Source organism: Schistocerca americana, chromosome 5 (assembly GCF_021461395.2).
Source record: "Schistocerca americana isolate TAMUIC-IGC-003095 chromosome 5, iqSchAmer2.1, whole genome shotgun sequence".
Classification (NCBI taxonomy): domain Eukaryota; kingdom Metazoa; phylum Arthropoda; class Insecta; order Orthoptera; family Acrididae; genus Schistocerca; species Schistocerca americana.
This window is the reverse complement of record NC_060123.1, coordinates 109,070,825-109,215,003: the sequence shown is the minus strand read 5'-3', so window position 1 is coordinate 109,215,003 and position 144,179 is coordinate 109,070,825. Positions and strand designations below refer to the sequence as shown.

The following is a 144,179-nucleotide window of genomic DNA, read 5'->3' as shown; positions in this document are numbered from 1 at the left end:
AATCGACCTCCTTTGATTAACTCTAGATCGGATGAAGGCCACACTCAAAATCCAAGGCACAAGGCCTAGCCAAGAAATTGAAATAAAAGGTTCTTCTGGAGGTTTCACCCAAGAATATTCTCTAAATCTTCAACCTAAACGGTCTGAAGGCCTCACCAATTTACTTTTAATGGATATTGGCTGGAGGCCGCATATTAAGCAATGAGTTTCAATCAAAAGGCAGAAGGACTTATCTTAAAACATTTCGTGCAAAATTCGGGTTAAGGCCCCATAAAAAAGCATAACAATCTTATGCCTGAAGGCCAAGACTTGAGCATTAATATAAGAGATATTAAAACTCGGGTGAAGGCCTCACGTCAGCAAACAACGGCTTAAGGCCTAGAAAAAGAGTTTCAATTTAAAAGGCAGAAAGCCTTATCTTAAAACATCTTATGTAAAATTCGGCTGAAGGCACTATATAAAAGAACAACAATGTCATGCCTTAAGGGCAGGACAAGAACATTAATTTTAGAGATTGATATTCAGCTGAAGGCCACACATCAACCAAATAACTAAAACCCAAACAGGAAAACTACTATGTAACACACAAGGAACGGTGCTTAGAAGTTTCCAAGGGTCGGCCTGTGATTGTAACACTAACGCCCGTTCAGGTGAGGCATGCAGCCTGCCCAACGACTTCTTAATCTGAAGGCAATCCAACCGACAGACAGCCCAGCGACCAATCAATAAAATCAGTTCCGCTCCACGCAACCAGCAACCAGCAAACGACACACAGAAGATTGGCGCCAACAACGACCAACAACACCTCAGCTGTCGAACTACACGCACGCTGGACAGCAACGACATGGCGAGGAAAATACACTGCAGAAAATTAGGTCAACGACCAGAGCAGGTAACTGGAACGTCAACGGCCCAAGGCAGAAGATACCACTGGTCGATTCCAGTAACGGAGAATAAATTAAGTTAAACTCCACAGGAAGACGGCTGGAATCTTAGCGGACTTGAATACGCACACGTTGTTGCTCATGGGAATGTCCCAAAAGCGACAACCCGGATCAAACGAAGTAATGTAAATAGTCGAGGCTCGATAGTAGCTAAGTGAGGACTCAACTCTCATGTCCAAGATCGGTGGGCGACGAACTTCGCAGCACTCGCAAGCAGCGCGTGCACACCGCCATCAGCCCCGGCCAGATTACGCGCAACGGAGACTTCCTTGCTGCTCCACACCAACCGACCGACTGGTCGCCACCGCCCAGCTGGAAACTATATCCGCCACACCAAAGTCAGTACAGCAGTACTAGTAGCGATACACGCTGCTGCTGCCACTCACGGAGAGGACAGCAACATTATAGCGATAACTGCAGGAGAAATAAAACTACAGGACTGCAACAAAGGTTTAACCGAAGACAAGCATGACTCGAGCCAGCCACGTCTCAATAATTTCCATTGATTTTTATTGGTCTATAACGGCTGATGGCATAAAGTTGGAAGTGGATTGTTCCATGATGAAATGACAGAACAATATAGGTGTTATATCGCTAATTCTTCATTAATCGGAGACAGAAACCCCATAAGATTAGTTTGCCTATTGTTTTCGTTATCTTGCGTAATTTTGTACTCAATATGGGTTCACAACCAATTGCTCACACATCATGGAACTATGATGTCACCCAATATACTTACTGGTCAGATGCACTCCTTTTTGTATTATTTTATTTCTGCCTGCCATAGTGGCCGAGAGTTCTAGGCACTACAGTTTGGAACCGCGCGACCGCTGCGGTCGCAGGTTCGAATCCTGCTTCGAGCATGGATTTGTGTGATGTCCTTAGGCTAGGTAGGTTTAAGTAGTTCTAAGTTCCAGAGGACTGATGACCTCAGAAGTTAAGTCCCATAGTGCTCAGAGCAATTTGAACCATTTTATTTCTATTGTTATTATTATTTTTATTTTTTTACTGACGCTGATATATATAGAAGTTAATAACTTTAATTTTTCAGAATAATCAATAATAGTAATTAACTTCACGCTGCTTGTGTGGAAAAGAAATTTTCCCATAACTATGTATTCTTGTTGCAATTATTAATTCACCTCAAGTCCTATATCATTCACTGTATCTTGTATCGTCACATAGTGAGAACCTTTTCACAGAAATATTTTAATGTACAAGAAAGGTGCGTTTCATCTGGCAGCCAGTGTGCTATTGCAAACGTGAAATTTGTCTATAATTTGAACGTAAGTTGTATTATTCTTATATTAGTTGATCAACATTGAAGAAAAATTATAGAGTAATGCTTCGATGAAGGCTAAAGCGCAATTAAATTTTACATCGTGGCTCATAAAAAACTTCTTGATATTGAGGGGAGCCACGGTACATTACTAGAAAACGTTAGGACACAACAGTTCTATCGCTTGCATTGACGTATCACGATTTTTCAAACATTGCACTGAATGGTTCATAACCCAATCCAGTGCCAAGGAATTTTATTTTTAAATTCCACTGTTGTGAAAAATCGTGTACAGTATGGCCTATTGACAGGATGTATTTAAGAGGCTCTTCTGCTGTTTTAAGTAGTGTTACGAAACAGAGTGCCAGACAACATATTCCTTTCCGCGAAACATACGGCGGGGTGGGGGGGGGGGGGTTGGGGGGTGGAGGATTGGGCGGTGAAACAAAGACTTCGACAAACACTCATTTCATTGGTAGGCACTGATTGCATGTAGAAGTTAGGTTATGAGAAAATCTTGTGCCACGCGGAAAGCTTTCAGGTGGGTGAGAAAATACTACTCAGGATGCATCCTAAATCCTCACATTTAAAAAGGGGTAATAAAAAGTGGCAGTCAGCATACGATGGCCCGTACAAAACAATAAAAATCCTACCCGAGAGACACAGTCTTGTAGTATATCCCGATTCCAAACAATTAAAAGCATATATCGTCAGAAGTATCTCAAAATATAAAAACAGTGAAAAATTGGTATTTATATTTTTATTCACATCATTCATCTGTCATAATCAGTGTATTCAAAAACTTCTTAGAATTTTGTGTGATAAATTCATGCTCTAATTGTTAATGCAGAGACATTAGTTGGAAACGAAATATCTATGTACTCAAATATGAAACTGAAGCACAACACCTCCATTTATATATGCTGTGTGTATCCCTCTGTTGTAGTTTACTAAGTTAAGATTACGCAGTCAATAAGATAAATACGCAGTGAACTAAAAACTTCAATTTTTGTGCAAATGTGGACAGTCTTTGCATCTTTGATATGACACATTGTCAGAAGGGAGAGAGAATTAGTTTGCTTTGCAGAATAGCGTCTCGCAAATATTTGTGGAGGTATTAAATGAAGACAGACAGTTTCTCGTTAATCATCTTGCCATATGGAACAGTTATATAAAAAAGAAATATAAGTTTTGATTATTAGAAAACATGTATATTCATAGCGAGAGCAAAATCATAAGTGACTGTCTCCTCGAGTGTAGTATGAAGCTTCCGAAGCATGACAGGAGCTTTTGTGGTACACAAAACTGAATAAGCTGTATTCTCTAATCAAAAGATGGAACTGTTGAAAGAAGATTTCTCTTTGTTCAAATAACGAACTATGCCCAAACACTGCAAGGTAAATCACTTTAGTTTATTGGTACACGAATGACAGAGCAAATTTTTGACATGTAATTGCCTATGAAGTGATTTTTATATTTCTAATTACACTAAGATTAGGGATTAATTTTTATTTGTAGTAACTAAGTGATTGTTCAATTTTTTACATGTAAGTAACGAAACGTCATGTTGCTTGTGGGAATGTGGGCCACAAACTCTTTATTGAATGTTTGATCATAATTAACGCCATGCGTTTTTCACGTGCCTATGCATGCATGTCCTGATCTGCTTGCGTGCCGAATTTGGTTTTATCCATTTTTCTTTCAGATTCGCTCTGAAATGTGTCAGAATCCGCCTCGTGCGGGTGTGGAACAGTGCTGTTCTCAGCATTAAAGCATGTAATCTTATTTTTTAAGGGAATATTTTCTCTCAGGCCACTCAGTTTAATACATAGAAATTCGACCTGATATTTCAGAAAAAGAAGTTTTTGAAATCTATATTTTGCAACTATTATAAATGTTATTTCACTTTTAGCAAATACGATCTGGGGGACTGAAAAGGAAAACTATACACTTTCCTGCGTGAAAGTAAGAATTCTGACCTATGTGAATAAGGTGCTTCTGGATAGAGTTAATGCTAGTAAAGTGGAGAATGTAGGACACCCTCAACACTGACGCTGTTGGTCGATATAAACGGACAAATATTTTAAGACGAAATGTGAATGTGTACTCACATTTGCCCAACTAGGAGTAGTGTGTAATGTTATACTTAATCCACGGACACTTTCTCCCTTGTGTGAGCACTGCAGGTGGCGTTAAAACCAAGCACTTTTAAGAAGCCGCAAGAAAGGTAGTGCTCTAGCAAAGGACTACACGACTACCGTGGCGGTGGCCAACTATAATAATTGCTTCAGCCCCAATTTTCGTCTGTGATCACTCTTGTTGCTTAATGGATAAGAATTTCAAAGTGCGCAAAGCACGAGTTTCTACACTACAGAGACACTCATCTTAAGCGTGTGCCATACCCATGACGTTATTGTGAAAATTTACGAAACTAGTGCGACGATATGAAAACAATCGTGAAAACTAAAATATTGATAAAAGCCATAAAGACGATGTGTTGTGATTAATTCAGTGAAATATTGTAAAACAATATAGAAAAAGAACAATGAAAATTACAGTTAATACGAAATCTATGTATTTCATTGATAATCTGTGAACAAAGATAAAAATGAGTAGGCAGTCCTCTAACGACAAAGAAAGAGCAAAAACTAACTACTCTTCGGTTTGTTCTTGATTGTAGAAGGGCGCCTTGGACGATCTGTGATGAGAATGGTAAGTGTTTGTTACTAATACTGTAAGAAAAAGCATTCTTATAATAATAATAATAATTAATTCTATAAATGTGTAAACATGTGTTTCCCTTACAATAGTCTTAGTAAAGGTATCCCATAATTATTACTCAATAATTTTCCGTTTTCATATACTGAGCTGATTTTGCTTAGAAGACGCCATTACGGGCGAGAGCATAATTTTAATTACGCCACATGGCTTAAAAATAGGAACTGAATCGCTGAGAATTATCTGCTTAAGTGTTTCACTTGAAAGTGAATTAGTATTTCATTGCAGAATCTCTTTTTGTGTTAGCCTGGACCAGGTCTCACACGATTCACAACAATTACAAGTAATTGTAATTCAGGTTTAAATAGAAAATAGCTTTCAAAGTATTATAATCAGTGGTATAACAAGATTTCAATGCGAACCTTACAGGAAGCCGAGAGTCTCTTCTCATTAACAGAACAATGAAGCTGGTCGGATTTAATGTGCGCGACATTTAGCTTTGCTGCATTTCATGTCTAATACGTTAAACACAAACATGCTAGACTGCTTAAACTCGCGGCTGAAAAGAAATTAATATTACTCGCACAACAATCAAAGCGATTCACGTAACTGTCAAGATTTTGGTGCAGTTCAACACAGCATTTTAGCTTCTTGTTACACAGCGGCACTGCGCGTGTGCAAACGACGAAAGGTACGTGAAACATAATATTCTAATAACGAGCAGCCCTCAGAAATTTAAAGTGTCTGGGGCCAGGGCGCCCAAAAAGAGCACATTTCATTTTATTGAAAATAGTAGAGCTCCATTAAGGTGGCTTTAATGGTGTTGAACTTTGTAATTTGCAACCTTTCATATCAAAGAACATCATTATGTGCTAGTAGAATTGAGTACTCTGCATTTACAACAGCATTTACCAATGATAGTGAGAATAAGTCATCTCATTTATTTCTTTTGGTACACGAAAATTGACTATAACGTCTTACATTACGGAAAGTAATACAACGCTTGAGTAGATAAACAGTGTTAGCAATGTGTAAATTATGCTACAACCTAAGAGAGAGGCGGTTGACTTTGGAATGATGTAATAACTTAGAGACAGAAAACAGGGTTACCAAGTAACAAACGAAGGAAAATATAAGACCTCGACGACTGCGGATAATGCTAATGTGTACTTAGGTGAATTAAATTTTCTCGTAAAGTAAGTGTATTAACCGGACTTTTTTCCAGTGCATAATAGCGAATGTCAAATTACTAAGTAAGATTGATACTGCCCTTCGGACTGTTTAATGCTTCCCTGTGGCGAGATGTATGAAGATGTAGCAAGAGAAGGTGCCAGACCGACTTGGCGTGCAAAAGTCAGCTGTTTCCTGCGACTTCTACGCAGGTGTTCGTCCCGACCTACGTGAACTACTCTCAAATGGGTAGACAATCTTAAATGCGATACTTACATGAGCCATTTAGGTCAATTCACTCCTAAATCCCTATCTGACACTTCTCGAGCAAGTGCCAACGACAACATACATGACCTAACAGCAATAGTCAAAATCAGTTTATTATAACTATTGTAACTACAAGCCCTTACCGATACTGTCAGTCCTATGTATTCATTCATTCTACAATTTGCCATTTTCTGCAAAAAACAGCATGGTATATAAGAATGAAATTTCGTACATCCATGATATGACTGAATGCTTGAAGTGCTGGTTGCTTACACCATAACAGCCACCATTCAAGAGGGCGATTTTTTAGTACTCTCTAAAACCCGCAGTGTGAGAAAATTATAAAAAATCAAAGAGTTAATTTTTATCTTCGTAATCGAAGTAAATATTTGTCAGAGAAACAAAGCCGCTCGAATTTTGTAGAATTTCAACTCTATATTGTTTATAACAAATGGATGGGCAAGTCCAGTTATTTTGTAAATGATTCTGTGCGATTTCCCTGTGTAAGATCGCATAGATCAGATGTAAGTGTAAGGTAATCCTGTTTGCTGGCCATGGTTGATCTATCTGATATACTCAATCGTGTGTAATTATTTTAAAATCAATTACCTTCCTCATTTCTTTTGCCACAAACATAATTAAATTGAATGCTTACGACTTGTAGCGGGCGATGGCACGAAATGCAATTCGATGACGAAACGGCCGAACATAATTCGTGTTCTATTATTAACTTTTCACTAATCGAAGAAACAAAACTCCTGAAAATAACCTGCCGATCATGTTCTTCGTCTTACGCAATTTTATACGTAATATTTGTTCACAGTTGTCCGACCGCACATCATAGAACTTTAACGTCATTCAGCGTACTCACTGGGTGATACGATTCTATATTTTTTACTGACATCATTATATTTAAATATTAATAACTTTCATTTATAGGAATCAGCAATTTACTTGCAGTTCACGATACTTCCGTTAGAAAGAAATATTCTCATCATCATTGGAATCTGCTTTTTTGCCGCAGTAATTGACGTATGCAAAGTCTTGTATGATTCGCAGTATTTTATATCGTCGTTTATTTAGAGATTTTTCAATGAAATATCTCAGCATACAAGAAAGCCAAGGCTCGGCTTGTGTGTGTGTGTGTGTGTGTGTGTGTGTGTGTGTGCGTGTGTGTTTGTATGTGTGCTTTCAATATTAAATGAAACGAGCGTGTAAAGTAACTGCAAAAAAAGTGTATATACTTTAATTTACTCATTGGTAAATTCTTTAAATGTGTATGTGGGGAGTAATATCCGAGGGTTTAAAACCTGAATTTAACTTTTGTTTCAGGCGGTTTATAGAATTATTCAAGCACTGATGTTTGGTTGGATAAAATATGGTTGAGCACAAAAAGCACATTCCCTCTGGGGCATCACTGAAATTCATATTCGTCCCTTCTTCTGTTAGAGGGGTAGGTACGCAGTAATCTTTAGAAGTGAACACGTCGATCTACTGTGAGATGAATAGTGGGTTGAAGCTAACTTTCTTTTTTATCTGCAGAAAAGAAATATTTTCTGATTTCGACATCTAATTCTTTCGGGTTTTAATTTTTTTAGTAACATTTAAAACTAACGACTTCTTTCGTACATAGTATTTTTTAATGTTTTTGTACTTTTAGTGAAGGCCTCCCTGATCACACTGACAACGTACATTTTATCTTTTAGGTGTGTACGCCATGATGTAAGCTCCAGTGAGCAAAATATGTGCCATTCTGTTGTACTGCAGTTACGTTGTTGTGTGTCCGCAACTCTCTGATTGCATCGCTGCTATGAAAAGATACACTTATTGCATTTAGTAGCGGATTATCATGTGCAAAACTTCAAAAACGGTAATCAAAGATATGTAGGATTTCACACTAATCCGACTGCCATTAACTGTTTCAGCATGTGTAGTTACTAAGATTTATGTAGGCAAGTAAGAAAAAAAGGAGAGTATTCTTAGTTATTTGACATAGCATAAATATAAATGTGAGTGTGGCAAATGAGAGTGTAAATATAAGTAGAAAAACAACTTAATGGTAGGATATAACATCTACTTGACGCGTAATGTGATTAAGAGTCACGGTGTCCTTATTGCAAGATATGGAAATATATCTAACAGATTATTTTATATATTTCGCATACGTTAATAAAGAAGTAGTACAAGCACACAATATCCCAAACGTAACACTTAGTGTGTAAATCAACATATCAAAAGAACTTAATGTGTCGTTTTACTCAGTGCTAATATTTTGTGATATATTTTAGGAAATTCCCAAAAATAATATACGAGATGCACAGGATATAAGTCAAAGACTGTTACGGAATCTACATGCTCAGCACAGAAAAAGCTTAATAAAATGTCTAGGATGACAACAGAAGAATGTCAACAACATGAAAGGGAAAGTGACTATGAGAAGACATGTATCGTGAGAGCATCTCATTTACTGATAAACTGGTGACTCTTCAATAGGATAACAGAAATTATCATCGAAACATGTATAAACGTAAGCACCAGCTGAGACAATATTAAAAACAATCCGAAAGTTTCCTAATAATATTATAAGCAGTGAATTGGCTGCCAAGGTACTCGTTTCGAAATTTGATCAAATAGATCTTGCCACCTCTTGTTGACAATATTTTAGAAAATTTTCTGTAAATATGTGTAAACGAGGAGGCTGGATTCAATTACAAGTGACATGTCAAACAGACTCTTTCATGTATTCCGTTGCCTTTTATTTCTTGCACGAGTTCCATGTACTTTCAAGCACGAGTTTGTAAGCAAATATGATTCAGAGTTTGTCTCTTATGGTAGAAAAAGTAAATCGTAAACTGTAAGAACCGAGTACATTCGACTATATGGGCTATAAGGAAAAGTCCAATCTGATATCCATCTAAGTTCTTGGCCTCTTTTTCCAGTTAAGCTCTTCCCAAATTACCCACGAAATAATTTTACGAGAGCTTAAGTTAGCTGGAAAAGTCAATGTCACAACTTCGTAGGAAACTCTCTTGGAATACTGCATGTGGGTCAACATTTCATTTCTGAAATGCGACGATACAAATTCACGACGAGCCTTATCTCGTTTCAAATAAGAGTTCCCTTAAAGGAGACATATCTGTAGCGCTCGAGCTGCGTGGAGGAGATCTGGGCCTTTTGCATAAAGCAAGTTTTCCGATAAAGGTAGCCGAATATTGCCTCCGGCAGATTCCAGTCGCGGCGTAGACATTCTGAGCAGATCTCTGAGCCCTCTACTCCAGCAATCAGATGCCCGTGTCGAGGGTTAGAGCGTTGGAGCGTGAAAGCATTTCAGGGCACATAACGCGATGCTCAGTGGCTGCTGCCACGCCGATGCCTGAGCGCCGAAATGGCCGAAGTTTGTCTAGCACCTCGGCACGGGCGCCTCCCAAGTTTAATTATTGAGGTCACTAAACAGAAAAAAATGGGTCGTTTAACGCCCGAAATTGATCGTTAACGTAGTGCACTGTGTGAAAATGGGTACAATAGTAGTGGTGGAAGGAGAAACACTGGCAACGAAGTATGACGCAAAGATTTTGTTAACAATTAACAAGTGATACACTTTAAAAGTAACTTAAGAGGTTTTCTACAGGAAGAAACACAGTTTTAAATTTTCTTTTTCACCCTATTGCCAGTACTCTATTCTTCATAAGCACTATACTCTGAAACAGTGTTACAATTTTCAAACGTAAGCCGTATCCCTCCCTTCGATTTCCAGTTAAGACTGTTCACATGAAATTATATGACCATCGTAACACGATTGGACCGAAAGCTCCATTCTTTCTTAAGTAAAAAGTAGTTTGCGAGAACTACATACACTCCGAATCGAATGCTTTAGAAGGGAGGCTTTCGTTTCACTTAGTCTAAATTTTCACGAAATAAAAGTCAGTTCTGGTATAACATAACAGAGAGAATCAGCGACTTTTGATAAATAAATAATGTCTAAAGTTCCGATTCCGCAAGACGTACGGTATTGGGTGGACCACGCTGATGTTTGCAGCTATGTCATTTGAGGGACCCAACCCAGGACCAATCAACGAACGCGTCGCTTAAATTTACTACCAGTTCGTTGAGTACCAGTATTCAAATTCTCATTAAGATTCAATACTGATCTCCTGTCAGTATACTACACGGAGATTTAGTCCTACACAACAATTTCCTAGATATCTGTGCTCTATGTGGCAGGCCGCGGTGCAAATACGATTGGAGTAACTAAACTGTACAGCAAGAATACAGCACTGTAAGTCATTTACAAATGAAATAAATAGGAAGTAAAGGGACGTCAAAGCGATACGATTCCATGAAAAATTCGGAGTTATCAGAAACGAAATGGTCGTCGGGAGGACTGATTTCACCTACAGAAAAGTCAAGGCAAACTTCGGTGAAATTAAAAGCAAACGCCTCCACATTGAGTGTTCAGTGCAAACTCTTGAGTTATATGTAGAGAATAGAGCGGGTGTGAAGTATTGAAGACCTCTTTGGTGAGGATTTAAAACTGAAGAAGAAGTAAGACAAGGAAAAGAGACGAAATGAAATACAAAGGGAATCCAGAATTACAATTGCCATTTATTCTTTAGAAGACTTTCAAAATTTTCTACAATAACTGCCTGTATGTGAGATATTCTAATTTCTTGATTTCAAAAACTTCCCCGTATCTTAGGTGTACTTTAGACATAGCACTTAACTGCTGAGCCAAAACTGACAGGGAAACAAACTTCAAACGTAACGAAAAGCTAAATTTGAAATTAAGAGAAATGAACCTAATTAAATACCAAAAGGAACTGACTGAGTGCTAAACGAAAACGATATAACTAAGACTTAATACCGAAGTGCATTATGACCGTTGCGTGATACGGAGTGTAGTGTTTGACTTGGAATACACACAAAAGTAAATTACTGCTCCACATGGAAGACGATAACTGTTAGTGATTACCAATATTGTTCAATAAAAATTAATCTGACTACTAGGTCGACACCTGACAGTCCCAACTACTCACTGTTTGCACAAGAATGCAAAGTGAGATCAACCCTGAAACATAAGTGACTCACCTCTTGTTCGACATGCTGTTTTCGTGTCTGGAGTACTGACGTACTCGAAAGCAAATAGAAATCATTAGATGCTGCACCTAAAGGACCATAAACTACTCTAAAATTGTTTGTGAGGAACAATCTGTGACTTCGTGTGGCGTAAGGTGCAATGCTTCACAAGTTTAATACGAATCGTGGAGGTGGGTTTTACTCTAAAGAAAAACGTTCTTGAGAAATCAAACTCTGATTATTGAGAAGAAGATGGTACAACACAGGCAGACCCTAACAATTACGAGATTATTTCATTCCAAAAGATACAAAAATAGCTTTAAATTTTCTCCAAAATTTTTTCCATCAATATAAGGCACAAGGAAGAACTGTAAATGAGTTTTCATCTTCATAATAAAGTATTCCTGGTCGTCTCCCCAAGATTCACGAATAACAGATCTCTTTCTCTGGAAAACTCAACTGCTCGCTTCTGTCTCTCAGATAAGAATTCCCCAACGGTGGAAAACTGACTCACTAGCAAGTCGACCACGAATAAAACTAAACACAGAATCAGGAATCTAATTTTGCACAGAGCACAACTTAATCATAGCTAACACTTGGTTCAGGAATCATGAAAGAAGGTTGTATACATGGAAGAACCCTGGAGATACTGACGGGTTTCAGATAGATTATATAATGGTAAGACAGAGATTTAGGAACCAGGTTTTAAATTGTAAGACATTTCCAGGGGGAGATGTGGATTCTGACCACAGTCTATTAGCTATGACCTGTAGATTAAAACTGAACAAACCGCAAAAAGGTGGGAATTTAAGGAGATGGGACCTGAATAAACTGACTAAACCAGAGGTTGTACAGAGTTTCAGGGAGAGCATAAAGGAACAATTGACAGGAATGGGGGAAAGAAATACAGTAGAAGAAGAATGGGTAGCTCTAAGGGATAAAGTAGTGAAGGCAGCAGAGGATCAAGTCGGTAAAAAGACGATGGTTAGTAGAAATTCTTGGGTGACAGAAGAAATACCGAATTTAATTGATGAATGGAGAAATTATAAAAATGCAGTAAATGAAGCAGGCAAAAAGGAATACAAACGTGTCAAAAATGAGATCGACTGGAACTGCAAAATGGCTAAGCAAGCATGGCTAGAGGACAAATGAAAGGATGTAGAGGCATATCTCACTAGGGGTAAGATTGATACAGCCTACAGGAAAATTAAAGAGACCTTCAGAGAAAAGAGAACCACTTGTATCAAAATCAAAAGCTCATATGGAAACCCAGTTCTAAGCAAAGAAGGGAAAGCAGAAAGGTGGAAGGAGTATATAGAGGGTCCATACAAGGGCGATGTACTTGAGGACAATATTATGGAAATGGAAGAGGATGTAGACGAAGATGAAATGGGAGATACAATACTGCGTGAAGAGTTTCACAGAGAACTGAAAGACCTGAGTCGAAACAACGCCCCGGGAGTAGACAACATTCCATTAGAACTACTGACAGCCTTGGGAGGGACAGTCCTGACGAAACTCTACCATCTGGTGAGCACGATGTGTGAAACAGGCGAAATTCTCTCAGACTTCAAGAAGATTATAATAATTCCAATCCCAAAGAAAGCATGTGTTGTTGACAAATGTGAAAACGACCGAACTATCAGTTTAATAAGTCACGGCTGCAAAATACTAACGCGAATTCCTTACAGACGAGTGGAAAAACTAGTAGAAGCTGACCTCGAGGAAGATCAGTTTGGATTTCGTAGAAATGTTGGAACACGTGAGGCAATACCTACCCTACGACTTATCTTAGAAGCTAGATTAAGGAAAGGCAAACCTACGTTTCTAGCAAATGTAGACTTAGAGAAAGCTTTTGACAATGTTGACTGGAATACTCTCTTTCAAGTTCTGAAGGTGGCAGGGGTAAAATACAGGGAGCGAAAGGCTATTTACAATTTGTACAGAAGTCAGATGGCAGTTACAAGAGTCGAGGGACATGAAGGGGAAGCAGTGGTTGGGAAGGGAGTGAGACAGGTTTGTATTCTCTCCCCGATGTTATTCAATCTGTATATTGAGCAAGCAGTGAAGGGAACAAAAGAAAAATTCGGAGTAGGTATTAAAATTCATGGAGAAGAAATAAAAACATTGAGGTTCGCCGATGATATTGTAATTCTATCAGAGACAGCAAAGGACTTGGAAGAGCGGTTGAATGAAATGGATAGTGTCTTGAAAGGAGGGTATTAGATGAACATCAACAAAAGCAAAACGAGGATAATGGAATGTAGTCGAATTAAGTCAGGTGATGCTGAGGGAATTAGATTAGGAAATGAGACACTTAAAGTAGTAAAGGAATTTTGCTCTTTGAGGAGCAAAATAACTGATGATGGTCGAAGTCGAGAGGATATAAAATGTAGACCGGCAATGCCAAGGAAAACGTTTCTGAAGAAGAGAAATTTGATAACATCAAGGATTGATTTAAGTGTCAGGAAGTCGTTTGTGAAAGTATTTGTATGGAGTGTAGCAATGTATGGAAGTGAAACATGGACGATAAATGGTTTGGACAAGAAGAGAATAGAAGCTTTCGAAATGTGGTGCTACAGAAGAATGCTGAAGATTAGAGGGGTAGATCACATAACTAGTGAGGAGGTATTGAATAGGATTGTGGAGAAGAGAAGTTTGTGGTACAACTTGAATAGAAGAATGGATCGGTTGGTAGGACATTTGATGAGGCATCGAGGGATCACCAATTTAGTATTGGAGGGCAGCGTGGAGGCTAAAAATCGTAGAGGGAGACCAGGAGATGAATACACTAAGCAGATTAAGAAGGGTGTAGGTTGCAGTAGGTACTGGGAGATGAAGAAGCTTGCACAGGATAGAGTAGCTTAGAGAGCTGCATCAAACCAGTCTCGGAACTGAAGACCACAACGACAACATTTACTACACATGCTGAGCTCTCATTAATCTATGTCCTAGTACGGTAAATGGGCATTATTTACAACAGCATTAAACATATGAGGACCTTACAACTTCAGATCAAATAAAGCAGAAGCAATAGAACATACATCTACATCCTACGGAAATTCTAATCATTGCGAAGTGACAATCAAACGACTTGTCAAAAAATGGCTCTGAGCACTATGGAACTTAACATCTAAGGTCATCAGTCCCCTAGAACTTAGAACTACTTAAACCTAACTAACCTAAGGATATCACACACATCCATGCCCGAGGCAGGATTCGAACCTGCGACCGTAGCGGTCGCGCGGTTCCAGACTGAAGCTCCTAGAACCACTCGGCCACCAGCGGCCGGCAAACGACTCGTCAAGTTCGTTTATAGAATCTATGAGACTAGGTGATATACCGTTCGATGTTTGAGAAAACATCATCCACGCAGTTCCCAAGATATCAAGAACAGATAAGGAATGCAACGGGCGTTGAATCATCTTAAAAACCTACACTTCCAAGCTGCTGACAACAATAATGTGTATAAGAACGGAGAAGAAACTTTGGGATGTGTTAGATGACGATTGCTTTGGCCTTAGGGAAGTTAAAGGCACCAGAAAACTAGTACTAACAATGAGCTTGATGACGGAAGTGAGACTTGTGAAAAATGAACAACCTTTCACTTTATTTGTCGGCACAGAAAATATGATCGACATTTAAAATGATGTGTAGTGTTCGAGTAATGGAATAAGCTATAGGGAAAGACTGATCTATTCAATATTTACAAGAACTAATAAGGAACAATGAACAAGGAAACCAACTGTTTGGACTGAAAAAGATATGAGACAAGGATGCATTACGTCACCGAAACTGTTTATTTTGTACGATGTCGAAGAAGCAATGACGAAAATAAGAGAAAGGTCCAAGAGTGGAATTAAACTTCGGAATAATAGAGTATCAATGATAAAATTCCCTAATGAGATTGCTATCCTCAGTGAAATTTGAGATGAATTATAGGTCGTACTGGATGGGTCAAACTGTCTAATAATTACAGAATACAGTTTCTGCGTAAACCGAAGAGAACTAGCAGGAAAGACGTCAATGCGGCACTTAACATCACATTTGTTGTCCACCACAAAACACAGGGTGGGAAAGGAATTATGCTGCCTTGCATACAAAATAGCACACAACGCACGAAGTGTGAAGGAGCATATTATCACGGGTTACGATAGCACTCCCAACCAAGGAAAGTCGATTAGTACCATACATTGGCTTTACTATGAGGAACAACTTTCTGAGAATAAACATGTGGAACACAGCATTGTAAGGTAGTGAATGATGGACTGTGAGAAGACCATAAAAGAAAAGAATCGAAGCGTTTGAGACGCGGCGCTGTAAATGGATGTTGAAAATTTTGCATTCTGATGAAATAAAAGAATGAGGAAGCCTCCTCAGAATGGACGAAGAAAGCAACATATGGGAAAACGCTGACAAGAAGAAGGGACACAAAGATAATGCGTGTCAAGCCATCGAGGAATAACTTCCATGGTATCAGAGGGACCTGGCAAAAGCACAAACTTTATGGGAGGGCAAAGACTGTAACACAGCGAAAAAATAGTTGAGGACGTAGGTTTAAAGCTCTACTCTTAGATTAAAATGTTAACAAAGGTCATCAATTCGTGGCGGGCCGCATCATACCAGTAAGAAAACGGAAGAAACATAAAACTGGAGGGGGATCAAAAGTTTCCTGTAATTCCTGTAATACGATCTGGTGAAGAATAAATATGGTTCCTAGATGTATTAGTTGAGAAGAGAATCATTAAAACCGCACCACACGTCTTACTAGAACCCGTGACTGCTGTAACTAAAAATCATCCATGCTATTTTCACATTACTCCATAAGAGTTCAGCATTGTGGTATCCATCGTTATCTTTCTATTATTATCCTTAGAGGTCTTTGCACACAGTGAATGTGATACTTGAGATTATCCGGCGTATGTTTTGTTTACAATATGAAGCAATAACTACTAGTTTCTGAATCTACACTTGAATATGCAACGCAGAATGACTAACTATGAGGGAAGTCCAATGAAAACGAAACATCCGCCACAATGGGACGACGGAATAATTCCATTCGAAAGTAATCACCACACACGTTAAGACATTGATCTTACTGTAGAGCGAGACGATCAGTTGTTTCGTAGAACGCGGTCCGTCACTGATGGATCCACATCCGCACTCACTCTTGCACTTCTCCGTCCAACTGCAATCAGCGGCCATAGACGTCTTTCTGCAGGTCAATAATGATGTGAAAATCAAACGTGAAAGATCCGGGATACACGAAGAATGTTGCATTGTTTTCCAATCAAAACGCTGAAGTGTATCCTTCGTTCGATTGGCAGTGTGGTGTCCGATGTTGTGCAATAGGCTGATTGCGTGCGACAGCCCGACGATAAAGGGAAAAGCCAACAGTGGAAACATCCAACAACTGCCTCGCCGAAGAAATCCAAAGCTCATCACACAAGTGTGAACTTCTTCAACTGCAGGACAATCTGCTCGACGAGTTCCTCGAGCAATCAGTCCGCAGCGCTGTGAAGACACTTTGCAGAATCTGCGACAAGCCGGAAAGTCAAAAAGACCAGGAATGCTGTCGGATGGAATCATTGCGTTACACGACAACTACCTCAGCAGCACTACCAATCGGGCGAAAGTTACGCTCCAGCGGTTAGGATGGTAAATATTGATCCTCCGCTTAGCCCGAATTCTTCACAGTATGATCTTCACATCACTGGCGCTCCTGTAGGAGGACACACTGGGACGTCGATTTCAGTCGGACGAGAATGTGGGAATGGGTGCAGCTATGGATTTGTCAGTGATTGACTGGATTTTACGAAACAGGAATTGATCGTGTCATCTGTGAATGGTATAAATGTTTTAATGCTTGTGTTAATTGCTTTTGAAGGGAACCGATCTATAGTCACGTCGCGGCAGTTGTTCGATTTTCATTTTACTACCCGTTATATACGGCGTATGTCTACAAAGTTCCGATACTGATGTTATTCCCGACGTATAAGCGACGTAGCCGCAGTAACTGCGGTGGTAGCTTGAACGAACTACGGTAAACAAAATACGTACATACGACCTGTCAACTGTTAGCCTAAGATATTGGACATGCGACCGTAGTGTGTAGACGTTGTTGACTCGCGGATTGCAAAGGAGAAACGCTTATAACCAGGTGCTCAATAAACTCTCTAGCATTTCTAATTACAAAAAGTGTGTGCAAAGACTGCCCTGGCATATCCATTCACTCCCGAACAAAGAGCGATGTGCGGACGCCTGGCACGAATTGTTTAAAACTTAAAATGCGGGGACTTCTAGAAAATATTATAATCGGTTACGAGACGTTCTACTGCAGAACAACGAACTGCAGAAATTCACATGCAGAATCAACGTTTTGATGACATGACCGACATTCAAACAAAAAATATCACACTCACGACCCGTCCTCACAGCTTTAATACCGCAAGTACCTCGTCTCCTACCTTCCAAACTTCACAGAAGCTCTTCTCCATACCCTGCAGAACTAGCACTCCTGAAAGATAGGATACTGCGGTGATATGGCTTAGCCACAGGGTGGGGGATATTTTCAGAATGAAATTTTCTCTCTGCAAAGGAGTGTGCCCTGGTATGAAACTTCCTGGCTGAACTGTGTGACGGACCGAGACTCGAAAGGCAAAGGTCCTGAGTTCGAGTCTCGGTCCGCCACACAGTTTTAATCTGCCAGGAAGTTTCATACCAGCGCACACACCGCTACAGAGTGAAAATTTCATTCTTAAAAAATATCACGCCCAACTTGAACGACATTCCTAAAAATCGCTTTTCTGACAACTTTACATGGTTGTACCAAGTTTCTGTGAGTTGTACATAAGTAGGAAGTGGGGCTGATTGAGACTATGTGGACCGTCTGAGGCATTCAAACCAGCATAGTAACTTTGCACATACATCGATGAAAAAGAAGTTGTGATACAATTGGCACGATATATTGCAAAATATTATTGTTACATTGTCTTCCATAGTCTATAATAACTAGTCAGACGTTTACTCGGTCAATGTATTCTTGCAGTCACGCATTTTAGCACCATATTAAATTCCTGAATACTACTTTAATTTCATTATATTAATGAACTACATCAAACATTTCCATAAGTTCTCGTAACTCGTGTGAGGACGTTAGATTCCCTATGTAAGGGACCTGCAAGGATATATCAGCGGCTTATTGAAGTAATGTTAGTAATCCAGCTAACTGAATTTCCGATCCAATCGTTCGCTCTACTTCTATAGCACTGGGCAAGACATGTCAATTAAGCTCTTCTTCCAGTTTAGTAACATGTTAATGTTATAATAAATACTTACACACACACACACACACACACACACACACACATATATATATATATATATATATATATATATATATATATATATATATATATATATATATATACCGGTGTGAGGTTGATAGATCCTCCATCGGGCGCCTCCCCAGGTGGCGGATAGGGGAAAGCCTCCCAGATATGGGTGGCACCGAGGAAATCAAATACTCGGGGCTGACCAAAACTATCACATCCTCGAGGATAAGTACCCGGAGTAAAAACCGGCGAAACGAAGAAAACTAACACAAAAGCCCAGACACGTCTGTGTGGTAACCACCGGTACGCTGGCCAGCGTCTGTCACCAATGGTGCGGCTGATGCGAGCTCCAGGAACTGAAAATCCCTGGTTCTACCAAACTGGCGCAAGCCAGACGAATTACAAGCATAATGGCAAGTACACCTAAAAACAACATTACCCCAGGTGGACGATCCACCCGTCGCAAGACGGCAACCAGGCACTCGGATTCTGGGGGACCTGGAGATGTACTAAAGGGCGAGTCGGAGCGCTCTGGCAAACTACCCAAGAAAACACACACATACTTTGGCACCTTCAACATACAGACACTAATACAAACGGGAAAATTACACAATCTAACAACGGAACTCACCAGTCAAAAGATCTCGATCCTAGCGCTACAAGAAACAAGATACACGGATTCAGACACAATAGACTACGGAAACTACAGATTCTTCAAGAGTGGAACCAACAGGAAAATCGGCAAAGGAGGAGCACTTCTCGGCATGGCCTTCGCAGTAAACAAAAACATCCTAGACTCAGTAAAAGAAGTCAACGCGATCAACAACAGGCTCATGACCATGCGAATCAAACACGCCAACAAGAACTACACCCTCATCAACGTACATGCCCCCACGAACGCAGACAACAAGGACAAACCAGAAGATACAGACAAATTCTGGGACAAACTCGAAACCACCCTGGCAAAAATACCCCAAGACAACGCGAAAATTCTACTAGGCGACTTCAACGCACAAATCGGCAGAGAAAAACGCTACAGAAAAACAGTAGGAAATTTCCCTGCACACAAATTCACCAACAAAAACGGCACCAGACTGATCGAACTCTGCCAGCAAAACAACCTCAAAATCATGTCAACCTCCCTGATGAAAAAGCCCAAGAAACAAAAGACGTGGCGATCACCAGTCCACTCACTAGGCGAATTCCAGATAGATCACGTGGCAATCTCCTATGAATACCAGAAAGAAATCCACGACGTCCAAGTGAGAAAAGGCGCCAACATAGATTCGGACCACTACCTAACAAGAATCAAAATCAAACTCACACCAAGAAGACAACACAAAAAGAAATTGACCTCACCGAAATTTGATACAAGAAATATCAGAGAATCGAACATCACAGAACACTGGGAAAAACAAGAGGCGGAAGATTGGACCAGCTTTAAACAAAAAATTGTGAACACAGCCAATGAACTGATCCCGCTGACTAGAAAACCCAGGCACCCTTGGTGGAACACTACCTGCGAAATCGCCCTACAAAATCGAAGAACAGCTTTCACAAACTACAACAGCAACAAAACACAAGAAACACAGGACAACTTCTATGAAATTCGAAGACAAACATCGAAAACAATAAGACAAGAGAAACGCAAATACATAAACGATCAGCTAAACTCCATCGAAGAAGACTTCAGAAATTTCAACACACGGGATTTCTACAGGACGTTCGCCAACCAAGTCAAAGGATACTCACCACAGAACCTCTGCTTCAGAAAAGAAGACGGAAAACTGGCACTTACCAACAAAGAAAACTGTGAAGAGGTCGCGAAGTACTTTTCAAAATTACTAAATTGCCCGGAACCTAACTCAACCTTCGAACCCCGAGAACCAGCCAACGCACCGGAAGACTCACCATCACCAACAAAAGAAGAAATCCTCCACTGCATAAAGAAACTGAAAAACAACAAGGCAGCCGGTGAAGACGGAATAACGGCAGAACTGCTGAAGAACCTAGGACCAAACTCGCTAAACGAAATCACACAAATCATACAGAACACCTGGACAACCGAAATCATACCTGACGACTGGAAGACCGCACTCATTCACCCGCTACACAAGAAAGGTGACAGGACAGACACAAACAATTATAGAGGAATTTCCCTGCTACCGGTCATCTACAAAATTCTATCAACCTGCCTTCTCACCAGAACGCAAGGACAACTGGAACCCGCCATCTCGGAATACCAAGCGGGTTTCAGACCCAACAGAGCCTGCCCCGAACAAATCTTCAACCTGAAATCAATCATAAAATCCCACATGACAAGCCCCAAAAAAATCATCTGCACTTTCGTCGACTTCAAAAAGGCTTACGACTCGATCGACAGAAAGTCCCTCATCCAAATCCTCAGAGAAAAAGGCCTAGACCAAAAGACTCGAAGACTAATCGAACAGACACTAACCAATACAAAATCCAAAGTCAAATTCATGGGCGAAATCTCAGACCCCTTTGAAATCCACACTGGCCTAAGACAAGGAGATGGACTATCCCCGCTATTGTTCAACATCGTCCTGGACAAAGTAATGAGCGAATGGGAAGCTGAAGTCAGGAGACAAAACACCTGGAGACCAGTCACATTAGGAAGGAAAAGACTGTAAATCCCTTACCTAGCATTCGCAGACGACCTAGCGATACTGACCTATGACCCAACATCAGCAAAAACACAGATCGAAATCCTGAAAGAATGCGCCGAGAAAGTCGGCCTACAAATCTCTTTTGAAAAAAACGCAAGTCCTAACAAGAGAAGGCGACGACATCACAACCAAGTACGGCAAAATTAAAGGGGTCACACACTTCAGATACCTAGGCGAAATCATCGAACCGACCGGAACAGAGAAACTGGCTTACGAAGACAGACAACAGAAGACACGGAAATCACTAGGCATGGTACGAAACGTCTACAACAAACAATGCATTTCCAGAAACACCAAGATCAGACACTATAACACAGTGATCAAACCCGCCGTACTGTATGCCAGCGAAACACTAGCACTCAACAGGAAAATCAAAATTGAAGAAATCAAAAAAGAAGAACGCAAAATCATGAGGAAAATTTTAGGAGGAAGACCCACACCAGATGGCTACAGACTACATAAGAACTCGACAGTAGAAGCATATTCGAACATCGAGAACGATATGAGAAAAAGGCGCCTTAAATTCTACGGACATTTAGATAGACTCCCTGAAACAAGACTCACCAAGAAAATTCTAGAACACATCAAGACACTTGAAGTCTCGACACCCTGGATGGAAGGAGTCCGAAAAGACCTACAAGCAATTGGCACCACAAACACCACAGACAGAAGCACCTTCCGAAAACACATAGACAATTGGGAAGTAAAGTCAGAAGCGCTAAAACAGCGGACCAAACAAGAATGGTCTGAGGAGAGAAAAGAGGCCCTCTCCAAGAGAATGAAGGAGTACTGGAAGGACAAGAAGAACAAGCCTTCAAAGTCATAAGCTTAACGATTTCCTTTTAGGGAAAATTCGCCAACAATAATATATATATATATATATATATATATATATATATATATATATATATATATATATATTCTCCTATGCTACGGTCGCAGGTTCGAATCCTGCCTCGGGCATGGATGTATGTGATGTCCTTAGGTTAGTTAGGTTTAAGTCGTTCTAAGTTCTAGGGGACTGATGACCACAGATGTTAAGTCCCATAGTGCTCAGAGCCATTTGAACCATATTCTCCTAGATATAAATTACGAATAGTTGTATTGACTCGATTCCTAATAACGTTAACAGCTTACTCCTAGGGTTAAAGCTAATGGTAGCACTGACTGGAAACACCTTCTCTTATATTCCCTAGGGGGAACGCCTTTAGTTCCACTTTCAGCTTACTGAAGATTGATTTACGATGTATGGAACGAGAAATGAAACGAAAGTAAGGATATTAGAGAGAAACAACATACTGCAATCTACTTACTAAACTAGACCTGAGAAAAGCTGTTTAAAGTGAGTGCTGCAATTTTAGTTACAACAAACAAGATGTGACATTAAAAAGTGTTCACTGGAAAAAGTGATCTCAACAGTAGGTATCAGAAATTGTGTCTGTGACTGTGTATCGCGAACAGAAGCATCGTGTGTTTCAGATAACTGCTCTTATCAAGAAGTTCTTATCAGAAGCTGGATTCCAGATACAGCTACAACAGAAGCAGGGCTGTTCAGTGACATTCAGACCAGTTTCCGTAGCTCTCTGCTCTGATGCTTCCTCTCATCCCACTGATATCTGTGACTGTGATTTAGAAAGGGGAAATTCATCTTCAAAATGTGGTACGTACTGCGACGAAGTGATAGATGTGGAAACTGCTGCTCTAAATCAGGTAGAGTGGAAAAATTATTACCAAAAGCAATGTTCTGTGTTTGTAACTAGGAGATGTTACACGTCCGTATACAGTTCTCACAAAAATATATCCTTTGTTTACCCTAGACCATTCGTTACACACATTATACACTAATAACAATTTTTTTGTGTCACTGACTTTGAGAAATTGTTGTTGTCGAGAATCACTTACGAAGAGTCTCCGCAAATTTAATGAATCTCTCGAGGATTGTTCTCTTTATAATGCGAATTTACCTCTCATTTCGGGAATTTACAGGTAATCGGTTTTTCCATAGTTACAGATCGTATACGAATGAAAAGAGGTATTTACATCAAAAGTGTCTCTTTCAACGCGAAAAGGCCACATATATTTAGAAGTTTCAACCTGCCGAACTTTCGTAAGGGCAACGTGGAATATTCACTTTTATGAACGCATCTTAATCTGACGGAAGATTATTGTTAACCTTATCATAATAGATGTGGTTTGTTTTCAGTGTTAACACGAAAAACCTAAATAAGTAAAGTTTACCTAAATATAGAAAAATTAGTGTTGTTGGTTGAAGGATACTTATACAGATTTATTTCTTGGTCTCCAACAATCCACAGTTTCTTTTGTAAAATACTACCACGTCGATGTCTCGAACTTCTTTTTATTGTTGTTTCTCTTTAGCTACGAAGTGAATATTTGGCGACGGGCTTACGAATCATTTGTCCTTCATCACCAGCTGTAGGGCAGGTAAGGAATGAAACCCGATTACGACACATTGATACTTTATTTAGATGATTTTGGACATGTATGTCGTTATCTGACAGCGAAAGCAAAGAAGGCGAAAATATAAATCATCTTTCACGAATTCTTGGTGTAGGTCAGAGATATTACATTTTCGTTCATTCATGTGCCTATAATCGCATTTGGAGTATCATGATTCAATTGGTATCTTACGATTTACGAAACAGTGATTTCACGTAGCAAAAAAAAAAAAAAAAAAAAGTTTCTGGACTATCCAAACGAAAGCCTCCACGTAGAGAAAGCCGAATATTTAAATAGGTGTCCTTTTTGTGTTTGGAAGCGAGACGGGCGGAGATGGAAAGCTACCAGCGCATACTGTACATATACTCGACAGTCCTTACCCGGTGGGTGGTTCTTTTGATATTTCTTCACCTTACATTTACAGAAATACTTGCCTAGAATATCTTTTGAAAGAGAAGAATGGGCCGCTGCCGTACTAGTTTCATCTGGTAACAGCAGTTGCTGGTTATTATCCGGATAACTTGTCATATTTTGGCCTTCGACTGTTCCATGAGTCTCTAGTGGACTTTCCTTACCACTCTGAGCTAACATTGTAGCTTGCTCCATCAGCGAGTCATTCATTACGTTTGAAAATGAAAGAAGTTAAGTGCATAAAATTTTTTTCGATCTTTTGGCAGATCTTGAAATATTTGCTACATCACAAGAGACGTATTTCTGTTCTTAGTTTTTTCTTCTTATAAAAATAAGTAACTATTAAGAGATTAAAGCTATCTTGCTCATACACAGTCTTAGAGCGTAACATATAATAGTAAGTTTATTTCAAAGCAATACAAGTTACAGGGTATTTATTCCTTCAAATATTCCTCTACGAGTTATGCATGACTGATCTTGATACAGAGTTAGAAGATTGCACTTCATATTACATTTTTAAATGTTGCTACGTTTTCTTTCTCTTTTGAAGACTATATTCCCAGCAGTCTATTGCACAGTCCATGGTTGAGGATGTTTTGATCCCATGTAGCTTCCTCTGCTCAAAGTATCTTTTACAGTATACCATACAACTTACAAAGTACATCATAGTATACATCCTCCCAGTCACCCCATTCCCGTTCCTTAACGAAGTCCATCGACTCCTCCTGACACTTGTTTCCTCTGAAATCGCACGTGAAAGAGAGAAGACTCTCAAACCTTCAAATTGTCTTTATGTTCATCTCGGAAGACACGTGAGGGGAGGCAGTACGTGACGAAACACTTGTTTGAAACATCTCCCCGCAGAATTTACTTACAGTAAGCATTCCCTTCGTGTGCAAAAATTCTCCTCTTGCGTCTGACACTCGACACTTTTGATAACCTCTGGACACTCTTGTGCCAACAAAACTAAGTCATGACCAAAAGCGCAATTCGTCCTTCAATACTCCCAGTCTCTTTTATTAACCAGAAAGTCCTATAACACCGAGGAAAATTCAAGAACCGCTGGATTAGCGATTCTGTGCGCTTCTTACTATCACAGAAGAATCTCACTGTCTTAGGAATCTTCCACTGAGAGTTGTATGGTACCTGCGTTTCTTACAATCACTTTCCTTCCGGATTTATGTCCTTCAAGTACTCTTCGATTTTATCTGTTTAATGACAGTTCGGTAATAATATAATCTAACAACAGTAAGTCTTTTCCCATCTTCACGCGCAAACCATTATATCTGTTTATGTTGACAGTCTCTGTCTCTGCAAATATTCCAAATTTTTTTGCCATTGATTGGTACGTATTAAACGTTCCTGCACCAAAAACTGAAGTAATGTTCGTGTTTATGTTAGAAGGAACTTGTCCATTAATTACTCTTCTGTGTTTGTGAAAATTTCAGCGGGAATAATGTCGTGTAGATTCCACTTACGTAAGCAATACTCAGATATGCGACTTAACTGAGTCACTCGTCTAGTGTCCACATACTATACACCATACATCCGTATCTGTCACACCATGTGGAAGCCATTTATAAAATCGTACAGTTAAATTTACTACATTCTCCAAATCGTGTCAATTGAGTATCAAGAACCTTCCTTAAAAGGATCACAACCGACTTCATTCCTCAGCCTTGTATAATACGAGCAAACGCTTTACTTTTAATGGCTTCAAGACGACGGGACATTGAACAGCTTTCCATCCGCCTCTCTTCTTTCCAATGGCTACTTTCTCAGTCTTCTACACGACTTGTCACTACGTAACTAAACCAAATGTTGTATTACGACTTCGAATACTTTTGGCTTCATTTACAAGCTACTGTATACTTTTCACACAAGTTCTCATAACGTGCTTAGCAACTAGGCCCGTATCACAAATTCGTTGCACCACAGAACAGTGAAACGACCAATTAAATTTTTACTTTTGGTTGCCAGAACGTAAACCTCTTGTCTGAAGTAATTGCAATACCGTGATCTACACGTCATGTGTAATAGAGATTACATGTCGTATATGACAAATCATATTATCCGATAAATAACCATTGAAGATCATGGATTCTCGAAAAAACCACTCACGTGATATAGCCAAATAACTAGTAAAGGTTTTAGTTGCACGTTTTGTAGTGCTCATCCAAACTTGCATTAGTATCTCAGCAACGCGGATCACTTCCTATCATTTGAAATTGCACTTACACACTTTACTGAACTATTTTCTTTTCAAACAGGACAACTTTCAAATACGAACCCTTCAAGGACGAAAATTTCGATTACGTAGCTCAAAATGGGAGCGACGTGTTTAGTCAAGGTGTCATCCGTGTGTCACCCTCTGAATGCGTTCTGCCAGCAGCTTACATGGAAATCGCCCTAAAGATAAAGAATTTCAAAGTCTATGAAGACGATGTTTGGGTTGTGTCGTTCCCAAAGTGTGGTGAGTATCGTAAGGACAATCTGTATTTTCTGAAAATACTCTATAGTATTATTTTTGTTGTTTGAAAACAATATAATCTTATATAGGCTCTTCATTGACACGAGAGATGGTGTGGTTGCTAATGAAGGACTTGGATTTTCAGACAGCGAGGAACGTGGACCTGGTTGATAGGTTTCCGTGTCTGGAGTAAGTTTCTAAACCATCGCTAACTGCTGTCATTCACTGGTATTTATGAATGTTACATGCTTCCCTGTCACAGGACCTAATAGTAAATAGAAAACAGATTTCTCACGCATATGCACACCGCTGCTGCAAGCTATTCGAGATTTTTTATTCCGTTTTATGTGTATTTCTATTCAGCATTTCCCATTACATTTCAATATTACATGTGCGAAGGTTAACTGAAAATGTTATACGCATATTTTAGATTAACTAAAATAGTACTATTCATACAGTTACATAAGAAACATTTCTTTCAAACACAAAATTAGAACATATGTAGACTCATAAGATTCATATTTACAAATACAGATGTTTATCTTGAGTTGTGATTACAAATCCATTAGCCTTCTAGCATTCATCCAATGTTTTTGTGGTATATGTGAAGTTATAGAGGAACCAAATGACTGTCACACAACAAAGAATCCTACTGAACTGTAAAAGTTGAAAAAAGTCACTAATTTATGAAATAAGTCTTATTTATAGATGAGCTTCCGCAATACTTTTTCAGTCATTTGGTACTTGAGACTGTGGCTCTCTTTCGTTGTATTACTGCAGGTTAAAAGCAAATAATCAATAGTTTGATCTCCTCTAGATTTTTATCAGTTATTTTGTAGAGTTTGTAGTGAGGTGTCAGGAGGGTGGGTGAGATTAAGTACACCAATATAGTTTATGGTCTAACTTAATGTTGACTTAGATGTTACTTGAGTAAGTTTCACGTCAAAACTTAAGTAACTGTTCCTGAAGAAATCAAAGTTTCTGCTCCAACCGTCCTACACCCGTATTTAGACCTTTCCAATAACAGCTTACAATGGGCACTGGTGGTTGGTCCGTGAAATATATCCAATGCCTCAGTGATCTCTGGAAACAGGGAGGCCATTCCAAGGCCATCTGAACACCACTTTGCGCTTTTCTCCCACCTCAGAAAAACCGTACATCGCATGCTCCTGCAGCAGTATGGATCACTTGGGGCAAGACTACACAAATTCTAGTTGTTATATGTTGCTTCGAAATCATGATACGTCTATCCTAATCCTTCAAATGATTATTTACTGTGCAACAAATATCATTTGAGTTATACTCCCAAACGAAACTAAGCAAAGTCTCCAACTCCATGCACTAAAAAGACGCATAACCAATATTGCAACAAAACTGCAGAAAACAAAATATAGTAGTTAATAATGACTGCTGTGGTCGACAATCTCCCATGCACATAACCACAGAAAGTGATCACACTAAATTAGTATCTCAAGCAAAGTTCATATATCTTATTGTTGTGATCTTCAGTCCACAGACTGGTTCGGTACAACTCGCTATGCTACTCTATCCTGTGGAAGCTTCTTCATCTCCAAGTTACTACTGCAAACTATATCCTTCTGAATCTGCTAGTGTATTCATCTTTAGGTCTCCCTATACGATTTTTACCCTCCACGCTGCCCTCCAATACTAAATTGGTAATCCCTTGATGCCTCAAAACGTATGCTGCCAACGCATACCTTCTTCCAGTCAAGTTGTGCCACGAATTCCTCTTCTCCACAATTCTATTCAGTAACTCCACATTAGTTACGTGATTTACCCATCTAATCTTCAGCATTATTCTGTAGCACCTCGTTTTGAAAGCTTCCATCCCCTTCCTGTCTAAACTATTTACCATCCATGTTTCACTTCCACACATGGCTATGCTCCATGCCAATACTTTCAGACAAGACTTCCTATCACTTAAATCTTCTTCAGAAACACTTACCTTGCCATTGGCAGCCTATATTTTATATCCTCTCTACTTCGATCATTATCGGTTTTTTGCTCCCCAAATAGCGAAACTCATTTACTACTTTAAGTGTCTCATTTCCTAATCTGATTGCCCCAGCATCACCTGATTTAATTAGACTACATTCGATTATCCATGTTTTGCTTTTGTTGATGTTCATCTTATATCCTCCTTTAAGACACTGTCCATTCCGTTCAACTGCTCTTCACATGGAATACGCTTAATATTTCTCCTCTTACTGAGTCCACTGTGTGCAAGTAACACACCTAACTGCACGACCAACATTAACAAAACCGAGTTTCTGCAGGGACGAATTCTAGACAGGAAATGGAGAAAAAAATGTCTATGAACGTGTGTCTGAATCTGCATCACTGCCACGGTAGATGGCGCTGACGAGTGGAAGTTTCTCCACGTGCCCTGTGTTCCTTGTGTGTTGCAGGCTGTCGGGATCAAGCCGAGATGATGCTTATGTACAGCCAAGCTGTTGGAAACGGACGAGAGGCAGCGCAGCTGCACCAGAAGAAGTACCCTCACAGACATCTACCATACCATACAACATTTAAAGCCTTTTTTTGCATTTATATCATATGGGTCCTTTCAGACAGACGAACGTTCAGGGAAGCAGCAGACTGTGCCTGCGCTAGACTTGGAGGTTCGAGTTCTCCCTCTCGGCCGTTTCCATTGGCTTGACCGTGCATAAAAACCATCTCAACTTGTTCCCGACAAGAATACCTGACCATTCCGCTGCTTACAGCACGCTGCATCATTAACACAGCCTGCAACATAAGGAACACAAGACACGTGATTAGAGGAACTTCCACTCGTCAGCACCATCTATCACTGCAACGATACATTTCCGGACCCATCTTCATAAGACCTTTCTCCTCCATTTCAAATCACAAGTTCTTCCCTGCAGTTTGTCGTTTTTCTTTATTGTTCACCCTGTGTATTCTCCATAAAATACTGAAAACTCTACTCCTATTATCTGATATTCTTTTCTGCTGTGACATAATAAATACATATAAATAATAAAAATGTCCATTTACCGCTTCTCCTCTCGTGGTCTCAATGCGTAGGAAATCTGCTAGTGTTTTGTGTGAGTACAGCTGCCTTCCTTTCTTCCTACCCCATCACTCCTTCCTAGAGAGCGCTGACATTAGAGGTGGCTACGAATCTAGTGCACCTCCAAAAGGACTGACACGTACAGCATGTAAGTTGGTCGTACATGTTGACAATTGTAGCTTAGCATTCAATAATCTGTCACATACCTGGGTAGCAGGTAACAAACCTCTTATTCTTTAACTTTTGGATGTGTCAGCGTTTTAGGAACACCCACAGATCGACACGATATGCTGGTACGTTATCAGTGTAGATATGTGGTTAGCCGTTAATGGGGAGTGGAGATCACACAATGGGATTTTGAACATCGTTCGTAGCAATAACACAGTTTAATTAATTTCCCAGTGGTGTCATAAATAGACAGACTAATAACAATACGAAACACAAAAATAAAGGATAGGTGGTTTTGGAGAACGGTAGGTCTACTCCCCAATAACACATCAGGGCACAGGATTCAAGCCTGGTGTTTCCCACAGATCTGGAAGCTCCATAGAACGCACTGGTCAGGTAACGCGAGCTCTGTGCAATTCTGTAAGATAGATAGGAAGTATCTTAACGCACACATAACGAATGCAGATACATGACCAAGTTAAACCGTGGCTAAGAGCAGTCCAATTTGGTCTGGTCTTTGGCATGGAAGATAATCACTGTGGTCTTTGAGTTATGTTTAAGGCTCTTGGTGAAGGATGGCTGAGAATAGTATAGTGTGCTGCTGGTGTGAGTTAAGTCACAGTGGAAACAAAATTTGCGGGTCTCCCTTGCCACAAACGCCGGAGCGTTATCACAACTGGTACCTTGGGCGGTCCTGACAGGGAAACAATTCTCGTCAAATGTTGAATGATGTCTGCTGCAGTTATCTTATCTCTGCTCATTAACCGAATAAAATGCGAAAGGGTTTCAACAGCAGCAGAAATATACTTTTGGTCATACTGGGTGCGAAACAACGCTCCAACATAATCAGTGAACAGTTGGTCCATGGGATGTACGGCACAGGGGGCCTCGATAAGCCCCCTATCACGTTAGTATTAGGTTTGGCAATCATGCGAGTTTGAAAGTTTAACACTCGCTCTCCAATCTCTGGAAATCTTTATGTAAGGACGACTACGCAAGAACTTCCTTCATCTTATGGACGATTTAGGTGTCCCCTGTAACAGACTCATGGTAGTACTTCTACACCGCCGGGACCAAATGCAGGGAAAACCAACTTTTAGCTTCCCGTCCCTCTGCATACAATAACAAACCAATCCCTTCTGTATCTCATAGCCCCGTTCTTTCTCTCCTGCTGACAGCTTCCGCTTAGTCAGAGCAAAGTCAGAGTCGTGCTCTTGTCGTTCTCGCAAATCGTTGAACAGAGAGGGTATTGCAGTTAACACAGCCAATATACAACACACCTCCACTGAATCTTCGGAGATAACGGTTTCATCTATCAACTCCTCAGTCATCCGACATGGGCGATGTGGCCGAGCGGTTCTAGGGACTTCAGTCTGGATCACATTCTCGTGCATGGATGTGTGTGATGTCGTTGAGTTACTTAGGTTTAAGTAGCTCTAAGTCCTAGGTAACTGCTGACCTCAGATGTTACGCCCCATAGTGCTCAGAGCCATTTGAACCATTTTTGAACATGGGCGATATTTTTGTGACCCTTAATGTACCTGACCGAATTGCGGAATGCCGAGATTCACACCTCTCAGTGGGCGATCCCTATGACCCACCAGAGCTTCACTGTCCGTTTACCAAAGTTCCAAGGGTAATCGAAATTTCTCGTGAATGAAAGAGCACAGCGAGAGCCACTAACTAGCAGATCGAATACTTAGCCTCGATGTGTCCCTGCTTCCATGTGTACACCATAGGACGACGATCACCGTCCTATTCTTGCAGCAATAGGGCCGCAACACCTGATTTCGAAGCGTGATAAATGGCTTCGTAAATTGCGAAACCACCAAGACGGGTACGTTGCTCAGTGCTGAGACAGAGGCGTCGAACGTAGCTTCCTGGCCGCCTGTCCACATAAATGGCTACCCATTTTTGCACAAATGGTTTCAGGTAGCATAAAGTTCCGCAAACCAATTTTCTAAGGATTGCTCGTAAGTAAGGCGAGGACTTCTCTGACGACGTGATAGAAGAAGAGACAGGAGTCGACGTGGAAGAGAGAAGGGATCCAATATTAGAATCAGAATTTCAAAGAGAGTAAATTTAACAGAATGGTTCGATAACACTCCATATAAATTTGTGAGATCATTAGGCAAATTGACAACTAAGTGACTATTCACGCTGGTGTTGCGGCCGAAACACGGCCGTTTCCTAACTCTGTTGTGGGTGACAAATAAATGTTTTGTAAAACGTGGCAAAACAGGAGTCAGTCAGTTCACATTTCCACTATAAATCAGCTCTGAGACCATGCCTGCTAATGAAAGAAAAGGTCATTCACACACACAAACCAGCACAATAATGTACAGCGGTCGTCCGTAATATGTGGTTGCACTTCATAATGTAGCTGCGTTTTATGTCTAAGGACGCCAGCTCACAACTGTCAGAATGTACTCGAAATAATATTTTTTTTTAAATAAATGCAGGCAGGAAGTGCTACACAAGAAATTAGGTACGAACTCCTGGTTGGTTAATGCTTTTTGTAACTGAAAGTTGTTCCTTCTCCCATCACCTTAAAAATAAAAAAGTAAAAATGTGTTTCACAGTTTATCCTTGAAACTCACAGTCCGATCGAAGGTTCGTGTATCAGTGGAGGGTATCACCTAATTCACGATAGATCCCGTGAGGCTTTCGCAAGAAAACCGTTAAAGTTACACAGTTCCAGTTCAAACTACAAGTCCCACACTGACTTCACACTAAAATTACTCTCTACGATATTTCAGTGCCTGTGTTACTCAGAATTACCATGCAAAGTACCTTTGGACACGCATACATGTCCAAAGGAACAGGCACAGCAGCGGCTACACGCGCTGTGAAATACATTTACTGTATTCGCAATTGCGAATATGGACAGCCATCAGCTGGTGAACGGAATAACGACAATGCAAGTTTACGCCGACCGTGACTCGAATCCGGATTTCCCGTTTGTCGTGGGCGTTCGCCTTACCATTTGGCTATCCAAGCACGGCTCAGGGTCAGGCCCAAACTTTCATACTTTGTCAACCATGTCTCTACAACCTGTACTCGTACATACACTTTACTTGAAAGTCACTCTCCCGGTGTCTAAGAAGCTGCAGTCATGGACTGTGCGGCTGGTCCCGGCAGAGTTTCGAGTCCTCCCTCGGACATGGGTGTGTGTGTTTGTCCTTAGGATAATTTAGGTTAAGTAGTGTGTAAGCTTAGGGACTGATGATCTTAGCAGTTAAGTCCCATAAGATTTCACACACATCTGAGCATTTGAAATTGCCCGGTGTCGGCGTATAAATACGATATTGCAGTACCTATGTTATTCTAAATTACGATGCAACGTTTGTTAGGTAAGTGTGTAACGCTCTCGCTCTGACTAAACGATCCAATGAGGAAATGCGGCGCTCTTCGTTGGATATTGTTTATCTCTTCTGTCGCTTGCCTGGTCAAGCGAACTTCAAGTGCCATGTCTCCCAGTTACGGAATATACATAATGGATATACTAGTAGAGGTTGTAGACACATGGTTGAAGAAACATAGAAGTCTGGGTTTAGCCATAAATCGTGCAGGCATGGGCAGTGGTAAGGCGACCACACGCGGTGAGCGGGACATTCGGGTTCGGGTACCGGTCCGACGCAAATATCCATTGTCGTCATTACATTCTGGAGCTGATTGTTGTCCATACTGGAATTTGTGAATAAGCTAACAAATGAAGTCCAACTTGTAGTTGGGTGCGACAGCCTAAAACTGAAAAGTACCGCACGAGCTTACCACATACACAACCTACACCCCACCAAATTCTCCATTCCAGATTTGATAATTCCACGGAAGAAAATCGAGAAGAGGGCCACTCACAACGAAACTATTTAATCCAGAGTTGGCGACTTATAGTAATTCAGCTCTCACAAACCGCGACTCTGTTCCCGTTCATCAAACACAATTACTCACAGAGACCGCCCCCAAAAAAGGCTGTATCGAAACCCACGTTAAAAATTGTTGATCTACGACCATTGAAGTCAAATCAACGGCTTAGTAAGACAAATGCTGGAATTAACAGTTTAAAAACTTAAATTGTCCATTATATGTGGGTTTAGAGGGAAATTTTCCAAGAAATCTGATGCTGCCGTTCGTTTTCTTTTATTAGTCATGGTTTCTTTATAAGTATTATTTTTCTGCGTCTATCCTTAGTTTTTCAGGTTTTTTTGGAACGAGTATTAGTAAATAATTTAAACTATACATTCTATTAAATACCTTCTTATTTCTGTTTTATAGTACTTTCACTACTCTTACGATTTTTATAGTTATTTAGCACGAAAAATTCTTTTACGGTACGAAACGTACATTTCGGTCTGACATTCAAAAATGTATACATTTTCGGTGAGTTTGCAGTGACTGTTCGATGCAGCTGTATGTGATGTATCTATAGACAGTGTGTTCGTTATAACCACACGATTCGTCGCCGACACATTAACTTCTGTGGTTCAGAAAACATACATAATGCTTTTGTAAAATAAGTTACAGACTAATGCAGATGTCCTAAGCGAGTCCCAGTCTCGAAATCTACTCTTTCTTCTGATAGAGATGAGCATACTATCTCCTCAGTTACATATATGGATCAATAATTATTAGTTTCTGAATAAGTTTATATTTCAAATGGCAGTGCGAATGTTGCCATTGAGCATGTTTCCATAGTCCCCCTCAGCGGCCTGGCCTTCTCCCGTGGCGAAGCAGCGCGTCTCAGTCCTAGGGGTTTTCATGACTCAAGGACACTGCCATCTGTGGAGAGAAGTGTGAATTTTCCCAATACGTGTTCCTGTCAAACAGATTTTGGTCCACGCACTCGCAGTCTCGTTTTGAAGTCTGAAATAAGGGTCTCTCACCTTTCCAGTGGGCAACCTCATTACTGTGTGTAGATTGTATGAGACTGGAGGTATACCATTAGACTTCCTGAAAAACATCATCGAAACAATAACGAAGATAGCAACATGCGACATGTGCAAGAATTGTCGCACATCAGCTTAACTACTCATTCATCCAAACTGCTGGAAAGAACGATGTACATAGGAATGGGGAAGAAAATTGAGGATGTGTTAGATAACGATCAGTTTGGTTTTAGGAAAGGTGAAGGCACCAGAAGCAGTTGATAATGGAAGGAAGGCTGAACTAAAATCAAGACACGTCCAAGGGATTTATAGACCTGGAGATAGCATTCGACAACGTAAATTGGTGTAAGGTATTCTAAACCCTGAGATATACAAGGGTAAGCTATTAGGAAAGCCATGCAATATACAAAAAGTACAAGCACCAAGACGGAACAATAAGAATTTAAGACCAAGAAGGAAGTGCTCGGATTAAAAAGGATCGTAAACCTGGGATGTAGTCTATCCGCTATAGTGCCCAATCTGCGCAATGAAGAAGCAATGGCGGAAACAAAAAGAAGGTTCATGAGTGGGATTGAAAATCACGGTGAATGGATAACAGTGATAAGATTCGCTGATAACACTTCCATCCAGAGTGAAAGTGAATAAGGACTGCAGGATGAGTTGAATGCAATGGGCAGTCTAATGAGGACAGAATATGAACTGAGAATAAATTGAAGAAAGACAAAAATAATGAGAACTAGCAGAAATGAGAATTGCGAGGAAGTGAATATCAGAAATGGGGGATCCTGAAGCAGACGAAGATAAGCTGTTCATCTAGCTAGGCAGCAAAATAACCCATAATGGACGGAGCAAGGAGGACATAAAAAGCAGTCTGCCACAGGCAAAGTGGGCATTCCTGGCCATGAGAAGTCTACTGGTATCTCACATAGGCCTTCATCAGAGGATGAAATTGATGAGAATGTACGTTTGGAGCACAGCATTGAATGGTAATGAAATATGAACTATAGGAAGACAGAACTCTTGTCACAGCATTTATTTCCACCAGTGCCTTTCTTTTGCTAACAGCACCGGCCAGGATTTTTGCAAATTCTGCACACACCTTTCTTGAGATATCAGGTGGCAGTCCCTTCAAGAAGGCAACTATTGCTCTAGGTTCTGCTTCCTGAAGAATAATTCAGCTCTTTTCGTCATTACCCGTCAACTAATACATATTTACCTATATTCCCTGCCTTCTACCTAGAAAACTCTCAACGAATTTTTGGTTTTGCGACACCCCATGTAATTGTCCACGAAAAGTCTGTAGCAATTTTCCCTTTTATAACTCTGTACCAGCCCGTCCCTGAGTTCCGAATGTTTAATTATTCCCTGTCATTATGTTGTATACATGGAAAAATCCTGGAGATACTAGAAGGTTTCAGTTAGATTATATAATGGTAAGACAGAGATTTAGGAGCAAGGTTTTAAATTGTAAGACATTTCCAGGGACAGATGTGGACTCTGACCACAATCTATTGGTTATGAACTGTAGATTATAACTGAAGAAATTGCAAAAAGGTGGGACTTTAAGGAGATGGGACCTGGATAAACTGACTAAACCAGAGGTTGTAGAGAGTTTCAGGGAGAGCATAAGGGAACAATTGACAGGAATGGGGGAAAGAAATACAGTAGAAGAAGAATGGGTAGCTCTAAGGGATAAAGTAGTGAAGGCAGCAGAGGATTAAGTAGGTAAAAAGACGAGGGCTAGTAGAAATCCTTGGGTAACCGATGAAATATTGAATTTAATTGATGAAAAGAGAAAATATAAAAACGCATTAAATGAAGCAGGCAAAAAGGAATACAAACGTCTCAAAAATGAGATCGACCGGAAGTGCAAATCGCTAAGCAGGGATGGCTAGAGGACAAATGAAAGGATGTAGAGCCTTATCTCACTAGGGTTAAGATAGATACTGCATACAGTAAAATTAAAGAGACCTTTGGAGAAATAAGATCCACTTGTATGAATATGAAGAGCTCAGATGGAAACCCAGTTCTAAGCAAAGAAGGGAAAGCAGAAAGGTGGATGGAATATATAGAGGGTCTATACAAGGGCGATGTACTTGAGGACAATATTATGGAAATAGAAGAGGATGTAGATGAAAATGAAATGGGAGATACAATACTGCGTGAAGAGTTTGACAGAGCACTGAAAGACCTGAGTCGAAACAAGGCCCCGGGAGTAGACAACATTCCATTGTAGCTACTGACGGCCTTGGGTGACCAGTCCTGACAAAGCTCTACCATCTGGTGAGAAAGATGTATGAGACAGGCGGAATACCCTCAGACTTCAAGAAGAATATTATAATTCCAATCCCATAGAAAGCAGGTGTTGACAGAGGTGAAAATTACCGAACTATCAGTTTAATAAGTCACAGCTGCAAAATACTAATGCGAATTCTTTACAGACGTATAGAAAAACTGGTAGAAGCCGACCTCGGGAAAGCTCAGTTTGGATTCCGTAGAAATGTTGGAAAACGTGAGGCAATACTGACCATACGACTTATCTTAGAAAATAGATTAAGGAAAAACAAACCTACGTTTCTACCATTGGCAGACATAGAGAAAGCTTTTGACAATATTGACTGGAATACTCTCCTTCAAATTCTGACGGTGGCAGGCGTAAAATACAGGGAGCGAAAGGCTATTTACAATTTGTACAGAAACCAGATGGCAGTTATAAGAGTGAGGGGCATGAAAGGGAAGCAGCGGTTGGGAAGGGAGTGAGACAGGGTTGTAGCCTGTCCCCGATGTTATTCAAGCTGTATCTTGAGCAAGCAGTAAAGGAAACATAAGAAAAATTCGGAGTAGGTATTAAAATCCATGGAGAAAAAATAAAAATTTTGAGGTTTGCCGATGACATTGTGATTCTGTCAGAGACAGCAAAGGACTTGGAAGAGCAGTTGAACGGAATGGACAGTGTCTTAAAAGGAGGATATAAGATGAACATCAACAAAAGCAAAACGTGGATAATGGAATGTAGTCGAATTACGTCGGGTGACGCGGAGGGGATTAGATTAGGAAATGAAACACTTAAAGTAGTAAAGGAGTTTTGCTATTTGGGGAGCAAAGTAACTGATGATGGTCGGAGTAGAGAGGATATAAAATGTAGACTGGCATTGCCAAGGAAAGCGTTTTTGAAGTTGAGAAATTTGTTAACATCGAGTATAGATTTAAGTGTCAAGAAGTCATTTCTGAAAGTATTTGTATGGAGTGTAGCCATGTATGGAAGTGAAACATGGACAATAAATACTTTGGACAAGAAGAGAGTAGAAGCTTTCGAAATGTGGTGCTACAGAAGAATGCTGAAGATTAGATAGGTAGATCACATAACTAATGAGGAGGTATTGAATAGAATTGGGGAGACGAGGAGTTTGTGGCACAAGTTGACCAGAAGAACTGACCGATTGGTAGGTCATGTCCTGAGGCATCAAGGGATCACAAACTTAGCATTGGAGTGGAGCGTGGGTTGGGTAAAAATCGTAGAGGGATACCAAGAGATGAATGCACTAAGCAAATGCAGAAGGATGTGGGTTGCAGTAAGTACTGGGAGATGAAGAACCTTGCACAGGATAGAATAGCATGGAGAGCTGCAACAAACCAGTCTCAGGACTGAAGACCACAAAAACAAGAACGGGTCATTATGATAAGTAACATTTTCACTTCTTCTGTCTTCTGTAAGAACTGGTCGTCAGTACAATATCTCAACTTTACAATTGTCAACAGGTTACCTATAAATGGTATTATATCCACCAAGACATGCCCAAAAAAAAGTTAACTAATTAATCGGTAGCTGAATGTAGGGTGGGGATAGTCAAACTGGACGAGGCCCTATCCCCTTTTATTGAATCCAGCTGATTATGCAGGTCTGCATTATTCTGCTCGAAAGTATCTAACCGCTTATGCATATCTGTATTATTCACTATCATCTGACCTACTTGTTCTGTTATGGATTTAGTCACTTCCAAAGCGTTAAGTTCTCGTGTTGGAGTTCCTGCTATTACGCAAATTTTGTCTAATACACGAGACAACAAGGGTAGAAACAGAATGATACAAGTAGAACATTTAAATATAACGATATCAAAACAGTTCTTGTTATAACTCAATTTCTCCACCTAAGTGGGTGCTCAGTATTAACATTTCACACATTCCGTAATAAACTTCATGCGGTGATTGAGCCACGCTCGTCGGTTCACATTTCCTTTACTCACACCATTGCCCTTGCAAACGAAATGCAAACTAGCATACATGGCATCCTAAATTTACATTACACACTTTCAAATTATCGTCTGCAACCAATGTGTTTGAATTGAAGATCTGCATGATTGGGAAAACCCACAAAAATACAGCTACAGCTCTCAGCGAAATGACTTTCTTATGCTCCTCACCGCGGCTGTCAACATCGTTCAAAATGCACTTGGCCTCTTGTGCCTCAGGTTTCCAAAGCCCAGAGATTTCTGACGACAGTTGTAAATGGTTGTCTTGGCGGTAGCTGACATTAGGTGTCCCGTTATGTCACGATGGCTAGACGATTAGATTCAAATTTGGTACTCATTTCCCCTGATGGACCGGACTCTACTACAGTATCTGTAACTGCTGATTGAACTTCTGGTTCGGATATTTCGTCTGCATTTTCCTTCTTCAGTACATTGTTGCTTCTATTAATCTTCTCAGCCGTTTCATCAAATGAAGCCACTCCGGTGCCTTTTAATTTTGCTTGTGTCCCGGCAAGGCTAAAAATCACGTAACTAGTACCTGTCAAAGAGGCTGAATAGCTTAGAGAGACAACACTGCGACCACAGTGAAGTGAACTGAACCGACCTCCGGCATGTTCTCGGGACTGGAAAGAAATAGGCGTCGAACGTACCACTGCGTAAGAAAATTATGAAGTTGTAGCTGTTAGTTTTAGCACAGTACGAGTAGCTTTCATTTAAATACCGTGACCCAGACGGTCAATAGCAGAGAATTTACCGTAAAAAATACATTCTAACAGTTTAGTTTAACATCCATCTTCGTTTGTTTTAGTGCACCCTCTTACACAGAAAACTTTCAAAGAATAACCGTGGTTGTAGAGACAAACATTCTATATAAAAATACCTGTAACTTCGACTGTGCTAACCACTCATTTCGTATTTCATACAATAAATGAAGAAAAATAACTGTGTTGCACTGAGAAAGGAAGCACCACCTTATAAATCACGTATTTTACAATTCAAGCCAACTAGGCAGCCGAATATGCACTGCAGCTATTTTTGTCTTAATTTTATTGAGGTGTATCTGCTGAATCAGGTTGCACTTCTTACATGTAGAGTCTAATTATCCAAAGTTACGTAGTGGACGCTCCCACCCCTTGGATGATTCGTAGTTTTTTCCTTTCTGTTTACTAGATTGACGCTGGTTGCGACCGATTCCTCCACTGCGCCAAACTTTTCGTGTCTAAGCAGCCCTTGCAAATTACGTCCTCAGTTCTATACTTACGTATTCCATGTATACTTACGTATTCCACGTATTCTTGCTCTATAGCTGTTACCCTCTATACCGCCCTCTAGCACTACGGAAGCTATTCCGTGATATCTTGAACAGATGTCCCATCATCCGGTCGACTTTTTTGTCAGTGTTTTCCATTAACCCCATTCCACGTCGATTCTGCGATGAACCCCCTCATTTCGTACTTTATCAATTCATATAGGTTTCATCATTCTTCTATGAGGCCACATTTCAAATGGGTTTCACTGTCACACAATTGTGTGATTCAAACTACGTTCGCAGCAATTTATTCCTTAGACTAAGTCCCCAGCTGACTTCTCTCAGCCAAGATTGCCCTCCTTGCTGTGATAGTCTGCTTTCTAATGCCCCACTGGCTCCGTCCATCGTGGCTTTTCTGCTACCTGCGTAGCAGAATTCGTTAACTTCGTCTAATTGTGATTTCCATTTCTAATGTTAAGTATATCTCTATTCTCATTTCTGCTACTTCTCGTCACTTTCGTCTTCCTTCGATTTACGCTTTTTGCAGACGATACTAGTGTCATATTGAAACCCTTAAGATCAAAAGCAACAAACGTGACAGTGATGCTTTTTAAAAAATTTTAAGAGGGTCTCTGTAATTTAATTCTTCCTAAGTTTTTAGAAAGCACATTGTATTCTGTTCTGTACAACAAGTACTATCTAACCAGCGATTGATGTAGCGAATGAGCAGGAGTCAGTAAAGGGGGTAGAAGGCTCCATATTTCTAGATGTACATGTTGATGAAAAGTTGAAGTGGAAGACACGTTACTGAGCTACTCAAACTTTGAGTTCAGCTACTTCTGGTTTTCGTCTAACTAATAGTTTTCGAAATAAGCCAATCAATTTATTGGTCATATTTTCATTCACTAATGTCTTACGGAATTACTTTCTAGAATAACTCTTCGCTTATAAAGAAAGTATTACTGTACTAAAGCGATCAGTAAGAATAAAATGTGTTACTCATTTACGGTCATCTTGTAGGAGCCTCTCAAAGAGTTAGGCATATTAACTGTACTGGCTTAATACGTACACTATCTTATCAAACGTATCTGGGCACCTATTAGTACAATTAATATGGGGTGTGTCCAAACTTTGCCTCTAAGATGGCGTCACCTCTGATGGGGACACTTCCAGTGAGCTGACTGAACGTCTTTGGAGGAATGCTCAAGACCCGACACCAGAGAAATTAATTGTGTTAGACACTGCGATGTCGATCGAAGTTGGCATTCTAAGTCATCCTGAAGGTATTCCATTTGGCTCAAGTCATACCATTATAGGAATGTTATAATCCAGAAACAATTGCCTCACAGATGGTGCTTTATGACAGGGTGCAGTGTCATCGTCTCCGATTCGTTTTACTGTGCGCAGTATATAATGCTGTAAAATATATTTACTTTATTTACTTCCTTTTGCATTTAGCTTTATCGTAAGGGCAGTAATGGGAAAACAACCTAGCCTCGAAAACCACACTCCCCCGAAATTCACGGTCCGCGCTGCGCACGGTTGCAGGTAAACGTTCGTCAGGTATTCGTCATACACGAACCCTTCCATGCGATACCTGATCGCCATCCCAAATCAGTCGTTTCCAGCCGTCAACTGTCCAGTGGCATAGTTCTCTACATTACTCTAAGCGTCGCTTGATACTGAAAACAAATATGTCTTATGGAGAGCTGTTAGACCATTCCTATTCCTTTTAACACAGTGTTATTGTGCTGGCTGATCTGCTGATAGTACTTTGGAAAGAATGAGTAATACGTTTCTCTGATTTCATGAGATTTTTTTACAGCAACTCTCTGTATCATTACATGAGGTCGACCTGATGTTGATCTATATTATATTGATTTATATTATATGGACTTCTAGTTTCAGCCGCACGCAGTTGACGTCAGCAAGTGTATGGGCCTGAAGATGACGACGTTACAGCGCTGAACCTAGTTGCCAAAATAAAATCGACACCTCAAATACAGCTGGAGGAATTTCTTCATTTTCTATATAAATTTATACCAGCTGACGTCCCACTGTCCTCCATTTCAACTATGGATGTACGAAGAAAGAAAATGTGATGTTGATAAAGCTGTGGTTGTTCCTTCACGTTTCATCTTCGCAATCACAACACTAACCGTCGACTTGGGCAGCTTTAGAAGCGTTGAAGTATCCCTGACGAATTTATTACTGAGATGACATCCTATGACCACGTTTGGAATCACTGAGTTCTCCTGACTGACCCTTTCAGATGTTATTGCTGCCGTCGCGATATTTCTATCCGAATCCTTGAATACCACCTGGTTTGCTTCTCGTGATATTTACCTAATTCCTCTCTATTTAGAGGTGTCCGCATACTTTTGCTCAAATAGAGTATATTCGGTACTTCAATTCGTCATGAATAGTCCACCTCTGTTTGATCAGCATAGTTATATCCGCAAAAGAATGACCTTCACTACCGATTATAAAGCTGTCTGTGGCTCACAAAGTAGTTGAATAGACAGCAATAAAAAGTTTTAGTAATTTCCCCAACAAAATTAAAGTATGATAAGTAGCAAAGGCAGCTTTAAATCTAGCTGTCATTATCCGACGGTGCTCGCAGCATACATAGGGTAAATCCGCCAGTCAAATACGAAGCGACGTGATATTTGCCAAGTCTCCCAACTCTTTGGTACGCGAGCGACTTGGTGCAAGGAAATAAGTCGGCAGCAGGGTGTATCTCAAGTTTATGGGATCTGCACGGTTGGAGACAGAAAGAAAGACTCGGGTACCAGACTAGGGAGCTTTTGGGTGTTATCTTTGTTGCTTCTTCCCGAATTTCAATGAACATATCGAAGAGCACAGACAATGAGCCGTAGTTTCAGTGATCGTGGAACACATCCGTGCTGATTAGATACTCAGATTTCTACAACAAATAGTCTGGCTGGCTCGAATCACGAAAGGAACCAGTTACTTATTGCTCAGATCGAAAACTAAGAGCCCGTTACACGTCACACTGTAAGTGACCATAGGTACAAGTAAACCACAATAGACCAACAACCCACAGCCCAGAGGTACGTACAGGCAGGAATGTAAGACCGTCTTAGTCTACAAGCTTAACTGATTAGATTCCTCTAAGTACATAATTGTCTCTGACGGCTGACGGACACCCGAGGTTCATGCTCTGCCAGGAACTCCCGAAGTTTTGGCCTCTTCCCTGCCCCTAAACTGGTGACCTCTGTATATTGTGTTGGAGCTGTTTGCTTATAGAAGGTGCGTGACCGCGTCGCAGTGTTACACGCAATTCGCAATCAATCAGCTCGAAATCAGGGATTTCTTAATGTTCACGACCTCATATTGGCCTGGCAAAAGCGTCAAGGTCTGTACGTCTCCACCTATGTTTACAGGCTCGTTAAAATTCTTACGAAGATAACTGCTCCCGCACAGGCCACGAAAGCCCAAAGGTACCAAGTGTTGCCGCGGCATCCTTAGCCCACAGGCGTCACTGGCTGCGGATATGGATGGGCATGTGGCCAGCACACCGCTCTCCCGGCCGTATGTCAGTTTCCGAGACCGGAGCCGCTACTTCTCAGTCAAGTAGCTCCTGTGTTTGCCTCACAAGGGCTGAGTGCACGTCGCTTGTCAACAGCGCTCGGCAGACCGGATGGTCACCCGTCCAAGTGCTAGCCCAGCCCGACAGCGCTTAACTTCGGTGATATGACGGGAACCGGTGTTACCACTGCAACAAGGCCGTTGGCCTTGCAATCATATTACTTTTTTTTTTTTGTTTGCTGACAGTCCACTCATGGGACTCGTTACATAACCTATAATGGTTGGTTGGTTTGTGGGGGTTGAAGGGACCAGACTACAAAGGCCATCGGTCCCAAACCTATAATGATTTCTCCGGGCAACCACTTCTATAACATAAAGGAGTGATTACTTAACAACCGCCAGTAGAAAAGAAATGAGGAAAGTCCTTGTTTTTAATTGTCGTTCCATGAATAGGACGAAAAAATACTTTCATTATTGTTAACACTAATGTACACATATCCTGTAAACTGAGTCGCCTCACATCGTTTGGATAAAATAATCGTCCTGATGGTGTGTGGAATATGCAGTGCCGGATTAGCCACGTAGCAGGGGTTAACAAATGCTACGCGCATTGGTGAAAAGGGGGAGGGGGGGGGGCAGCTGGGCACGAAAACTCTTGTCAAGTTAGACTTTTTTTTTACTGTCATTTTACATACAGCATTTATTTGTTGCAAGTAGACTAGTGAAAAATTTGAATCGTCTCACCGTTTGGTTAAGTTTGTAACATTCTGCCAAATGATTAATAATGTTTCTGGTGTCAATATGGAGAACAGGGTTATCGGTGTGTCGGAGCTAACCTAGATAGCCAGCAATAGATTCTTAGTGACATTTAGTTCATGCAACTTAACCGTACCTCTAACAATTTTTCAAAGGATGGTGATCTGGAGTGACGTCCTCCCAGCTACTCAATACATTGGCAACAAAAATCATTCAATACTGTACATAGGTTTGCTGCATATAAGCCGGTACTCTTTGAGTCGTTTCCGCTGCATTGTATACAGGGTGTTACAAAAAGGTACGGCCAAACTTTCAGGCAACATTCCTCACACACAAAGAAAGAAAAGATGTTATGTGGACATGTGTCCGGAAACGCTTACTTTCCATGTTAGAGCTCATTTTATTACTTCTCTTCAAATCACATTAATCATGGAATGGAAATACACAACAACAGAACGTACCAGCGTGACTTCATACACTTTGTTACAGGAATTGTTGAAATTGTCCTCCGTTAGCGAGGATACATGTATCCACCCTCCGTCGCATGGAATCTCTGATGCGCTGATGCAGCCCTGGAGAATGGCGTATTGTATCACAACCATCGACAATACGAGCACGAAGAGTCTCTACATTTGTTATCGGGGTTGCGTACACAAGAGCTTTCAAATGCCCCCATAAAATGTCAAGAGGGTTGAGGTGAGGAGAGCGTGGAGGCCATGGAATTGGTCCGCCTCTACCAATCCATCGGTCTCCGAATCTGTTGTTGAGAAGCGTACGAACACTTCAACTGAAATGTGCAGGAGCTGCATCGTTCATATACCACATGTGGTGTCGTACTTGTAAAGGCACATGTTCTAGCAACAGAGGTAGAGTATCCCGTATGAAATCATGATAACGTGCTCCATTGAGCGTAGGTGGACGAAACTAAAATGAGCTCAAACATGGAAATTAAGCGTTTCAGGACACATGTCCACGTAACATCTTTTCTTTATTTGTGTGTGAGGAATGTTTCCTGAAAGTTTGGCCGTACCTTTTTGTAACACCCTGTATTTACACTATAACAAAACTGTAACTTGAAGATGGCTGTAAGTAGGAGGTATTTAAGAAAACTGAATGTGAGAGTGTTTCTTGTAACAGATATCGAAGAGAAAAAATGTTATTTTTAAAATTTTTGTGTGTATGTCTGTACGCGAGCGACGCAAAAACTGATGCACGGAGCTGGATAACATTCTCAGCTGTATTTTTGCACGTCTAACTTAAAATGTGATCAAGCTTTCATCTGGACACGCCGGGTGGAATCAAAGTTATCGTAGTCTTGCCATAAAAGCATGTGCTGTTACACGCTACAGGACACTGTCGCTTGCTGCAAACAATCAAATGTGCCGGCAGGAGTGCAAAGCTCTGTGAGCCGGCACCCGAGGGCGTCTTTTATGCGCGGACGAAGTCACGGGTAGAAACTGGTGGCAGTATAAAAATGTACAGAGCAAAGAAGTCTCTGGCACAAGTTACTGATTAATACAGCACGTGAAAAGTTTCAAAACTACATTCCGCCGAAAATGGCGAAATAAAATACTTACACAGGTGAGTGGTTAAGTGTCCGTGGGGCTGGATTTCTTTAATGTCCGTTGAACGACACTATGCACACAACTGCTACCGTTCAGTAATTTTTTACCACAGAGTGTTTATTAATGTGTTGCATTCTAATTTTTCCGACAAAAGAAACAAGTCCGCGGCTTATCTCAGACAGTCCCTCCCCGCAATGGACAGCCTAGGATACGGTGAGTGCGAAGACGAATCCGGAGGAATCCAGACTTGTGACACCTCTAAACCAGAAGGCACTCTTCTTCCACTTGGTTTTATCGTCATTCCGGAAACGACAGAATCTTTAGTTCCATGTTCTTCATTCATTGAGAAGGTGGTGTGACCTGAAAACTATTACTGAATGGAAACTAATCATGTTTAATCTTGTATGATTTTAGAAAACACGTCTTCTCGCGGCATCCGTCAGTATTCCCTGTCTGTAAAATGACTTGTCCGCTAAAATATGATCCCCATAAAACTAACATGCTCATCTCCTTCTTGTAAAATTAGAAACAGAGGTCACAGTAAGTGTCGATCTGCGGTTACCGTTGGCATGTTGTGTAGTTTTATATAGTATTACTGACGCAAAGACTGCGCGAGTGTCTTTGATGGGAGGACGACCATACGAGATTTCTAAAATGTCTGTCTACCGAAAACTCACTTAGGCATAGTAGCTAGGGTGTCGTTGAAAAATTCTTCACACACAGTAAATACGATTGTTCCGTAACGATACCTAGTTGTCTTGTGGCAGAAGATGGATTACCTTGCACAATACATACACCCACGTAACAGATTACTTGAAAAAAAAAATTGGGTCTACTTGTATTGTGGCTATAACGTCCCATGCTCAATATGTTAACATCGCGTACGGTCAAGTTGTTGCAGCATACGAAATTAAATCTATGTAAAACAATTATGTTGACCTTCGAAAACATTTTCACACCCGTACATAGCTTTCTAACCTATTTACTATTAATTTACAAATCGTTTTTGTTATAATAATTAAATATCATCTTAACGGCTTAGCTTCTCTTCTTTTTAGTCTCCCAGAAAGTGACGGACCGTTTCGTCTACTCCTTCACTATCATTTCGAACTATTACTGATGACTTTAATTCTTGAGAACAGTCTCCATTACCACTTACTTCCTCATTTTAGCGTCCATTGTCCTTATCACCTTTGGAGGTTGTAAAGAAGCATCGTACGTCAGTTCATTATCTGCGTCTTCATTTTTAAAGTTGTGTCTAATATATGCAACGAAACTGAAACGTATAAATAAGAGCAGGCAGAAAAGCCCATAAACATTCATTTGCATGTGAAATATCCGGACTATAATGATTTTAGTCAGTTACAATTTTACTAGCTCTCGCTATTTTACAGTCAACCGTTTCACTTTGACTGTCTTTGCACTTAAATCCAGGAATTGCCGTACTGTAGCACGTGGGTAGCCTGTAAGTCGAGGTTACGTATGTACTTCTCGCTTAGGCTTGAAATGACTGCAGAGTGGCAGAGCGACAGGAACAACCAGTGCGCATGAGTATAGGTAGGTCTTAACAACATACTCTCACTATATGGCCCACATTCTCAAGCTAGATCGTTTGTGGGAGCTGACATTTTACTAGCGTGCTTCCCTTATTAAATATACGCCAAGTGGAAGATGTTTTGTTGAGAGTGCTAATTACGAATAATTTAAAGATGTGGCTGAGTTTATATTGATAGGCAAATATCAGCTGAGAGCTCACTCTCAACTCGATTTCTTCGTCTTCCTGCATAATTTTTATGGGCATTCAATAGATTTCGATACGTGGGAAGATGTAGTCTATACTCCTGGAAGGCGACTGTCGGTTTCGCCCTACTCTCGTATAGTGCTAGTGAGGGGACTCGCTTCTTCTCACACGGCACGTATCATTCGAAAAGCTCTATGAGTGAAAAACTCTTAGCACTCAACTGCCACTAGCTTCAATAGAAAATGGACGTTCATTGTTAAATAGTAGTATTCCATTTTAATTTGTAATTTATTTTCCCTTCTACACAGATCAAGCTAACCACCATGGGCAGCAGACAGAGATACTGAACGCCGCTAAGCTTCTGGAAGTGCAAAGCGTAAAGCAAGAATTTAAAAGGAGAGAAAGACACATGCTGTTATATCTAAAACACGTAAACTGTCTAACATTTGTAATGTACAGAATGATCTGCCGCAATACATAAAATGAAGTACCAAGTAGAAACTCTGTCGTTGACTGTGAGGATGATAGTTATGCTACAGAAGATTCATCAGAATATGCAACTTTTACCGATGTAGTTACGTTTACTACAAATGATACAGCAATTGAACAGACGGCAAGTCTTCCCAGTTCAGCCATATCGTCTCCAAGCGAAACTGAATTGAAAAGCATAGGAAGTCCTGTCGGCCCAGAGACCTCGTCTTCAGTACAAAGAGAAGTCGAAAACATGTTACAGGCTTCTGATGTTAATGGATCTTGTGCAAGTGGAACAAGTGGAATACATTCTAACGATATCGGTGAGTGGCCAAACAACCTTGACAGAGATTATTGGACTATGAAAGGAAATAGCGAAGTTCAGTATACAAACATTAGTTTTTATCTTCAATTAAAATATATAAGGAAAATAAGATAAGATTCTGTCGAAAGTCTTTTTTCACATATAAACATAAACTAACGAATAAAACTTACATTTTCAAAATTAAAATTCAAATACTATTCACTCTCATTGGATTCTGTTCCTGATATACCTCACGTAGTTCAACTGACTCTCATAGTGCGTTATGTCCCACGATCCGGACCAGTGGACAGATTTGTGGAGTTTTTGGATATGGAGGGTCATACTACTGAGCAACTCTCCCAAAGGTTGCCACCTTTTTTAACAGAGAATGGCATTAATATCAAAGATTGTCGTTGGCAAAGCTATGACAATACCACAAACATGAGTGGCAGGTACATCGGCTTAGAAGCGTTAATTATAGATATAAAACAGTATGCTGAACATATTCCCTGTTTTTCACATCGCTAAATTTGGTCACCAAGTGTGCTACAGAATTTGATCTCACTGCAATACTGTCTATATCCTGGAAAGGGCCGAAATGGGTTGCCGGTATTCGGTCACATTGGAAGAAAGTGGATCACTATGGTGTCCGCAGGGACGACTAATTGTCAGAATACATGAATGGCCCCATCAGCGGATGAACATTCCTTCTCAGCTGAGCTGGCCAGATGGGTGAGTATCAGCAACAAGAGTTCTTCCTACAGCGGCCATTTTACTCACTGGTGGATGGATTACAGCCCAAACACTCCCATCTGATTTCTGAACATCAGCGGGCTCAAAGGTGATGGATGGCCTGAATCACCCACTATACGTGGATCTGTGGCAGAAGCTGTTGCATGCGCGGGCTTCACGCTGCTTACTAGTTTTTGGCGAAGATACAACGGATAGAATATGTGTCACCGACTGCCGGTTTTTCTGTGCAGCTTGTATATGTGATACATGCGTCGTGTCGAAATACTGCAACTGAAAAGTTCGGCGCACACACGAACGCTGTGACTCATGTCAGTCCGTTGACCTCTAAGTTCTCTCAATTTGTGGACATCAGTGAGCATGAAATATTTATTCACACTGAATACGGTATGTAAGATAGCTATAATTTCATTCATATTGGGGAATAATTATAAAATTTTTGGTGATGTAGCTACAGAATTTAAGCTAACTACAATATCAAGCTTTTCAGGGATAATCTAATACTTCGTGATGAAAAACTGTGAATCAACTATTTCTAATCGACATCAATCGCTTCCCTTTTATTTAAGTAATTATGTGAAGTAACCTAATATTTACTCTCGGTGCTTTTTATTTGGTGAGCTACGCATTTCCAGCAAGATAAACAACAATTTAAATTACTATTCATAAAAAGGAAAGGAAATAAAATCCCGGATTGTATTTAAAAACTGTCTTTAAATTAAGTGAATTTATTTAATTTTTAACTTTTGTTCATCCTAGCTATGTTGTATTTGGTTTACTTACCTTCTAGCTGCATGCATAAATTTGCTAAATAATATATGAACACTAAGAAAGTTATTGTAACGCTATCTGCTGCAAATCATTTTAAGTGAATTCGTTGTGCTCCAACCCTGATCAGCCGCTGCACTGAAGTCTGTTCATCACTGAGCCTACCGTTGCATAGACGCAAGTATTTTCATTCCTTTGTTCCTATGCATTCCGTTAGCATCAATCATTCGTTATGTATTCGACTCTATAACATCTGCAACATTCTTCAAGTGGACTGGTCTCACTATTGTCAAGTTAGCCACATTTGTGTTACTCAGCACCTTTGGTAACAACTTGCCTCCGCTTAATACCGTAAAAGACATGTAAAGCAAAGACGAAACTCTCATAACCCCTAACGCAGATTTCACTCCCATAGTGCATTGGGACACGGGGTTCTATTAGAGGTGAAACAGTTGCCTTCCTTCGACCTTTGATTTGTCTTGTCTAGCCAGCTACAGGCAGAACTACAGTCTAACTTTTATGGCGAATCATACTGGAGCTGACCGAGCGAGGTGACGCAGTGGTTAGCACACTGGACTAGCAGGCGGAAAAAAAATGGTTCAAATGGCTATGAGCACTATAGGACTTAACATCTGAGGTCATCAGTCCCCTAGAACCTAGAACTGCTTAAACCTAACTAATCTAAGGGCATCACACACACACTGCCCGAGACAGGATTCGAACCTATGACGGTAGCGGTCGCGCGGTCCCAGATTGAAGCGCCTAGAACCACTCGGCCACAACGGCCGGCCGCAGGCGGAAGGACGATGGCTCAAATAAGCGTCTGGTCATCCTGATTTAGGTTTTCCGTGATTTCCCGAAATCGCTTCAGGCAAATGCCGCGATGGTTCCCTTGAAAGGACACGGACAATATCCTTCCTCATCATTCACTAAACCTACCTCGTGCTCCGTCTCTAACGACCTCATTATCGACGGGATGTTATACAGTAATCTCCTCTCCTCCTCCTTCGTACTGAAGTTCGTAATATTTCCCATTAACAAACTCTGCGAGACGTTAAAAAACTGTATATTTAAATTGTTTCTCCAGTTTCTCCACATCTTACTTTTACGAAGGTTGTCCAGATATAAGTTCCGATCAGTCGCGAAATGGAAACCACTGGGAAAATCCGGTAAATCTTCGCACAGATGTGTTGCGCAGTGTCTCTAGTATGCCCGTCGATCGTGTCACGTCACTCTTTTCAGTTTTGAGTGCACAGTGAGCACGTAAAGATGCCTAAGGAACAGCGTCTCCCGAGGGCCTCGTTAGAGATTTCGCCTGTGCCATGAAGTCCACATAACACAGCTGTCGAGCAGTTTCTTCTTCATGACAATTCTCGGCCGCCCACTGCAGGGGAAATGGAGACGCTCCTCCAGCGTTACCGACGAGAAATGTTTGAGCACCCACAATAAAGTCCCTAATTGGATCCCCCTGAGTCTCACCTCTGATCACAAGAACCTCTGGCTATGAATATAAAGTTTTTCCACTGACAACGAGCTGCAGACCAGTGCAGATAACTGGCAGAAAGCACAGGCGGCTTCTGTCTATGACGAGGATATTGGAAAATTGACACAACACTACGACAACACTAGAAGTTGGAGCGGCGACTGTGAAGTAGGTGGAAGGTGTACATAACTGTTACCAATAAAAAGTTTCTAGTTTTCACTGTGTTTTCCATTTGACTATCGATCGGAACCTACTTTCTGGACAACCCTCGAGTTTCCAGACAATAGGTTTCAGGTTAAATGAAATTTCTTCCTATACTTAGTTATTCGTAACAACTACTGATTTCTGTTATTAAGGCGCTTTTATTCCTTTCTTCCGTTGCGAATATACTCATTGTGGTTTTGCAAATTTCATTTCGTACATAGTAGCAAAATATTCCTCTCAGCAAAATGTTCCACGCAGCGAGCTATAGCTAGCACCGCTCGATTATTCCTTTCCTTCTGTTACAAATATACTCCTTGTGGTTTTGTAAATTTCATTTCGTAGATAGTAGCAAAATGTTCCTCGTAGCAAAATTTTCGTCACAGCGAGCTATAGCTCGCGCCGCGCCGATAAACCACATAATACTGCTCTCGTCTAGCGGAAACTGTAGCACCAATCGACTTTCAACGCACCGAAAAAATAAATTCAAAACTTAGCCAAACTTTTCCGCACCCTGACGTTCCTCCCTCCCCCCCCCCCCCCCTCCTCAAAAAAAAGAAACAGAGAGTGCAAAGGGAAAATGTTTCTTGCTTGCAACATTTCAGACGTTGGTTTGCTAAAAATTCCGCATTATATGTGACATTTTAATTTATTACACCGTTGTTACTGACTCTATTGACCAGAAAGTTTTCACGCGTTATCCAGATGTACTACTGAAGCCAACTACAAAATTATGTTAGTTTACGACAAGTAATTTAGAAGATATGGTGCGATAAATATTTTCTTAAAAGCATAAACATTACTCTTCCTCAACAGCACAAAATGTTCACTGAATTAAAAAATAGTGTCAGAAGGTAGTTCTCGTATCACTTTATCATCTACAGCTGTCAAATTATAAAAAGACACCACTTTCACTTTTTACGTTCTTATGCGTACCGCCCTGCGCCTAGGAGAACGTTTCAACAGCTGTCCGGCGCGCATCGGACAGCGCAAGACGCAACCGTATTCCGCAGCTCGTTCCGATTACTACTGCACATAGGAAAACGTAGCTGAACCAGTCCTTTCGGCGTGACACTCTGTAGTCTTTCCTTTCCCAACGCACGAGTATGCCATTCTGTTACCTCCCTCTTCCGTTCCGGCTCTGTCGTTATCTTCCAGTATGTGTCGCGAAAGACATCGTACTGTTCATGGAATTTAGTTCTTAATTCGGAGATGGTGCGATAAAAATATTAGAATCCATGGTGTGAAAATTTCTGGGATTCCATTTCTCCGATATGTTCGTAAGTGGTAGTAACATATGCTTCGACAAGAGAGGGTGAACTAATAGAATCTTAACTTTTTTCTTCCGAAAAACAGTTTATTGTCGCTATGTCCTAATGAGGTTTGATGGATGTACGTACAGATGGTACCTTAAATTTTTCGGGGGAAGTAGTTTCTCTTTTACCCGTGAAATGCCGTTCTCTTCACTGATGTGCATCCTAGACACCGCAAGAGCGCTTAACGAGAAGTCGGAATTAATTTTTTTGCGAACGTGGAAATGTTCCTCTCTCTTCGCCTATTTACGATGTGCTCCAGACATGGCCGGCAGGCTACTGCTGGTGGTCTGGACACTTCGACAGTAGCAGTAGTTGGCGGGTCGTGTAATCTTTTTCTCCAGTTTTCCCGGTGGGCAGCTTTGCCTCACAAAAGAGGACTGCAAGCGCCTAGAGCGAGTTCTCAAAAAAGGTTGACTGTAGCTTTTACCCAACTGCAGAGTTCGTATCCAACAAATACGCCAAGATAAACTGTGATATTTTAGCCGGCGTACAAAGAACAAAGCCGCTTCTTCCCTCCTACCTCACAGATCGTGGCATGAACGCACCTCTCTGTCCGTTCCCCTTCAGTTTTCACCTCATCCTACCGCCACCGTAGCTGCAAGACTTAAACCACGTCTGACACTGAACGTCCCTCTTAAATCTCTGTCACCGTAGCACTCCATCACAATTGTCTTCTAAAAAGCCTGTGTCATCAAATTTGCTCCATCAAACTTTCCCCGATTTCCATCCTCACTCTGGGAGTCGCTGCATTCCCTTCTCTTCCAACGAAGACACAAATTTCAGTCCTCCAATCGACAGGGGTAAAAGGCCACTGAACATTATCGTAATATGTTAGTTCCTGAGAAATTATTTAAATATTCATTTCAGAAATTCTTCATTTATTTATCACTGCAATCTAATATTTATTTACATTCCACACGTGGATTGCTTTTTGAATTAGGGAATCTACAGTTAATCAAAGATAGAATTACAAAATTTTGCATGTGAAATTTATAATAGGCTCTTACCATACCTCTAATAGTTACATGCATATAACCTTACTTCTTGTTTCATCAACGTAAATGACTAATACGCAGTGCACATTTTACCCTCTAAGCTATGACCGGTTGAAAGGAAGCGCGGATTCTGGTGGGACGAACGAAAATCCGCAACAGTTTATCCAGCTAAAAACTAGGTAGCGGACTGTTTCGAATACATAAAATTCACATGCAAAAACAAAACTATATGATTTCAGGTTCAATTCACTGAAAACGTCTAAAAAGGCTAGTGAGTTTGACACCTTTGAACGCGGAATGATAGTTAAAGCTAGACGTATGGGACATTCCATTTCGGAAATCGTTAAGGAACTCAGTATTCAGAGCTCCACAGTGGCAAGAGCGTGACAAGAATACTAATTCCAGACAAGGCCTACATTTAAGGAGTGAGAGCAACGGCGTTTGCGTAGTCATTGCTAACAAACAAGAAACATCATGCAAAATAACCGCATAAACCGATAAGGGACTTACGCTGAACATGCCCTCTCCAGGACTCGTGACCTTATTTGTTGGACCCTAGACGACCGGAAAACCGTAGCCTGGTAAAACTAGTATCGATTCCAGTTGGTTGAAGCTGATGGCAATGTTAAAATGTGGCGCACACCCCACGAAGAGCTGGACCCAGGTTGTCAAAAAGGACCTGTGAAAACTGGTGGTGGCTTCATAATGATGTGGGTTGTGTTTATACGGAATGGACTGGGTCCACGGTTATGTCCAGCTACTACGCGTTTCACGACGGGATCGTCTTCCCGTCGCGAGTGGGTTCTGGAGGTGCTCGACAAACTACAGTAGTAAATACTACATCAGAGAGAAGTTTGCTATTGAAACTGGGAGAGAGGACTGTCTGGGATCATATTTTGGAAATATTGGGGACATTTTGTTTCCTCGGGAAAGAAAATCACTGAACTTGAAGCTAGCATGGTATTCTGCCGACATCCATCCTTACCATATGCTGTTCGCACATGGAACGGGGAATGGTGTATAAGCAGCTGGTGCAGAAGTATCCTCTGACACACACCTTTAGGCAGCTTCCGGGGTCTTGTTGTAGACGTACAGATGCATACTCCTCCTCTTCCTCATCATTATCCTCGTCATTCTCATAGATCGTGTCACACTCTACTTCCAACAGCAGAGATAATATTTTAAATAACCCTCCAGGAGTCCACTATCTCTAGCGGATACAAATGACTACCACCAGGAAGGCTGTATCGAAATCGCCGCTGGTTCAGATATGTGGCGTAATAAAAAAAGTTCATTGAATTTTTGAAAAGAAAAAATTTGGGATATGGAACTTTAGAATTTTTGAAAGACATCTTTACGGACCGTATTGACTGGCTTGAATGCGGACAATTTCAGTGATGCGTGAAATTTGCCTGTAATATAATTTACAATTCCGATTAATAATATTTTTCAATTCCACGTCATTGTTGATTTATTCAGAGTTCTCATCTTAAACGTAGAATTTATCAAATGGCTCTGAGCACTATGGGACTTAACTGCAGTGGTCATCAGTCCCCTAGAACTCAGAACTACTTAAACCTAACTAACCTAGGGACATCACACACATCCATGCCGGAGGCAGGATTCGAACCTGCGACCGTAGCGGTCGCGCGGTTCCAGACTGTTGCGCCTAGAACCGCTTGGCCACTCCGGCCGGCGTAAAATTTGTCCTTCTGCCACATTATTAATTCATTAGTCACCATCGATGTTCATCTCTTTGTTGACCGTGCGTATCTTCCTAAGTCGGCATCGGTTTGCTTCACGAAGACGGTGGAAACGAAGGAATACAATTCTACGTCGCTTTAAATAATTCTCGTAAAACTTAGATACTTTTCACTATTTTTTATTCACAAGACGGTAAGACTTGCTATGCTCGTCGCACAAATCATAAATACTAACATGATGACTGCCTTTCAGCACAAACCAAAAATTACGTCCATCCCGTACAAGATAACAAGTGAGAGTGTATCTTAACTCCTTCTCGGACTATGAAACAAAAGAGAATCTAATATAAACATTACAGAGATTATATTATAGATTTCTCTCAATTTAATCTTTGGCGCAGACCTTAGAGTATTGTATCTCCCTGCCTCGTAATGTGTCATTACAGATAGCTGTGATGATGACACTTCTTAATCCCTAATTTCAATTTATTATGCTAAAATGGAAGAAAATCTTAATAACAAAATAAACATTTGTTTGAAAAACATGAAATGACGGAGATTAAATAACACTAATTAAAGACAGACAGATCCACTACTACAGTAAACTGTTGGTTACGATAGCTTGTTGAAATCATTTGAATCAATCACTACTCTTCTGAAAGCCTGAAGCGTTCTCCCCCCCCCTCCCACCCACCCCCTACGACTTTCTCTCCCTTGTCAATCTCTTCACCTCAGGATGGTAACTGTACCAAGTATTCCAATTTATGTAGTCTCCAGTAATTTCTGCACTTCTACCTTCCATTCGCCCACCACCCCCGCCCCACGATTTCCACCACCAACACATCTTGTCTTAAGATTTGTGCTAACACATTCTCTCTAATTCTGGTTAGTGTGTTCCTTTCCTTGGCGAATCTGAGAAACTCATTTTTTCTTGTCTTGATATTCAGCATCCTTTCTCTCAGATTCTCTTCCGCTTTTCCTAAATTCCATATATCCCTTCCGTGTTATTCTATGTTCAATTCTATATGCTCAGAAATGTAATTCTTAAATGCTGGATTATGAGTCATGTATAAACTTATTTTAGCGAGAGAGGCTTTCCTTCCATGTTCATTATGACCTCCTTGCTTCGCCGTACTTTCCTTTACTTCCAAGATAGCTGTATTACTTCACTTGTCTGATAGGTGGTACCCAATTTTGATAAATTTGTAGATAATCCCATTTCCACTATTTTTCACTATTTTCGTGTTTCCTTCGATTGTTCGGAATCATACTCTGTGCTCATCAGACATTACATCTAATTCTTCAAATTCTGCGATTCTTCCTCGCTTTCACAAACTGAAGAAATGTCATCAACAAATCTTATCATTAATAAGTGATGCTCTGACATTAATGCCACTTCTCAAACTCTGATATATCTCTTTCATTGGTTCTACCATAGACAGCTTGAACCGTTGGGATAGAAAGCGTCATTTTAATTCAGATTATATCAGTGCCTCGTAACGACCTTGGCTGGCTCAGTTAGGTAGTTGAGACTCAAATTAAAGAGTACCGTACAACGAACAAATATGAAGGTATGAAACACACCTCCAAACTAATTAATTAAATTTCAGACATGGAGACGTGCAGATTCCATCTCTTCGACTGTTATTTCGTCCAGGAAATATCAGTTATCGCTCGAGTGAGCCAAAATCCTCTTGCCTCACTCACAAGAAAGTTACGTGTCTATAATAAGAGTTGAAACGATGGAAATTGCAGGCGCCCTGCCAGAAAATTGGCGTATCATTTTTTACGCCATAAAAAGCTGAAAAGGACATATCCATCAAGCATTGGATCTTTCACTCTACCTCGCCGTACACTTTGTTCTCCGAAACATTTATGACGAACTCTTTCTCGAATTGTGCCTTAATGAAACCTGATATTGTGAAAATAATTTCCTCATATTACTAATAGAGGTGAGACTGAAGGGGTTCTCATTCTCATGCCAGAACTTACTACCACAAATTGTCTTCGTCCTTAAGGTGCTTTAGTCATTTTTTCCTGCGTTAGTTATGATAGGCTTTCCTTGAGATTAGGGACAGACTAATCGATAAAGGTAGCAGTTAGTGTACTTTTTCCCGTTATGTAGCCTTCGAAGTTATTTATTTTCTGCACACTTCAAAACATATACAACACATTAAACAAACTGCTCTTGATTGAGAAAGTAATGATTTCTAATAAGTGCAGTCTAACAAGCATCCTTCGATTTTACTTTGCTTCATATTTGTTAACAAGCGTGATAGTGTGAAACACTAGATTTCACACTCTTTTCTGTGTTGCAAATGTTTGCTGAAAGTCAATACCAAGCTGCGTAACACAGAGCAATAGGAATATTCATCTGTCACACGTGTGAATAGTAGGTCGAAAATTAGGCACAGATTAGTAGATTCATATATTTTTTATGTCATCAGTATTTTAATTGTTTTGATGCTGTCCTCACTCCATCTCTGCGTAACTACCATAAGCCTCATCCTATATGATATGTTTTAGTTTTCATCTGCCCTACCTTTTTCCGAAGGCCAGGTTAACTATTTCTGGATGCCGAACGCCAGGTTAACTATCTCTGGATACCGCAGCACATGGTCCAGTAACATGTACCCTCCCTTTCCCTCATATCTCATTTCTTATTTTCAGTAATTCTTTTTGTGCTCTTTCTTTTCGTTAGTTCTCCGTTAGCACCACATTCCAAAATCTCCCAGATTCTTTCTTCTCCGAATTTTCGATGCTCTACGTAACGTTCCCATACAACACTGAGCCCAAGACGTATTCTTCCAGGAATTTCTTTGACATTTCCTTTTCATTACCGGATATCTGTTTCAAGGAAGAAACCTTCTTGGCTTGTGCTAATCTTTTTCAAATATCGCCTTTCCGCCAGCAGCCCAAAGAGGTGAATCATTCATTTCCTTACATTGCTGGTGTTCTAGTTGTCTACTTTTAGAAATGTTTGCCGAACATTAAGACCTACAAATAGGCTCTTGTAGCAAGGATTGACCTCTTTCTCTGTGCTTCCTTGCTTCTTATATCATATTTGTTTCGATCGTCACGTGTTATTGTGCCTCTAAGATTGTAGAAATCCTTCACTTCGTCTGCTGCGTGGTGCACAATTTAGACGTTAACCTCATCGCTAATGTCATTTCAGCCACACCTCAATGCTTTCATATTCCTCTGGTTTACTCTGAGTCATTTTCTGTCAAAATGAGACTGTTCATTCCCTTCATCACACCCTGCGTCCGCCCCCGGTAGCTGAGTGGTCAGCGCGATAGAATGTCAATCCTAAGGGCCCGGGTCGGAGATTTTATCCGCTCAGGGACTGGGTGTTGTGTTGTCCTAATCATAATCATTTCCTCCCCATCGACGCGCAAGTCGCCGAGGTGGTGCCAAATCGAAAGATTTGCACCCGACGAACGGTCTACCCGACGGGAGGCCCTAGTCTCAAGAAATTTAAATCACGTCCTGTAATTAGTCCTCACTTGTAGTGAACATATGGAATGCCATTAGAAAATATTCTTTCCTTCCACCCTTAGTCATAACCACAGTCATGAAAGTTTATTTTACGTCCGTCGTTGATTCTTCGATATACAGAATGTACAATTAGAAAGAAAACTTACATCATCCCTTACGCCCTTCTTAATCTAATAACTTGTCTTACTCTCTTCCATTACCATGACTTGCTTCTTGGTTCTTGTAGATACAGTATACCTCCCGTCTTTCGCTACGTTTTATACCAATATTTATAAGAATTTCAAACAACTTTCATCATCATACTTTTCCTATCCACACCATTCCACATAGTTGCTTTTAATTTCCGTAAGTCTTGCCCCCATTATCATTCACGAGAAGTGTCTCTCCACTGCCGTAACTTTTATTAACAAATACTCTCTACAGTTGACAAAATATTATTTGTTTTGATAGATGATAGATTTCTGTGTTAATATTGAACCCATTTCCCACAGGTTCTGATAACTCTGATGTGTTGAAGCAACTCCCATAGCACAGTTTTAATCTCCACTAGATAATGGATTCAACATAAAATAGCAGCATATCAAATAAAAACATATCATTAATTCAGAGCACATCTGTGCAGCAGAAACAAAAGCAGGTCTCTACGGTACTAACAGGGTGAAACTAACAAGCTGAAACTGTTCTGTGAGGCGGAAGATAAATCTCCAGTTTCATAAGTCCTACACACTGACTTTAATTTTCCTTGGGATGCCAGTTCCTAAAGATTTGATAAATTCGGAAGGATTGTTATCTATGCTTTCTGTCTTTTTGTCTTTAAACCTGTGTTAAATTGTGACTCTGTTGCTGGATCCCATACGTTCTCTAAAACATCAATTTCTTCTTTTTTTCCACAGATAGTTCCTCCTCCTTGTAGAAGCCCGCAATGTACTCTTCCCTCCTAAACTTTTTTAGCGTTTAACAGTGCATTCTATGTTCGGCACTAATTTTTAGTTCCCCACTAACGAAAATTCTATGCTGGAAATGTGATCGTAACTCATTGGTTTGAAACATTTTTAACTCCTATTCAAACAACAGTCTATCTGCTGCATGTTGTTTATTTATTTGACCTGAGCTGAGTAGCGTGGTAAGGCCCTCTTCTACATCGAACCATGGTTTCACACATACAGTGCTTTTCCTATATCATAGTCACCTAAGAATTACCTATTTTAAAGTCACAAATAGTATTAAATGATTTGAGTACCCGTAGCGGCAATGTGAGTAAATAATATTGACAATGAAAACGAGCTGAGGTAGGTGGATCGAAATTTCCCGGAAGTTAGAGCAGCAAGTATATTAAGAGAGAATGATGGTTTCGTGGCGATGGCCAGTGGGGTACATCAGTCGTTAAACTGCTGACTCCTGACAGGAAAACATAGCTACAATAATCTGTGCACAACGGTGTTGAAAGCAAAGCAAACGGAATACTACAGTGTACACTATTATTGGCGCTAATGATGAATAACAACAGTAGTATGTTGTTTGAAATAATCAGCAACCAGTTGCAAAAAGGAATTTTTTTTCTTTTTACCGGATTCAGCCTCTTAGTGCCCTTCCTCAGAAGGTTACAATAAAATAATATACCAGTTTTGTACAAGCACTATTAACCACAAGACCATGTCTATATGAATATACAGTTGTTGATGGTGGATAAAATACTAAACAATATCATTGCAATAAATTGATAAATAAATATGGAAGTAAGACTGATTTGTTACAGATATTGACAAGATAAATAAGAAACAATAAAAAAGAAATTAGTAATGAAGTAAACCGAAACAGTTAACGAAGTATTTAAGTTAGGGTTAACTATAATCTACAAATAACAGTGTAAACACAGAAACTAACTGCAGCAAGAGCTGACATGTTTTTAGCTCCCTCAGTAAGGCTTCCAAGTTCTCTTGAATTGCAGACCGATCTCTTTCCATGTTTGGTCTTCAGCATTATCTTGCCATCATTTCTACATATGTTCTGTAGCTCAAATCACGAAATCGCTCTGTTCAAAGTGTTTAATCTTTCACAGATGAGATTCTATCGCAATGTCAGACCTGTCTGAAGATTTAAAATCCTTTTCTGTACGATATGAATTTTACTATTATTATTTTGGTTTAGTAGACCCTAGCGTCCTATACCCCAATCTACGTCTTCTGTCAGCGCTATCAGCGTCATCTGTAGGCCTAGATTATCTCTCACATAATTCGTCACTATAGCGCTCTATTCTCAGTTTGTTTTAATGATTTGTTCAGAGCAATATTTCGCTTCCGTTCACCTCTCGAATTTCCTGTATTTTGTCCGTCGCTGCTGTACGACAGCATCAGTAATGATTTGGACAACAAGCCAGCCTTGACGCTAATGATGACGTGAACGATGCCGGGCGATGCGGCCACAAGTCTCAGTATCGGATTTTCTGAAAAGAAATGATGTTGTAAGATTTACAGTGTAAAGAATTTCAACAGCTGAGCAAATGTTTGCGAACTATATTACATATATACACGTTTAAAGCAGACTATAATTTTCGTAAGAACACTCAAATGAATGAAGGAATGAAGACACTTGCTATCAACGACAAATAGCACGTTCTGCTTATGGACTTTCATAACGAGCGTAGTATTCGAAGAAAATCCGACTCTGACCTGGTTAAGAGCACATCACTAAGCTACGCAGGTTCGAATCCTGCCTCGGACAAAGATGTGTGTGGTGTCCTTAGGTTAGTTAGGTTTAAGTAGTTCTATGTTCTAGGGGACTGATGACCTCAGATGTTATGTCCCATAGTGCTCAGAGCCATTTGATTTGAACTAAGCTACGTCTGTTAATACTAGATAATTAAACTTTGTAAAATATACATTAACTAGCTATTTAAGTACTTCCGGTATTTCAGATAGCACATACTGTAATGTAATTTTTTAGGCTTTGCGTGAGATTTTTTGTTATTATTACACTGACATATGATCCTTTCCTTCGTCTGCTGTACGAAAGATAACAACTAAACACAATGCATGTACTGACCTTTATGTTAAAACTCTAACGTAGCTGTATCAGTTTATTCCTATTTCTCAAGAGTGTTTTGTCAGAAAATGAATAGCTGTTTACATGTCCCTTGCGTCGACGTCATATTGCTATTCTAAACTGCTGGCTTCAGTGATAATGTGTACGTTACTGCCAGTCTAATAACGTATGTCTGTGTGTCGTTGGCGGTGCTGCACATTGTTTGACGGTTTTTGATTTCAGGAGCAAATTGACGGAAGATATACTGAAAGTGAGTTGCTATTGTAACACAGGGCACTTGTCACACGAATCTTGATTATATAGGACTTACTGCTTCATAACACCGGAACTGGCAAACCGAAGTGGCGCGCGCCACTGACTCCCCGTCGAAGTGATGTCTCTTTACATCTGCCACATGTTTCAGTAACTACGAAGGTACATCAGAGTCCTCTGTTTCCTTATATGAACACAGATCATTTAGGGCTCTGTTAAACTCTGAGCGCAACGTTGGTTCGCTTATAACGTCCACATCAGTCTCCTCCTTTTGTATAACACTCTGTAAGGTACTACATAAACAATGGGCTGGAATTGTATTCTTGGAGAAACGAGTTCCAAATCCTCTTTCTGCGATCTTGATCAAAGTTGGGTGTTCTCTAAACCACTTCAGGCCAACAGCGAGAGTTACCATTAATCGTAATCACAGTAAGTTTCATAGCTAATGTTTGCCGAAAGCTAGCTCGTGCCTCGTTTCTAAAGAGGACTCGATACGTTTCGCACCTCTAAACTTTTGTCGTCCGTTTTAGTGTCAACTGCGAATAGTCACAACTCAACTGTTTGTGATTTACTCAGATACATACTATATCACCGATAACAAATATAAGCCGACTGTCAGATTTCTCGTGTGAGTCCAGTTCAAGAAATCTGTTACAGCTATAAATTTTACAGTGGTTGTGAAAGCTTTAACACCTGACCATCATTATTATACGTCACCTACTCATATGAAAAGAGAAGTGCTCTTCTCCCTAGCACGTTTATAGAAACATTATGCTATAAGTTCAAAGTGTGGGCACAAATGCTTGTTAGCTTGCAAATTCTAGCGTCGTTATATGTACCGTTTTTATCTAGTATTTGTTAGTTGGTAATTCTCTTTTCCAGATTCAACAGTATCCTTCTGAGAATCCCGGAGGTGAGCTATGCAGTGGACCTCTGCGATAAAATGGAGCGTCCGCGTTTCATCATGAGTCACTTACCAGTCGAACTGCTGCCAGACGGCCTCTGGACAGTGAAGCCAAAGGTCAGCAAACCGTAACAAAGCATTCATTTTGTATAATACCGACAGAAATATTTCACTTTCAGTAGTTATCATTTTGCTCCGAAACAAAAACTGTTAAATTGTACCTCCACAGTGAAACCTTATTTCGATATCAAAATTCAGTCCGAACTGTCACAGATCACGTACATGAGACAAAAGTAATACGTCTCGATGAGTAGACTTCGATATTGCGCTTTCGTTGGGCTTAGTATCTTTGTACGTGGGGGTTATATATATGCTACTTCCAACTAAAGTACGGAAGTTATTATACGTAGGAACGGTATTGAAATCAGTGTATTTGAAAGTATTTGCCATAATCTATTCTGGGATATTAGTGGTAAAATCCACTACAGATGAAAAAATGACTTGTTTCTAAAAAGGGAAGCACTACCCCGTTTCAGGACTTGTATCCCATATTCAGGTGCATCTTCAAACTAGCAGCTGTAAACATTGTTAACACAAGAAAAGCTAAACACAGCCAACAGGAATTCTTTGAAAAAATAACCCATGTGTACATTAAAAAGTGAGTCCATAAAGCATGCATAACTATGGTTAAAATATGTTAAAACAATGCATCCCTGGTACATGGCTTGAAACGTTCTATCCTCTTTAATCACAGGCCTACAAGAAACACTTTTGCAGAAGAAGACCTACATAAAGGGACAAAGGTCCCCAGTTAAAGGAGAGGAAACACCAGTTGCAAAATTTTATAAAGTATTATTGGAATGACATCCCAAATCCCCATTACTAAACTTACAACGGTCCTAGCTTAAGATCCTGCCACAGCTGGATAGATGGTCTTTCGAACAGTAAAAGGTCCAAAAATAGGTTGGTTTGGTTGGGGAAGGAGACCAGACAGCGAGGTCATCGGTCTCATCGGATTAGGGAAGGATGGGGAAGGAAGTCGGCCGTGCCCTTTAAGAGGAACCATCCCGGCATTTGCCTGGAGTGATTTAGGGAAATCATGGAAAACCTAAATCAGGTTGGCCGGACGCGGGATTGAACCATCGTCCTCCCCAATGCGAGTCCAGTGTCTAACCACTGCGCCACCTCGATCGGTCCAAAAATAGGTTTATATATATTTCTGTCATGTGTGAAAACACAATATCACACTATGAGTCAAATATGGGACTCACGATTGCTGCATACACACCCATCAGACTTGTACCAAAAACAACCCAACGTGTAAATGCCGGCGGGCGGGGCCGTGCACCTATGACGTAAGCACGGGCGCTGCGCACTCTAGCTGAAGGTCAAAATTTGAGTTAAAAGGAACCAGAAAGCAGCATTCATTGCAGTGAAGCTAATTTCTCCTATCTATCAGCGAGCCACTACTTACAGATTACTGTATCTAAACGTGAATACATTGCAAAACAATGAATAGGGTCCAACCATAACAAGTGGACATAATTCTTTAATGCCACTAGAGAACTCATGTAGCACAGTTAGAGAGCATAGTCCCAAATTGTTACTAGTTTGTACTTATACAAATCTGTGGAAGAACTAACGGAAATGAAAAGAAACCTATGAAATATAGCCTACCCGCTATTATAGCAGAAGTAGCTACAAAGTGAAAATTCCCACATGTCAGTAAATGACCTTGATGAAAGGTAGCGCGTGTGCAGAGGGGACAAGTTTGTGTAGCATATAATTTTTTGGCTTGTGCCCAATTTTCTTTTAAAGAGTAAAACACACCACGAAAGGTGGCATTTTAGGTTTAGAGGAAATATTTTCGAAACTATGATACATAAAAAAGTTTTTCATATAATAGTTGACAGGTAATTAATGTTCTTGAAAACTGTGTAATGAACTTTTGTAATAATCAGAAATTTTTCAAAACACCCCATCATGATTAATTAATGTCGGCCGCGGTGGCCGAGCGGTTCTAGGCGCTACAGTCTTCAACCGCGCGACCGCTACGGTCGCACGTTAGAATCCTGCTTCGGGCATGGATGTGTGTGACGTCTTAGGTTAGTTAGGTTTAAGTAGTTGTAAGTTCTAGGGGACTGATGACCTCAGCAGATAAGTCCCATAGCGCTCAGAGCCAATTGATTAATTAATTTTGAAAAGTTAAATCTTTTGTTGGAACATAAAGAAACTTTCAAGTTACATACCTTCCTGTGGAACAAAGTTGATTTCTGAAACACGATTTCTGGAAAATTATCCGTACACAATGTGTTGTCGGAATGAAACTTCTGGCAGATTAAAACTGTGTGCCGGACATGGACGCGAACTCGGGACCTTTGCCTTTCGAGGACAAGTGCCGGTGCCGACGTACCACGAAACCCGTTCTAGTTCTTCGTTGATCCGTTCACTCAGTTTCAGAGGGCAGCTAACCCTCTGACCGAACACGATGAGCTACCGTGCTGGCAACTGAGCTGCCCAAGCACGACTCACTACCCGTCCTCACAGCTTCAATTCCTCCAGTACCTCGACACCTCTCTTTCATACTTCACAGAATCCGTCCTGCGAACCCTGCAGAGCTAGCACTCCAGGAAGAAAGGATATGGCGGAGACAAGAGGTAGCTCATACGGCACGGTGGCTCAGTGTGTTCGATCAGAGGACTGGCTGCGCGCTGTAATAAAAAAAAAAAAAAAAATAAAAAAAAACCCTGAGTAAAAGAATCAACGATCAACTTAAACGGTTGCTCTCTGACGTCCACCCAGACCAAACGCAACGAACAATACCCAACAAAATGAATAGCCGTAAAAAGAAAGAAACAATCAATGATAGAGCACTTACCTGCCAAAGGCAAAGGTCTCGAGTTCGAGTCTCGGTCTGGCACACAGTTTTCATATGCCAGGAAGTTTCATATCAGTGTACACTCCGCTGAAGAGTAAAGATATAATTCTGTTGTGAGAATGTTTTCAACACATCAAATTAAATTATCTGAAGTATATGTTTTTGTTTTAAATTGTTATTTACGTTTTATAATCCAACCGAGAATTCGAGAATCTCTTTTTGAGCCCCCGAATATCCTTCTAACACGAGCGAAAACTGGTAAACAAAAAGTGTGACCAATCGAAATATATTTGAAAGACATTTTCTTTTACAGTGAGAGAGGAGAAACATTATGGTCAACCTGCGCTCAGTGGTACATAATCAGTTCTCTTCGACAGGGCTTACCAAAGTTTAGAGGATCATCCTTGACAATTTGAAATCCTGCTGAATTTTGTTTTCTATTGCCTTCTTCCCCTCATGTATATTTCGTGAAAAATTTTCATTCACTTTATGTGCTTTATTTAAAGGAATCATAAATTTAAGCATTATTTTACAGGCTATCATTACTGCAATTATTTCCTGTCATAATAATGAGTTACTTATTATTTTTAATTAACAATATATATAACCTAAAAAACATCGAAGCCATGAATGTAAAACGTAAGTTACAATATATAAGATAAAACGTATATCAGTGAAATAAATAATTAGGATGGGAATGGAACTTCAGATATTTTAATTAGGTGCGCTGAAAATAATTCGACAGCACATTGTGCACAGCTTATTTTTCAGAAATGGTATATCAGGAACCAGCATTATGGCTCAAGGATGTCTGTGGCTTGAAAGCTTCTTTAATTTATATTGTAACAAAAGGTTTCAATTTTCGGAATCATTTAATGGTAATGGGGTATTTTGCAAAATTTCACATTATTAAAAATGTTGACTGTTCAGTTTTCAAGAATATTAATTACGTGTCGACTTGCATATGAAAAGTGTTTTTTATATATCGTCGATCATCGAAAATAAGAGAAACGTGTTGACTATTTTGCCCCTCTTTAGAGACCCACAAAGTACCATAGTTTATTGACGCTCTGGATTGTCCCATACTAGTTCAGTGGACAGTCCACTTGCGCGCTTGGTAGTGGATTTGCGCCCATATCCGTCTTGCTCGAGGTTGGGGCCTCAGCGCCCTCACAGGGAATGTATCAACTTTCCAGTCTGTGAAATATCTACTACAGCCTGAAGATGGGACACTGAAGCGCCGAAACTGGTTGCAACAAAATAAATAAAATCGTAAAGACGGCTGTAGGCGTTTCGTTTTCACACAATAGTAAACGGCCGTCGTCCCCAAGACTTCCTGGAGGATGAACATATAAAAACTTAATGACACGTCAGTCCTCTTTCGTCTCCTTCCTCTTTCAATGCACTTAATACGTCTCAGTTCTCTCTCTTCCTCTCACTCACACACACAGACACACACAAGTGGAAATTCAGTGTCACCCTTTCACTTTTATAAAGAATTTAGTTAATCTGGCGTTCATTTATGATGTATTCGTGGTCCTGGCCGAGAATCTTTCCAAACATTCTAATAAAACTATGTTGGACCTTTCAGAATTTCGTAAGTTTTATAAACTTTCATTTCAAGCCACTTACATACAATTTTGTTTTTATTTTTTTCAGGTTATCTACGTTGGTAGAAATCCTAAGGATACTGCAGTATCTTTGTACAATCATTACAAACTAACGTCACATTACAGTGGTACTATGGAAGGATTTATGAATGCATTTTTAGGAAACGTAAGTAAGTATATGTACCTGAATATTTGTGTTTACAATAAAGAAGCTTATTAAAACTGATACATAGGCTGGTCTTACATGGTGACTAGACGAGAGTGACAGGACAGGAGTAAGAGACAAAATGTGGCGAGTATATGAATGTAGCGCCGCTTTCTAGCGAATTTCAACAGGAATGTCAGATATGACAACGCAGCTTTTTCTTGAATAAATGCTTCAGGGGGTTACTGCCACGTAACATTTCTAACCAATCCGAAGTTTTCGGCGACTTACCCGTCTACATGTACACACTTCGTAAGCTACTGTAGGAGTTATGGCAGAAGGTGCCTTGAACCCTACTACTCACTTCCTTTCCTGCCCTCACAGACCGTGCAAGCGAAAATATTTTTCTGTTTACGCACATACAAGCAGGACCGATTTGAAACACTTTTCCGCACAAGCGATTTATTTTGAGTGCCAGCTTCCACCTCCTTTTTCCAACAATACTAATTGTGAGGCCGAGCGGTTCTAGGCGCTCCAGTTTGGAACCGCGTGACCGTTACGGTCGCAGGTTCGAATCCGGCCTCGGGCATGGATGTGTGTGGTGTCGTTAGGTTTGTTAGGTTTCAGTAGTTCTAACTTCTAGGGGACTGATGACCACAGCAGTTAAGTCCCATATTGCTCAGAGCCATTTGAACCATTCTGAACTAATTGTGATACGCACTGTATATAACTCTTTTCAGCCTAGCGCCCCAAACGGCCGCTGCGCCGTTATTGTGTGACGTCCTGTGTAGCAACCTTACAGTTGTAGAGCCTGTGGTTCCCTTTCCAGCTTGGTGCTGCAAGCCGTATCTTGTGCCGCTTGGGTCTTAAAGTGACCCCGAGTACGATCCTTCATTTGGATTACCCTGCTTTCGCGGTCGCTACGCGCAGTTTTGGCAGAGGTACAGCCGTTCTGCAGCCGGATGATAATGCCTCTTCTTTAAATTTTCTCAATAGTGTTTCACCAAAAGAATTTCCCTCATTGCGTTCCCAGTTTTGTTCACAGATCGTCTCCGAAACACTCGCATGTTGATGGAACCTATTCGTAACGCATCTAATAACGTGCCTCCGAATTGCTTCGATGCCTTCCTTTCATCCGATCTTGTGGTAACCCCAAACACTCTAGCAGTAATCAAGAATGGTTCTCACGGGAGTTCCATTCACCGTCTCCTTTGTAAGTTAGCTGGACTTTCCTAACCCTCTCCCAATTAAGTTATATCGACCATACGCCTTGTGCTCGTTCCATTTCAAATCGTTCTGCAGTGTTACACCTCGATAATCGATATGACTGTGTGGAGCAACACACTACTAACACTGTATTCGAACATTATATGGTCGTTTTTTCTACTCATCTTCATTAAATTACATTTTTCTACCTTTAGAGCAAGCTGCCAATTATCATACCAAACAGAAATTCTATGTCATCCTGTACTGTTCTACGGTCACTCGACGACGATACTTCCCCCATCTGCCAGACACTTCATCGTGACTTTCAGAATAATCATGTAGATGTACACTACTGGTTCATCGGCAAATAGCCGCAGTTAGCTGCTCACTCTATCCGTCAGAGCCTGCCGGAGTGGCCGTGCGGTTCTGGGCGCTACAGTCTGGAACCGAGCGACCGCTACGGACGCAGGTTCGAGTCCTGCCTCGGGCATGGATGTGTGTGATGTCCTTAGGTTACTTAGATTTAATTAGTTCTAAGTTCTAGGTGACTGATGACCTCAGCAGTTAAGTCGCATAGTGCTCAGAGCCATTTGAAGCATTTTTTTATCCATCAGATCATTTATATGTATTCAGAACATCGTCAGGTTATTTCAGTAGGTCGCTAGTATTTTCGGCCAGCTACATATATAACCTCACTACACTGTGAAATCTTCTGATGATGGCGACGCGAGAAGTAGTCGAAAACCTGAGACAGATTCTTATTTGGTGCTGCAGTAAGTCAGTGAACCATTTTTTCGTGAAACTTAGACATCTTTAGAGGTTGATGACTAACAATTGCGGATACCCAGATTGAGACATACGGATGATAAATTACCGCAGTCGACTGTCCCACGGAAAAGAGAAGTACGGCAGACGTCTATCGTATAGTAACCACTGCAACCGAAACATAAACTCACAAGGACACTGCCGCCGCTGATCAACACCGATTTGGTCTAAATTTGTTGTATATGCAGGGCTCGTTGAGGAATGAAAGCGACAGTATCGGGAGTTCCAGATAATCAAGTGTTTAGAATAAATAGCATTTTTGCCGCAGGTTGCGCGACCCATGAGCCTTTTATAATACCGTAGTATCCAGGTACAAGTCTGTATGCTCATAATTTTTCTTTTTTCTCAATTTTTATGCTCCTTTTCACGCAAAGAACGAAATAATACCCAATATACAGTAATTCTTTAATATACTGATGGAAAGAATAAAAAGTCAGTGCAAATTTGGGACTGCAGTTAAATTTCCATGGAAGACTTACACAAGAAATTCATACGTTAAATTAGATACTTTTGTTATTTCACAGTTGAATTGTACGAGATGGGGTGTAATTTGACGCCAAAACAGGAGTAGCAGTAATTTTCTTGATATTTTGCACCTACATCAAAAACCACGGATTTTAGCAAACACATGGTTATTTTCAAGTTTCTGTAGAAAAAGAAACTTTGGTTACACTCATAAACGACTCTCAACCGCTGCACAGTGTGGCAGCAAATCAGGCACAGTTTCATAAAATATAGGCAATTTAATCCATTTTGAAGTAGTTTTCTGAGGATGCTATTTCATTTTCTTTCCCGATGGTATAAGAGCTCGTAAAAGCCGTGTGCCCGCATGGTAATCGTTTTTATCTGTGCAATTTGGACTAACTCTAGTGTTGGAGGGTCAGGATACTTTGAACAGACAGAGATTTGTAATGTACATGATAGTCGAAAAAGTGGAAAACGTTTTCGTTCATCGAAAATGTGCGGCTCTGTATTGGCAGGCATCCTGATCTTTCAAAGACCCCGTCATTTGTCTTTGGAAACAATATAAGGAAATTTCAAAATTGGGAACATTATTGCAAATTAGCGATCTTTTAATCCATGTAAGATTAGTGAAAAATCAGTGGCAATGGTTAATTTAATTAAATTGACCAGGTTTCGGCCTAGTTTTAGGCCACCTTTAGAACGGCACCATCAGCTGGTGCTCCAGCGACTGAGGTCTACTGACTGCCCTGGACATCGTCAGCTTCAGCTGATGGTGGTATTCTGAAGATGGCGTAAGACTAGACCGAAACCGGTCATTTGAAATAAAATAACCATTGTATTGTAGACTGTTTCTCATAAAATCAAAAAATTTCAAAAATTTTGTACAAAGAGAAGAACAAGGAAAAATAAGTGCGAATCATGGGGAAATGGAAAGTAGTGACGAGGTAGCTTGCATGCATGAATAGGATCAGCCAATGGAGTGCTCCGAGCATTCTAAATTCCAACGCATTTCGTCGTCTCCACATTTCTTTGTCACTAAGTACAGGGTTATTGTATTTGAAGTTAAACTTTTAAAATGCTTTATAAATAACACCACTGGTCAGGATGACGTCAAATTGGAACAGAATATTATCGGTGTAGGGGAAAACATTAAGCAGAATAAAATAGAATGAAAATCGATCACTAGAAGGCGCTGTATGTGTCAGAATATGTAAATAAAACACCTGTTGCCCGCACACCCACTGAAGTTAAGGGCGGCTGAGGTGATGCGAACATACGTGGAACTGCTTAAGAAATGACCACCATCATAAACCAAGCGGCTTCCAACAGCGTGTCTGCTTAACACCGTTTACTGAACGTTGCTGCACTGAACAATTGCGGCAGTCACCAGGTTCATACACCGCTGCTGATTGCTGTTAATCGGAGACGAAGGCAGGGAATTTCACACCAGTATCGGAAATGGATGTCCACCGAGTGGTGACAGATGGCCTTTTAAGATGAATCATGTGTATGGTCCATCGAACAGATGGCCGTTGGCGTGTACGGAGTGAAACATCTGAAAGCAAAGGGTCCAGACTGGAGCAAGAAGCGTTATGGTCTGAACAATAGTTTCGTGTCATTTCCTGGGTGATCTCGTCATTCTCGAATGCACAATGGATCAACACAAGTACTAATCTATCCTTGGGGACCATGTACACCCTTACATGCAGGTTGTTTTTCCTCGGCACGATGTCATTTACCAGCAGCACATGTCACTTACGTGAGGAAGATATTTTCACCAGTTTTAATAAATTATTGCCCCTCATTGACGTATTCACGATAGTTAGGAAGTGCTGTAGTCCGTAGCCAGCCATGAATCGGAGAGCACTTCCCACGCTGGCTGGCTAGCTGACGAAGCGACCATATGTCGCGCGTAGTGGGGTGGGGCTCGGCGCTGGACCGTAGCAACAAGCGTCAGCCTGGGAAATATATACGGCGGGAAGTACCGCCATCTTGGCGCCACCTTCACCGATTTTGTTTATTTATATTTAAAGGTTAAATTCATTTATGACAACATGAATATGAAACGTCCCCTTAGAAAAATTATAAATGACTGTGCTTAAACTAACACATAATATTTTTAGCGCAACGCAATCTGACTTTTAATAAACCCTACAAAAGAATGGCCCTGGCTAACAATAACCTGTACCTTTCATGAATCACTTACCTCACAAAAATCTTCGTTACTCATACTACTACAATACAGCGAGCGCCAATACTGCCAGCTAAATAAAAGATTCTAACTACTGAAGGCACTAACTGCTAATAGGCATAGCTAGCAAATGAAAGATTTTGATAAAGAGCAAACAGTGTATTTACCTTAACAGTGTTCGAAAGTCATATTATGTAGCAGTTCATGACATCCAGTCTTACAAATTTACTGTCTCTGATGGGCACACGTCCAGATCATCCGCTCTCAAAACTCCGCAATCTCTCTCCCCACATTCACCACTGCTGGCGGCTCACCTCCAATTGCGCAACGCTACGCGCTGTTAACAGCCAACTATCCAACACTACAATGTCGAATATTACAACAATGCCAACCAGTCACGGACTGCACACAGCACAGCCAGTGATTTTCATACAGAGCCCTACGTGGCGTTACCAACATAAAAACCTAAACAGCTTACTTACAAATACTAGGAGGAGCCTCTGGATGTTTAAATCTATTTATCATAATTTTGCCTCGTTAAAATTCACACCCGTTCATTAACAAATGCATATCTTACTAAGTACGAAATTGACCGGAAATCCACGAACTGTGACGAAACTAGTAAGAGATACGGACTGCGCGCCAAACTCGGCAGTCGGCGTTAAGAGCTGTTCCTGTCTTGTTCGATGGTAGCCATGCTCTCGGTTACGAGTAGTTTGTGACATGAGTGTTTCATTATTCATCTAATATGAATAAAAGTGATATTACGGCATTCTGTATGTTAATTTCCAGTAAATTGATAGCCCAAAGTTGATCGACAGCAGTTTCAGATAATTAGCTTCCACCGACAGAGACATCTAATGCGCCAATGAAGAATCTGCAAGGGACGACATTTAAGAGAGCTGCACCGCGCATACGTAGGAGGAAATCCGACGACACGACCCACCAAGGCGGATCAAGGAAGGTCCGACTTACACTCGCAAATTCCGGGTGGGAATGCTGACCAGTCATACTGTACGTCACATATACCACCCTCTACGGACTCGCGGCTAAGCTGAGTAATAACAGTATCAGTTCAGAAGCGAGGGATCTTGCAATGTGCATGGTTCGAAGATCACCAGCATGAGATTACCTTTCTGCTCTGGCCATCAATGCCCTCGGATGTAACCCCAATCGAATATATTTGAAACACGACCTCGATCGGGCTGCTCGCCCCATGGACCCTCAAACGAGAAATTTAGCGCAGCTGGCCACAATACTGGATGGTTCAAATGGATCTGAGCACTCTGGGACTTAACATCTATGGTCATCAGTCCCCTAGAACTTAGAACTACTTAAACCTAACTAACCTGAGGACATCACACAATACTGGAGTCGGCACTGCTCCACATACCTTCCAGATACTCACCGACAATCTTCTTGCTTATCTCGTATCGGTCACCTCTGCAAAAGATGATTGTTGAGGCTTTTAACAGTTGGTCTCATTAATGTAACTAAAAAGACTATTTTGTAAAATTGGGACGGCTTCTCCTGGGGCTAGGTCAACGAAAAGTAAGTGTTAGAAATATACAAAGATTTCGTAGAATAATGTGTTATTCAGTTTTTCGTAGTGGAAGAGAGCAAAACGTTGGACAAAATAGGAAAGAAAATAAAGGTTCCTCTAGGAAAACATAATAGTGTTACTAGAAATAAGCTGCGATGTCAAAATAAAAATTTACAGTTACGATACATTAGCAGCAACGAGAGAGGTGAAGCAGTGAGCCACTTTTCCAAAGGCCTGAGTTTAAATACCCGTCCCGCCATACAAAATTTTGATTCTCCGTGATTTGCATGAAGCACTAAGATGAATGTCAGGGCTTTTTGTTCGTGATGCCTGGGCTGACATTCTCACCCATCCTCTCCCCAGTACGAGCTTGTGCATAGTCGGTAACGATCTCGTCGACGACTTGGCTCTACTGCTTAGTCTACTTTGTATTAACAGATTTGATTGATTTCAGAAAGGCAAAATCTGTTAAAGGGAAAGCCATTCAATAACTGAGTAATCATGAGCAAACAATGCAGGCTTGCATATTGGGAACCAGTAGCACAGACGGCGAAGCAAACAAAAGGACTAAGTAAAAGACAGAAGTGCAAAAGAATCTGAAACTGAAATGTAATCCGGCGACATGTGTACTAAGACGTATGGGCGGTAGATGATGATGATGATGATGTATGGTTTGTGGGGCGCTCAACTGCGCTATTATCAGCTCCCTTACAAATTACCAACCTTTGTTCAGTCCAAACTCTCCACTCGCCACTTTCATGAATGGTGATGAAACGGTGAGGACAACACAAACAGCCAGTCATCTCGATGCAAGTGAAAATCCCTGTTTCTGCTGGAAATCGAACTCGGGAGCCCGTGCTCGGGAAGCGAGAACGCGACCGTGAGACCACGAGCAGCCGACTGGATGATAGAGAGACAAACAATTTTTTTTTCTGGATTCCATGAAATACATAATGCCCAAACGACGCCCAGATGTCACGTTATGAGATGAGACGAACAACATAAGTGAGTGGAACTGAAGATTCTCGTTTCAAGAAAAACCTTCTTCAGGAAGCCTTCGTTCAAAATTGGATGCCAAATGATTTTCATGCCTAGTTATGCTATAGCAGAACCTCTAACATACGTCTGTAATCACCGCTTCTTATTTTATTGCACTTTTTACGCGAACACGTCTAAGGCGAGAAACAGAGTCTTAAATGAAGGAAAATCTGAGAAAAATCTGCCAGTCCTACACATTAAAATGAAACTCTGCGGCTGAGACAGGATATTTACCATAAAATTTTATATCTTATGCCGCGTGGGTAATGTGCGTAAGAAACAACACATGAATTTATACGAGATTTACACGGTCCAATGTCGGTCGACGACGAAGACTTCAACTTTGTAACCGTTCTGCCTTCTGGCAATCAGAATAATCTACAGACAATTCGTTCCCATTTTGATGCGAAAAATGTAAAGAGAATTACGTCGTGTTCTAGCACACTCAAGCAGCCGGTTCACCCCCACCTTGGAGTCTGGCTGATTTATTGAAATACCGTCAGGGTTTCCAAATGACCTCATCAGCGAGGGATGTGAAAGAGAGGGTTGCGAAGGAGTCCACGTTTCAGAGGCACGTCGCCCACCCGACTGGAATAGATAACACAGACTCGTCTTCGAATTTCAGAGCAAGCTGAGGACGGAATATTTCTGAAGAACTCAAGACACATTGGTTCTGTTCCTTTAGAGATGTACCGTTAGTAGAACTTCAGATTATTTCATCAGTCAACACAGAATGCAGTTAATCGAAGAGGCGTAACTGATCTTCGTAAAAATATTACTTAGCAGATTATTATAGATTCAATTTTTTCAGGAAATTTCTAGTGACTATGGTATAGCTGCCCATGTTGTTGCACAGTATGGTCAATGGTATCACACAGAATATTGCTGTTGTCAGAACTATCGCTGTTCTCACTTACGGAATTTTATAACAAATATTGATCTTCACTACGATTTTCAACATCTTTAGCTCATGCTCAGGGGCAGAAACATTCACTAATTTACAAGCAGCAATCTGATATCAAGATATCAACCACAGACAATATTTCGACTTAGAGTATTGAAGGATGGGTGAACTGCACCTTTGTATGAATTTCATAGCATTGTAATGCTAGAAACGTCACAAATATTTCTCCAGAGGTGAATATAGAAGACTTAAAAAAGCACTCAGAACAGAAACCGACAAAGTGAAGGAAAAGTATATAGATGAAGTGTGAGACGAAATATAGGGCCTACAAAGAAGAGGAGGTACGACCTTATTTACTAGAAAACAAAGGAGCTGAGAGATAGAGAAAAGAAAGATCTTTCGGGATAGAAGACGTTAGAGAACAAATGGTTACTGAATAAACGGAGGTGGTAAAAATGTGGGAAGAATATGTTAAGGAACTCTACGATCAGGAACATCGCCCACAAGGCACTGAAATAGAGACAGAGGACGAGATTGACGAAGACGAAGAAGGGTCTAGCATTCTGACAACTGATGCAGAGAAGGCAGTTAATGACATGAAGACGACGAAAGCCACAGGATATGACGACATACCAGTGGATTTGCTGAAAGAATTCGGTAAAGAGCGTTTGAAGGCATTGACTCATCTCACAAACAAAATCTACGAATGTGTGGAGTGGTCTAAGGACTTTTTGGCTGTAACAGTGGTTGCCATTGAGAAGAAACAGCAACCCAATAAATGTAGTGATTTCAGAACAATCAGCTGAGTCTTACACGTAGCGAAGATTATTGCATGAATACTCAACAGACGGCTGGAACCCGAATTTGAAGAAGTAATAGGACAGGACCATTTTGCATTCAGGAAGGAAAAAGGAATCAGAGACACCATCCGCATGGTGAAGATATTGTCGGAGAGAGTTTTGCCTGTTAACGAAGAAGTTTGTCTTTATTTTATAGACTTGAAAATGGCCTTTGATAGAATCAACTGGATAAAATTGATGAACATCCTTAAGAGATAGGAATAAACTAGAGAGACTGGAGACTAATTCTCAACTTGTACTTGGAACAAAGAATAAAGATACGGCTGGACTATGGAGAAACTGGCAGTGTGCAAATAGGAAGAGACGTGAGACAAGGGTATTGTCTATCGCCGATTCTCCTCAGCCTGTATGGGGAATGGCTGGCGATAAAACTTTTGAAAGGATGCGGAAACTTTAAATAAGGTGGACGACTCATGAGTACCATCAAGTACGCAGATGACTTTGTAGTGCGTGCTAAAAATCAAAAGATAAGTGCAGAATCACACGGTCGTCTGTCGTATTGCGCATCTCAGATGGTAGAGCACTAGCCCGCGGAAGTTGAAGTTCAGAGTTCGTATCTGTATTCGGCACACAGTTTTAATCTGCCAGGAAGTTTCGTTGTACAATATACACTCCTGGAAGTGGAAAAAAGAACACATTGACACCGGTGTGTCAGACCCACCATACTTGCTCCGGACACTGCGAGAAGGCTGTACAAGCAATGATCACACGCACGGCACAGCGGACACACCAGGAACCGCGGTGTTGACCGTCGAATGGCGCTAGCTGCGCAGTATTTGTGCACCGCCGCCGTCAGTGTCAGCCAGTTTGCCGTGGCATACGGAGCTCCATCGCAGTCTTTAACACTGGTAGCATGCCGCGACAGCGTGGACGTGAACCGTATGTGCAGTTGACGGACTTTGAGCGAGGGCGTGTAGTGGGCATGCGGGAGGCCGGGTGGACGTACCGCCGAATTGCTCAACACGTGTGGCGTGAGGTCTCCACAGTACATCGATGTTGTCGCCAGTGGTCGGCGGAAGGTGCACGTGCCCGTCGACCTGGGACCGGACCGCAGCGACGCACGGATGTACGCCAAGACCGTAGGATCCTACGCAGTGCCGTAGGGGACCGCACCGCCACTTCCCAGCAAATTAGGGACACTGTTGCTTCTGGGGTATCGGCGAGGACCATTCGCAACTGTCTCCATGAAGCTGGACTACGGTCCCGCACACCGTTAGGCCGTCTTCCGCTCACGCCCCAACATCGTGCAGCCCTCCTCCAGTGGTGTCGCGACAGGCGTGAATGGAGGGACGAATGGAGACGTGTCGTCTTCAGCGATGAGAGTCGCTTCTGCCTTGGTGCCAATGATGGTCGTATGCGTGTTTGGCGCCGTGCAGGTGAGCGCCACAATCAGGACTGCATACGACCGAGGCACACAGGGCCAACACCCGGCATCATGGTGTGGGGAGCGATCTCCTACACTGGCCGTACACCACTGGTGATCGTCGAGGGGACACTGAATAGTGCACGGTACATCCAAACCGTCATCGAACCCATCGTTCTGCCATTCCTAGACCGGCAAGGGAACTTGCTGTTCCAACAGGACAATGCACGTCCGCATGTATCCCGTGCCACCCAACGTGCTCTAGAAGGTGTAAGTCAACTACCCTGGCCAACAAGATCTCCGGATCTGTCCCCCATTGAGCATGTTTGGGACTGGATGAAGCGTCGTCTCACGCGGTCTGCACGTCCAGCACGAACGCTGGTCCAACTGAGGCGCCAGGTGGAAATGGCATGGCAAGCCATTCCACAGGACTACATCCAGCATCTCTACGATCGTCTCCATGGGAGAATAGCAGCCTGCATTGCTGCGAAAGGTGGATATACACTGTACTAGTGCCGACATTGTGCATGCTCCGTTGCCTGTGTCTATGTGCCTGTGGTTCTGTCAGTGTGATCATGTGATGTATCTGACCCCAGGAATGTGTCAATAAAGTTTCCCCTTCCTGGGACATTGAATTCATGGTGTTCTTATTTCAATTTCCAGGAGTGTATTTTCGATAAGTGATTTTCTACAGCTTGTAACTGTTCGAAATATGTCATGATTACCGCTTTCAGCTGCTAATATATTTCTTTTTTTGGCAACCAGTTTCGGTGTAGAGACCAGGATCAAGTTCTTACTTAAAATGATTTACAGCATCATAGTAGGCGAAGATACCAATTCCGCTAAATAATAAACCCCATGTAACTGTTATTATTCTCACATCCTAATACATATTACATCGTCACTATATAAATAGTGTCAGGCAGTGCACTGCATAGCATTTGTATTGTGTTACGATGTGACAGCAGAGACGGATGAATGGTTTTGTTATCTCGAAGTCACTGATTTCACCTAATATAACGCTGGAAATTCTTCTAGAGAACGTAATGATGGTCTGTAGACCGAAATTGCTTAAATGAAGAATGTTACCTGCAGTTCGAGACTGAAATATTGACATTAGTCTAACCATTCCGCTCCCTGCCATCCAACAACTTGTTTTGGCTTGTTGTTAGGGTTGTTGTTTGATAGCGCCAGGATTGTGGTATATTGAGTCTGCTGTTGCTGCTCACGTTTTTTGGGACTCTATGACTGTCATGTGAACACGGAATCGATAGGTTCAAGAGGGTCATATTCAATGCCAATCTGAATGACCCCACCGTAGTAGCATTGCTGGTGACAATTTTTGTATCGTCCGTACAGCATCTTACGTCCACGTCAAGTGCCTTGCTTCAGGAAGTGACTCGTTTACAGCACAGCAGGTATTCACACACATAACGAGTGGAGTGTCATGGGTTGTCAGAACGGTGACAATTTTTGCGTTGCGTCTCCCCTTGTCGCGGGAAAAATAGAGAGATGGGTAACCCCAGTCTACACAACAATACTGGAAACAACACTAGCACCGCGTGACTTGCGCGATTCTTGGTTCTTGGTGCTCCGGTGCTCCTTTACGCCGCGCCAATGATGGTAGCTCTGCCTACTAAATATCGCATGATGTATACACAGAAATCACCTATAGATATAATTACATATTCTCCCTACCGTTACTGCACATGCACAGTAATTACGATAAATTTCGTTAATTGATATAGTTTTGAAGTAGCGATTTTAAGTATGTAGAAAGGATCTCAACATTCCAAGCCAACATCATCTTTTGTGCTGCATTATACGGCACAGATTGCATATTAATTGTGCTGATTTCACATACTCAACTATTTGTTTCAATTTTTCAGTTTTCTACACTCCATACTGGAACCATGTGTTGGGATTCTGGAAAAAGAGGGGAGAATCGCACCTACTTTTCAACGCAGTAGAAGAAATGAAGCAGGTAATGGAATTTCAGTTAAAACTAGAGCGTTCATCACATTTCACTGTGTGTAACAAAATGTGCACAACTTTTCATAGCACGTATGGACGATACACAACGTACATGCAAAACCACTTGTACGGAATAGAGTATAGCATACGATGGTAGATCAGCTTCATAACTAAGACCATAGTACTATGAAGACCGGTAGAGAGTTCTAACATTTAGCAACATAACAGATGAAACATTTGTTTGTTTAAACTGTCTGTTGACATTTATTATCACTGGCACATATCTCTTCCGTAATGAATATGAGAATTTTAGAGATATTTTTATTGAATTGTTTACTTCTTCTTGACACCTATCCACCATCTACCATTCCGGCACCAAAATTTGTCGAATAATTTCTCCTTTTTTTCTCTTCAGTCATTCGAATAATTATGTTTTCAATCTCTCCAAGATTTAAGCTTCATTATGTTCTTGCAATTCTTTATTGAGTTTACAGTGTTTGTTGATGCAGAGTTACACATTTAATATGGCATTGGAGACAAGGTAATTCATTGCAGGATTTTTGCTTATGCATCATTTGTATCTCCAGCTACCTAACTTGTTTTGCGCAATTAAATTGTTGGGCTGTAGAATGACTGGCGCTTTAAAGGTAGGTCACAGAAGAATGACTTATAAGTATAGAAAAGTATAACTTCCATGTCTGGTTCTTGTCAACGTCATTAGCAGTAGGGACTGGAGCAATTCATTGTTGTGTATTTATATCAACTGAGTACTGCTCATTTTATTTCATATTCTGAAAGAGTATTTTGCACCTCAAAGGGTTTGAAAACCTGTGATAGTAATTTATGAGACGAGAAGAGCATATAGACTTCGTAAGATGACACGTAGTCTTTGATGATCGAATGTAGAGTAAGTGCGATGTTCCTCATCATTAAATATCTTGACGGTAGTTAAGACAAAGCTATTCCAACTATTACTCGCCACTATAAATCTACTATCGATATAAGTCTTCAAATATTTTTATCACTATTTCGTAGGTACATCATAAGGTAGAATCATTACATATTGTTAGAAGATAACTTTACAGAACCAAATAAAAATTTTTAATTGCTGTATGGTAACGTCTGTCACAGTTTCGCTCTTATGGTGTTAAGTGAGTGTGCACTACAAACAACTTAAATTCGATAACAGTTTTACGCTTCAGTAGTAACTCGATATTAGATGTAGATTTCGATGTTGGTTAAAAACATGTGTAAGCGCCTGTCGCCGGCCGGTGTGGCCGTGCGGTTCTAGGCGCTTTAGTCTGGAACCGCGTGACCTCTACGGTCGCAGGTTCGAATCCTGCCTCGGGCATGGATGTGTGTGATGTCCTTAGGTTAGTTAGGTTTACGTAGTTCTAAGTTCTAGGGGACTGATGGAAATGGAAATGTCGTGTGGCTAGGGCCATCCGTCGGGTAGACCGTTCGCCTGCTGCAGGTCTTTCGATTTGACGCCACTTCGGCGACCAGCGCGTCGATGGGGATGAAATGATGATGATGATTAGGACAACACAACACCCAGTCCCTGAGCGGAGAAAATTCCTGACCACGCCGGGAATCGAACCCGGGCCCTTAGGATTGACAGTCTGTCACGCTGACCACTCAGCTACCGGGGCTGACTAGGGGGACTGATGACAACAGATGTAAAGTCCCATAGTGCTCAGAGCCATTTGAACCATTTTTTAAGCGCCTGTTATCGTGCTACCTCTTCTTTTGACAATAGGGAACTGGCAGGTGACGATTGAGTTTTATTTCTTAGAAACAGTGCAATTATGTAGTCACGGCAATTAAAGAAACTGACTGATAATAGGTCACTTTCTCTTCATAACTCGTACTCAAGCTAGATGGTGGAGGAACAATACGGTTTTGATATTTCTCGCGCTTGTGTCCCTCACCTCATCCGTCTTTGACAAATCTGTTTCTGGAAAGAGGGAGACTTCTTTTACCGAAAGTATTCGATCGTTGTTACAATTTTTATTCCATATTCATTGTGTCAGGAATCTCAATCGGGACGTTTTTATTCATAGTCAAATATTAAATAATCAATAATTAATTCAGTTTTAGGATGTGTAAACTTCATTTTAGTTACATGCACGTAAATGTTCTCTTCGCTCGTTTCAGTGTCTTCAGGAAATCATCAAAAGAACTGCAGACTTCCTAGGCAAGAGGCTGACTGACCAAGAAGTGAACATGCTGATGGAACATTTGGAGACGTTTCAGTCGCTGAGGCGGTTCACTGGGCTCCGGATAGCTGCCAGCGGAGAGGACCCTTTGGGCACAGGAAACGACGACGTTGACGGTCGACTGACCCCGGACATGTTAGCGCGTTTCGACAGATGGAGTGAAGAGTCCCTGCAGGGTACAGGGTACACCGGGCCTGTGTAATGTTTGACAGTAGAATTACGGATCGTCAAACGCCGCTTCTGTTGTTCATATGAGAAATGACTACGGATAGCCATGACGCTGTGCCATTTCCTTTTTTTGTTACTATATTTTCAGGATAATTTTCTCAATTACGTAAAGCATTTGCCAGTATTTTATTTAGCGTTAACTACGGCATGTATAAGAAATATGAAGGTAGAATGTGAAATAAAATCTGTGCAGTTCGTGTGTAGTAACCTCGCTGTGCCAGAGATGTACGTACTTCATTATTCGCTAGTTAATTATTCTTAGATTTAAAGCACTGTCTCAATGAACCATATTCGTGAGTAATCCGTTAACATGAGATGTTTTATGTTTTCCTTCACAATGAACATCTTACGTTGTGTAAACGTATTTGAAATACTTTGATATGAAGCTCAACAATAAAACATTTACGAATGCCAGATATTTCTCAGAATAAACAGCTTAGAATTATTTCTTTTCCTACTCCGTTTTCCCACGTAGAACTACATATCCTTGCTCAAGATTCTCCAGCAGTACAAAGCGAACCCACTGAATCTGATAATTACGCTACACTGCTGCAAATTAAAGTGTAAGTAAACAGAGCAATACTCGTCTATGGTATCGATTTTCATGATATGATATCTATATCATTACGTAAACCTGCACTGAAAACCTCTGTAGAGTACATGGCTGAAAGTACTGCCAACTGCACTACTCACGAAAGCACCCTTTAGTTCATTTAGCGGCCAAATGAGACACTACATCCACATTCACCGGACGAATTCTTCGCTAATACAGTTTTCACTCGCTCCTACCATACCCATGGCCTTTCGGAATTTTAACTTGTTTGATGTGGCCTGTCAACCTCACCATGTTATAGCAGCACTTACTGCCAACATCTTCCACTCTTTCCAGTATATATTTCGCTTTACGTTCTTCGCTGGCATATGCAATTTATTTCCGGATATCTTAATTTACTAGGTACCCCCATTCTAGTTTATGTGAACCATGCAGTCATTTCCAAAGAGTTCTACGATCAACGTCTTAATTACTTACATTTCCTCTGAATAATCAGTATCCATCTTAACACCACATATCAAACGATATGAATCTTACTGTCCCGATATTTCCACAGTCGACACTCCTCTTCCATGCAACGTTGTGCTCTAGAGATTCGCTGTCAAATTAAGGCCTATATTACGATATCAGTATGCTTCTTTGGCCAGGAAAGCTTACTGGGTCGATGATCCCTTCTTTCTTTTATATAAGTCTCGTGAAATCTTGCAATTCACGAACATTAAATTCTGTCCTTGATTTATGCGCACACTGAACATCATTCCACTTCTCTTTCTTTTACTTTTCCTAAGTGCAGGTTAAACAGTATAAGAGGAAGACATCACTATTCTGTTGCGTCATTTTAATACCCCGTCTAGGTTTTTAAGTTTATGGGAGACTTTATATTTTATGAAGTAACAGCTTTTTCATGAGATGAGAAAACATTTTATTTTCCAAGCACAGATCAAAAATTGACGACAATGAACAACTCGTAACCAAGCCGACTACGGCAAAGATAAATATCTATCAGCTGCATCTTTCACCCGCTGTTTTTGGCGCAATGGATAAATGACGTCACCACAAGTTTACTGAGCTAAATTCCGAAGCAGTACATGAAGCTAGGGGTTAGAATTACTAGTATATTGAGAGACTGACGGCCAGCCTACAGTAAAATATTGTCAAGATTTATAGTATACAACAATCAAGAACTCATAAATTGGAAGAGAAAATGACAACCAAGTTTAGTGATCGAAGATATTTAACAGTTGTTTTATGGCGCCAACAATTTATTTCCTTACCTAAAATATTTTTCTTCGAGATCTCATAAAATAATTATTAGATAAACTCGCTGTCGCTTATTTTGATACTGAACAGATAGTAACAATTTTACTTGCAGTAATTCGTTGTAGTTGAAAGTTCAAATTCATTCTTAACATCTTCGTCATGATCTTCTACCCTCCCTATCCCTCGTTAACTGAACCCTCAATTATATGAAAGTTATTGGTTCCATACATACTGGCCTACGGACATTTGCCTATCTGTACTAATAGTACCTGAACAAAACGGATAATTCCATGACGTAAGAGCTATTTAATATATTTTTCAACTTCCATCCTGAAAATGTCACATTCCATTTACTAGAAGCAAAGTTGTAGTTTCCTGTAGAGAAAGATTTCGTATATTTCTGGCTTCTTGCCAATCGCTAAAGCGCCACAGCACTTACGACGCAGGTATTTGACGTTTCATAGCTGTTTCCAAAGCTAGATTTTCATGCCTATAAGTACACATGAAAGATAAATACCCCAATGCGTAATTTGGCTTTACTTCCACTTCTTCTAAGGATCCTTCACAGCAAGACGTGCTCTTGGCATTTAGAGGGCTAAGTACCCGGAAGTTTGCAGGAACTTTGACCTAAGCGTTCGCTGTAGAACGCAAGAACATTGGTAGGTCGGTCGTCCAGCTACATTACGACGCAGTTGAACGTACCAGGAACATTCATAAACATGTGACGATGTAGCAAATTTACATTCAGCCAGAACGTATAAGAAGTAAATGCTCAGGAACCGTTTAGTGAGCAGTTTGCGATCAACAGAATGTTTCATAGAATTATAAATTAGTATTAAACTGTATTTAAACTTATATTTTTGAGACATATTTGAATGCGACAATGACCACGTTTGAAGACAGAGTTATCCTAATGACGTACCTTCACGAAAGTTCCAGACTTGTGATAATTCAACCACGCTTCAAATTTTGTATATATTCTCATTAAGGAGAGCTTTTACTGAAATATATTCGGTTGTTATTTGTAATTCAGTGATGTAAAGGCAGGAAAAAAATTTAATAAACTTGGAGAACTATAACGACCAATTAACGAAAGGGAAAGAAGAAATACAGCAGAATACGACGCGTAAAGGCAATAAGGAAGAGTGAGAAAAGATAATCCAGAGAATAAATGACTTTTCAGTAACTAGTAGCAAATACACCGTTCGAAAACCACAAGAGGAGCACGTATAGTTGAAAAAGGTTTCGAGCTTATTGACGATATCAGCTGAATTGCATCTCTATGAGGCATATGTTCCGATATCAGATAGTGGATTGTGAGGAATAAACTGAAGTTTAAGAGAATATTCAGGGTAAGTGGATGCGGAGAGAAGCAGGATACTGAAGCTCTGTGGAATGATGTTCATTTGCAAGTACCTCAGACTATGGGTACTGCGATAGTGATTACGATAGTACATAGTTCAGATGAAGGAGAACGTACACCCAAGAAAAGGTTAATCACAGCAGTTGGACGAAGTTGGAAGATGATGATGTGTCGACAGAAGTGCCGACACAGCGTGATTTGAGGGGACCGCAATACACGCTATAAACACACGAAGGATGGCGTGAGGTCTGAAACAGGATACGTAATGAATGCTATAAAGAAAAGTATGTAGCTTTTGGAATACTTAACTTTAATCCATCCTTGTTGTATACATCGTTCTTGATGAGACATGCTTTATACGTTAAGTATCAATAGCTATGTAAGGGTAATGGCGCCTTGCTAGGTTGTAGCCATGGACTTAGCTGAAGGCTATTCTAACTATCTGCTCGGCAAAGGAGCGAGGCTTCGTCAGTGTAGTCGCTAGCAAAGTCGTCCGTACAACAGGGGCGAGTGCTATTCTGTCTCTCGAGACCTGCCTTGTGGTGGCGCTCGGTCTGCGATCACACAGTGGCGACACGCGGGTCCGACATGTACTAATGGACCGCGGCCGATTTAAAACTACCACCTAGCAAGTGTGGTGTCTGGCGGTGACACCACAGATGACATATAACTGAGAGTACTGTAGGTAAAAGAGCAAAAAGTTCCGTTGACTAACAAAAGAAGGAAACAGAAAAATCTTTGGGAAAGCAAAGAAATACAAGAATGTAAGTAAATAGGTTATGTAGCGAATCTCCAATGAATTTCTTTCGGGAATAAAATGAAAAAATCGAAAAGCAAATAGTTCACGGATGGACAGATTAAGCATTTAGGAAGCATTTAGGGAAGGCAAAATAACTGTCGGAGAATATCAAGGGCGTCAACAACAGTAGTGCTGAGGGAAATCCACTGGTAAGCGCAGTGGAAACAGCGGAGAGGTTGAGGAGAAAGTTCAGGACTAAGTGATTCAAGATGAGATGAGCAGTGGTGCGTAAAACTTTTAATCAGACAAGTCAGAAGTTCAGTGTGTTTCCCAAAATCAGTTGAGGATTCCCCATCCTCCCTCGCAAAAAAAGGTACAGGATGGTTATAAGTAAAGTTAAACTTTCGAAACGCTGTAGAAATAACACTACTGGTCAGAATAACGTCAAATTGCAACGGAAAATTATCGGAGAAGGGGATAATATGTGGCAGAAGAAAAATAAATACTCACATAATGTAGCGTGTGTGTGTTGGGGTTTATGGGCGCTCAACATCGAGGTCATCAGCGCCCACATAATGTAGCAATAGATGGCACTGTAAGAATCATAATTTAATATTGGTCGACTACAAAAGACAAATGAATAGTACAATAATGCCTAAGGTGTACTGCTCAGTGTGCATGGCTGTACAGGTACGATACTGTTAGTTACGTAAGCACATCCACCACGGCAAAGTCATATCAGATCGGATGGGAAAAAACGGTTTTTAATTGTGCTGAAGCCAAAAACCGCATAAAAACCATGAATCACGTCGCTTTTTAACAGCCCTGAGGCCAAAAATTGCACAAAAAGTGCCAATCACATAGGTTTTTAACTCTCCCGAGGCCAAAAGTCGCATAAAAAGCATGAATCAAAACCAAATCCGATGTGTTTCCGGGGTCACGTTCAGATTGTATTGCGCAATTTGTGCCCTCAATGCAGGTAAGTTTGCAATCGGAAGACTGGACACATCATCATTCAGACAGCCCCGCAGCCAGATGCCGTAAGGATTAACATCAGATGATCGGGACGGCGAGGGCTGTAGGGAAACGGTGCTGTTAATTCTAGCATTTCCGAGATGTCGCTTCAGCAGCCGCTTAACTGGATTTGCAATGTGCGGAGGGGCACCGTCTTGCATAAAAATTATCCCATCCAAGCTGTTGGAGATGTAAAATGACATGGATGTGCAAAAGACACTCATAGAGCTTACCAGTGACGGTACAGGTAACGGGACCGGAAGCACCTGCCTCTTCGAAAAAATATGGCCCTTTCATAAATGATGCCGTAAACCCGCACCATACAGTGACCTTTCCAGCATGTGCTGGTTGACTTGCGTGTGGATTTCCCGTTGCCCATATTCGACAATTCTGTGCGTTGGTATATCCTGTCAGATGGACGTGAGCTTCGTCTTTCCACAAAATATTCCATGGCCAATCATTGTACACTTCCATGCAATCAAGAAATTCTAAAGCAAAGGTCTGTCTTGATGGGCCTGTCAACAGGAAGCAACTCGCGCACATGGGTAGTTTTGAATGAATAGCAAAGAAGGATATGTCGTAGAATTTTACACACCATGCTCACGGTTACGTCCGATGTTCGGGAAATTCTCCGTGCACTAGACGATTCACATCACCACTTGTCTCATCCTGCACTGCTGTGGCCACTGCATCCACTGGCGTCGAATCAAGTCATTTCCTCCCTTTACCAGGTTGCACACCAAAAGAACCCGTCTTTTCGAACCATTTTCTGTCATCGCACTAACGCCTTTTTCAAACCCTTCAGTGTCCGGAACTTCTGCAGAACGACGTGCGCACAGTCATAATTATTGTCATACAGCTTTATAAACAGAGCGCCATCCTGCATTGAGACAGTCATGGTTAACGTCGCAGACATGAAAGGAGGAAAAGCCGTGTACCCGTGCGCAGGTTTTTCATTTACGTATTCTGACAAATACAGAGCAATCTCTTCATCAGTTTTCACACAATTTTTTTTTTATACGTTTTCCCCCCTCTCCGATAATATTCCGGTGCAATTTGACGTCATTCTGAGCAATGTTGTTATTTCTACAGCGTTTTCAAAGTTTAACTTTAATTATAATCACCTTGTCTTTCAATCACCCGTGTAGAATCCATGAGGATGGAGACATCCCAGCGGACTTCTAGAAGAACTTTGTGCACACAATCGTGAAAATTACAGTGGTAGATAAACGTCGAGTGCCTGCACAAACTGTACATGCGTGTAAATTGCTGACGCCAGTTAACACACAGAAGATTGGGAGTAAAACATGAAAGCGCCTGTTATAAATGTCAACTGCAAAATACCTATTTTCTGCACGTCTGTTTACTTGTAAGCATATTTGCTATGATGATCTATGACCGCTGAACGATATCTGTGGAGTAGTCAGTCTGGCTCACGTGTGCTGGTTTTTGTTGACGATGTTGTTTCAGTATGGGCAATGCGGACAGCATGGCCTGTGTGTTCTCACCTAATCCGTGACGTGATTTGTACGGAGGAAAGCGTGGCTCTCGTAAGGTGTACTGAGAGTGAAAGAGACTGGTTGGTGATTACAATCAGGGTTTGTATGTGAAAACTGATATTAAGAATTGCGACCTGCATTTTTCTGTGCCTCGCAGGTTCGAATCCTGCCTCGGGCATGGATGTTTGTGATGTCCTTAGGTTAGTTAGGTTTAAGTAGTTCTAAGTTCTAGGGTTCTGATGACCTCAGAAGTTAAGACCCATAGTGCTCAGAGCCATTTGAACCATTTTTTTTTTCTGTGCAGTATTGACGAGATGTGATATTTGCTGCAAAAATGCTTTGCTTGACGAGCCATACTGATGTAAGGCGCTCTCACCTGTAGTGACCCGTTATGAGTAGCAGTGGGTGACAAGCATCGATTGGTGTGGGACACAAATCGTACTTTCTGTGCGCCACGTTTGATTGGTAATCGATCTCCGTAGATCGGTTTTTGATTCACCTAAAAATTCTTTCCATTTAGTTAGTTATGTGAGTACTCTGAGAATGAAGTGATTGCTTTTCTGCGGCATAGATACAGCGTAGTTCATGTAATATTAACTATGCCCTTTCGTCTAAAATTACTATATCTTTCGGTTACTATAATCAACAACTGATATGTTATATTCCTATATTTATTTACGTATCTTCCCATCATTAGACTGAGACCACTTATAAGACGTTTCTTTGCAAAAAGCTATGTCTTACAAATCATTCAGTGCATTCAGCAGGATTTTTTATTCAGTGAGAATTCTTTTTCATGTGGAGTATTCATTTACTTAGAGTAAGGTCGCTGGCAGAATTTTTAGTAAGACTGTTACAGATCCCAGATGCAAAGTTTTCTTCAAAATCTTTGTAGTAGAATATGATATTGTACCGTATTTATTGCAGCGTTCTAGCGTCATCCAATATCTTTACGTTTTTTATTGTAAAATCTTTAAGTTACAATTAAGAGCCACGTACGATCACTACACATGTTTTGGATATAAGGAGGAACTTATTAAACTTTTCCAATATGAAATAATAACTTTTTAGCAAGCAGACTTAATTTTTACTACGAATTAAACATTGTTTATGCACTACGTACACTTTGCGTGAAGTCCGTGTTTCCTGTATTGACATTGTTCATGAAATGAAGTCAGATCGCATTATAATAGTACTTTCATGGGTTAATATTCACAGACAGAAACGGGCATTTTAATCAGGGCACTTTTATGTATGGACTTCTATGTGCACTCATAGTGAAGTATCACACAGCCCGCTTACAATTTTTGTATTAAATGACGATCACTTGGACTAGGGGAAAGGCAACACAGAAGAGAGTTCTGACTTAAAGCCTCATAATGGAAACCCCTTTTAAGGTGTAGTCTGGTAAGAAAATACTGAATCCTGGTGAAAAATGTTTTTGCTTAAGTATGTTCATTCGTACATGCAATCCTATACAACGAAAGTGTTTTGTAAAATTCGAAAAAGAAGTGTAGAAGAAGATATAATTAGTTCAACTTAATTACTAAAGGATCAGAGAAGGAAGAGTGTGTGAATTACATTTCGAAACAACTTGGAACAGGACTGAGAAATGTGGTAAAGGAATGTCGGCCACTAAACGCGACTCTCGAAAAGAAACCACATGGAAGTTTGAAAGAAGAGACAATTATAAAGTTGTCTCAGTATTACAGAAAAGCCATTGTTGACATTCCCCGGATACTACGGCAATGAAGAGTACCATCTATGCAATGTTTATAATGAAAAAAAAAAAGAAACACTAGCTAATACAGTACTACACATATATACTAAATAGTTTTACAATGTTCATAGATGAAGGCAGTTCCTTGATAACCTCACACACTCGTGGATGGCTCGTGTTCAAAATCCTCACAGCGTCAAAATTAGCTTACTGTTAGGCAATACATCCACACCTACTGTGTCACAATAGAAAATCATTCATTCCACATGGTTTATAACATCAAACAACAAGACTAATAATAATACATTAACACTTACGGAATCATATGTCCATGAAAACCCAAAAGTAATAAAAGCAAACTGTACAACATTTCTGTTGAATATGATTATTTGGAAGTACAAGTTTGTATTCTCTCAACCTCACCAATCAATAATCGAGACTACATACAAAATGTGTAAATGCCATTAAAGTACCATGAATATCGAAGAATAGAGAAACTCCCATACACAAATAGTTGACCTACAGTCTCAACATATTGAGACACATAGTGAAAAATAAATGTCGTGATTGTGACATCAACTGTTCACAGTAGCAAACACAACGACAGCATGTCTTCAAAATATTGATCATAATCTTACAAATACATAAAATTGTGTCACTGTTGATGGTGTGTGATAGGATTACTGCTCACGTATCGTCTTTGATCGACAACACATCACTAAAAAATAAATAATTTTCAACACCATTGACAGTGTGTATCAAAATTATTGTGTTAATAAATAACAGTTGGTTGCGACTAGAGGCCAGTATTTGATGTTTTCCTTCAGAGATCAAAGATAAAAGCAAAAACCAAACACAGATGTTTAAATACATTTCAGTTTTGTGAGGCACTTTCGCTATTCATCACACACACAGTTCTTAAAAACGTTCGTCAAACGAGACGTCATGGAAACGAAAGAGTTAATGTTCGTAGATTTATCAATTCTTCTAGCGGAAGACTGATGCGACTCATAAGTTCAAAATAGCAGCTCGCCCAATTAACCAATCCTAAATAATGTGCTGGACAGCACTAAAGTTCGAGAGTATAGCCTGCTCGTTCTTTGTGAAATTACGTACAGTGTCTATCACAACAAAGTTCATAAATATCCTACTCTAATATCTGATCAGTTTTCAAACAGTTGGTGGGAATATTAAAAGTTAACGTCCCATTACAAATCGTTTGATGCGTGGAGAGTATCTAATAATGCTCTCGCACAGTAACAACAAAGAGTATGACTTGATCCGAAACTTCAACCTGAATGCAACTGAATTACATGCTTCAAGATTTAGCTGAATAACCAAGTAAGAGCTGACAGCAAATTCAGGTGAATACTACTCGTACATTTAGCATAGATTGCTGGGAAACACAACAATGAGCTGTGCAGTTCTCCTACACGTGTCCACTTATGGATAAGGTCGACCTGTAGCCTCTCTGTCAATGTTGTGGACGTGGATTTGGTGTCCTATGTAGCGTGCTCTGTGAGAAGCTTGTCGGATGACGTTACAGTTACCTTAAGCCCCGGCATGCCGTTAACTCTTGTGGCGGCTTCCCTGTGTCAGTGGTGCAGGAATGCCCAGGACTAGGAAACAATCAAGTGGGAGTACTGTGCTGGTATAGAGATGCAGTACGCACGCATCAACAGGCAGGAGGTCTTCGGAACCCGGCCCAGCAGGGGTGGTGAAGGTGGTGGTCCTTCGACAGCAATCGCTCAAGGAAGTTGCTCGTCGTCTTACCACTGAGTCAAGCTGGCATCGCTCTCTCCAGAGAGCTGCCCCTGTGATCATCTGTCCGCCTCGCCATTTCACATAGTGTCGATCACGTTGCCCTCAATGTTATATAGGAATATTAGACATGCAGAAACAAATTAACATAGTATCCATGACAGTCAATATCCTTGCTTAATATCGCCCCTAATTACAGCTCTGTGACCTCAAAAAGTGAACAAGTAATAGAGTGTGGTGGCTCTTAGATCTTCAAAAGCTAAAAATATTCATAAGCTAACGTAACTTCCAATATATCTGGGCTGCATGAAGTCCAAAAGATACACATCTAATACGGAATCCCATGTAGGCGAGGTCACAAGTTCAATCTTTAGTAAGGCTCGTTTGACAATGTTGTGTTAACAATTATAGAAGTACAAAATATTACTTGCCAAATGACTCACCATATGCATCAGGAGGGCGACAGAAAATGAGTGTGTGGGACGTGCACAGATCAACTTTCTATGGGACGTTAGTGTGACACTTCCCACAATGGACACTGTCAACATTCGAGAAATGTTCAAAACAAACCATTAACTTGCATCACGAACACCGAATGGAAAACAGCGAGCCACAGTGATCACAAAGGTTCACACCATGAAGGTTCAAGGTGAGCTCGTTGGGAGTTACTACACGCGCAAGACGTTCAGTTAGGTATCCACTGTTCAAGAATGCACATAGAATCATAGGCCTGTTGGTATAACGGAGTGATGAGAACTGATGGAATATGATGGCGTGCAGTCTGGTGTGAAACAATCTGTCGTGGGGCTTATCGTGAAACTGGCTATACTTAAAGGCGTAGCTGCAGTTAGTGTGATAATATGTGCTATGTGAACGGAAAAAACAAACATCCAGAGACTGAATTTGTCCATTTGTTCCATGTTGTATGAACTGAAACGTCACACATTTTTGAGGGATAGTTCGCTCTTAAGTAGTATGATTTTTATGCTCACACCATGAATCAAGCAAAAGCAGTTAATTAGAGCAGGAGCTGGCAAAAGGCAATGTTCATATCTTGTTGTAATTCTCCTACTGCCATTTTCCCACTCGTTCTTACTATGTCGCAAATACTCCTTACTGCCTTGCTAGATAACGCACATGAGAAAGAATCGTCGGGGGCAGAGCACCTCCAACTACCCGCAGGACGATAAATAACTTTACAGTCAATTTTCCATCCAGATTAAGAATCGGAATTTTTGTGTACAAATACGTTAAGGCTCAAATTAGTTGATCTTCATACAAATCTTTTGGTACCTCTAATTTCCAGGGTTCTCCTTCAGATATTGATTGGTCGGGGCTGAAAACTAATTCCTTACTGAACGATGGGATAGGCGCGATGGGATAAGTTGTCTATCTGATCTAAAAGTTGTCCGTCGAATTGGCAGTTTGCTGTGCATCGTTAAGATGATAATTTGTTTGAAATTTCATTATCTTTCGTCTTCAAATTGTGCAGCACTGTTTGAAATTATGCAACCATTCACTGCTTCCCTTGAAACTACTATAATCGAAGTCATGCATATTTTGATGTGTGAAACTTAGCAAGTCACTATCAAGCACATCCTGTAAATTGTACCGAGCGTCCTTGAATCGCGCAACACCAATTTTTGTAATCAGTGCACCTCGTACTCCTTGAATATTCGTAGCTATCCTTATGCGCTATATGGTTATACTGCTGCTTCTTTTACTGTGCTGCTAATGATATTCCGTGAATGTAATTATCTTTGGTATCCGCTCGAACAATATCAATTATGGTCCTTTGCTACGTTTCGCTGGAGACGCTATTTATGGCTCCCTGTCCGACAAGAATAATTAACTACATTGCTCGACACACGTTTCAGTATCACTTTCACTTGTTAAGCACGTATTTTCATAATTGTACTCCTCATGTACACTGTCCGCGTAATCGAGATATGACACCATACATTTTGCTGACTCATCTTGCAGAAACGCTAATATTTCATCTGCCAATTCTTTGTTACTCTACTAAATTCCTTGGGTTCCTTTCTGATGACATGTCAACTTCGGCAACTCTTGTCGTAGATATAATGCAATCTTTCTTATGTTTATCGTTGCCATTGCTCTGCTTTGTACCAACACCACCTGCACAGTAACGCTGCTGTGTGTTACTGCTCGACTAAGCAGTTCAACTACGCTCCGTAGCCTCATGCTGTGCTCAACATTTGATACCTCCATGTCCTCCTCCATTCGCCATTAGCAGACAGTATTGTGATTACGGCCGGCCGAAGTGGCCGCGCGGTTCTGGCGCTGCAGTCTGGAACCGCGAGACCGCTACGGTCGCAGGTTCGAATCCTGCCTCGGGCATCGATGTGTGTGATGTCCTTAGGTTAGTTAGGTTTAACTAGTTCTAAGTTCTAGGGGACTAATGACCACAGCAGTTGAGTCCCATAGTGCTCAGAGGCATTTGAACCATTTTTTGTGATTACGCGGTAGACAATACGTACGGCGTCGAATACCGTAAATGTCAGTGGCTTTTATGACCTCTCACTCAATGGTTTCTTTGCAAGCTCACGCTCCAGGACTTTTAACAAATGAACAAACAAATCATTGATTACAATAAAAATAACTCTAAATTTTTCTTTTACATTTGTCATGGGAGCCTACGTGTACCAGGCCTTTCAGTCTGAAATAAAGTAATTAGTGCGTAAGCTTCACCGTAATAGGGTTCGTGGAATTTCAAACATATTTTGGAGATCCCTTATTTCAGACGGTTACTGGAACACAACGACAATGTAGTTAAGGAGAAATCGTTAGTCCTTCGTGGACATATAGTTAATATACATCAAGTGGGATTTTTGATGAATTTCTGGTGAAATCGCTGATGCTTCTTGCAATCCTCTCTACTTAGCGCAGCATGTTTTAATTATTGGCACACCCTACTGCTAACAACTGCGCTGGCTGCAAGTGCGGATGTATTCAGACTGAGCAGTTCTAGGACCTTCAATCCGGAACCGCGCAACCGCTGCGGTCGCAGGTTCGAATCCTGCCTCGGGCATGGATGCGTGTGATGTCCTTAGGTTAGTTAGGTTTAAGTAGTTCGAAGTTCTAGGAGACTGATGACCTCAGAAGTTAAGTCCCATAGTACTAAGAGCCATTTGAACCATTTTTACGGATGTATTCCATTATTATCATGACGGGTTTTCCTCTCCCTAACATATACTCCCTCATCTCTAAAGTTCTTGAATCCTACAAACGATTGGTAAGTTTACATCTCGCATGTCTGTTACGGAGCCGCGAGGGATTAGCCGAGCGGTCTTAGGCGCTGCAGTCATGAACTGTGCGCCTGGTCCCGGCGGAGGTTCGAGTCCTCCCTCGGGCATTGGTTTGTGTGTTTGTCCTTAGGATAATTTAGGTTAAGTAGTGTGTAAGCTTAGGGACTGATGACCTTAGCAGTTCAGTTCCATAAGATTTCACACACATTTGATATTTTTTCTGTTACGGAACACTCGTAAGGCTGACAAGCATAAGAGATGGCTGACAACACAATTAAACACTCTATCATGACATCACATTATCTCAACTTTCAAATTAGAAAACTCTTCACCAAATCATTACAGGCACAGGCAGTACTCACCTTGCAGTAATACATATAATGCTTCAATAACAGACTTCTTCCAGATAACATTAGCACTCCTCTAATCAGTATCCACAAAACATACAAACGAATAGGCTATCTCCCATTCATCAGACTCAAGTATCTGCATGTGACGTTGTGTGCACTGCCCAGTGTTTCGTAAGACTGGAGTACTTGTTGTGATGTTCAGTCTGAAGACTGGTTTGATGCGCCTCTCCATGGTAATCTGCCTGTGCGAGCTTCTTAATCTTCGAGTAACTACTGCAACCTACATCTCTCTGAATCAGCTTACTCTATTCGTCCCTTGGTATCCCTCTACAAATTTATCCCCCCCCCCCCCCCCACACACACACACTTCCCTCGAATATTAATTGGTGATCCTTTGACGTCTCAGAATGTGTCCTATCAACCGATCCCCTCTTTTGGCCATGTTATGAAACAGGTTTCTCTTCTCCCCTATTGAATTTAGTAGTTCCTCATTAGTTACTTACACTGCCCATCTAATCTACATCTACATATACATCTACGTATGCACTCCGCAAGCCACCGTACCGTGCCTAGAGGAAGGTACCCTGTACCACGACTTGTCATTTCCTTTCCTGTTGAAAAAATGGTTCAAATGGCTCTGAGTATTATGGGACTTAACTTCTGAGGTCATCAGTCCCCTAGATCTTAGAACTACATAAACCTAACCAACCTAAAGACATCACACACATCCATGCCCGAGGCAGGATTCGAACCTGCGACCACAGCAGTCACGCGGTTCCGGACTGCTGCGCCTAGAACCGCTCGGCCACTTAGGAAGGCTTTTCCTGTTCCACTCGCAAATAGAGCGACGGAAGAACGACTGTTTGTGTCCTTCCGTATGAGCCCTAATTTCTCGTATCTTATTTTCGTGGCCCTTACACGCAGTGTATGTTGGCGGCAGTAGAATCTTTCAACAATCAGCTTCAAATGCTGGTTCTCTAAATTTTCGAAACGGATTTCTCAAAAAGAACTTCCAGCGATTCCCATTTGAGTTCCTGAAGCATCTCCGCAGCACTTGCGTGTTGTTAGAAGCTACCGGTAACAAATCTAGCAGCCCTCCTCTGAACTGATACGATGTCTTCCTTCAATCCGACCTAGTGCGGACCACTAACACTCGAGCAATCTTCAGCATTCTTCTGTAGCACCACATTTCGAAAGCTTCTACTCTCTTTTTGTCTAAACTGTTTACCGTCCATGTTGCACTTTCTTCATGGCTTCACTCCACACAAATATCTTCAGAAAAGACTTCCTAACACTTAAATCTATATTCGGTGTTAACAAATTTATCCTCTTTGGAAAAACTTTCCTTGCCATTGCCATCCTACATTGTATATCATCTCTACTTCGGCCGTAGTCTATTATTTTGCTGCCTCAAGAAGCAAACTTCATCCACTACAAACGTTTCCTAATCTGAGTTCCTTAGGATACTTCATTTAATTCGGGTACAATCCGTTATCGTTGTTTTGCTCTTGCTGATGTTCATCTTATATACACTTCTATAGACACTGTCCTTTCCATTCAACTGCTCTTACAAGTAATACACTGACAGAATTACAGAGTCGTCGACAAGCTTCAAACTTTTTGCAAATATTTTTCTTCGTGAACTTTAATTCCTAAACATAGTATTTTCTTTGGTTTCCTTTACTGCTTGTTTAATGTTCATATTGTATAGCATCGGGGTAGTCTAAAAACCTATCTCACTCCCTTTCAGGTCACTCGACTCTTATAACTGCCATCTGGTTTCTGTACAAGTTGTAGATAACATTTCGCTCCCTGAATTTTACCCCTGCTACCTTCAGAATCTCAAATGAGTATTCCAGTCAATATTGTCAAAAGCTTTCTCCAAGTCTACGAATGTTACAAATGTAGTTTTTCGTTTCCTTAATCTTTCTTCCAAGATTAGTCGCACCGTCAGTATTGCTTCGCGTGTTCCCCCATTCCACCGGAACCCAAACAGATCTTCCCCAAGGTCTGCTTCCACCAGTTTTTCCATTCTTCTGTAATGAATTAGTGTTAGTATTTTGCAGTCACGGCTTAGTAAACTGATGGTTCAGTCATTTTCACACCTGTCAGCAACTGATTTCTTTGAAATTGGAATTACTAGATTGTTCTTGAAGTCAGAGGTTATTTCTTGTGTCTCATACATCTTGCATACCAAACAGAAGAGTTCTCTCATGGCTGGTTCTCCCAAGACTATCAGTTGTTCTGACGGAATATCACCAACTCCCAGCGGTGTTGGCTTCCGTCACACAGCTTAAACCTTCTGCCAAGGGACATCACTGTTGGGGGTTGGAAGCGGGGATGCAAGGGACGTCGAGCAGGTGTCACGTGTCCGCCGATCGGTCCGCTGCTGTGGCTGTTCCGGGTACTGCCTGCACTGAGGTTAACCCCTCAGCAGTGGTCGAGTGGGAGATCATTCCGAAGTCTGGCAGGCAGCGAAAGACTTTCCGATGGCCGATCGTAGGGCCCCCCGGTTTGTTTGGCGATCACGTTTGGGGCGTTATCTGTGGCTGACGAAGTCTCTGAGCGGGATTCAGTCGTCCACCCTGTTCCAGAGGAGGCTTCTCGGCCCGCAAGATCTGGGCATTCTCAGAGGGTGGGTTTGCTGGTAGTTCGGAGCTCCAATGTTAGGAGCATAATGGGGCCTCTTAGGAAAATGGCTGCCAAGGAGGGGAAGGAAGCCAATGTGCATAGCGAGGGGGGAGTCATTCCGGATGTGGAAAGGCAGCTTCCAGATGCCATGAAGAGTACAGGATGCAGCAAACTGCAGCTGGTGGCACATGTGGGTACCAATCACGTTGTCTCCAGCTGTTGTGGCGAACTCGATGTTCTCGATGGTTTTATACACTGTCTGTTTAGAACGGCGACGAATTCTCCTGTAAGACATTGTGGCGGCGTTCAATGCAGCTGCCTGTGCAGCAGCAGCAGCAGCGCGAATGAACCTCTGCGCGGCTTTCGCTCGCTTATATAGTATATGCAGTAGCTTGGACTTAGAATATTTTCACAGTGCCAGCGGAGCGTTATCCCGTACGCGCACACCGAGTTGTTCTAGGGTGTGCGCGTCCGCTAGCGCGCCGCAACGATTGTGTCAGCCGGCCGCAGCTGCGGGAGGTCAACAAGGCCAAGCGATAAGTCTATTAATAGAACAAAGCTGTTGCATCCTTGAGTCCCCCGGTTCGTGATGTACCCGTGTCCGATTAATGGCTGACGCTACAGATCAGTTTGAATACAAATCAATTTATTTATGAAAATACAAAGTACAGTCACCAACAAACACACAGGAAGCGGCTATATGGGTAGCGGGGGCTGTGTGGAAGGGTCTGGACGGTTTTTTAGGTTAGAGGGTCTCAGGAAACCGCAGAAAGGTCGTCTGTCTAAAGGGGGGCGGGTAAAACACAGTAAGGTAGTTGAAAAGTTCAAACAATACTTGAGTCTCATTTCAAATAGGACCCAGATCATACAATCATAGTAGGCGGTGACTTCAGTCAACCCTTGATGTGCATAAAACGTCATCCGAATCTGTAATGAATGCTTTCTCAGAAAATCATTTTCAACAATTAGTACATAAGCCCACTCGAAGCGTAAATGGTTGCGAAAGCATACCTGACCTCTTAGGAACAAATAATCCTGGACAAATAGGGAGTATCATTACTGTTACGAGGATTAGCGATCTCAAGGCAGTTTCTGCTAGGCTGGCTACCGTAACACCCACAACCATAAAAAATGAAGTACATTTATTTTAAAAAGCTGATAAAAATGCCCTTAGCGCCGTTTTAAGAGACAGTCTCCACTCCTTCCGTTCTGATCAAGTATGAGGAGAAAAGATGTGGAATGATTTCAAGGATATAGAATCGACGGAAATTGAGACATATATACCACATAAATTAATGATTGATGGTACTGACTCCCCATGGTACACAAAACGGGTAAGGTTGCTGTTGCAGAACAACGAAAATACTATGCCAAATTTAAAAGAATACAAAATCCCCAAGACTGGCAAAGTTTTCAGAGGTTCGAAAGATAGCGCGTACGTCAATGCGAGATGCTTATAATAATTTATACAACGAAACTCTATCTCAGAATCTGGCAGAAAACCCGTAGAGATTAAGGTCATACATTAAGCGCACCATTGGCAGGTCCCAATCAATACCTTCATGGGGCGATTACGACTGTGAAGGCACTGATGACGGTGCCACTAAAGCAGAGTTATTAAACACGGGTTTTCGATTCACCTTCACCTAAGAAGACGAAGGAAATATTCCTGAATTCCAGTCAAGAACAAGTTCTCACAGAAAAATCCGCATCTAAAGACTGAAAAATTGCTGGAGTCACACCATACCCAGAAAGAGAAACAGGAGTAATGTGCTGAATTACAGGCCCATATCACTAACGTCCATTTGCGGTATGGTTTTGGAACATATACTGCGTTCGAACATTCTGAATTACTTCGAAGAAAACGATTCATTGACACATATTCAGCACGGATTTAGAAAATATCGTTCTTGTGAAACACAACTAGATCTTTATACTCATGAAGTAGTGAATGCTGTCGGCAAGGGATGTCAAATTGATTCCATATTTTTAGATTTCCAGAAGACTTACGATTCCGTTCCTCACAAGCGTATTCTAAACAAACTGCGTGCCTATGGAATATCGCCTCAGTTGTAAGACTGGATTTGTGATTTCCTGTCAGTAAGGTCATAGTTCGTAGAAATAGAAAGTCATCGAGTAAAACAGAAGTAATATCGGGCATTCCCATGGGAATTGTTATAGTCCCTCCATTGTTCCTGATCTATATTAACCACGTAGGAGACAATCTGAGTAGCCCTCTTAGATCGCTTGCAGATGATGTTGTCATTTACCGTCTTGTAAAGTCCAAACGAATTGCAAACTGATTTAAATACTATATCTGTATGGTGAGAAAAGCGGCAATTGACCATGAATAAAGATAAGTGTGAAGTTATTCATATGAGTACTAAAAGAAATACGCTAAATTTCGAATACGCGATAAGTAACACAAATATGAGGGCTGTAAATTCAACTAAATATTTAGGGATTGCAATTACGAATAACCTAAATTGAGTGTTGTGGGTAGAACAAATCCTCGCTTTCGAATTCATTGAACGCCTCTCGCATAGCCCTCCTGACACTACATTTCGCTTCGCGTAATTTTTGTTTGTCTGCAAGGCTTTGGCTATGTTTATGTTTGCTGTGAAGTTCCCTTTGCTTCCGCAGCAGTTTTCTAACTCGGTTGTTGTACCACGGTGGCTCTTTTCCATCTCTTACGATCTTGCTTGGCACATACTCATCTAACGCATGTTGTACGATGGTTTTGAACTTTGTCCACTGATCCTCAACACTATCTGTACTTGAGACAAAACTTTTATGTTGAGCCGCAGGTACTCTGATAATCTCCTTTTTGTGAATTTTGCTAAACAGAAAAATCTTCCTATCTTTTTTAATATTTCTATTTACGGCTGAAATCATCGATGCCGTAACCGCTTTATGATCGCTGATTCCCTGTTCTGCGTTAACTGTTTGAAATAGTTCGGGACTGTTTGTCAACAGAAGGTCTAATATGTTATCGTCACGAGTCGGTTCTCTGTTTAACTGCTCAAGGTAGTTTTCCGATAAAGCACTTTAAAAAATTTCACTGGATTCTTTGTCCCTGCCACCCGTTATGAACGTTTGAGTCTCCCAGTCTATATCCGGCAAATTAAAATCTCCACCCAGAACTATTACATGGTGGGGAAATCTACTCGAAATATTTTCCAAATTATCCTTCGGGTGCTCAGCCACAACAGCTGCTGAGCCAGGGGACCTATGGAGACATCCAATTACCATGTCTTGGCCTGCTTTAACCGTGACCTTCACCCAAATTATTTCACACTTCGGATCTCCGTCAATTTCCTTCGATACTATTGCACTTGTTATCGCTATAAACACGCCACCCCCTTCACTGTCCAGCCTGTCTCTGCGGTATACATTCCAAACTGAGTTTAGGATTTCATTACTGTTTACGTCTGATTTCAGCCAACTTTCTGTCCCTAGTACTATATGGGCGTTGTGACCGTTTATTAATGAGAGCAGTTATGGGACCTTTCTATAGACGCTCCTGCAGTTTACTATTAGCACATTAATTTTGTTATTCCCTGTTGCATCTTGCCTACTCCTACCTTGCCGCATCTCAGGAGGCATCTTGTCGGGCCTAGGGAGGGAATTCTCTAACCTAAAAAAAAAAAAAAACCATGTGCCCTCCACACGTACTCCGCTACCCCTGTAGCCGCTTCCAGCGTGTAGTGCACGCCTGACCTATTCAGGGCGACCCTCCATTTCTCCATCCGATAGCGGAGGTCGAGAAATTTGCACCCCAGATCTCCGCAGAATCGTCTGAGCCTCTGGTTTAAGCCTTCCACTCGGCTCCAAACCAGAGGACGGCGATCGGTTCTGGGAACGATACTACAAATAGTTAGCTCTGATTCCACCCCGCGAGCGAGGCTTTTCGCCTTCACCAATTCCGCCAACCGCCGGTACGAACTGAGGTTGACCTCAGAACCCAGACGGCAGGAGTCATTGGTGCAACAATTTGCAGTCGGGTGCCCCCAGTGCTCTCTATCGCCGCCGGCAGGGCCTTCTCCACATCTCGGATGAGACCCCCCGGCAAGCAGACAGAGTAAACACTGGCGTTCTTCCCCGACCTTTCCGCTATTTCTCTAAGGGGTTCCATCACCTGCCTAACGTTGGAGCTCCCAATAACTAATAAACCCCTTCCCCCGTGTGCCTGCTCGGACCTTGCTGAAGGAGCGGCCACATTTACACTCACAGGCAAAGCGGCCGATGCCACACGGCCAGCCTCCCCATTTACCCTCCGCCTCGTGCGCCGCGAACGCCGCTGAACCCGCCACTCCCCTTGGGGAGAGGGTGGCTCAACCGCGCCCGGTACCCGCGAAGATGTCTCGACAGCAGGGACAGTGGGTGAAGCATGTAACACCTGGGGCGTACCATGCGACGCACCAGACTCCCCACTGCCGCTACACTCCGAGGCAGCAGCCCGAAGACGGCTGACCGCGGCCATCAACACGCTCAGCTGTTCGCGAACAGTGGCCAGCTCCTCCTGCGTCCGTACACAGCAGTCACACATCCTATCCATCCTAAGAAATCAATTTACTGTAGAGAGTTAATCAACTATTAACTGGACTGCTAATTCACTAAAGGCGGCTGATTGTTGACTAAACTGTGACGGCTAGCCACTTCTTGTAGGAAACAATGAAAATAGCACTACCTGTCTCTGGACTGTATTGAAAACAAACACTAGCACTACTGGCACTATGGTTGACTAAATGGACTCTATCTGACTGTATTCAAAACAAACACGAAATCTATGGAACACTATTACTAGCACTCGATGGTGCAACAGGTCGACCAAAGTGACAGCTTACACCACGCTTGTCCGCCCTATGCTGAAATACTGTTGTGCAGTGTGGGATCCGCTCAGGTGGGACTCACGGAAGGCATCGAAAAAGTTCAAGAAGGGCAGCTCGGTTTGGATTATCTCGAAATAGTGGAGATAGTGCCACGGACATGATACGTGAACTAAAGTGGCAATCATTAAAACGAAGGTGTTTTTCGTTGCTGCGGATCTTCTCATGAAATTTCAATCACCAGTTTTCTCCTCCGATTGCAAAAATATTCGGTTGACACCCACCTAGATAGGAAGAAATTATTATTAAGATAAAATAAGACAAATCAGCGCTCGCACAAGAAAATTTAAGTGGTCGCGAGTGGAACGGTAGAGAGACAGTTTGTAGGAGGTTCATTGAACCCTCTTCCACGCGCTTTATTGTGAAAGCGGAGTAATGACGTAAATGTAGACGTAGATCTATTCTTTGGGCCTTGTTTCCACTTAGATCTTTCAGAGCTTAGTCAAATTCTTCTTCCAGTACCATATTGTCCCCCTCATCTGCTTCTACGTCCACTTACCCTTCTCTAATGTTGTTTTCAGGTTGGTTTCCCTTGTGTGACCCTCTACATACCCCTTTTACCTTTCAGATTTTCCTTCCTCTTGATATTGATACAACTGCTTCTCTTTTGCCCAAAGGCGTCTACATTCCCCTAGTGAAATATGCTCCTAAATCCTCACATTTATCTTCTAACCATTCCTGCTTAGTAGTTTTACACTTTCTGTCTGTTATACCCTTCCACTTGCTTTATTTGCTGCACTTTTAAATTCTATCCTTCCGTTACTTTAAATTCAGTGTCATCCAAGGATTTCTACTAGGCTTTGTCAATTACCTACTTGATCCTCTACTGTCTTCACTATTTCATCTCTTTAAGCTACCCACTTCTCTTCTACCGTATTCCTTTCCCCTGTTCTAGTCAACCGTTCGCCAAGGCTCCCTCCGAAACTCGCAACAACATTTTGTTCTTTCAGTTTAATCAGGTGCCATTTTCTTAGTTTCCCCACCTTTTTCCAATTCCTTCCGTTAGAATCTGGGGTTCATAACCAATAAATTGTGGTCAGAGGCCACATCTGCCCCTGGAAATGTCTCACAGTTTAAAATCTTTTTCTTAACTCTCTGTCTAAACCATTACATTATCAGTCTGAAACCTTCCAGCGTCCCCAGATCTCTTCCACTTACACAACCTTCTTTCATGGATCTTAAACCAAATGTTAGTGATGATTAAATAACAGGCGTTGCAAAATTGTACCACTCAGCTTCCGCTTTCCTTCCTTTGCCCCATCCCATGTTTACCTACTATTTTTCCTTCTCTATCTTTTCCTACTATCGAATTCCTGTCTCCACAGAATTAAATTTTCTTCTCTTTAACTATGCGAATAATTTCTTCCATATTATCATATATTTCTTAAACGCCTCCGTCATCTACGGAGCTAATTGGCATGTAGACGTTTATTTTTTTCTCAGAAAATTATTTTCAACGATTAGTTCATGAGCCCACTCGAAGCGTAGATGGTTGCGAAAGCATACTTGACCTTCTAGCAACAAATAATCCTGGCCAAATTGTGAGTATTGTGACAAATACAGGGATTAGCGAGCACAGGGCAGTTGCTGCTTGACTGAATACCGTAACAACTACAACCATCAAAATGAAACGCGAAGTATATCTATTTAAAAAAGCTGATAAAAATGCGAATAACGCCTTTTTAAGAGGCAGTCTTCACTCCTTCCGTTCTTATCATGTAAGTGTAGAAAAGTTGTGGAATTCTTTCAAAGAGATAATATTGACAGCAATTGAGAGATATGTTGTTGTAGTCTTCTGTCCAGAGACTGGTTTGATGCAGCTCTCCATGCTACTTTAACCTGTGCTAACTTCTTCATCTCTCAGTACTTACAGCAACCTACATCCTACTGAATCTGTCTAGTGTATTTATCTCATGGTCTCCATCAACGATTTTTACCCTCCACGCTGCCCTCCAATATAAATCGGTGATCCCTTGATGTCTCAGAATATGCCATACCAACCGATCCCTTCTTCTACTCAAGATGAGGCCACAAATTGCCCTTCTCTCCAATTCTATTCAATAGCTCCTCATTAGTTACGTGATCTACGTATCTAATTTTCAGCATTCTTCTGCAGCACAACGTTTCGAAAATCTCAATTCTCTTCTTGTCTAAACTATTGGTCGTCCACGTTTCACTTCTATACATGGGTACACTCCATACAAATACTTTCAGAAACGACTTCCTGACACTTAAATCTATATTCGGTGATAACAAATTTCTCTTCTTCAGAAACGCTTTCCTTGCCATCGCCAGTCTACATTTCATATCCTGTCTACTTCGACCATTATCAGTTATTTTTCTCCTTAAATAGCAAATCTCATTTACTACATTTAGTGTCTCATTTCCTAATCTAATTCCCGCAGCATGTATTGAGAGATATATACCACATACATTAATAAGTGATGGTACTGATTCCCCATGGTATACACAACGGGTCATACCATTGTTGCAGAAGCAACGAAAAAAGCATGCCAAATTTAAAATAACGCAAAATCCCCAAGATTGCCTGAGTTTTACAGAAGTTCGAAATAGGGCGCGTACCTCAATGTTAGATGCTTTTAATAATTTCCTCAAGAAAATCCTGTCACGAAATCTGGCAGAAAACCCAAAGAGATTCTGCTCATACATAAAACACACCAGTGGCAAGACGCAATCAATACCTTCACTGCACGATAACAACGGTGAAGTCACTGATGACAGTGCCACTAAAGCAGAGTTATTAAACACGGCTTTCCAAAACTTCTTCACCAACGAATATGAAATAAATATTCCTGAATTCCAATCAAGAAGAACTGCCAAGATGAGAAACGTTGAAGTAGATATCCTCGGTGTAACAAAGCAGCTTAAATCAGTTAACAAAAGCAAGCCTTCTGGTCCAGATCATATATCAGTCAAATTCCTCTCACAGTATGCTGATAAAATAGCTCCACATTTAGCAGCTATATGCAACCACTCGCTCACAGGAAGATCCGTACCTGAAGACTGAAAAGTTGCTCAAGTCACTCCAATACCCAAAAAGGGAAGTAGGAGTAATCCGCTGAATTACACGCCTATATCACTAACGTCGATTTGCAGTAGGCTTTTGGAACATATACTGTATTCAAACATTATGAAGTACCTCGAAGAAAACGATTTATTGACAATAGTCAGCACGGTTTCAGAAAATATCGTTCTTGTGAAACATAACTTGCTCTTTATACTCTTGAAGTAATAAGTGCTATCGACAGGGGATATGAAATTGATTCCATATTTTCAGATTTCCAGAAGACTTTCGACCCCGTTCCTCACAAGTGTGTTCTAACCAAACTGCGTGCCTACGGAGTATCACGTCAGTTGTGCGACTGGATTCGTGATGTCCTGTCAGAAAAGTCACAGTTCGTAGTAATAGACGGAAAGTCGTCTAGTAAAACAGAAGTAATATCCGGCGTTCCCAAGGTAGTGCTATAGGCCCTCTATCGTTATTGTTAATTTCCGTTCATATATTCAAATTCATCTCCATCTGAGTCGTTATCTTCCTCTGATAGTTATAAGGTCACGTTTATCAACTCATCTGCATGGAGAAACGCGTTAAAGTTTTACCTACCTCAAGCTAATGCGATACACCCTATTTATTTATGATAAACTTCTTAAGCCTCGGAATCGCTAGAGGAAACTTGTTACTCCTCATGAGCTCCTTTAAACTCAGACTCACTGCATTCCGTGATTACTTCAGCCTTTGCCTCTGCCCTCGGAACTGTGGAGATAGGTGGCTCAGTCCCTTGTCGTACTCCTAATCCCTCTTCGTCTAATTCCATTAATTGTACACTATCATCACGTGGCAATATACTTTATTCACTAGGCAGAACGATGTCTAGCATCTCACAGTTCTCGATGCATGAGTGGCCCTGATTGGCGTCGAAAGTTAGCTTAAGTTTTTATCCGCCTAAACACACTAGTACATTCCCTTAGTTCCAAGTACAGCAAAATATGGTAGAACTTAATGGAACATGGACAACATGGCCTGTAGTGGTTACTATTAATTTTAAATTTAATAGCTGTAACATTTCAACACTTCCTCGGAATGACACAAGAGCTAGTCAAATGGACAGCTATATACACGAGTCATCAAGGTAGTTACAATCGCATCTGAACTTGAAGTCTCCCAGAACATGATCCAACAGGCGAGATGGCACCGTGGCGGTAGTAAATAAGTCGTAGGGCACCCAACTGAACTACAGACTCCAGTCGGTGCAGAATCCAGTAACATGGCTAGAATCTTCGGTCAACAGTATCTGGTAATAGACTTTGTTAAGGTCAAGCGACGTGAAGTAAAAAGCCCCAGAAAACCATGCAAAACAATTGTGCAAGTTAGGAAGCGGCACATATTCCAGAATTAACTTATGATTTAGTGACCTGTAATCAACAATTGACCTGTCATCTTCATCTTGTCCTTTAGGGGAAGCGTAAGGTGATGTGGAGGGTGTAATAACCCCGTCCCTAGCAAGTGATTGACATTTAGTCACGTCCTTACCTTCGGCGGAGAGGTGGATGGGATGAGGGGGGGAAATCGATACGGAGCTTTTCGCACCGGAAATCCATCAGTTAAACGAATCTTTACCGAATTTTGACTGTTATCCTAAGCGACTACAGAAGATATACAAGACAATCGTGTGTGTGAGTTGTGTTTCTTTAAGTGCGTGGGCGTATGCGTATGTGTGTCTATTGTTGGCGAAGGTCATTGGCAGAAAGCTTTAATTGTGAACATCTTTTTGTTGTGCCTATCTGTGACTCATCGCCTCGGCTATGTAGTGAGTAGCAACTATTTTCACGTAATATTGTTGTTGAAGTTTGGAGTGTGTAATTTAATAATTAATTAAATCCTACATCGTTGTGCAAGTGTATAGCTTATTTTGTTTCATCGTTGTTAGAATAACATAGAAAATAATGATGGGTGGCAGCTGTCACTCACGAGACCTATACTGTAACAGAGATTTACGTGATAAGGGCAAGGTTCAGGCAGATGTTATGCTGCGGTGTTTACGGAATTCTAACTGGTATTCATCTAGTAGGTCATTTGTAGTTTGATACTTTGCTAGGTGGCCGTGGGTAATATATTCTGAGGCCTTGGACAATGCAGGAAGAACGTAGATAGGTCGGTAATCAGGGGGTGTTCTAGCAGATAATGGTTTCACCATTCCCTTTTTAAAGGCCTCAGGGAAAACAGTTTTGGTTAATGAGTGGTTAAAAATATCTGTTACAGTGAGCAGTAATCTTTCTGTAATCAGCCATCCTCCATGAAGTTATCAACGAGTCTATGTTCTTTTACGATTCAATTGTCTTTGCAAGTATTGTGAAGTACTGGTTCCGTTCGACTCGGTTCCGCTTCTGCTTGTGCGTAATATGATTTGCAGGGCCGGAGCGCTATTTTTTTGCCCGACATGCAGCGCCTCTAAGATTAATGAGCTGTTTTAGTATTTTAGCCGAGCTGCTGGTTTCCTATTTGCTTTTCCGTTCTTTAACGGGGCATATTTATCATACAGTTAATTAATTTACTAGTAAACCCATGAAGTTTTCCGTTTGTGTCCGAGAACTGACAAGAGGACTCCAGCTAAGGTATTTCTTGCGCCTCCAGTTGCTAGTTCAGATGTCAAGGTATATAGTCCGTTGCGGTTCCTTTCTGGGACATTCTAGGTAGTGCGTCATGAAAATTATGTCATGGCTCGACATGCCAGGTGCAGATACTTGAGAATTACGAATTATTCCGTTTGGGGATTTCTTTGCAAATATATCTACTGTTCGTATGAAGGGTCGGAGCAAGCTGAGTTGTACATCCAATTGCATAGAAAATTTATGCTACTGTCACCAGGCAGGAAACCGATCTTACCACAGCCTAGCACAACTGCTTTGCTCCAGATATCTCTCCAGGCAGTTCAACAATCGACTGTACAATACCCTGAACCAGACTGTTGTGTATATAGCTGTGAGACATGGAATATCCGGAAACAGGACTTCCATAAGCTCCTCGTTTTGAGAGAAAAGTGCTTCCGGACACCTTCGGTCCGGTTCTGGATGCAGACACAGGGGAATGGAGGGTTCGACACAACCAAGAGCTTGAGGAACTTCACCAGCAGCCCATCATAGCAGGATCTGTCAAAGCCAAACAAATGAAGTGGGCCGGTCATATTGCCCGGAGGGAAGATCACAGATGTCCTCGGTAGCCCCTGGATTTCCCACTTACAGCAGAGAGAACCCCAAGGAGACCCAAGAAATGTTCTACATCTACATCTACATTTATACTCCGCAAGCCACCCAACGGTGCGTGGCGGAGGGAACTTTACGTGCCACTGTCATTACCTCCCTTTTCTGTTCCAGTCGCGTATGGTTCGCGGGATCAACGGCTGCCGGAAAGCCTCCATGCGCGCTCGAATCTCTCTAATTTTACATTCGAGATCTCCTCGGGAGGTATAAGTAGGGTGAAGCAATATATTCGATATCTCATCCAGAAACGCACTCTCTCGAAACCTGGACAGCAAGCTACACCGCGATGCATAGTGCCTCTCTTGCAGAGTCTGCCACTTGAGTTTCCTAAACATCTCCGTAACGCTATCACGCTTACCAGATAACCATGTGACGAAACGCGCCGCTCTTCTTTGGATCTTCTCTATCTCCTCCGTCAAACCGATCTGGTATGGATCCCACACTGATGAGCAATACACAAGTATAGATCGAACGAGTGTTTTGTAAGCCGCCACATTTGTTGATGGACTACATTTTCTAAGGACTCTCCCAATGAATCTCAACCTGGTATCCGCCTTACCAATAATTAATTTTATATGATCATTCCACTTCAAATCGTTCCGCACGCATACTCCCAGATATTTTACAGAAGTAACTGCTACCAGTGTTTGTTCCGCTATTATATAATGATGCAATAAAGGATCCTTCTTTCTATGTATTCGCAATACATTACATTTGTCTATGTTAAGGGTCAGTTGCCACTCCCTGCACCAAGTGCCTATCCGCTGCAGATCTTCCTGCACTTCGCTACAATTTTCTAATGCTGCAACTTCTCTATATACTACAGCATCATCCGCGAAAAGCCGCATGGAATTTCCGACACTATCTACTAGGTCATTTATATATATTGTGAAAAGCAATGGTCCCATAACACTCCACTGTGGCAAGCCAGAGGTTACATTAACGTCTGTAGACGTCTCTCCATTGAGAAAAACATGTTGTGTTCTGTTTGATAAAAACTCTTCAATCCAGCCACACAGCTGGTCTGATATTCCGTAGGCTCTTACTTTGTTTATCAGGCGACAATGCGGAACTGTATCGAACGCCTTCCGGAAGTCAAGGTAAATAGCATCTACCTGGGAGCCTGTATCTAATATTTTCTGGGTCTCATGAACAAATAAAGCGAGTTGGGTCTCACACGATCGCTGTTTCCGGATTCCATGTTGATTCCTACAGAGTAGATTCTGGGTTTCCAGAAACGACATGATACGCAAGCAGATCGACGTCAGAGATATAGGTCTATAGTTTTGCGCATCTGCTCGACGACCCTTCTTGAAGACTGGGACTACCTGTGCTGTTTTCCAATCATTTGGAACCTTCATTTCCTCTAGAGACTTGCGGTACACGGCTGTTACAAGGGGGGCAAGTTCTTTCGCGTACTCCGTGTAGAATCGAATTGGTATCCCATCAGGTCCAGTGGACTTTCCTCTGTAGAGTAATTTCAGTTGCTGTTCTATTCCTTGGACACTTATTCCGATGTCAGCTATTTTTTCGTTTGTGCGAGAATTTAGAGAATGAACTGCAGTGTGGTCTTCCTCTGTGAAACAGCTTGGAAAAAGGTGTTTAGTATTATAACTTTACGCGTGTCATCCTCTCTTCCAATGCCATCATCATCCCGGAGTGTCTGGATATGCCGTTTCGAGCCACTTACTGATTTAACGTAAGACCAGAACTTCCTAGGATTTTCTGTCAAGTCGGTACATAGAATTTTACTTTCGAATTCACTGAACGCTTCACGCATAGCCCTCCTTACGCTAACTTTGACATCGTTTAGCTTCTGTTTGTCTGAGAGGTTTTGCCTGCGTTTAAACTTGCAGTGAAGCTCTCTTTGCTTTCGCAGTAGTTTCCTAACTTTGTTGTTGAACCACGGTGGGTTTTTCCGTCCCTCACAGTTTTACTCGGCACGTACCCGTCTGAAACGCATTTTACGATTGCCTTGAACTTTTTCCATTGTCAGTGTCAGAACAGATATTTTCGTTTTGATCTGTTAGGTAGTCTGAAATCTGCCTTCTATTACTCTTGCTAAACAGATAAAACTTCCTCCCTTTTTTTATATTCCTATTTATTCCATATTCAGTGATGGCCTCCATGAAGATTTAAACCAAGCATTAACATATGTCAACGGATGGCGGATAGCAGCAATGGACAGAATACAATGGAGGAGGAAGCTTGTAGCAGCTTGTGATCCACTGGGCCTGATAAAGTAGGAGAAGAAGAAGAGGAAGAAGAAGAAGAAGTCACCAGGCATACTTATATGCTAATATGTCGATACGAGAGCTAAAGGGCAGTTTTGAAGCAGGCAATCCCGCCTACTTTACAAAGTTTGTAGAAGATACGTATCAGCCGATTTCTGTTAAGGGATTTTATCTCTATGAACATATATTCCACTTGTTCATCTTAATTATTGTTGGATATTTGTAGCACCATAGGTGATAAATCACAGAATACGTACGCCTCTGCTGCACCCCCACGTCAGTTACGATTTGCCCTAGAAAGAGGTAGCCGTGTAGGTTTTATGAAATTTTTGGAGTACTTGGTCTGAGAGAGATCTCCAACAAAGGTATTACACGGATCTCTATGTCTTGAAATACATGACGGAAATCGTTGAGATGAGCTAGAAGGGATTGGACATTTGCATGTGCAACAAGTAGCTTAGCCCATTCGCAAATGAAGCATGCAAGGAAGCCGCTCGTTGACACTGGGGATTATGGGCCAGTGTGGGGAAGGAAACAATGTATCTCAGAGCTGAGTTCTTGGGATGTAGGGGAGGTCCCTACCTGGAAGTGGAGGGTGGCACGTGTCTTCGGGGATGTTGATGTAATTAAGGATTGGAAAGAGGAATTCAAACGACGTATCACAGGTCAGGAAGCAGGTATAACAGGTGCTGTAGCGTTGTGATGGGATTTAAGAAAGGACCATACTTGAAAAGTTAGGAGCAAACACATGTGTTGTCCTGTTTAAAGAAATACAGGCAGGCATCAAGTGCAGAATTCTTTAAGGATAGACGACGTAGACAGTAAGTTAGTAACGTGGATGGAAGAGGAGAAATTATGTCAGTCATGAGAGAGACTCTGCAGCATAAGCAGTAATCCTGTACTGCCATCTGTGCTTGTCAGTATAGTTAATCAGAAGGTCGAAGAGGACAAAATTACAAAACATTTGTTTCGGTGCGGAAGTATGCGCTGTTCAGACAGATCGAACAGCCTGCATCCAAAAGTGTTGATCTGAAAGTTCCGGAACATATTTCCATTGTGATCAGCAGGTTATAAAGACAGTTTCATTTGCCCAAGTCTTCGGATACCGATCTGACGCAGCATAATGAAAAACTGTATTGTTTTTTTAAGTTGACTCTTGAAAGTTGGAGTTATAGCGTCTGAAGAGAAAAGAAAGGAAAAATCAACTCTTTCGTGAGTATGAAATTGTCTGATGATCGTTGGAGTGGACGTTCGAGTCCTGCCAGTACAGCGATTTGTCATATGACTTTCTTTCAATTCACCAGTACGATGACAGACATTTTCATAAAACTATCATTCACTATTGGTGGTAGCATAAAATAATTACTGACATTTCAAAATTCGGTCATTCGTGGTGCTGAAACATTAAAACCATATGCAAATAACCATCGACGAAATTAAACCTAAAACGACTGCTGACGAAAATCAGGATAAAACCTTTTTATAGTGGTAATTTCCGATATATACGCATCGTTAAAGTGGTACAGCTGCAATGTTAATGCGTAGTCATTACGAGTCAATTGAAACTTTTTACATGAGCTGCTCTCACTGACAGGAATGCCAGTGAGCTATCAATATCGAAAATATAACGCATGGTACGTCTCAGACTATGAATACTACCATACTCATAATTCTTTATGCTAGAGATTTAGAATACAGATGTATTCGGCAGTCGTCAGTTTCAATGTAGTCTCATTTGATCTGAAGAGTTTGGTCATTAAAATGTGTAACAACATTAAATGAAGAAGTATATATCTATAAAACTATATGACGGTTCAGTGTGTCATTGCAAAAGGAAGTAATAGTTTACACATGTTGCAGAATAAATCAGCTTCACAAGGTGAGTTACTTGCAATCAAGATTTCCATTTCCTCACCACGGATTACTGTACACAACAGATACTAGAGAAAATTGGTCAGTTTTCCATTTTTAGTCTGCATGTACGCAAAGATATATTATGCACATAACCTGTAAAGAACGGAACTTGCACATGAAGAAGAGAGCTGGCGAAATCGGAAAGTTTCAGACAGATCTTGTAACAGAATGACTGAGGTTTATGGAGCAGCTTTTAAATTGAAAAACACTTTCAGGCGTAGATCAGGACTTCGACAGCAGATAAAAACTAAATAAATTCCGGAAAGGCTATGGGAATGGTACAAATTCAAATAATTTGAGGTTGTTGAGAGTGCAACGATTCATTGAAGCAGGGAAAAAATGAGAATTGATATTTGATAGAGGAAACAAAGATGACAGCACAGGGTAGAGTTAAGTGAAAAGACGAGACTTAGTAGAATTCCTAGGAAATGTAAAGAGGTACTTAGAGAAAATAGAAGCACCTATGAATATCAATAGATGTTAATCAATCTGTTAACTGAGCAATCATTAAAGAAAAAGGAGGAGAGGTTAGCTAGGGAGACGAAGGTCGGAGAGAAGAAACTACAACGCTAAGGTTTGCTTATAACAATTAAACCTGTCAGATACGGTGACGGCTTGGAAGTGTAATTCAACAGAATGGGTAGTGTCTTAAACAACAATAAAACTAAAACAACGGTAGTGGTAGAATTTAAACAGGCGATGCTGATGGAAGCATGTTGGAAAATGAGGTACTGAACGTAGTAAACGAATGTTGTTTCGTGGGTAGCAAAACTGCTGATGATGGCAGAACAAGAAAGGATAGAAAATGCAAATTGGCAACAGACAAATCTGAAACATAGGAACTTGATACTATCTAGTGTAACTGCAAGTGCTTTGGAGTGCTTTTTGAAGGTATTTGTCTGGAGTGTAGCCTTGCATGGAAGGGAAACTTGGCCGATAAGCGGTTCAGACAAGGCGGGATCAGAAGCTTTTGAAGAAGACTGCTGAACATTAGAGGGGCAGTTAGAGTAAGCAGTGCGACCTGCTGTAGGCAACTGGGAAAAAAGTTAACTTATGGCACTTCTAATTTGTTGATCGAACGCATTCTAAGGAAAAATTTGGAAATTTGTGTAAGTTCTTAGGGGACCAAATTCTGAGATCATCGGTCCCTAGGCTTAACACTACTTAATATAATTTAAACTAACTTACCCTAAGGACAGAACACACGCTCAGGCCCGAGGGAAGTCTCGAACCTCCAACGAGGGGAGCCGTGCGAACCATGGCAACACGCTGAAGACCGCGCAGCTACCCCGCGTGGCTGCTTCCTAAGGCACCAAGAAGTTGGCAGTTATATAATGGGAGGAAGTGTGAGAGTAAAAATTATAGACGGAGTCCATTTCCCGACTACAGCAAGCTGGTCCAAATGAATGCAGATTGCTATAGTTATTCAGAGATGTAGCAGCACGCACAGCGTAGAATAGCTACCTCAAACCAGTCATCGGTCTGACGAACACTATAGCAACTTACACAATGGTAGAATAGATCTCTGACTATCAATCAGAATAATATTTTGAATTTTTATGGTGAGATAAAAGCTTTCAAATCTCAGTATGCAAACAGTCAGAATTTGAACACTTACACAACGGTAGACACATATAGCAGCATAACCATTGATTCGTTGATGAAGTGCCATGCTAGTAAATAAATTATGATTGGGCAAAACGAACGTTTCTAATGGGATCCACATAGCCGTTCGAAGTGCACTCACGAGCAATACCGTAAAAGTCTGAGCTCTACTTCCTCTTTGAAGAAGAACAAAATCTGTAAACAGCAGACTACCAGGGACGGAAAGCTTAAAATTGCAAATAATCTCCGATTGAATGAGAAGGAGCTTAGTTCCTATGTTTATGCCCCAAGACCGCACACACTTCCTTATTGGGACAAATGATATCGATACACTCTTTAATAAAAGTGTTTGAAGTCCAGAAAACATCAATAGACTGTAGTCCTCGTCAGCTTAAAACGGTTTATATCTGTTCCCAACATAAATAACGTATATATCTTTATATTATTGTAAAGCATAATTGATGTATTGCTTCATCCTTTACTTAGTTACAACATATAACACATGTGTCGCTAACAATCAACAGCTTTGACATAACGAAAATTTTGTCCTCCTTGAGTTACTTTTTTCACGCTCCGTATTTGAATTCCTACAAACTCACTCTCTCTCTCTGTCTGTCTGTCTGTCTTTGTCTCATCATATTTTCTATGAATTATTTTAGTTCAAATATTGGCATGTTTCTCTTATGCTTTCCAGCTGAACGAATATTTGACTTATCTATCTCACAGAACTCAATAGATTCGCCCATACAACCAACAATTTGTAACCCATGTCATCCTGATATTGCGTATATATGTTTATATTATGAAGCGTATATCTATCTGCTTATCTTTAATACGTTATCAAGATACTGCTTCAACATTTTATTTAGTTACAACATGTAACAGATGTAAACTTAACAAATCTACTTTTCTGGCATAACCAATACTTTGCTCTCCGCCTCTCACTCCTCTGTCTCCGAACCCCAACCTAAATTGTTATGTGGAAGTTTTGCCACTGTTGGCAACGTAAGTGTTACACTTAACCTAAATTGTTATATATGTGGAAGTTTTGCCACTGTTGGCAACGTAAGTGTTACACTTAATGTTTTCAACATATCATCTGATTATTTAAGTGAGCATATAGTTTAAACTAAATAAGCTTAACAGAACAGGCTTTCTGTACCATTTGAAATATTTATTCCAACGTATCTATCCATCTGTTCAAAGAAAGATCTCCATAATGCTTTAAAACTTACTCGAAACAATGGTTTTCATTGGTTATATGTTCTTTGATCTTCGAAATAATGTTTCTGCTTTCGCTTTATGTTCTTTGCACCTAGTAGTTTCGAAGCACATCTTTGTTTACAAAGTGTGACGGTTTGCGTGTTATATATTGCGACAGAGAAAGGAGCTTGTGGCCACTGTAGCTGTTCTTAGTCGTTTTATTTTCACATTTACATTCAGTTTTTAGTCACAGATCTCCACAGGCACATGTTCCGAAATAGCGGTTTGTTTCTCTACTAGACAGTGCCACAGGTTATCCCAAAGTCGTAACACAATAAACACATGTCGTACTAACACGTAAAAACCCACCTGGCGATGGAGGTAAAAGCGTTTGGAATGCGTTGTGAATATAACTATACATTGACTGCTAAGGTAATCTTAAAAAAAAAGAAAACAAGTTTACCGTTATCAGTCACTGTTTATTTGTATCCACAGCGCGCTTCAAATGTTAACGCATTGTAGGTATAAACAAACAGCGACCGGAAACAGTTACGTTGTAGTTTCATTTGATTTCAATAACATTCACGGTAAATTCTCACCAAAAAACGTTGACATTTGAAACAGTGAATCTGTTGTTTCACTCAAAAATAAGTACCGTGATTCACAGCAAAAAACATCAATGAATCCGAGGAATTAATTTAAGACACAATTTTACCATCTTTAAATTCTAAGTGAGACATAAATAATCGTCACTTCCGAACGGGAAAAGGTTTTCCGCACTCAATCAAAAAATGTTTTTACTTACTTGTTCTTCGTTTCATTATTACAAACCCAATGGCAGATTCAGGGAGAATGTTGACCTAAGACACTCAGAGTATGTTGAAAATACAATACGTTAATCCCTTCATGAAATGAGCGGCGCCTACTTCTTTTTAATCGTATTTTCGGACAGTATCGAGAATATTAGCACTGGTCGATAACTCCGCATCCACTCTACTTCGTGCAGATAATTGTCTCATCCGTTTCCAGCAAAATCTGTCGAAATCGATTGTCGGAAATAAAGACGTATTGAAACAATTTTGGCGGTAGAAAATCTTTTACCATGGTTTTCCCAGCTATTACGCTGTGGTCTTCTGGGACTTCTATATAACGTATCTTTCAGGCCCCGTCTACAAACGACATGCTGAATCGCCAACAATGTCAATACGGGCCAGCGGTCGAACCATGCCCAAATTAAAGACTCACGTGATGTCACACCTCCTCAACACAGTACGTGACACAGCAGTCAACGCCGGCCAGAGTGGCCGTGCGGTTCTAGGCGCTTCAGTCGGGAGCTGCGCTGCTGGTGGTTCTGAGCACTATGAGCACTATGCGACTTAACTTCTAAAGTCATCAGTCGCCTAGAACTTAGAACTAATTAAACCTAACTAACCTAAGCACATCACACACATCCAGGCCCGAGGCAGGATTCGAACCTGCGACCGCAGCGGTCGCTCGGCTCCAGACTGCAGCGCCTAGAACCGCATGGCCAATCCGGCCGGCCGCCGCGCTGCTGCTACAGTCACAGGTTCGAATCCTGCCTCGGGCATAGGTGTGCGTGATGTCCTTAGGTTAGTTAGGTTTAAGTAGTTCTAAGTTCTAGGGGACTGATGACCACAGCAGCTGAGTCCCATAGTGCTCAGAGCCATTTGAACCACGTCAGTCTCAGTGACGACCCGGCGTTTGCTCGCGACCTGCATCGAAATTCCCCCCCCCCCCCCCCCCCCCTCCCCTTCCATGCCTAGCAATGGAGATGTCGGCCAGAATGTGCACTATCGTTAATTTCGCTTAAAGAGTGCGTTAGCTTTACATCTGATTGGGACTATCTTGGAATTTCGTACCATGACAGTACAGTGCAGACGTGATTAAGCCGTGTGCAGCTCGCGGTCTTGCCGTTTATTGCTTGTCATCTTGTTTTTGTGGTTCTGTCACCTCGTTTTTCTTTTAATTCGATTTACTGGCATCACTAGGTTGCCTAATTGCTTGCCCATGAGAGGCAGAATCAGCGCTTATCGATTCGTGCACTGTCGTACCACTGAGCGAGGTGGCGCAGTGGTTAGACACTGGACTCGCATTCGGGAGGATGACGGTTCAATCCCGCGTCCGGCCATCCTGAGTTAGGTTTTCTGTGATTTCCCTAAATCACTCCAGGCAAATGCCGGGATGGTTCCTCTGAAAGGGCACGGCCGACTTCCTTCCCCATCCTTCCCTAATCCGATGAGACCGATGACCTCGCTGTCTGGTCTCCTTCCCCAAAACAACCCAACTGTCGTACCATCTCTGGAGCGACCGCTAGTCTTTCCGGGTCATTGTCTGTCGTGATTTCAGTCGGGGGGACGGAGCGCCAGTGAGGTGCGGACAGCCAGTACTAGCCGACGGATGGCCACACACATGAACTCTCCGACGGAAGGAGATTGGAGCGGTAACGACCGCTAGTTGGTAATTCGGTCGGTCGTCTCATCGGCGATGTGTATTTGGTCTTTTGACCGTTTCTGGGCCTCGTCAGTTGGTTATCTTGCCGGGCGTGGCTCGGTTCCTTCCTTGTGCTGAGATGTCGTGACCAATGAGGCAAGTGTTACCTTTGCATGGCTGGGTACGAGCCAGTGTGCCCGGGTCGCCGCGTCTCCGAGTTTCGATCGGACATCGAGTTGCATCGGTTTGGAACTGCAGCGAGCTCCGGACAGCCTAGACTCGGCCGACCGTTGCCGACACTCATAATATGAGTGGGGACGGCCTTGGTTCCTCGTTCGGTCGGTCGTCTCATAGGACGACGTGTATTTGGTCGCAGACCGCTTATGGAAACTCTCTGTTTTGTGACTTGTTATTTCTCTCTGTTCCTCGGTGATTGGTTTTAGCATTGATGAAAGTGTTTACGTGGAGCCGTTTGTAGCTTCTGTGATTTCCACTGGGTAGATGAATGCTGTCTGCGTACTGCAGTAGTCAATCGGTCGGTCGGTTGCGAGAGAGCTGCAAGGAAGTCTCCTCGGCGTGTACTTCCACAGCTTTGATGTTTTTCATTTTTTGTCTTTGAGTGGTTACTGTGCCTTGACTATGTTTAGACGCCATTTGTTAAGACGTAGAGCTCCTGGGATCTCCCTCCGCGCTAGTATTTTCGTTGTCCTGGCGTTGGTCGGGTGGAAGGGAATTGGTTAGGTTGCTAGGTGGTTCGTCAGCCGTCCCTAGGTCGTGCTGCCACGCGATTATTTAGTGTGTTGTTTGGCTGCCTGTCTTCACCTAAACTGTTGTTACAGTTTGCTCCCCAGGCTGACCCTTGTAACACTTCTGAGCACCACTGTTCTGTTGTTTGTACTGTGCCAGACCTTCAGCCGTGTATTAATTTTGTCTGTTCTATTGTTAATATTTGGCCTTCAGCCGAACTTCATGTGAAGTATTTTAAGATTAGGCCTTCAGCCGTGTTTTATTTAAATTTCTTGTTTGCTCTGTATTTAAGCCTTCAGCCGCGTTTGTTTTAAAATTTGTGACTTTCAGCCGTAACGTGTAAATTCCCGTCTGTAAGGTTTCTCTTTAATTATCTTGAAATCTTAAAATAGCCTTCAGCCCTACTGTGTAAATGCTTATCTTAACGTTTGTCTTTAATTACTTTGAATAATTGTATGGGCCTTCAGCCGTCAAGAAATCTCAAGTTTTTTTTGAAGACGGTTTTTTGTTGCACTGTACAAATGTTTGTCTTTAAAGGTTGCATTTTGTTATGTTGAAATATTATTGGGCTTTCAGTCATTTTAAAGAATTTCCTTCGCTGATCTCAAATATTATTTGGGCCTTTAGCCGAGAAGATATTTTAATTTTACTTCAAGTAAGGCCTTCAGCCGTTGTCTACATTCTTGTGCTTTAAAAGGAATTATTTAAGGATATTTTAATTCTACTTAAGCAAGGCCTTCAGCCGTTTCTCTAAATCCTGATGTTTTAAAAGCAATCATTCAAACCTATTCTTGAGAAGTTACTTGGGCCCTCAGCCGCGAACTGATCTTTGTTGTTTTAAAGACAAAACTGTGCATTGGTTTGAGCGATTAAGTTGTTTGGGTTTTTGTATAACTAACAGTAATTTCCCTTGGCCCATTTCCACAACCTGATCCACTCTGTCCTGCGATACCTAATGTCAGTGATCTTATCTAACGGCTTTTATTTCTTTCTGTCCTACAGAAGGATCTCCAAGTAGGCAGAGACGATAGAGATGAAACACTGGTGTTGTTGCTGGACGAGCTTTCTAGTCTTGGCACAAATGTTTCCGACCTTTTCCACAGGTTGACAGCGCCGTATCTCGTTCGAGCGATTGGTATGGCGAAGAGTGTGCTATCTTCACTTAAGCATGTAAAATAGCGTACTACCTACATTCTTATTTAATAGAACATTCGGAAATAATAGGGAAGCTCATCCTTCCATGTTTGTAGTGAACTTTATATTTCCTTTAATTGTACATAAGAACTCCTACTGTATCGTAGAGGGCGCTCAATAATGCGTCAGTGTTGGGGAAGTTTCATCTAAATGCTTGTAGAACTGTTTTGCTTGACTAGTTGACATTCACTGTGCTATACTCAAAGCAGTCTCAGACAAGATCTCAGTTTCTCTTAACTCAGAAACTGGTTTGAACAAACCAGTACAAGTGCTGATCACGCTTTACTACAGTAAAGTCGTAAGTCTTAATCGATCAGAAGTTTGTCATTATGATATTCATTTCCTGTCGTTAACCGTCTTCAGCAGCTTTGGGTAAATGGAAATAATAAAAAGTCAACATATGGTAATAATCTGAGAATCGAAAATCGTAAAAGGAAAGCTAAGTTAAATTAATCTAGACAGCTGCATCGATCTGAAGAAAATTAAACATTAAGAAGACCAGCATGCGAAAGACAAGACAGAAGTAAGTTGAACAGAAGTCTTCAGTCAGTGTTCTCATTTAATGGACAATTCGTCTTTGTGTCCCGCACAGTGTACTTAGTCAGGCGGGTTAGATCTCTGTCTCACCTCGTTGTGTCCAGTACGTGTTGGTGAGTAGCCCTACTATAATGTTTCTCGGTATCTGAGGAGTGTTACGTTTTGGATCTTAACAACCTCTTAGTGAAACCGATCGTCCAACAATGGTTCTTTAAACATCCTTAAAATGCGATGGACGGAGACCCCAGGCTCTTAAGTCAGACTTTGCAGTCACACCATATAAAGTTAACCGGAACAAACCACCGGAGACCACAGGACTCTTATACCAAAAGGGTCTCAAATTTAGACGTTGGAATTCGGGTTTGCACGTTCGTTTTTTATTCCTTGATCTAGGTGATATAGCATAAAGAAGCCACCCATTGGTTAGAGGAACCTACACAGGTATTACAAACTAGCATATTGCCCCCTGCTTCTCTCGCGTAGACTCTATGGTTTCCAAGAAACCTTTCGCACCCTTACGAATGAAATTTCGAAAAATCCTCTCTTTAAAGATTCGTATCTTGAAGTGCCATGCGTCCTAACACGTGCTCACATTCTGAGCGTCTGAATTTAGGAGCACAGTACCAGACAACCATTTGTGAATGAGTTTAGGTATCACACAGTACGAGCACTATACGGTCTGGACATTGTGGATTCACAACGGTAAGATTAGATTTACAGGGAGGCACTGGAGAACCAAAACTGCTGTAGGGTCAGTGACACTCACTTACACACCTGGAAGCACGAATTCTATGGGAAACTGGCATTGCTATCGAAGAACCTGACCTATTCTATCTACATACTTAATTTTTAAAATTGTAGATCTTCTGTGTTAGAATTTTGTATTGAATTATCCGAGACTATCAACTTCCTTTACACCTTGTTTGTCATTAATTCATGCGTTCTGCAACGTACAAACACTATTCACTGATTTTTACTCTCGTTCATCAATGGTGACAGATATGACATTGCCAATACCACTACGGAAGTACGGTGATCCATTGGGTTTTGTGTCGTCTGAGTTATTCCGGATACAGCGTTTATTGGAACATGTGGTATTACGTTATCTTGCGACACTGCGTTTGCTGCTAAACACGATGACTTGTTTAGAATTTCTGCTATCCTGAAAATTTATGACGTCTGATCTACTATACTGGAGCGACCATTACCAAAAGTTAAGAGCCATAAAGTGCGCAAGGAGACTATTTGCATTTTGTCGGACAGGTAGAGGTCACTGTCAGCTCACTTAAAGATTGAACTGAGAAAATTCTGTTCAGATTTTGGAAAATAAGAATAATTGTCATTAAAGATGAAAGACGTAAACATCTATCATGAGTAGTAGACACGAAGTAAGGTAATAAAAGACGGAAAAGCCTTTGCTTAGTTTAATAGTAATTTAACCGTGCATGGCTCGTGTTCCCGCCATCATGTATTTTACACCATGTTTTTAGCATTCTTCCAACTCACTGCGTTAATTTAAATTACTGGTGTCACTGAGTTGCTACTTTGCCTGACCGTGACCGGCGCTAGCAGAGCGTATCGATTTATCCCCTCTCGTAGTATCTTTGCTCGACTGCTATTATTTCCTGGTCGTGGTCTGTCGTAAGGGAGTTCGGGTCGCGAGTTCGGGCTGTCAGTCAGTTGGAACGCGTCTGGAGCGCAGTCCGGACCTGCCAGTCGGGGAGTTGCAATGCGGCACCACTGCAGTCGGGTTGGAGCAGCAGTGACGTCTGCGTCGACATGCCTCGCCCTAGCATTGCCGCCACGCATCACTTGAGCCGGGCCACTGTCTTGGTGGATCGTCGGTCGGTCTTCCTAACGGACGACGCGTTTTGGCTCGCCGATCGTTCGTGATTCGGCTGTGTGTGGTCTCGTCTATTCCCGATATGCCTTCATGCGTACTTAGTTACTGTTGGGTATCGTTCAGGTCTACGTGCATGTTTTTGCCAGGTTGTGTGTGTAGTTGGCATTATTTCCACTGAAGACTGACTATTTTAGATGTTGTCGGCACTCTGACAGGAGTTGGTCGGTTGCTACGGACCAGGGATGTTATCTACGCGCGGTGCAGTCGGCTGGGTTCACTGGCGGTCCCTGTGCAGTGTCGGAGCGTGTGTGGAGCTGTCCGATCGCTACAAGCTTCGCGGTTCACCGACCCAGGACGACAAAAGTTGAGTGGTGGTTTCAACTACCCAAGCCACGTCCATCCATGTTCGGGTAGTTCGTTTCGGTGGTTTGCTGTTGGGGAAGTTTTCCTGTGAGCAACACTGAGTGTTTTTACTGCTGAAATTCAGCCGCCATTCACTGCAATTAACTATTTTGGTTGGCTACAATTCGAGTGCACCAGTGGATTTTTCTGCCTTGTGGCCGTTAGTGTTCTGGTTACGTGCCCTGGGCACTGACATAATTTCAAGCAGCGTCCTTTCCTCACCTGTTGTCGGTGTCCAACATGGTGCGTAATTTTGATAGCTAATACATACTGCATCTGCCGGCCGGTGTGGCCGAGCGGTTCTAGGCGCTTCAGTCTGGAACAGCGTGACCGCAATGGTCGCAGGTTCGAATCCTACCTCCGGCGTGGATGTGTGTGGCGTCCTTAGGATATTTAGGTTTAAGTAGTTCTAAGTTCCATGGGAATGATGACCTCATAAGTAAAGTCCCATAGTGCTCAGAGCCATTTGAAACATACTGCATTGCGAATTATCACGTTAGTAACCTTTTGTGTTTGAGTTCTCATGTACTGATTGATGGGAAGAAGTCGTTCTGTCGGTCGGTCCGTGGCTGTTTCCTGGTTGCGTTCCGACAGGTGTAGTGTACCTGGGCTCACCAACTGTCTCGCCTAAGTGAACGAGGGCAGACCAGCCTCCCTGGAAGCTTCTGAGTGCGGTTGTCTTTATTATCTATTCTACTGGTGTTTAAGTAACTGTTTTCAGCTACTTAAAATTTAAGTCTTATGGTTATTTTTTCTTTTTTATCCTAAAGATTTTGCAAATTAACTGTGGGCATTCAGTCCTTCAACCTTATTCTTAAGACTATCTTTCAAGCTTAAACATTGCGCCCGTCTGCCTTTAAAACATTATGGTAATGCATTTTAAAATTTTTAAACTTAATTGTGTCCTTCAGCCATTTGTATTTCACCTTGCATATTTTTGTGCTACTACTTTGCCTTGAGGCTTTCCACCTAGCTGTCAAAGATGTTTTTTGTTATTATTTTATTGCTACTTTAATCGGATTTTTATCTTGCCGATTTTTTAAGATTTCTATTTTGGAGGCCTTCAGCCGTGAAAGAGTTGCATTTGGTAAAGTTTCGGCTATGTGCCGCTTTGGATGTAAATGTGTTATTTAATTACAACAAATTACAATTATAAGGTGAAACTGACCCAAATCCTATTTGGCTCTTTCCACAAGCATAGTTACCTGTTCTGCCCATCGGGGTTAGCGGGCATTTCAGCACCATTCGGAGAATCCTGAGGAAAATATTACAACTGCACATTCATTATAGAAAATGCAGCGGAATTCGTAGAGAGAAGTTAACAGAAATTTGTGCGTCCGTAAGAACAACGACGCATGAAACCAACAATAATTTTCACTGGCAGGTCTTAGCATTATCACAAAAATCCTCAAAATTTATGGTAAGACCTAACTTTAGTGAATGGTTTCAAATTTTGCGTTCAGAGTGTCATTTATTTGCCAGGTGTAAAGCTGAAGACCATAGACCAGAGCAGAAATATTAGACATCTCTTTAGATATGACTTTCCTCATGCGGACTCGCATTCGGGAGGACGACGGTTCAATCCCGTCTCCGGCCATCCTGATTTAGGTTTTCCGTGATTTCCCTAAATCATTTCAGGCAAATGCCGGGATGGTTCCTTTGAAAGGGCACGGCCTATTTCCTTCCCAATCCTTCCCTAACCCGAGCTTGCGCTCCGTCTCTAATGACCTCGTTGTCGACGGGACGTTAAACACTAACCACCACCACCACCTCATGCGGACAATACCGCGTGATTCCCTGACCGCCGAACAGACGTAGAAATAAGGGGTTTTAACATCCCGGCATTGAAAACAAGACAAAGCGAACAGGGGTCAACGCCCTGGCAAAATCTACGCATTTCTGTGGAAACGCTGCACAAGAAGCTCTTTTCTGAACTCATGTTTAGCCAGATTCTCTAGCGCGGCGAATAGCGATAGCGTGTCGGGAAAAAAGCTTGGATCAGTCGTGTGAAACAAAAGGCTAAAACATCGGATGCACAGAATTATTGGTCAATATCAATGACTTCCGTCTCTTTGAGGTTAGCAGAACTGATTGTGAGCTCAAATATTATTGCGTTCTGGCAGAAATCGAGTTTCCCAAAGTATAGGCACCCACTGAGGAAAAACTATTCGTGCGAAACATGGCCTGCTTTAATCGTACATGAAGTCTTACTGGCAATAGGTGCAGGTGGACGGATAGATCCCGTCTTTCCAGATTTAGAAGAGGCCGATAGTAAAGAGACAATCATACAATCATCAAAAGTATGTGAGTAGTTCGATGGATACATGACAAATATAACCCATTACATTGCACTAGACTGAGAGTAGCATAAGGTGTGCGTGACGGGAGCGTAATATAACTTGCAAAGTGCTCAAGATCTATCAGGTTTCATGAACAATGCTATCAGCTCAGGATGCTGTCGTCATAATTGAACGACCGTTGGGAAATGCAGAAATACTCCGACAAGATCGGCTCTTTAAATCTGATTAATTGTAAAATAAGGCGTGGAACAAAGAGAAAGAACCCGACAACATCCAATTATAAAATCAATGGTGAACATTTTGCGCTCGTCACATTGTACAAGTTGTTAAATGTTCCATTTCAGAAGCTGTATTAAATGGTACAATCAAGTAAATGGAGTGTTAGGTAAAGTGAGTGATAGACTTGGGCTAGCGAAAGGGCTGCGGTAAAGGAAATCTTATCAAAGAAGACAAAATATGTTTATTTTCCTGTGTTTTGGGTGTTATCAGATAGAGACAACATCAGCCAGGGACCGCTCCTGGTGTTACAATGGCCGGTACTGAATATTACGAAAGTGTAACAAAATTCTCGGGGAACATAAATGGGAGTCCTTGGAAGAAGTAAAACGTTACTCTCGCGAAACGCTGTTAGATAGTCTGTATTCGAAGGGGACTGTGTGACGTTTATATTTAGTTTAGGAATCACGAAAAATAGATGGAGATAGGAGAGCACGCGGAGACCTATAGCAAGTCATTTTCCAGTCGCTAAGTATGCATATCAGATAAGGAAAACAGTCGATAACATTGGTACAATGTACACTCCATCACGCACTGTATAAATGATTGTATACATGTAGATGTAGACATCGTGTAACAATGCTAGGTACGTTTACCCTGCTGCTATAGTCGGTCAGATGAGGTATGTGTATTCGAGGAACCCGTTGACTGCCTGTAACGGCCGGCCGTTGTGGCCGAGTGGTTCTAGGCGCTTCCGTCCGGAACCGCGCGACTGCTACGGTCGCAGTTTCGAATCCTGCCTTGAGCATGGATGTGTGTGATGTCCTTAGGTAAGTTAGGTTTAAGTAGTTCTGAGTTATAGGGGACTGATGACCTCAGATGTTAAGTCCCTTAGGCCTCAGAGCCATTTGAAGCATTTTTTGCCTGTAACGTGCAATATTGTGATAATGTTGTAAGGTAAGATTAATGCACTGAAGGAAATGTTATACGTGACGGGAACTGTGAATTACTGAAAGCAACAATCCTCAAACAGACGAGAGTGAACGGAACTAGAGCATTTCATTAGGGATCTTGTGTACAAACAGTAAAGCGTGTCTAGAACATGAATAACCCGTGGAACATTATAGAATCATTACGGAATGTTCACATCCATTTTATCGTTACGTACTAGCTCTTAACGTACATAAAGGAGGGAAGTGCATGAACACAGTTCGGCGATATACCTCCACTCAAGCTTGTCCCACCCACGTCTATCCCCCCACCCCGCTACACCCCTGTAAATTCGTTCATTGCTACGGCAGTACTGCACTTAGATGTGGTACACATATTTAATATTTATTTACAATCCATTTCGTTTCGACATAATCATTAAAATTATACCACTAGAACAATATATTTAATACTCTACGATTTTTCCATCCAATGAACGGAGGAACTATGTGACCTAGAGAAATATCAGTAGCAATTTCTTGTAGAAAATGTAATGTAGTTTAATTTTCGACTGAGAAACATTTCCGCCTGGAGCAATGGTTTCCGATTTATTGGAGATAAACATAAAAAAGGGAACTATAACGCAATCTCATCCCAACGCTCACTCAACCGGTCTGGAATTTTAGTATTGTTCATGGCACTCCCTCCTAGCTCTGTGAAAACAATTTGTGACTACACGAATTTTTCCGATAATTATGTTGCCTTGACTATACTATAAGCAGATCATAAAAATTTGGAGAAATATAATAGCGAGTACAATCCGAATTTCCACTGACATACGTGATCTCCACAAACGACTGAAAACGCACCTCCTAGGAATTTTCATCCACGAAACGCAAAGCTGTTCCGCTGTTGGTCTGGTATAGTTGAAACTATTTGCGGAAAGTGGTTGAAGGATGGTTAATCCATGAATAGGCGGCAAGGTTTTTGATGTCATGTTCGATGACTGATGATTGCCCATTTCGCAAAGGAAGATAGGCGACGATCAGTGTCAGGTATGACAGAGTACAATGCTGGTAGTGACACAGGTACTGCGCAGCGCCATTGACATCAACATCGCAGTGGGAGACTGGACCGTGGACAAATGGAAACGACTCACTTGTTCGAATGGATAATGTTGCATCAAGTTGGTGGTCTAGGGCATATAATTTCATCCAAGAGAAAGGCTGCTCGAAACATGTGCTGCAGCATGGATGGAATCGACATGGATTCCATGGAATCTGAGATAAAAACGAAGACACTTGTGCCTTCGTGAAATTTAGTGTTGACCCTCCGACGGTAAGTCATATTCGGTGTCTCCCCCGGCAACTGTCCTGGTGACAGCCGTGCTACAGTAATTTGAGAAGCACTACAGTGAAATCACGTTGTTATCTTGGCCACCGAATGTGACTCTGAGCACGAAGAAACACAACATATGTGGTCCACAACGTAGATCGCGCTGGGCTGTGCGTGTTCTGTTTACGAGTGGTACACATATTCAGAGACAGAGATCGATGTGCAGTAAAAGAACCAACCGAGTTCCAAAGAGAGCAGATTGCGGGCCCCCGTTAGCTGGTGTATCAGTAACCAAGAGAGCCACCTTATTAAATGTTTCAAGAGCAACTGTTTCAACAGTCATGAAAGTCTACACAAAATATGGAAAGACATAATCATGTAAACGTAACAGTGGGCGCAGATCAAAACTAACTCACAGAGATCGTCATACGCTAACACGAATTGTGTCGACACAACACAAAACAATGGCGGCTAAAGTGACGTCCGCAGCTCGTGGTCGCGCGGTAGCGTTCTCGCTTCCCGCGCCCGGGTTCGATTCCCGGCCGGATCAGGGATTTTCTCTGCCTCGTGATGACTGGGTGTTGTGTGATGTCCTTAGGTTAGTTAGGTTTAAATAGTTCTAAGTTCTAGGGGACTGATGACCATAGATGTTAAGTCCCATAGTGCTCAGAGCCATTTTTGAGCTAAAGTGACTGCAGAGCTGAATAGCCATCTTCGAGAACTCCTTAAAGCGAATATTTATGGAAAAGTTGCTACACTGAAACCACTAGTGACAACGACCAACCCAAAGAACCATAAATCATGGACGGATGTTGTTTGGAAATACGTCATATTGTCCGACGATCCAATTTTTTAGTTATTTCCAACATCGAGCCCGGTTTATGTCTGAAGAACGCCAAAAGAAGCCTACAATCATCATTGCTTGATTCCAACTGTTCAGCGTGGAGACGGCAGTGTGATGGTGTGGGTAACCTGATCATGATATTCTGCTTGTTCCATCATGACATTTACAGCCAAAGATTGTGTGAATATTTTAGGTGATCGGGGGCACCCCATTATTCAAAAGTAGTTCCCCAACAATGATGCCGTATTTCAGGACGATAATGCACCCATTCACACAGCCAGGACAGTACAAACGCGATATGAGGAGCATGCAAATGAACTGCAGCGTCATCTCTGGCCAGCACACTCCCCGAACTTGAGAATTACCGAACCCACTTGGTCGGTATTGGAGCGCACTCCGGAGCAGATTTCCGCCTCCCTCGTCACTACAGGAGTTAGAAGTGGTTCTGATCGAAGAGTGGCATGACATTGCACTTTGGATCATACAAAATGCCACTATTCCAAGAAGAATCGCAGCTGTATTACAGGTCAGTGGGGGTCCAACTCCGCATTAATAAATCATTCCCAAGTAAGTACAGGTGTTCACATTATTTTGCCTATCCCCTATACATACGGCGATGACGGCAGTGCAGGTGCGCAGCAAGCCTGACCTTCACGTTAGTATTGGAAGAGGATTTGGATCTCGTGAAAGGGGAGGGGGGGGGGGGGGGGGGGGGCTCGTGCTAGGGTAGTCCGTGCAGTGGTGGTGATGACTGTGTCGGGATGGCATAGTGAGTAGCGCATCTGTCTCTTAAGCAGGAGACATGGTCTCGAATGTCGGTCCGGCACCAATTTGCAAATTGCTTCATTGATACCATTCATTGCCCACTGGCAGCAAATGTGTCTAATTCACCTGTGTCTTGACACATCTCTGAGGTCATATCTTAGAACGTTGTATGAATGTGGTGCGATAGGCGATGGGAATAAATGAATTGTTGCAGAAATATGTGGGAGAACATAGCTGGAAACTTCTGAAATTACATTAGTACAATTTCAAATAAACAACATTACATTAAATATTTTATGATCAAGAAATTGTCACGGGTAGGTGGAACAAAGCCACGCAACTACCCGGGAACACGGTTTGTATAGGTAAACTAATCCAGTAGCTACTAACATAAGTTTATGAACATTTAAACGATCGAGCAACTTATTCTGATGCAGATTTGTGCTCAGAGGTTAACAAAATAATTCGTTAGTGTAACACACACAGAAACGAATTATTAACAACTTTTTTAGCCAGTACTGTCCCTGTGGTACCGCGCACTTTATCGCTGAATGAAATACGCACAGTCATTGAGTTTAAACAGGGGGGAAGGTTGGTAACAGTAAGGACTGACTGAATTATAACACTGTACTGTACTGAGAACGAACATTCATTCTACGGTATCATTGTACAGAGTGTTCAATAGAGACCTGACCGGGAAATACTTCGTATACTTTAAAATAGATGACGATCAGTTTGGCTTTAGGACAAGTAAAGACACTACAGAAGCAGTTGTGAGGTTGCGGTGGATAATGGAAGTAAGATTCAAGAAAAGTCGAGACGCTATAATAGAATCAGTGGACCTGGAAAACGCCTTAGATAATGTGAAATGGTGCAAACTGATCAAAATTCTGAGAAAAATAGGGCAAGCTATAGGGAAACAAGTGTAACATACAATATGTACAAGACCTAAGAGGCAACAATAAGACGGCAAGACCAAGAGTGAAGTGCTTTGACTCAAACGCGTGAAGACAGAGATGTAATATTTCGTCCCCGCAATTCAGTCTATACACTAAACAAGCAGTGACGGAAAAAAACAAAGGTTTAAGAGTGGCAGTAAAATTCAGTGTGAAAGGATATCAACGATGACATTCGTTGATGACACTTCTATCCTCACTGAACGTGAGGAAAATTTACAGAATCTCTTGAATGAAATGAAACACCTAGTCAGTACCGGTTACTGACTGACAGTAAATCTAAAAAAGAAGGTTGTACTGAGAAATAGCAGAACTGGAGATCACCAAGAAGAGGAAGGAATTCTGCTATATAGTACGCTAAATAAACCATGATGGACCGAGCAAGGAGGACGTATGAGTAGATCAGCACTGGAAGAAAGGTCATCTGATGCCAATAGAAGTCTTGTAGCTTCAAACAGAGGCCATAATTTGAGAAAGAATTTTTTTTGAATGTACGTTTCGTGCACAGCATTGCACGGTAGTGAAACATGGACGATGATAGAACCGGAACAGCGGAGAATGGAGGCATTTGAGATGTCGTGCCACAGAAGAATGTTGAAAATTAGGTGGACTGATAAAGTAATGAGTGAGGAGGTTCTCCGCATACTCGGCGAGGAAAGGAATATATATAAGACACCGACAAGAGAAGGGATAAGTTGAGAAGCACCAGGGGACCACTTTCATGGTACTAGAGTGAAGTGTAGAATGTGAAAACTGTAGAGAACGGCTGAGATTCGAACTTTTGCAGCAAATAATTCAGGACGTAGGACTGTTGCATGAAAAGGCTGCCACAGGAGTATATTCATGACGGGCCGCGTCAAACCACTCAGAATACCGGTAATTAAAGTAAAATAAATACATAAAAAATTTAAAGGAATAGACAGCTCAATTTACGTAATCTACATCCGGAGTTGAGATGATATAATTTTGGTTGCCTATCAAAGTGCACGAAATATTTTCTGGATAAGTTTTATCGTTATCACCGTGTATGAAAAATTATCGGTTGTCTTGCCGCGTCAAATGTGAGTACATGCTTGAGCTTTCGATGATTACCTGTATCGTCCGAAGCAAAAGACAGCGACGAGGGAGTTGGTATAATTATGTTCTCGTTTTTACTCGTATTCGACGGCAAATAAATCTTTGAGTATTTCATACGTTTTACGTCATTACTTGTGACAGTACGAAGTTTTTTTTTTGCCATTAGCGTACAGAATCAGATGGTCAGCCATTTGTTTTCTTTGTTGTAGATGTGCTGTAGCTGGGATTCAGCTTGACAGAATTAAAAATTGTGGTATAATTATGTCTAGTTGGAATGAGAGTGCTTCAAAATAATAAAATTGGTGATAAAGAACGTTTCTTGGTGGTAGAAGAGATCCTGTGGCCACGAAGTTATACAAAGCACATTACATGATTATATAAATCTAAGAAGAGTACAAGCTGAAAGAAAGAGGATGTTGAATCCAGAAAAGGAGGATGGCTGGAAGATATTTTGTGAGGGCCTCAAATGGTTATTAACCTTTGTCAATATTTTCAGGAAACGTAAGATGATTAAGTGATCAAAACCTCAAAATAGCTCTTTTTTCTCTCTGTTCCTGAAGACCTCACCCAAGAGCCTTATGAACGAATTGCCACGGATTCTGCGGAGATAGTAGATTTTACACAATTAGACATATGGTACTTAGATGTCAGAAAATGTTAAGTGTTATTCGGGAGACTATTGTCCTTAACTGTGGCGCAAAAGAGACTACATATCTGAACATATATCGAGCAGTGGTTCGTACACTCGTAGGTTATGTGTACCTTTGGTTTGGGTCCGTGACAGATAAACTACTAGACAGACCGTAATTGTGTCAGTATGAAGCTATTTGAATTTGCATTGGAGCTGTGGCATACACACCAACTAAAGCACTAAACGCTGAAACGAAAGAATCTCCGTTACATCCGAAATGGATACCCCTTAGTTTGACTATTCCCTGTGAAACCACAGCGAATTTCCCATTCAGGCAGATGGAAGACTTAAACAGCCTCATACATAACTATCTGACGGAATTAACATCCCAACAAATGCCACCTATGGGTCTCAACAAAACCTCAATATGATTAACAACAACATGCTGTTCTTGGAACAAGACATGTACCTGCATTTGAGACGGTACCCCTCTGCAAGCTGTTAACCAAGGCCCGAGTTTCCCGATATGTGGGTGACGCGAAAACTTCTTTGTAATAGAACCCAACTGATTACACTCAAAGAAGTGATCATCAGAGAAAAGGATATCGTCAGGAATGCCCCAGATAACCATAATGGGACCATTCTTGTTCTCTGCATAAATTAAATATCTGACGGATAGGGTGAGGAGTAAACAGCGACTGTTTTAGATGAGGCTGTAGTGTGCGGGAATGTATCGTCATTGCTTGACTGTGGAAGGTCACAGGCTGACTAGGCAGACTTTCTATTTGGTGTGATGAACAGTAGCTTGCCCTAAATTTAGGAAGGTGCAGATGAATAAGAAAAATAGTTTTGTAACGTTAGAGTATAGTAGTGTTCATGTGGTGTGTGACACAGACGCATCGATTAAATTTGTAGTCATATGGTTGCAAAATTATATGAAAAGGACGATAGTAGGGAAGACTAATGCTGACTTTCGCTTATTGGGAGAGTTTTAAAAATGTGTAGCTCAGTTATAGCGGAAACTGTGTATAGAACACTAGTGCAACACATTTTCCATTACTACTGAAGTGCTGACTGGAGTGGCCGTGCGGTTCTAGGCGCTACAGTCTGGAACCGGGTGACCGCTACGGTCGCAGGTTCGAATCCTGCCTCGGGCATGAATGTGTGTGATGTCCTTAGGTTAGTTAGGTTTAATTAGTTCTATGTTCTAGGCGACTGATGACCTTGGAAGTTAAGTCGCAAAGTGCTCAGAGCCATTTGAACCATTTTACTACTGAAGTGTTTAGGTCCCGCACTAAGTCGGTTTAAAGGAACACATTGAAGCAATTCAGAGCTGCGGTGATAGATTTGATATCGGTGGATGAGTTACATTTCCTTAAGATTCTTCCTATTAATGCTACTTTGGCGTCTGCTTTTCCTTCTACATGTTTGTGTAGTCGGTTCACTTAAGGTCGCTGTTGTGTTTACAGCATTTTATCATTAACATTTTATTGTACTTCAGTGGATATCTTTTCCTACGAACGCGCAATAAGCTTCATTTATCTACGTTCATAGTCAACTTCCAGAGCCTGCATTATTCACTTATACTCTGCAGGTTATTCTGTAAATCGATGTTGTCTACTGGTGTTGATACTTTCTTATAGACAGCCGCACCATCTGCGAACAGTCTTAAAGAGCTTCCGACACTTCCTATTAGATCGTTTATATACAATATAATCAGCAACGATCCTATCACTTTCCCTTGTGGACTTCAAAAATTACGTTTAATCTCTAATGAAACGAAAAGTTTTGTGTTAAAAGTCACTGTTTATTTATATCCACAACACATTTCAACTGTTTAAATCTCCGTGATCAGGTTGATTCACACGTGTTAATACGACCTGTGTTATGTATTACGACTTTGGGGTAACCAGTGACACTGTCTAGAGGAGAAACAAGCACTGTCTTCTGAATACATTTTTGGGAAAGGTCTTGACTGAAAACTAAACGTAAATGTAAATGTGAAAATCAGCGAACTAAAACAGAGTACATCCGCTGGCCACAGGTTCCTTTATCTGTCGAAACGCATCACATATAAACAGTCGCATTTTGTAAACAAAGAGAGTGTCTGGAAACTGCTAGGTGGGAAGAAAATATAGCAAAACTTGAAACATTATTTAGAAATACAAAGAACATGTAGCAAAACAACACCATTATTTCGCATTAAGATTTAACGTATTTGCGGATATGTTTCATTCAGTTGTTGGAGTTAATTTTCAAATGGTAGACATGTTCCTTTGCGTCAAGTTTATATAGCTTAAATTTTGTGCTTGTTTATGTAATCAGCTGATATGATACAATCCTGAAGTGAAATACTTTCATTGCCATCAGTGGTAAAATTATGCATCAATAACAATTTTTACTGGGATTCCCATATGGACGATGAAAGGACCGAGAGTAAGGGAACAAAATTCTCGATATGCTGGAGTTGTGAGTTTCTTCAACTTACGTTTGTTAAACGTTATAACTAAGTGAATACTAAAGTAATACTATGATACCAAGTTAAAGATAGGCAGATAGATGTACTCTTAATAATACAACTAAGGTTAGAATGATATGGGGTAAACATGTTGGTTTTATTTGGGTAGATGTATTGAGTTTAGTGAGTTGTGCAAATTATTATTCATTCACGATATATGAGAGGAAACATGCACATAAATAAATTAAATCATAGAAATTATGAAGAGGAGGGTGAAGGTAGTCAGTGAGATTCAGAAAGTATGAAAGGCGAGACTGAAGGAGAGAAAAGACTTTCAAAGAAAAGTTTTTTTTAAGATTATATCTGTTAGGTGTTATAACTAAGCGAAAGTTGCTATAATACACTAACTATGCTTTAAAATATGTAGCTATACATACAGTTTATATCATTAGTGGATGTACATATACCACGAAGTTTAAAAGTGAGTATTAACAATAAGCTTGTTCTGTCATTCGATATCTATAACAGTCGCGGCAAAGCCCAACCTAAGATGTTCACTTTTACTTCTGTCGATTTTGTTTCGTTAAGAGCGACACTTCAAATTTTTTCTCCATGAAGGTCTTGAATCCAGTCGTATATCTGCTAAGATACTCGGTAAGCTCGTATTTTTTTCACTGAAAGGCAGTTCGAGACGATGTCAATATCCTTCCTGACCTAAAGGAACTTGGCACAAGCCTGAGCCCCGTCGAATATAGCGTTGTTGATCTCATGGAGGAACAGAGGAGTGCCGGCCGGTGTAGCCGAGCGGTTCTAGGCGCTAGAGTCTGGAACCGCGCGATCCATACGGTCCAAGTTCTAGGGGAGTGATGACCTCAAATGTTAAGTCCGATAGTGCACAGAGTCATTTGAACCATTTTTTTAACAGAGAAAGCTCAGTTTTGCGAAATCCATGTTAGTTATTCCATGTACATTTTCATAGAGGAGATTTAACGGTAATGACAAACGTTCGATATTCGCAATTGTAATTCATCAATGTCCCTCACAGCCTGGCCTTAGTACATAACGAGCACAAGAAGCTCGTAACTTTCTAACTCCACTACTAATAGACCTAGAAGGAAGACAAATCTCTTAGTTGTCTTGAATCTCATTAAGTGCAGCGCAAAGAGCAACACTAGCCAGAGCTCCCTCTTTATCTCTGCAAACTGAATAGTGATAGGTTTACTCCTATTCTGGGGTAGCTGTAATTTATCATTATTTCCCAACAGTTCAATGACTCTCTTGCGAATTTCATACTGTAGTTGACCTTTCCGCAGCTAAGTCGTACCTCTCAGTTTTACAAGTAGCCATTTTGAAAGAAAAGCGTGGCAACAATATTTTGTATTTACATGTTCTACGTTATACTATCCCTCTACCACAAATTTTGTCCCACAGTATGCAGTGAAAATAATTGTGGTCGTTGAACTGCAGAATGACAACTCAAAACACCTATTAATCAAATATTTATTAACAAATTTTGTAAAGAAACAGAGCTTGTATGCCAAGGGATAACATAATGAGTAGTACTGGTAGCTACTTCGACGGATGGTGTGCTCACAGGATAAAAATCGTCCACAGTTATATTCAATACTGACTACTTAGCTACAGGTTATATAAGAAAACTTTCTGATCATCAGAAAAATGAACAATATTAGCATTGTCCAAGACAGGTTACAAATCTTACCGAACTAATATGCGTCTGCGATTACTTACTTCCTTTCAACCTAACCCAGCTATGGATATTACAACTCTATCCCAAGTGGAAGATAAACTCTTCAGAATACTCTGGAAATCCACAAACCACGCTCCATGCAATAAGTATTATATGCCTCAAATCCAGGCTGAACGTTTCATCAGCGTATCACTAAAATGACACCTCATTCGATTACTGTCGTGAGGAGCCCCCCTTACATTATAGCATCGCAAGGCAAGATGGTAGACATAAAATAACCTATGAAACCGAAAAACTAGCCACTAGAAAACACTTCTTAAAAAACAATGAAAGAACTTTTATACCACACTACCTGGCCACTACATCATTCTCGTTGGCCATCACTGTGGTCCACAATATTAAATTGGCTTACTACAGTAAAGAAAACCATTTCTTACAATTCATCTGTTCAACAAGGATGCTCAACACCAACTGTGGTATCAACTACATAACACAAGCGCCACTGCCTAACTAGTTACGTCAGTAACAGCCACTACCAAACTGGTGGTCTCATCATAAACTTCTGAACCAATTCCCTTATTTAGAACAAACCACACTAGTTTGGAAACAAAACCTTAGAACACCCATTAATAAACCATCTGTCTTGAAGAAGGTACACACTCTGACACAGTCCGGATTGAATAACGTATTTGAGTAATAGAAGAAATGTACCATCTGTATTTCGTATTCTGAAAATGCCATGTATTAATTTACAAGTGATATGCTCATCCTGGAAGTTCAGGCATTGTAGATAATTACAATTCATGCATTGGGTACTAGTAATCCGATTCAAGCACAAATGAAACGCAGCTCCTATCAGCAAAAAACATGACCAAAGGCACACTTCCGTTAGATCCCCTGCTAACCGCAAAGAGCTGTTTAGAAATAGATCCAATATATTCCCAGTCATAGACTCACAACAGACTGCCCGCCAAAGCCAATCCAGGCACTCTCAAAGCAACTGCATACAAGTGGCAACAGCACACTGAGCCAAAGATACTCAACACAGTCACAATGTGTTCCCAAGAAACACACACTGACCTGTCACATAAAAATGTAAGAGACTGCCCCAAATGTCTCCACATTATTGTGAAATTATACAAAATTGCCCCACATATTATCATGTAACCCCAAGTTTTAACAAATTGCTCTTTGCACAGCTACTTCATAGCAAAGTTTTAACAAATTCCCTATACATCGAAATGTCAGCGCATAATTATAACGTACAGCCCATATATCTAATACTTACCGCAAAACTTTAAGGATTCGTCCGTATATCGACATGTTACAATACAATTCGAATAAATTGCCCCATACAGTGAAATTTCAGAGCAAAATTGTAAGAAATTGCCCCATACATCGTTATGTTACAACAAAATTGTAACAAATTGTGCCACACATTATGAGGTTACAGCAAAAGTGTTACAATTTGTCCTCTACGTTCGTATTGTACAGATAAATTGTAACTAATATATCAACATAAATATGTTGCGGAAAAATTCTAAGAATTTGTCCCACACATCATCATCTTACAGCAGACTCTGTAACATACTGACATAAACAGCGACATGTTACAGCAAAATTGTGACACATCTTACATCAAACTTGTAACAGACAAACAAACAGCGACATGTTACAACAAAATTGTGAGAAATTGTCTATATATTGCTGTTACTGTAAAATTATCTTGAATTGCCGTATAAATTACCTTTTCTTTTTTTACATGAAAGTGACTTTGTTATATTGAAATTGTGACAGCTTGCCCAGTACATGGACGCTACAAAAAATTTTAGAAATGGCTGTGTACTTTTTCGTGTTGCCGCATAATTGTAAGAAATAGCCCTTCATTATGCAATGTTACAACAGAAAAGTATGGTAAGTTACCCATTTATCACAAATGCGTGGCACTTGCAGGTTCCCAGATTGTATTCTAATATCAGAAGCTGACAGTGCGTGCATGACATAACCTGACATGTTTGCTATCTATGGAATCTTAAATCTGTATTCTACCACAAAGAGTTCTTAATGTGTGTGACATAACCTGACAAAGGGTATCGGTTAGTGGATCTCTATTAAGTATTTCAAGCACGAAACAAAATTGTAGCTAATTGAAACATTCCTCACGTTTGTTAAAGCAGGATTGTAAGAAACAGCCCCACACATCACCAGTATTAAACAAAAGCTTAACAAATTTCTCCATACTTCGCTGACTGAGCAAGATGAGACTTGTTCCTGCAAGTTGTGACTCTTACCAAAAAGTATCAGTAAGCTGAGGCTTGTCAACGCCAACAAGTCAAGACAAGTCCCAATATAAAAACCATTATCTTGGTTGATGATGTCCTTTGTGCAGGTCATTACACTACCTGTGACGTCACAAGCCAAGTCCTCTTTACTACGTCACATAACATCATATGCAGGTCGTTGACCATGACTACACAATTGTCTAATTCAAGATCGCTATTATACCAGCCATGGAAACGAGATAGCTGATAACAGCATAGTACATATTTCCAACCAGCAAAACGTAGCACATCATTAGCATGTATCAGCTATCTTGGCTCTTTCTGCCTAAAACTGTTTTTCATTATGTGAGTCATTACTGAAAACTTGTATGTCAGGTAATAAATTTTCGATCTTTGTGCCACCTGTAAGACAGCCTCACGGAGGCTTAATATCGAACTGCCCAATATCTCTAGGGATTTACATATGGAATGAGCATCATCGTTTTTAATTTATTAGTTCACAGTGATGTTTTAGGTGCAGGTGAGATTTGTCGATAAAACTGAGATACGTGGCTCTTCCAGCAGCTGAGCTGAGAATTATGGAACAGTAATTCAGATCGGCTATTTGTTTGCATTAGCTATCATTGCTTACCTGCTTAACGTAGTATTTCAATCAACGTATATGAACATAGCCTCATTAAGCCCAAAAACGAAGTGCCAAACATAAATGTATTTTCTTTTGCATGGATTTTGTACAGTTACAGATGAATTTAGGCTTGGGTTCAACAATGGGGCACTTTATTTGAAAGTTATCAGCAGTGTTCTAGGCACCAATTTTGATGGATACTTTTTTATGTAGAAGTATTTAATAGTGTCACACTTGCTGCAGAGATCGTGCTTTCCTAATCCGTAACTTAAGCTTAGGCAATAAATTCACGACACAGACGTTGTACATTTGCGTGTGCATATGTGTGTGTGTTTTGGTGACTTACATACATTAGACGTGTAAATATTATAAGTTACACAATTTATATTATATTTTCAGAAGTAATTTAGGTCATTCGATAATTTTTTGACATGGCAGAAAATCTCAGATGATTCGAATACATTTGTACATGGTGCAAAATTCTGATTGTTTACATACATCTGTACACTGCACAAATTCAGGTGTCTTTATGTCGCTAAATATGTTGCAAATTAAAGATCTTTCGGACAATTTTCACCATGATAGGAAAGTGTCCAACAGCACAAGTCTTTTTTTCATTTCGCGATAGTACACTTGAGTTACCAAGGCATCTTAGATTTTTGGCATAATGACCACATATAGCGCCATGCAGGTCAGGAGAATGTGAGTGATATTATGGCCTTAAACTAAAGAAAGGATTTGAGGCCTGAGGCTATAGCTAGAGTGACGGACAAATGGCAGCAGGGAGTATCGGTTTGGGAAGTTAGAGCTTGCTGACGTTTCTTTGGATAGAATGAGAAGGATTGTTAAAGAGCCACCTTTTGGTAAAGGTGTACTACCGGTATTAGGTTTTGGAATACAGTCGCCTTTTGATCTCCTTGACGTCCGAGTGTGTAACCTCCCCCCTCACTTATCGACCTTAATGACAGTGAAAAATTAAACCGCGTGTACCTAATGGAAATTTGGGAAAAGCAATCGTCACCGAAGTTAATCTATCGGTAAAGAGGGAGGAAAGGGTTACATCTTAATGAAAGGAAAAATGCAAATGAAACTGGTGGAAATTAATTTTGAAAAGGGGTAAAGTTAATAAAGAAAGTAAATGTGCGGCCGTTACGTTAACAATTAACTAGCGGTAATTAGATATTTGAGATTTGGGGAAATCACGGTCGCCAGTCCTAAGGACAATTACTATAGTAACTGAAAAAGAAAGGTTATTACACATATAATTAACACTAGAAGCGTGGCAACTGAAGGTTGACACGTGTAGTGTGAAAACTGAAAGTTTGTCAGAAGTAATAAATTTCGCTACACTCTGACTTAATTTAGCAAAAGAATTAATAAAACCGGAAAATCGAAAGTTAATTTAGTGACTGAAGTTAATAGTGAGCTTTCTTTCTGAAGCACATCGAAATCCAGTAAAATACGGTTAGTCTTGGACTATCTCAACAATCATTTCAAAAGCAACTTGACTCTACGCAATTTAGAAACAAGAGATTTAACTTTGAACTTGAATTAAATGATTCTGAACTATTAACAATAGTAAAATTTAGTACGTACCAAGCTGAGCTGCAGTCACAGGTAAGCTAAAATATGCTAACAAAACTCGCACTCTAAATTTGTGCTCGTGTAACCTAAATATTGTAGCCAGCTACTGAACTTTGAAATTAAAGCAGTGAAATCTAATTATATTATTTTAATGCTGGCGTTTGAATTTCAACGACACTCGGGTTCATTTCGGAAAAGGAAGGGACCCTGCTTGGCAATGCAATTGGGACAATGAGCAACAAAGGTTCATGCTAAGTTGCTGTAATTTTGCGAGGCAAATGGAACAATTTGAAAAGCTGAGGTCTGCCATACAGTTCTGAAACTCTACGTGCTTTTAGTCTTCCTTGTTGGTTGATTGAAGGTTTGAAGCCGTCGATCGAGGAGGTGGCGACAGTCACTCATTGTCGGCCGTCGCTGTTGCAGAAGCTGGATGTTGGCGCGCCTTCTTCTCGACACGGTCACTAGGCGAAATGGGCTCTTGATGTGCGCCAGCTAATGCTTCCCGTCCGCGACACCATGTCAGAAACTATCATCGCGAGTCGAGCGCAATTACATGCTGCCAAACCCCGAAAGCGCGGCAACTCGCGGGAGCGTCACACAACACCTGCTCCACTCGCTACTCCCGCCAGACTCTCACTGCTCTGCCCGCGCTCCACGCGGCAGAGTAAACACTACCAAAGATCCTACACACTTTGATTCTTCACACGACCTATCGACGTAATCGTTCGATAGCAGTTTTCCCTAGGCAAGACCCAGCGTAAAAATACAAATAATATTTACGAAACAAACCAATTATACATCGACATAAGTGCATAAATATATATATATCCAAACAGTAAAGCAATTACAATATATAAAGAGACAGAAATGTCATATCTTGAGGTAACAAAACAAGGAAAAAAATAATAGTACAATAGATGGAGATAGGAGGATATGCATTTCCGGCGTTACACGTGCCCCACAATGTCTGAGGATGTTCGTGTAACGTAAACAGACTCAGAAAATGTCCCAAAAAAGAAACAGCGGAAATGCATATGCTCAAAACATCAACAAAATTTAGCATTCGTCTAATTAAGCATAAATCAATTTTTAGTCCATAATAATTGAGTGGAGACACTCCTAATCTTATTCCACTCTGTCATCTTGCACAACATAAAACAGGTTGACAACATATTAAAATTCATAGAAAACATAGAAAATGGTTTAGCTATTCTAAAATTGTCAAAATTCCCAACAGTATCAAGAAATGGAATACTATTTACAAAATTAATCAGAGTACATGGTCATAAAAACAGGTAGATCAAAATACGCAAATTTATAATTAATTACATAGAATACACATTTTTACATAACCCTTTCATAATTAATATTCTCGTCATGGGAGTCCATTACACGCTAAACAAGAAAATAACACACATCAGATCGAAAAAAACATAAATATTGACAGTAGAATTCTTTCAGCTGTCCAGGAAGAAAAACAATTCCGCCTTCCGTACTCGCAAGTACAAAGAATGCCGACAGCGGCCCAAGAGCCAACAGCGGCACAAGAGCCGACAGCGGCTCGCATCGCCAGTATTGTTGCGCCCGCGTGTGCGGCACGCTTGATCTCACTCGCCCTTGTGACGGCGTTTCGAGAACGTCCGTTTCACTGAATTCTTTCGGAAAAACTCACTCCCGAGTAATCTCAAGGAGTCCATAAACACTATCACAGTGGATAACTCAACACTGTCCATCATCACACGCATGTACTAGCCTGAAACTTAAAACAGCGTCTAAGTACATCGGCAATGACTAGTAAATCACATATTTATGAAATCTTACAGTTATTTACAAAATCATA

General features: G+C 41.1%; 1 protein-coding gene across 1 annotated transcript; it reads left to right on the top strand.

Moving 5' to 3' along the window:
- The first annotated feature begins 23,043 nt into the window (after positions 1–23,043).
- LOC124616190 (luciferin sulfotransferase-like) lies at positions 23,044–83,554 on the top strand. Its single transcript, XM_047144487.1, has 7 exons — positions 23,044–23,135; positions 26,617–26,819; positions 26,906–27,005; positions 63,701–63,839; positions 68,260–68,380; positions 80,640–80,734; positions 82,882–83,554. The coding sequence occupies exons 1-7, from the start codon at positions 23,131–23,133 to the stop codon at positions 83,143–83,145; spliced, it is 927 nt and encodes a 308-aa protein (XP_047000443.1). The 5' UTR covers positions 23,044–23,130; the 3' UTR covers positions 83,146–83,554.
- Positions 83,555–144,179: the final 60,625 nt, after the last annotated feature.

Coding starts and splice junctions, on each gene's coding strand:
- LOC124616190 (XM_047144487.1), top strand. Junction 68,381..80,639: donor TGCATTTTTAGGAAACGTAA/GTAAGTATATGT, acceptor TCAATTTTTCAG/TTTTCTACACTCCATACTGG. Junction 80,735..82,881: donor CAGTAGAAGAAATGAAGCAG/GTAATGGAATTT, acceptor CGCTCGTTTCAG/TGTCTTCAGGAAATCATCAA.